At 42.6% G+C, this 135,060-nt stretch overlaps 1 protein-coding gene across 2 annotated transcripts; it reads right to left on the bottom strand.

Annotated features, from left to right (window-relative positions):
- Nucleotides 1-15,243: 15,243 nt before the first annotated feature.
- LOC126335147 (juvenile hormone acid O-methyltransferase-like) lies at nucleotides 15,244-88,673 on the bottom strand. 2 transcript variants are annotated; one of them, XM_049998113.1, is made up of 6 exons: nucleotides 88,571-88,673; nucleotides 66,016-66,192; nucleotides 47,221-47,441; nucleotides 30,356-30,488; nucleotides 17,999-18,146; nucleotides 15,244-15,683 (listed from the first exon to the last, which is right to left on the bottom strand). In XM_049998113.1, exons 2-6 carry the CDS (start codon nucleotides 66,166-66,168, stop codon nucleotides 15,490-15,492), a joined length of 849 nt encoding a protein of 282 aa, XP_049854070.1. In that variant the 5' UTR covers nucleotides 66,169-66,192; nucleotides 88,571-88,673; the 3' UTR covers nucleotides 15,244-15,489. The 2 variants fall into 2 exon arrangements, with proteins under 2 accessions (XP_049854070.1, XP_049854069.1); XM_049998112.1 differs by lacking the exon at nucleotides 88,571-88,673 and adding an exon at nucleotides 71,863-72,218.
- Nucleotides 88,674-135,060: the final 46,387 nt, after the last annotated feature.

Genomic DNA, 135,060 nt, shown 5'->3' with positions numbered 1-135,060 from the left:
CCTTCGTTCTGTAAAGGAACATTTCAAAACAGAGTTAAGCATTTCAGCTTTTGATTTGCTACTCTCAGTTTCCGTTTCTTTCTCATTCGCTAGGGACTGGACACTAACTTTGGTGCCGCTAACAGGCTTCACATACGACCAGAATGTCTATGGGTTCTGTGAAAGGTCACTGACAATTTTGTGCTATGGTAGCCATTGAAGGCATCATGCGTTTTGCCGGCCGGAGTAGCCGAGCGGTTCTAGGCCTACAGTCTGGAACCGTGTGACCGCTACGGTCGCAGGTTCGAATCCTGCCTCGGGCACGGTTGTGTGTGATGTCCTTAGGTTAGTTAGGTTTAAGTAGTTCTAAGTTGTAGGGGACTTATGACCTCAGAAGTTTAGTCTCATAGTGCTCAGAGCCATTTGGACCATTTGCACCATCGCGCGTTTCATTCAGCATCTCTCTATCTGTTGTCCTACGCTTTGTTTTACACCTATTATGCAGTAATCTCTGTTTCTTTAGAAGTTTCTTTACTGTGACTGTATACCATGGATGTTCCCTCCCATTATGAACATTTCTATTGGGTAAATATCAATCCTGTGCATAGTCAAATGGCTCTGAGCACTATGGGACTTAACATCTGAGGTCGTCACTCCCCTCGACTGAGAACTACTTAAACCTAGCTAACCTAAGGACATCACACACATCCATGCCCGAGGCAGGATTCGAACCTGCGAGCGTAGCTGTAGTGCGGTTTCAGATTGATGCGCCTAGAGCCACTCGGGTACCATGGCCGGTCTGTGCATTGTCAACTACGCTTTTAAACTTAAACCAGGGTTACTCAACGTGCTCCTGTTCTGCACTGAAACTTTCAAGTTCCTCATTGAGAAATCACACTACTGAATTTTTTATCTAGTTTATAGAACATATATATCTTTCTGCTTGTTTTAGTTGTTCTTTGTACTTTAGTAATCATTGTTGCCACAACCGCGTCATGGTGACTAATACCAGTTTCAATGTGGACATCCTCAACGGAGTAAGGTTTATTTGTTGCCATTAGATCCAATACACGTTGAAGAACCAAAGAAATTGGTATAGGCATGCTTGTTCAAATACAGAGACTCGTAAACGGGCAGAATTCGGCGCTGCCGTCGTCAACGCCTGAATAAGGCAACAAGTGTCTGGCGCATTTAGTAGCTCGGTTATTGCTGCTACAATGGCAGGTTATCAAGATTTAAGTGAGTTTGAACGCGGTGTTATAGTCGACGCCGAGCGGTGGGACACAGCATATCCGACGTAGCGATGAAGTTGGGATTTCCCCTACGACCATTTCACGAGTGCACTGTGAATATCAGGAATCCGGTAAAACATCAAATCTCCGATATCGATGCGGCTGGAAAAAGATTCTGCAAAAACGGGACCAACGACGAGTGAAGAGAATCGTTCAGTGTGACAGAAGTGCAAACCTTACGCAAATTTATGCAGATTTCAGTGCTGGACCATCAACAAGTGTCAGCGTGCGTACCTTTCAATGAAACTATATCGATTATGTACCCTTGATGACGACACGACACAAAGCGTTACACCTCACCTGGGCCCGTCAACACTGATATTGTAGTGTTGATGATTGGAAACATGTTGCCTGGTCGAAACGAGTCTGGTTTCAGATTGTATGGAGCGGATGGACGTGTACGTGTATGGAGACAATCTCATGAATCCATGGACCCTACATGTCGGTAGGCGACAGCTCAAGCTGGCGGAGGCTCTGTATGTGGCGTGGGCAGTTGGAGTAATATAGGATCGCTGATACGACGAGATATGACTGACAGGTGACACGCACATAAGCATCCTATCTGATCACCTGCATCCATTCATGTCCATTGTGCATTCCGACGGACTTGGGCAATTTCAGCAGGACAATACGACACCCCACACGTCCAGAATTGCTACAGAGTGGCTCTAGAAACACTCCTCTGAGTTTAAACACTTCGGCTGGCGGCCAAACTCCCCAGACATGAACATTACTGAGTATATCTGGGATACCTTGCAACGTGATATTCAGAAGAGATCACCACCGCCTCGGACTCTTACGTATGTATGGAATGCTCTGCAGGATTCATGGTGTCAGTTCCCTCCAGCACTACGTCAGATATTAGTCGAAACCATGCCACGATGTGTTGTGGCACTTCTGCATACTCGCGTGGACCCTACACAATATTAGGCAGGTGTACCAGCTTCTTTGACTCTTCAGTGTATTTCCAACATGAATGGGGTTCCTAACAATCTATTCTACGTAGTTTTCAGAGAAGGCATTTAGTAAAGTTTCACGGGATATCTTATCATGCCAACAACTAACAAAATTGTAATTTCCCAATTAATTGTTGGATGATTAAATTCTCCACTGATGATTACAGTATCACTGGGAAACTTACGTACAAATGAACAGGGATTTCCTCTATAGTTTTCAGTTACATCAGGAGATGAGGCTCGTAGGCGATAGAAGAATCCAATTATCGATTTACTCCCAATCCGTATATTGAACCTGCCCAAACAACTCACATAGAGCTTCAATTTCTTCTTCGGTGGATTTGAGTTTATGTCTACTGCGACAAATACACCACATCCATTTCCTATTTGCTTATCCTTTCGATATACACTTAAATTTTCCCTCAAAATCTCACTGCCGCTAATTTCAGCTTTCAACCAGTTTTCTGTATCTAGTATTATGTGAGCATGATTGCTTTTCAAGAGTACTGCAAACACTGGCACTTTGTTGTGAATGCTTCGGCAGTTCACCATTAGGATTTTAATACTGTCAAATGTGGGAGGCATTTCTTTTGAAATTACACTAATTTCTACACCTATCTTTATATAGACTGGATGGAGAACGACCTAATCTAAAAAAAAAAAAAATACGCTTTTGTGCACCCCACCCAACGTCAGCTACCTGAGTAGTGCACACCTGACCCATTTAAGGGGACCTTGCAGTTCTCAACCGTATGGTGGAAGTCCAGGAAGTCGCAGACAAGGTTGTCACAGAACCTTCGAAGTCTCTGGTTCAGCTCTTCCAGTTAACTCAGCACCACAGGGACACCATTACTTTTGTCGGCAATGATGCAAAGTGTGAGCTTCGTTGAAATTCCACGCGCAAGGCTGGTATTCTCAACCTTCTCAGCCAGTCGCTGGAATGATCCAAGAGTGACCTCGGAGACCAGACAACAGGTATCATTTGTTCCAACGTGCGCCACAATCACAGTCGGTTGCACCCTGTTTCCGCAATGGCTGCCGGAACAGCCTCTTCAACATGCTGAATGAGGCCCCCAGGTACACACACTGAGTGTCCTTTCCTGTCCCTTGCTACAATTTCCCTAAGGGCTACCATCATTCGCCGTACGTTTCAACAGCCGACGATTAAAACACCCCTACAGAATTTTTCTGTTTACTTCCTCCTCACACCGGATCGTTCAAATGGTTCAAATGGTTCTGAGCACTATGGAACTCAACATCTGAGGTCATCAGTCCCTCACACCGGATGGAACAGGTTTCCTCAAAACAGGTGAAGTGAGTCCCACTGCCTCAGTTTTAGTTTCAGTGAAAGATAGCACCTCAGACTTGTTGGTTAAGGGGATCGGTACAACACCCTCAGTCCTCCATCGTCGTCATAAATCCCTACTGTCTATTAAAACTGTATCCTGTTAGAAAAATGCTTCAAAGCTCGTTTAGGCCCTACAATTGTTTCTTACCTTGCAACGGATAGTTCTGCTCGCTGCGTACCGCAGGAATACGAAGTACCTAACAGTAAGACCCTGAAAAGAATCACTGATCAGCTATTGCGTTATCTTGCTTTAGACTGCTTCGCCAAGTGAAAATTTTGTTACCTTTCCAAAAATGCAGCTACACGTTCACGCAGTACTGCAAGGCGAGGCAATGCAGTAAAATTATAATGTTCGCTCAAATGCTGAGGATAAGCTGCACTGAAATATTTGAAAATAAATAAAACTGTATCTCGAAATTCCTCTAAAGTACTTTCAATAACACGAAAGTGACTTGTACTAACATTAAGTATTGTATTTTTCTAGTATTGCACACACCAAAAATACTTATTCATACAAATAATATTTAAATTACGTAAAATTTACTATCACCTTTTTTAATGGCGTACTTTTAACTGAATGTGGAGGATGAAGAATAGTAAGATTCTGAACACATTTGTGATGATTCGCCGTGGACACCAAAACGTAGATATTATTGAACACAATGTAATGTTTGCTCTACATTAATTATTCAGCTAGCGCTTGCAGCAAACAAAACTCAGCGTGTATTACTTTTCCCAAAAGTTTCGTGTCTCTGTAAAATCATATCAAATATCCATCGTCTATATTCAGTCACACCAGGGAGTACCTCAAAATTCATTCTCTGTACGCCAGGTCCGCCATCAAAACTCTTCACTCTGCGTCGACTCAACAATCACTGTGTCAAGACTACTGCTCATTTCACAAGTCCCGCAAAAGTGACGTCATTTTGACGTCACACGCAGTATCGGCATCCCCATGACCGGCTAACGACATTGTGATAAGGAAAATACGAATTTTATTGTTCCTCGATTCATTCGCAGCAATTTAGGACGTCCTCTTAGCTTCCTGCCTAACCGCACACTCGGAAGATGCCACATATTCGGAAATAAACAGCCAAATATTTCTGAAAAGGCAGTATATGAATCTTATTGCATCTCCTTTTAGTCGCCGCCTTTAAAGCTGTGCTCTTAGGTTCCCGCCGGACCACATACTCGGAAATCGCCATATATTAGTAAATAAACCGAGAAATATTTGTGACAAGGAAGACTATGAATGTTACTACTGTTCGTTTCATTTGCACTAATTTGAGTCGTCCTATTGAGTTCTTGCCTAACCACATACCCGTAAATAAACAGCGAAATATTTCTGACAAGGAAGAACATGAATTTTATTGTTGTTTGTCTCAGTCGCAGCAGTTTAATCTGTCTTCTGCAGTTCCTACCCAATCACAACAACTTTAAAATCGCTAAATATTTATTTCTTCGTTCTTTCTCTAATCCGAAGGAATGTAAGAAGTAGTGGATATTGCAGAACATACTTTTTTACAATCATTAGCGGGTGCTAACTACGCTAACATGAAAAAATATTTGTGTGTAGTGGAATGTGATGTTTGTCGCCTGTCTTGTCATGTTATTCTGTCTTGAAAGCGTATATCGTTGATGCGTTATTAAATGACATTCAATGACCATGGTGACGTGTTTGTGAAATTTCCAGTGCTCCATTCCCGTGAAATGGCATATTGCAAATTAAACAAGTGTGCGTCATGCTTAATTAGTAAATTATTAAAGATAATAACTCACTGTTAACAGAGCACTCTTATATGAAAGCACAAACCGTCGGTAAATCACTGTGTAACGTTTTATTACAGCAATAATTATGCTAAATCATTCCAAGAATAACTTATTTTTTACAAAACTCCGGTACCCGTGCATTAACCCTTGTGAGAGATACGTATTTAATGGTAACAGAAGTCGATCATGCGGTCATGATGTCTTTACGTTAGTTAAGTTTAAGTAGTCCTAAGTTCTAGGGGACTGATGGCCTTAGAAGTTAAGTCCCATAGAGCTCAGAGCCATTGCGTCTGATGTCAAAATGATGTCACGTTTGCGGAAATTGTTGTGAAAAGGGCATTACCCCTCTCCCTCCCTCCCACCCTCTCCCCCCCTCTCCCCCCCCCTCTCTCTCTCTCTCTCTCTCTCTCTCTCTCTCTCTCTCTCTCTCTCAATCGCTTGTGCTCTACTAATAACACAACTTTTGGTAGCCAAAGTATACGTATCACTCACGTGGTCGGGCTTCCAAAAACGCTCATAGTGTCAAACATTTCAAACAAACTGCCGTTTCTCATTATATATACAGCTTTTAAGAAATTTCTTTTTTGGAAAAGAAAAGCCTTCGACTCAAACAATGCAGATCTTCTCCGCGGCAAAAATTACAAACGAAAAATTGCAGGATTGAACAAACGACTGTTCATGAATCATCAATTGAAGGCTTGTGATGGCTTTGTGGAGTAAGTCCGCAGTGAAACAAATGGCATTTTTGCTGACTCTCAGGAGAGGGGCGGAGGAGGGGGAGGGGACGATGACTGAAAAACAATTGTTTATGATAATAGCCAAAATTCGTTTCAAAACTAGTCTAACACTTACGATGGCTTGATCTGGCATTGCGACTATTCATGGATGGTGGAACAGCGCTTTCGGTTCGTAAGTAGCCTTTAAAAATATAAATGGAAGGAAAACTAGTGTTTGCAACATTAACAGAACAAGCCGTAAGGCAAAAACGCTACGAACATGTGATATAATTATTATTTGGCACGAATGCACAATAGCTCCAAAAAAGACTCTAGCAGCTCTTGAATGGACTGTACGAGAGGTGTTTAACTTAAGTGTGTAGTGGTGTGCCGCGGTATACATAGATTGAATCATGGCAAATCGACACTGAAATTTAGTTTTGTTACCGAATATGCTCGACCGAAGGCTTACGAGATCGAACGTTATTTACGGGACGAGGTGAAAATCTAACCTGGCGTTCTAGTTGGAATACACTTATCTATAGTCAGCAGCGTGGTCTATGTCAAGCTCATCAATGAAGCGGCATGTGACGAACTACTGCTTCGACACCGACAAGGACTTCGTTTCTGTCATTCGGACGGGAATGTTGGAGCGGTAACAGTTGAACACGCCGGCATGGGCCTCCGAACGATCCGCGTTTTTGAGCTTCCATTCGAAGTGCCAGAAGAATTGGTGACAGACGCCCTGCGTCCTTACGGAACGGTCCTATACCGCGTGGCTGAAAAGTGGGCGAGTTTCAAGACATTTCCTAGCCTCAATGGCGTCCTACAAATACGGATCGAACTGCGAAAACACGTTGCGTCATACTTGTACATCGCCGGTTGGAGGGCTATTGTCATTTACGACGGACAACCAAGGACGTGCTCTGGATGTGGGAAAGAGGGACACATACGTTCTGAGTGTGCTCAACGAAGGTTATTACAGCTGCCACGGGATGTTCCACTCCTCACGCCGCATCCAACTGTGTTCCCCATGACTTATGTCGCCGCATTACGCGATGACGTGGGCCGCGAGACAGACGCGTACCAGAACACACAGACAGCGGCGGATCGTGGCGAGCCACGGAAGGACGACGTTGCGCTGGGCCGCCTGCACCAGTCACAGGACGCCCTCTCTTCGGTGCCGCTTGCGGTCCCTTCAGATAAGGCACTCGCACAAGTCGATAATCGACAGCGCACGATTCCGAAGTCCCCCACAAACAACTGGAGAACATGTTGACCTCTGATTCCCAGGCCCGGCAACGAAAACAGCGATCCTCAAAACGCCGGAAGAAGCGCCACCTCACGGTGGAGAACGACCATTCTCATCCAGCAGACAATTCTGAGACGTTTACGGGCACAGAGCAGACGACCATGGATACAGAAGAACTGCCTAGCGTGGATGCAACGGTGTTCAGCGGGACGGCGGTACGACCTACCGCTGACGATGCTCCAGACACAGTTAAGGAGCTCGATAGCCGGCAACAGGCTACTGAGGAGGCTACGGCGCCTGCACCGCACGACGACGATGGGACACTAGTAGACTGGTCAGAAGCGCCACCCCCGTGGGGAACAGATGATGCCGGAGGAACTGCTCCCACGCACTCTCCCGGTGTAAGACCGGCAGAGTGCACGGAATAATGGCAGACCATATGAGGGCCGGCGGGGGGCGTTAGTCCGACAGCAGCCTATGTACGGCAAAATTAGCGACCGTACGGTACCCTATCTACGTTGACCGCCATGCAACAAGCTTATCGGATAGGGTCTGTTAACATCAATAGCATTGGGACGCCGGTAAAAATCAAGATGCTCAGTGACATGATAAAGGCTGCGGATTTAGACATAGCACTATTACAAGAAGTTCGGGTACTTCCCCCCTCGGACTTTTACGGTTACGACATTTACTGTTCCCCGTGTGACGAGAGAGGCGTTGGCACAGCTATACTATTAAAGGAAGGGATACGTGCAGACGAAGTAGAGTATTTGCCTTCTGCCCGTGGTACGGCCGTGACCATAGGTGGATTACGTTTGATCAACATACACGCACCGTCAGGCTCGGATAAGAGGAGGGACAGAGCAGATTTTTACGCCCATGCGGTTACACCATTTTTCCAGGGACGATACGATGGTTGCATACTCGGCGGAGATTTTAATTGTGTGCTCGACAGAAAGGAACAACAACCTAACTATACTACTAGCCAAGAACTTAGGGAGCTGGTCAACGGGTTGGAATTAGTCGATACATGGGACCTGAAGTATCTCAACCAACCAGGATATACATTTTTTACTAGCTACTCCGCGAGCCGTTTGGATCGGATCTACGTTTCAAGGGCGTTAGCAATGTCGACGGTGGACGCAGAAATATGGCCGACAGCGTTTACAGACCACGAGGCATATATTTGTACGGTTAACCTTTATAGACGGCAGATATGTAGACGGAGGAAATTGGAAGATGAACGTCTCCCACTGCGAGATGCAGAATGCCGACGCCTGGTGGAGGACGCGTGGAATGGCTGCCTCCGTCGACGACATTCTTTCGGTTCTGTCCTGCAGTGGTGGATCGAGTGCGCGAAGCCAGCTTTACGGAGGACGTTAATAGGTTACGGGAAGGAGGTTTCTCAATGGCAGCGCACGACCATTGAGTTTTACTTTACGGCTCTCCGGGAACTGTTAGCTCAACCACCTACACCAGAACGCCAGGCGGCCGTCCACCGAGTTAAGGAGAAGCTGGTACAACTTGCAACGCAGAAGATGGCAAGTACAATGATACGCGCGAGGTCGCAGGATTTCCTGCCCAACGAGGTTCCCTCGATGCATTATGTGATAAAGGAAAGCCGTAGAAGACGAAGGAATTTAATACATGAGATCGATCTCGACGATGGCTGTCGTTTTACAACGCAAAGGGGCATAGCACAGGCGTTCACGGATCATTTTATCAGATTCTATGCGAGAAACGGGGAGGGTCAGAGGGAGCTGGGGAGCGTCCTGGAAGAGATCCCAGACGCGACGAGTGTGAACGGGGAAGCGGACGGTTTATCTGAAATTACATGTGAAGAGCTGGAGAAAGCGATTACACGAGGTGTCTGCAACAAGTCCCCAGGTCCAGGTGGATTCCCGTTGGAATTTTACCGTGCCTTTGTGACCATTATGACACCGATGTGGCTATGTATGTTTAATGAGCTTCTGCTTTGATCGCGTGGATCACGTGTACCTCGCGGTGGTGATGAACAGGATGGGTGTCTCGCCTTTATTGAGCACTGCTGTGATGCGTCTGTTGCATGGCGCCAGATCAGCGATGGTGGGAAACGGAGGGAGAACTGAGTATTTTAAGATCTTAAGAGCAGTGAGATAGGGTTGCGCCTCGTCGATCGTCCTTCATGCGATCGCCTTAGAACCGTGCCTCGCAGGCCTTCGCCGCCGTCTTACCGGGATTCAGGCGGCTTTTGGGTATTATGTGTGCCTGGGACAACTCTTTAAGGTACAGTACGACACGCTTACCCTCCCAGTGCGAGAGGGGGGCGTTTGTTTAGTGAACGCGCACGAGAAGGCGCGTGCCATGTATATTAATACTATGCTCAAACGGTGGCGCAACAGGAATACTCGCTTACGGGGACGATCATCGAAGAACTAGTACCAACAACGCATCTTCCTCCAGTCAGTGTCGGCTATATATCGCCCCCGTTAACGTATGTCCGTACGTTCATCGTGGAACACAGTTACGTTCGAGAGCGTTTACCGACGACCCGACAGTTGATATCGAAGGACGTGTACCATCTGCTTCTTCGACAGATCGCCCGGAACAGGGTGGAACGGAAACATCCAGCTGTTAATTGGAACGTGGTGTGGCGCACGGTCCACCACCCCCACCTACCTACAACAGTCAAATCAACATGGTACATTGTCGTGATCCGAAAATACCCTACGAATGATAAAAATTACGCAATACATTTGGCGGATTCGCCCTTGAGTCAGCAATGCGGCGTGCTGGATACGGACGACCATCGGCTCGTCTGCGGCGAGGCACTGGCTGTCTGGACTCTCGCAAGACAGATAACAGCGTTCATGCGGCGCACTATCTATACAGCAGTCTCTCCTGACACAGTATTTTTTCCAGAGGAAACGTATTTTCTGCGTCATAAGACGAACGCAGTGGCGTGGATCACAACTACGACGGTCCATTACACCTATAGAGACACACGTACGAACTTACTGCACGTCCTGGATTACTGGCAATACTTGCAAGATGGACACACAAAACTATTACGGCTACACAAGTACAAGGATTGGTATGCCAATTTCCTAGTAACGGTTTTTGCGGACCCGCCATATACTTGGGGTGTGCCGGGTGCGCAAAGATGAGCGGCGGTGCTGTCGTGTGAAACCGACTAAGTAAAGTGATCAGCTAAGGACACTATGCGAGTATGCGACCTACGAAAAACTAACGCTTGCACAGTTAGCAAATGGATGTACTTCAATTTTTGTTTTCATATCTATAAATACTTTTCTTTAGGGTACCGGAGGTGGCCCCACTTTAATTTTGTTGTTATTTCATGCTGTATAGTAGGGCGGCAGCGAGGTTCCTTCCAGGACAGTTAACATGTGTCAGGACGTACTATGTTTATTTTGTGAATAACAAAGGTTTCTGTTTCTCCTACCTTCATTAATAAATAATAATAATAATAAAACCTAATTCCTGGCAAAAATAATGGCAGAGCACTAAAAAAAAAAAGTTGGTAGAGCACTTGTCCGCGATTGGCGAAGGTCCCGAGTTCGAGTCTCGGCACGGCACACAGTTTCAATCTGCCAGGAAGTTCCATACCAGCGCACGCTCCGCTGCAGAGTAAAAATTTCATTCTGGAGAAATCTCTCTGGATTTTATGTTATATTCCGGCACAGTTTCAACGTGGAATGTGTTAAAAGAATCTCGCATTTAAGTACACACTAAATTTCGACCTTCTGTAAAACATGGCCAATCGTGGAGATTGTGGGTTCCTTTAAATTTAGCACAACGTTTTCGTAGCTTCAGCAGCTGTTCTCTGACCTGTTTTGTGTGCCGTGAGGATGAGATCCATCTCTTATTAATTTATTGGCATAAATCTCTCAATAGCCTTCAATACTGTTTCTTTGAATTTAAGCCACATCTGATCTATATTAAAGTAGTTCGGAAGGAATTAGGTCACTCATAGGAAAGCACGAAGCAAATTTTTATTTGCTTTTTTTAATTACATTCATTTTGCGTTTATGTTTGGTATGTCTGGGTGTTACGGTATTCAGTATGACTGTAACGACCTTGTGGTCACTAATCCCTGAATCCGTAGTAATGATTACTATTTGCTCGGGATTCTTGTTGTCAATAGATCAAAAACATATATTCGCAACCATTTACAGTTCGAGTTGGCTCCTCAATCAATTATTCAAAACAGCTGTCGGGGTAAGCATTTAGAACGATTTTGGACGATATATTATTCTTACCATTGACTTTAAACATGTATTTTCGGCAACATATCGAGAGTAAATTGAAGTCATCACCATGTACGAGGGCTATCTACAAAGTACATTACGTTTTGGAATTAAAAATAAATAAAGTCTTGGAATTTTTTTATTATATACAGATGAAAGCCACACTTAAATACTACTTTTCTACATAGTTGCCATTTAAACTAAGGCACTTATCGTACGAAGGACGAGCTTGGAAATTCCTTCGTCGTAAAATTCGGCCGCCCGCGCCTTCAACCACGTGGTGTTCATCTACAGAGTGGAAAGAGTTGCCTATCAGAAAGTCTTTCAAACTCTGTTTATACTGTGCCTTATCTGAAACCAAATTTTTAATGTTGCTGGCAATTTATTGGAAGCGTTTGTTCCTGAACATTGGACCCCTTTCTGGAGCAACATAAATGATTTTAGGTCTTTATGTAAATTGTTCTTATTCCTAGTATTGATACTACGTATTGACCCACTGGCTGGAAATAGGTACATATTACTAGCGACAAATTTCACAACGGAATAAATATACTGAGAGGCAATGGTTAGAATAACCAGTTCCTTGAACAGGTTTCTATAAGATGATATTGAAATTACACTGAAAATGAGTCTTGCTCTTTAAAAATTTTTGCTCGGTTTGACTAGTTACAGCAGAATATGATCCCATACGACGAAATAGAATGAAATTAAGCAAAGTATGCCAGCTTTTTTTATATGTATATCTGACACATCTGACATCATTCACACTGCGAATACAGACTTGTTCTGGAGCTTCAGTACTTCTGCCATACGCTCTTCTCAATCGAATCAACTGTCAATCTATAATCCCAGAAATTTAACATTGTCAGCCTCTTTGATCTGCATGTCTTCATATGTTGTACAAATGCTGGAAGGGAATCTCTTACGGGTTCTGAACTGCATGTAGTGGTTTTTTCAAAGTTTAATGACATTTATTAATGAAATGGAGGAGAAAAATTAGTCATTCAACGAATATCAGTACCAAATTCCAGTTTTCCCTTCGCATTCACAAGGTTTCTGTTCTGGTTAGACTAATTGTTGCCAAAACAAATAACCAAGCTCATGGACAGCCAAACTGCGTGACGTGAATGTAGTATACAATACAATCGATTACTACACATCGTGATCCACTGTAATGTTTTTTTTTACTTTACCGAGTTGAGCCTCTATGGACTGCGTGGTAACAACCAATTTCATTTTAGTATCTAGGTCTTGTTCCAGCTTTGATTTCCTGTCAGTATCTTCTGAGCCCATCAAGAAGTGCCTGTTTATGCCCTTCGGACAAAGGTCCTCCCTCTCTTTTGGACGTTGTAATTTTATTACATTTTTTATGTATTTATCATCATGTCTTGATTTTTAATTTAAGCTAATTATTGTTTAAGAAAATTTTAGACAACACACAAAATATTAAAATGATCGTTGAGAATACTTGCGTATCAGTATGAGTATCAGAATGAGTGAGTGAGTAGGTATGCTGTTGAAGTCAAGTTGCTTTGTGTGAATACAATGGGTTGTTTCAAGCCTTTAATTGAGGAGGCTCCTCGCAAACACATCTGAGCTTCTGCAACGAACGTTTAAACATGACTAACAAGCTTTGACACCTCCGATTCAACCAGCTGAGGAACTAAATATTTTCGAAACTTTTCCTGCTCAAAAAATTCCATACCTCATCTTGGACAAATCATGATATTATGATAAGAATACTGCAAATAATATTGCTGAATTTAAATTTTGAGTTCATACACATCTGTATTGTTACAGAAGTGTAGTGGCTGGTGGAAAGTATCAAGTACGTAAGTACTGTCTTCATTACAAATCCTGCATAAAGAAGAAGCTCGAGATATGTGTCGTTTCACTGGAAAAAGTGCCTACCATCACTCATTGCAAATACAGAACTTTTTCTCTTTTACAGGCCAGGGACTACGCCAGAATACGGGAATTTCCTCAACAAATCAAGGATATACCCATTGATCAGCGAGAACAGTAAGACCACCTGCCTGATAACCGGTATGTCTACTTCTGGTACGGATAACAGCGGCGAATGGTCGTGGTGTGGAAACAATGAGGCCTTTGTGAGTAGCTGGAGGCAGTTAGTACCACATTTGCTCACACAAGTCACTTAATTCCCTTAAATTCCAGGGAAGAAGGCGATAAGCACTGACGCTCATCCAATTACAACCCAGATGTATTTGATAGGGTTCAGATATGGAGAGTTGGGAGGGCAGCGCATCAACTTCAGCTCGTCACTTTGTTCCTCGAACCACTATCACACTCCTGGCCTTGTGACAAAGCGCATTACCTTGTTGAAAAATTCTACTGCCGTCAGGAAAGGTGATTGTCAATAAGGGGTGAAAGCGATATGCAACCAGTGTACGATACCCCTCGGTCGTCATGGTGCCTTCCTCCAGCTCCATTGGACCCACGGATGCCCACATGGATGTTTCGCAGAGCATAACGGAGCCGCCGCCAGCTTGTATCCATCCAAGAGTACAGCTGTCAAGGAGCTGTTCACCTGGAAAATGACAGATTTGTGCTCTCCCATTGGCATGATTAAGAAGGTAACAGGGTTCAGGGTCTATGAGACCATGCTAGGTTCTGCTACTGCGCTAACGTCCAGAGCTGGTATTCACATGCTCGTTTTAGTCGTATTTGCCGATGTCGTGATGTTGACATTGGCACATTCATGGGATCGTTCGCTAGCTGAGGAGGCCCATCGTTAGGAGTGTTCGGTGTAGTATGTGTTCAGACACACTTGTACTCTACCCAGCATAAAAGTCTATTAGTTCCGCCACAGATCGCCGCCTATCGTGTTTACTAGCCTGCCCAGCCTGCTACGTCCGTGATCTGCAGTGGGGATGCAAATCCAACGCCACGACGTCGTCTGCAATTGGTTTCACCTCCGTTTCGCCACCTGTTGGCACTCACCACAGCACTCCACGGACACCCGACAACAAGTGCGGTTTCCTAAATTCTCATGCCGAGCCTTCGGACCATTACAACCTGCCCATGGTCACACTCACATACATCATGCACCTTGCCCATTCCGCACAAGGACAGAGCCAGCACCCCTGTAGGGGGGGGGGGGGGGGGGGTTGACAGAGCACGCTCACTGAAGCTACACACACCATGCGTGTCTGACTAGCAGTCCAGCAGTCCTTCCTTGCCAAGTGACGCTGCTATTGCCTGTGCGGGTGTATATTGATTGTATGTCGGTGGTCATAACGTTCTGGCTGATCAGCGTAATTCAAGCTTTCAAACAACAGCAGTTGGATCGTAATTTGTTTTGGATCAACGTTGGTTTGCAAAAACTTTCAAGGTTCAGGAACAAAATATCACACGGTTGGTTCACTGTTCCCCCTAGCAAATGAAACTTCCAAGCTGCTATAGTTGCGAGATGAATGACTGGAGGTTAATCGAAGACGTTGCTTTTTAGTAGGAGTAAGGCGCAGTGTATTGAACTTTCAACTAATGTTTCGCGAAAACAATGAGCACATTTTTTTCGGCACACTGTTTCAGTTTCAATAAATGTTGCTTTCAAACCACCTCGACCTTGCATTTAATTTCGAACTCCTACGACAAACAAAAGTTAATAAAACGAAGGAATATGAGTGAATGGTGGGAAATGAGATGAAATAATGACACTATTACAAATGTAAAATTGCTTTATTTTTAATTTTAACATATAAAGAGGACGAACCATTGTCCACAACTTTTAATACTTTTTCACAGGCAGAATTGTACTGTAGATAATGGTAATAAAATATTGAAATTAGTGTAAGTACAGTAAACCCCTCCTCTACAAAAATGGTGTCTTCTTTACTGTATTACAACTACAGATCGCTGTGAAAGAAATTACACAGATAATCAACGTATCAAATTTATAATAATATTTAATGTTGTGGTTTTCTCGCCACAGCAACCATAGAAATGTAATGGTAGAAGACCGTTATCTGTCCTGTTTTTTCGTCCTTTTCTTTTGTCAGCATCTTCACTTTGTAGCAGCCCTCTAAAAAATCATCAATGTACGATTCCTTTTCGTCGTCTGGAATGCGACTGATGAACGCGTTCACAGATTTCACTGCACCTGAAACAAGAGAATTACAGCTCTTAATGTTCTGATATCCGGCCTGTTTTTCCAGGACTTACATTTATATTTAAAACCAGATTCCTTGCAGAGCTGATTTGAAATCTCAGAGAAGTTATGTTATAGAACTCAGATGTCAGGTAATATCAGGAAAGACCCATAAACAGCTGTTTGAATTACAGAAAGAAATAATGAACAGAGTACTCAACTGTTACCGCAGCCCTCATATAAAATGAGAAATGTGGAAGAGAAAGTAAATCACTTATTACAATGGGAAGCCTCTACAGAATACGGCAAACTAAAGATTCAGACGTTTTCTGAGAGTACAAGGTAAGATACTGGAATATAGAAAAAGTTGAAAGATTTACAACTTACACCAATCAAATTTTGACATGTGTTTTACAGGTGACAGAAAATCTAATATTCTTCCCACTTGCCATTAATACAGTACTGTTTCTTCATTTCTCATTGCATCACAGTTTTCCGCGAATATTAATTTATATGACCAAAATTTTTAACTCAGTTTTCGAACATTTTTCAGTTTTGTCGACTTTAAATGATCTTGCAGAAATAAACTGTAGAGTTGAATTTACGCTATATTGTCATCTGGTTTCTTGAATTCCGGTAGTTTTCGTTTTGTATGCTCGTTTTGAACTCTGACAGAACAACGCCCAGCAGCAATTTCCCATTATCGTCGGGGAATTTACCTCTGGCCTCTTGTATGGAAGTCTCGTGTTTCTCACTTCGAAAGTAACTTTGATTGGCATTTCCAAATGAATAAATATGAAAAAATGACTGGCCGTATTGTTTCAGCCACGTGTTCTTTATTTTCATATATTTTACTATTGATTCCTAATTTTTTGAACCCTATTTGCGTTATTTCCTTCTCTTAACTTCTTTAGCTTACGGAAATTTCTCTCTGAGTAAATTTTAGTGTTCTTCATGTTAGAAATAAATTTGGTTTTCTCTGCAGTGGGTCTCAAACCTTGCTTTAATATTTCAGATATGTTTAGTTCGTTAGCAGGTAATTGTTTTTACAATTGTGTGTTTCTCAAACTTTGCTTTAGTATTTCAGGTACTTTTATTTGGTTAGCAGTTAACTGCTTTTACATCTGTAGTATGTACATATTATTCTTAATTAAGTTTCACCTGTTACAATCAATACCTCACATTCAGCACTACTTCGCATTCCGGGCAGAAGACACTTGGTTGTCAGATGTTTACCACCGTTGTTCCTCATTACTTTCCAGTTCTAGTTCTTAAATGTCTTTGATTTATGATGACAAAGACCTGTAGGCGAACATTGAAGGTATAATCAAATTTCTCATCTGCTGTAACTGTCTGGTGAACGTCATCCTAATCTACTGTCTTTAAACTCTGCCAATTTTCTGAGCTGAGCTTATGATTATTGGATGTAGCAGCGTTCCTGTATTAACTGTTACTAACCAGACATGATACAAACCATTTATAATTACTGTTGTAAGTAAAGTGGCAAGCACATGAATATAAATAAAAGACGTATCACGTTTTGCTTCAAGAAGATTAAATCATATTCTGAAACCACTTTCTACAACGTACAACTGCGTTTGCACTAACAAGGATTTCTGTTAAAATTTGAAAAGTCATTTACTCAAACCACACACAGTAGCGGTCGTTTTCACTTTCTGCTGAATACTAATGTGTGTTGATTTATTTGATATCTCTTCATGTGTCACAATGTGAGGATATTGTGCAACCAGCACGAGGCCCATGAACCAACAACAGAAGGAAAATTCTTATGAGAAGTCTTTTCCTATCAGAAGACTTGTGGATATCTCAATGCAGATCTTTATCGCAGACTATGAACAAGATAGGTATGAGAGCAATGCAAGAATGAAACATTACTATGTGAAATCTTACGGTTTTTAGGTTCTCTACTAGAGCATTCTATTCATGACGATGACTTTTCATACTGAAGCCTCCGTGTATGTCTTTTGCAGTTGTTGTCGCAAGCCAAACCAGAACTACCAATACCATCCCGGCAGTTTACGAAATGCTTCAGACAGAAAATTTACAACAGAGCCGTTACAAAAATTAACTCTACAGCTGTGTAACCTCAACATCATTGCAATTTCTAGATCCCATCTTCCCAGTTGCATCAAGGTGGAGCAATTTTTTATAATGTGATTTGTTGATTCATTCAGTTGTCAGATTTACGAACCATTTACTAAGTGTCATGAATTCACTGCCTAACATTCTATAACAGTGCTTTTGAGAAAAGTACCCATATTAAAACACGTTCACAAGGAAGGACATGTTCATTAGATGCTACTCACCTCTGGTTTCAGAATCAGAATGAAATACGTAAGTTCGAGGCTCTGCCTTGACTGTCACCGGTTCAAATCCCTCTTCAATCAGCAGGTTACGAAGATCACAGGCAGGATCCTTCGAATTCTGATATGGAGTAATGTATTTGTGGAAATCCTAAAATTACAAATCATAATACATTTCACCGATAATTTTTTTAGAACAAATTAATGCATTAGAGCAGGAAAAACACTAGAAACCAGGCCCCAGAAACTTCCAGCAGCTCATGACACTATACTAATTATTTCAAATAAATAGATTCAAGGGACTGGACACCATACATTAATAAACCTATGCCGTTAAAACATTTCATGCACACTGCTCTATAAAAATTTCAGGTATTGTAACAGTAGACACTAGCTGACACTAGCATTTACATTAAAACCTGCTGAATGACTCATATAGAAAATAAGGATTAATCCTGTGATCATTCACACTAAAAAATTAAATAGTAAACGTGAATGCTTGAGGCACCGTGTACTTTAAATGTTATGTAATTTTGTTATATATGAAAAAATGTGTATATTGCCTAATTGCATAGAAATTATCGTTTAAAAACAACAGCATTTAATTTTTTGTCATGAACTAACATTATGAACTTTTTATGAGAAAATCGTTTCATTTAAATTCCTTGTGCAATATGATACTCATACACAGGTATGACACTCATATACAGATTTTCATTTCATCTGGTAAGATTTGGAACATCAGTTCCTGTCTTTAATGTAACTAGACTTCCTAAGTTAGCAGAAATAATAATAATAATTTATAGTACTGAATACATGGAATTTAAGAAATATCGTGTACGGGTGAAATGAAGGAAAAGATGGAAAAAGATTTAGTGTTGAATAAAGATATACCCAAGGTGCTGGACGTACCTCGTCTGGTAGCGCAGTTGTGGAATAATGATTGGAATCTGGTATGCGAGGTTAGATACTGAGGAGACCAGTGACTGAGGAACCCATGAAGTAAATGGGTTATGTCAAAATCACGTCTCCTATTCAGGCGAATCTAAGTTAGCTGAATGCAGAAGGGAGGGATTTGATCAAACAAGCGGATTTTGCACATATATCTTAGACAAGCATTCATCCCTAGCTTGAATCATCGGTAGTTTTAGTTATTTGTGCCATTTTTAACTACATTACAGTAGTTTAGATTTGGTAGGACAAAACAGTTGATTAATTTTAATTTAATTTAAGGTGAAACAGTTTTTCAAAATCTGGATTACATTTAGGCACGAGAGGGACTTCCTGCAGAACACTGTAAAATGTGTTCATATCCGTCCTCATTTAGCGTTTTCTCAACACTTTGCCGTCCGCACGTGACGTACAAATTTATTCGCTTGGCGCCGGCAGCACTAAGTCGAATTACTTGGCTTGTCGCCGGCCGCTTGTCACCTTTCCGTTGATGACAAGCTTCATACACATTGATTTTTGCGTGCTTTAATTTTCCGGAAATCCTCTATTTTGGTGTATCCTTCCACAAACTCGACTTTTCTTTCAAGTAACTTGTCTGCAAGTCCTACACTGTTATAATAATTATCCATGCAGACGTGATGCCACTTTCCAGCAGAAGGTGTCAGTAGTTCCATCACTGTTTTTGCTAAAGGCTGTCCAGCGCCGGAATATATCTTGAATGAGAAAATGTATCCCGTACTCGAATCACACAGCATCCGAATGAGTATGCCGTATTTCGTAATTTTCACGGATTTTAAACTTTAAAATTTAACCGTCCACGCCACGATATCATTCCTTCACCAACTGAGATGTTTTGACTTGGATTAAATGTTTCTTTAGAGCGCTACCGTGGTCTAGGGGTAACATCTTTGATTCATAATCGATCCCCGCCACTGCCTAAATTTTGATAAATAATCAGCATTGGTGGCCGAAGACTTCCGGCATAAGAAGTCAGCCTCATTCTGCCAACGGCCTTGTCAAAGAGGGCGGAGGAGCGGATAGAGGTTCAGGGCACTCTCTTGTCCTAGGGGTGGGAAATTGCCCCTAAAGGCGGAAGAATCAGCAATGATCAACAACATGAGGATGCAGAAGGCAATGGAAACTACTGCATTAAAGACACGTAACGTGTATCCGCAGGACATGTGGCCTCCATTGGCAAAAGATTCCGGAATAGTCCCCCATTCGGATCTCCGGGAGGGAACTGCCAAGGGGGAGGTTACCATGAGAAAAAGATTGAATAATCAACGAAAGGATAATGTTCTACGAGTCGGGGAGTGGAATGTCAGAAGCTTGAACGTGGTAGGGAAACTAGAATATCTGAAAAGGGAAATGCAAAGGCTCAATCTAGATATAGTAGGGGTCAGTGAAGTGAAGTGGAAGGAAGACAAGGATTTCTGGTCAGATGAGTATCGGGTAATATCAACAGCAGCAGAAAATGGTATAATAGGTGTAGGATTCGTTATGAATAGGAAGGTAGGGCAGAGGGTGTGTTACTGTGAACAGTTCAGTGACCGGGTTGTTCTAATCAGAATCGACAGCAGACCAACAGCGACAACGGTAGTTCAGGTATACATGCCGACGTCGCAAGCTGAAGATGAACAGATAGAGAAAGTGTATAAGGAATTTGAATGGATAATGCAGTATGTAAAGGGGGACGAAAATCTAATAGTCATGGGGACTGGAATGCAGTTGTAGGGGAAGGAGTAGAAGAAAACGTTACAGGAGAGTATGGGCTTGGGACAAGGAATGAAAGAGGAGAAAGACTAATTGAGTTCTGTAACAAGTTTCAGCTTGTAATAGCGAATACCCTGTTCAAGAATCACAAGACGAGAAGGTATACTTGGAAAAGGCCAGGAGATACGGAAAGATTTCAATTAGATTACATCATGGTCAGACAGAGATTCCGAAATCAGATACTGGATTGTAAGGCGTACCCAGGAGCAGATATAGACTCAGATCACAATATAGTAGTGATGAAGAGTAGGCTGAAGTTCAAGACATTAGTCAGGAAGAATCAATATGCAAAGAAGTGGGATACGAAAGTTCTAAGGAATGACGAGATGCGTTTGAAGTTTTCAAACACTATAGATACAGCAATAAGGAATAGCGCAGTAGGCAGCACAGTTGAAGAGGAATGGACATCTCTAAAAAGGGCCACCACAGAAGTTGGGAAGGAAAATATAGGTACAAAGAAGGTAGTTGCGAAGAAACCATGGGTAACAGAAGAAATACTTCAGTTGATTGATGAAAGGAGGAAGTACAAACATGTTCCGGGAAAATCAGGAATACAGAAATACAAGTCGCTGAGGAATGAAATAAATAGGAAGTGCAGGGAAACTAAGACGAAATGGCTACAGGAAAAATGTGAAGACATCGAAAAAGATATGATTGTCGGAAGAACAGACTCAGCATACAGGAAAGTCAAAACAACCTTTGGTGACATTAAAAGCAACGGTGGTAACATTAAGAGTGCAACGGGAATTCCACTGTTAAATGCAGAGGAGAGAGCTAATAGGTGGAAAGAATACATTGAAAGCCTCTATGAGGGTGAAGATTTGTCTGATGTGATAGAAGAAGAAACAGGAGTCGATTTAGAAGAGATAGGGGATCCAGTATTAGAATCGGAATTTAAAAGAGCTTTGGAGGACTTACGGTCAAATAAGGCAGAAGGGATAGATAACATTCCATCAGAAGTTCTAAAATCATTAGGGGAAGTGGCAACAAAACGACTATTCACGTTGGTGTGTAGAATCTATGAGTCTGGTGACATACCATCTGACTTTCGGAAAAGCATCATCCACACAATTCCGAAGACGGCAAGAGCTGACAAGTGCGAGAATTATCGAACAATCAGCTTAACAGCTCATGCATCGAAGCTGCTTACAAGAATAATATACAGAAGAATGGAAAAGAAAATTGAGTATGCGCTAGGTGACGATCAGTTTGGCTTTAGGAAAAGTAAAGGCACGAGAGAGGCAATTCTGACGTTACGGCTAATAATGGAAGCAAGGCTAAAGAAAAATCAAGAAACGTTCATAGGATTTGTCGACCTGGAAAAAGCGTTCGACAATATAAAATGGTGCAAGCTGTTCGAGATTCTGAAAAAAGTAGGGGTAAACTATAGGGAGAGACGGGCTATATACAATATGTACAACAACCAAGAGGGAATAATAAGAGTGGACGATCAAGAGCGAAGTGCTCGTATTAAGAAGGGTGTAAGACAAGGCTGTAGCCTTTCGCCCCTACTCTTCAATCTGTAGATCGAGGAAGCAATGATGGAAATAAATGAAAGGTTCAGGAGGGGAATTAAAATACAAGGTGAAAGGATATCAATGATACGATTCGCTGATGACATTGCCATCCTGAGTGAAAGTGAAGAAGAATTAAATGATCTGCTGAGCGGAATGAACAGTCTAATGAGTACACAGTATGGTTTGAGAGTAAATCGCAGAAAGACGAAGGTAATGAGAAGTAGTAGAAATGAGAACAGCGAGAAACTTAACATCAGGATTGATGGTCACGAAGTCAATGAAGTTAAGGAATTCTGCTACCTTGGCAGTGAAATAACCAATGACGGACGGAGCAAGGAGGACATCAAAAGCAGACTCGCTATGGCAAAAAAGGCATTTCTGGTCAAGAGAAGTCTACTAATATCAAATACCGGCCTTAATTTGAGGAAGAAATTTCTGAGGATGTACGTCTCGAGTACAGCATTGTATGGTAGTGAAACATGGACTGTGGGAAAACCGGATCAGAAGAGAATCGAAGCATTTGAGATGTGGTGCTATAGACGAATGTTGAAAATTAGGTGGATTGATAAGGTAAGGAATGAGGAGGTTCTACGCAGAATCGGAGAGGAATGGAATATGTGGAAAACACTGATAAGGAGAAGGGACAGGATGATAGGACATCTGCTAAGACATGAGGGAATGACTTCCATTGCATTAGAGGGAGCTGTAGAGGGCAAAAACTGTGGAGGAAGACAGAGATTGGAATACGTCAAGCAAATAATTGAGGACGTAGGTTGCAAGTGCTACTCTGAGATGAAGAGGTTAGCACAGGGGAGGAATTCGTGGCGGGCCGCATCAAACCAGTCAGTAGACTGATGACCCAAAAAAATAGACTTTTTGGGAAAATAATCAATTACGAATTGCACTTAGACAAGTCGGTCGGCATTATCCAGTTTATTGATGCCGTCGGAAAATGTAAAAATGATAATATTTGTCTAATCGGTTGCGTGACATCGTTTTGCGAAATATCGGTGTGTCTATCAACGAATTTGTTGACCAGTAATGATCGATCCTTGCTTTTATTACAGTTCCCGTAAATATAGCAACCCCAAACCATTTTCTAAGGTCGGGACCCGTAACGTCGACAAATTTGGCATTTTTTAAATCCAGAGTCCTATTGCAATTTTGACTGCAGTACTCGTTGGTTTCGTTGCTAATATATTCAAATAGATCGTTCCAAATATACAGGGTGAGTCACCTAACATTACCGCTGGATATATTTCGTAAACCACATCAAATACTGACGAAGCGATTCCATAGACCGAACGTGAGGAGAGGGGCTAGTGTAATTGGTTAATACAAACCATAAAAAAATGCACGGAAGTATGTTTTTTTAACCCAAACCTACGGTTTTTTTTTAATGGAAGCCCGTTAGTTTTGTTAGCACATCTGAACATATAAACAAAAACGTAATCAGTGCCGTTTGTTGCATTGTAAAATGTTAATTACGTCCGGAGATATTGTAGCCTAAATTTGACGCTTGAGTACCACTCCTCCGCTGTTCGATCGTGTGTATCGGAGAGCACCGAATTACGTAGGGATTCAAATGGAACGGTGATGTACCTTAGGTACAGAAGAAACTGGAACAGCACATTACGTCCACATGCTAACACCCTTTTATTGGTCTTTTTCACTGACGCACATGAACATTACCATGAAGGGGGAGGTACACGTTCGACGGGCGTTTCATAGGACGTGGAGGACGCATAAGTTGGCCAACCCGTTCTCCTGATCTTACACCTCTGGACTTCTTTCTGTGAGGTACGTTAAAGGAGAATGTGTACCGTGATGTGCCTACAACCCCAGAGGATATGAAACAACGTATTGTGGCAGCCTGCGGCGACATTACACCAGATGTACTGCGGCGTGTACGACATTCATTACGCCAGAGATAGCAATTGTGTGCAGCAAATGATGGCCATCACATTGAACATCTATTGGCCTGACATGACGGGACACACTCTATTCCACTCCGTAATTGAAAACGGAAACCACGTGTGTACGTGTACCTCACCCCTCATGGTAATGCACATGTGCGTCAGTGAAAACGACCAATAAAAAGGTGTTAGCATGTGGACGTAATGTGCTGTTCTAGTCTCTTCTGTACCTAAGGTCCATCCCCGTTCCCTTTGGATCCCTACGTAATTCGGTGCTCTCCGATACACACTATCGAACAGCGGAGGAGTGGTACTCAAGCGTCAACTTTACGTTACAATATCTCCGGATGTAATTAATAATTTGCAATGCAACAAACGGCACTAATTACGTATTTGTTTATATGTTCAGGTAGGTTAACAAAACTAAAGGGGTTCCATTTTAAAAAACGTAGGTTTGTGTTAAAAAAATACCTCTGTGCATTTTTTTATGGTTTGTATTAACCAATTACACTAGCCCATCTCCTCACGTTCGGTCTGTGGAATCGATTCGTCAGTATTTGATGTGGTTTACGAAATATATCCAGCGGTAACGTTAGGTGACTCACCCTGTATAATTCTACGATATCCTTTACACTCCGTGTATCTTTGAGAAATATGTTTGCAGGCGGGAATCCTTCAAATTTGTTATTGGTCCTCGGTAAATCAAAGTCTGACCACTGTAGACTGCCTTCTTCGTCTGGTTCAACAGAATCAGTTGGAAACCGTAGCGTTCGCCTAATTCTTGTTGGACGTATTTCAGTATCTTCCGACGATGCTGCTTCACTTTCATTTTTTTGATATCCAATGTCTTCTTCCCAATCGGCCAAGTCGCCCGGAACGTCAGACAAGACGTCCGCACACTCATCGTAAATAATGTTATTGTCTCTTTCGTCCGCCATAATGAAAGGGCACAACTCCTTACAAAAACAAAACACTTGTTGACGTGTGTAACTTATTGTTACCTAAACAAAACACCAACACAATACAAAAGATACCAACGTGCTGTCGCCGGCCACTGCGCGATACTATGCTCGCGACGCCACTCTGGTGCCACCGACCCCTGAGCGATACTCTGAAAACGACACCACTGTGGTGTCGCCGGCCGTTGGCCGCTATTTCGCGCACGACACCACTGTGGTGTCGCCGGATGGCATAGTGTTAAATGCACTAAGACAACCACGCTCTAACCATTATGGAACACCAAATGCGTAACCGTAACCTCATTCGTACGTCACTGTTGGTACCACACTCGATGACAGATCAATTCGACAAACCCAAACCCTTTCATTGGATTGGTGTGCGTACAGAGTTTTACATTACTTCAAATCACTCGTTTCCAGTCATCTAGTACACAGTGGCGTTGCTCTTCACACCACCTGAGGCAATGTCGTCAGAGGTGTGTGGCTTATGTGGAGCTGCTCGACCATTGCGTCAAGTTCTCATTAACTCCATTCGTAAGTCACTGTGTTAGCTGGACTGATCGTAGCACTTTAGAGCTCCTGTCTTTCAGGATATAACGTCTGCCAGGTTTAGCTGTGGTTGTTCGTTCATGTTTCCACTTCGCAATCACTTCAGCAACGGTAGACTTAAGCAGCTTCAGAATTGCTGAAACGTCCCGGATTTATTACTCAGGTGACACCTCATGACTAGTCCACGTTAGAAGTCGCTGAGCTCTCCTGGTCGATGCTCTGTGGTACTGCTGCTTCTCTGTTGACAAAACAGTAACCCCCCCCCCCCCCCCCCAGTTCCCCCTTTCACTGTGGCGGGTTCGCCTCTCGTGACCTCTACCGATAAATTCCGCATTAGATAGGGCTGTTCGGATACTTTTGACCAGATATTTTTTCACAAACGGTTCGTTTGCACAGCGGCGTGGAGACTGACCTGCGCCGCAGTTACCCGCCTGCCGGAAGGCACACAGAGTTCTTTAGTCTCTGAGGTAGATACTCTTCAGGGGCGACCAGAGTTAGGGTTGGCATAACCGCCTGTAGACTGCGGCGATCGCCCGACCGACTGACCGACCGACAAATTTCGAAGGTGGAGTGGATATGGAGTAGTTTCAACAATGCGGGATAATCGAGGCCGCTCTGAGTGTGTCTTAAGAAACAACTGCGATATTGTAGAGTAAAACGATTAGCTACAATTAATTTTAAGACTCAGAAACAAGTGATTACTATAATTCTACGATGCTGCCATAAGATGAAAGTATAAATGAAGTTGTGATAAACTAAGCCACTTACACCTGTTGAGCACTGAAACAATTTAATTAGACAATAGTAGTGATAAAAATCAAATATGTGGGTTTAAAAAGCTAGACTGAGGTAATTATTTCGAGCGTAGAATGTCTATAGCAACCAGACTCAAATATAAAGAAACAAAAAACCAAGAAAATTAGTAACAACGAATTAAAATAGTCGAGGAAACAAAAAATACAGTGAACAATAGACGGAGGTGTTAGTGTGTATCGTGAGATTTCACTTAATGTCTGTCAGTTGAGATATGTTTGTTATTAACCCTTTACCTTCTACTTTCTTTACTGTGATACTGCAGTCTTGATGTCACACACTTTTTATACTAAACTCCGATATGGCGACATTCAACAACTTGTCTTTCGCGTGTGAGATCTTTCCTGACAGTGGTTTCAGTCTTCGCTGGTTTTCTCTCCTGGCTGAATACTTCCGTTCTTTCCCAGTAGGAAGCAAATATAATTATACCTCTGTGTTTCGTGGCACCAGGCCGCCTGCGTCCTACACGCTGGCTTCTGTCGATGTCAGCCATGTTAACCTGTCTGTCGCGAGCGATAGTGACGGAAAGATCATCAGTGTTCTACCTATAGGTTTCAGCCACTATGAACATGCCCGAGTTGCTTCTCTAGTAGTTCGTCGGCGATCAAACAAAGCGTATTTTCTACATTGACATTTTTTTGTTTGTTTCGTATTCAGATAAGGACTTTTTCATAGATCGTATTTTGACACGTAATTACTTCCGTCATACCCGGTGACGGATTCTACAATGAGATCTACAGCGTCGTCTGTGTACAACGCCGCACTTACCTGGGACCGAACCAGCTACCAGATGTCGGGAATAAAGGACTTAACACCCTTGCTGCTGCCGCCTGTTGGTTTTTCCCATTACAATTTTGTTGCCACTCGTGATACCCAACTGAAGAAATCACAGCGAGGCAAACAGCGTGTATGTCGTACGTTACCATTTTAGTTCTCCGCCGTACTACTCTAGAACACTATCATTATTGTTAAAAACTCCCGAGACAAAGGCACACATGTAGCTGCCGCCATGACACAGGCTGTAGGAAGGAGAAGTAAAATTTTTTATTTAGACGAAGAAACGATTTCCTACAGTTATTCCTACTTCTCTCTGTGATTCAAGAATGACAGTAAATATCTATTACCCTAGGCCATCGTTTCCCAGCCTGTGGTTCACGAATCCCCAGGGGGTTCGTAAATTATTTTAAGGTGTTCGTCAAAACACTTTTTCATATTATTCTATTATTTTAATTTTAAATTAAATTAACTCTATAATTCTCCTTGTCACATACATTTAACGTCGGGTATTTGTCACACTATTTCCACAATAAATTAACATTTAGCGCGAATGCTTGACTTTCAGTTATGTAACGACCTTAGGAATGTATTTGATTTCGCTACAATGGAAATTTAGTCTGCCAGCTTCTTTATGTTCTAACAGTACTAACGACAGTACCGCAACCCCGCTGAGGAACGCTGACAGGGCGGTCAGGCCTTTAGCCCTCCACTTCTTTCCTTGTCTCAAGTGCAGCAAGTTGTCAGTTTTATATTAGAATCGTTCCCATTCACATTCAAATGAAAGACTAAGTTAGAAAGTGAAACATGGTTTAACAAAATCGCAAGTTAGTGCTGTGAGATCTTGTGATTCAGCTTCTAGAGACGCGTGTCCATCCGAAAAAATTGCACCGTATGTAAAGAAAAAGTACAGTGATAATTGGATTAGATTTGGATTTTCATGTAGAAGTGACAAGGGCTTTCTGTGACCCTAGAATACTGTTTGTGGCAATATTCCTGCTAACAGTAGCCTCAGCCCTTCTCTACTTAAACGCCATTTAGAAACTGATCACTCCACCCACTTAAACTAAGCTTTTTTTTAATTTTTAATTTTGCGTACAAGAAAAGCTAACGAATGGAAAATGATTCAACTACATTTGTATCCGCTGTAAACAGTGATGATGAAAATGCTCTTGAAGCGTCTTATTGCGTTAGCTACAAAATTGTTAAAACTGCAAAACCTCATTCAATATCTAAGGTTTAGTGCGGCCATGTGTCAATGATGTAGTATACTGCATGATTGGTGAACCTTTCACAAAAGAAGTCAATATAGTACTACATCCGACAATACGGTGTACCGCCACATTAAAGGCATGTTAAATTATGTCGAAAATAAAATTCTGGAAAAAGTTCGTGCCAGTCCTTTTGCGATTCAAGTTGATGAATCGATGGATGTCGCCATTTTGTTACGTTTCGGTCGTTATATTGATGGGGAGTGTAGAAGAGGAGGTACTATGTTGCAAACTCTTAAAAATATCTCATCTCATCGCTCTCTCTTTTAAGACTAGCTGTGTATGTATTGGTTCACATGTTGTGAAATCTATGACAGTGTGTTATGCTGGGTTTGTTGCCAATGTGAAATAGGTGGCGCCGAACGCTTCTTGGACACATTGTTGCATTCATAGTCTCTTGTTTCCAAACGCGTGCGCGATGGACTCAAACCTGTGCTGGACGATGTAGTGAAAATAATTATATTAAGGCTTGTTCTACAAATTCCGGCATTCTTGCAGTGATTTTTGAGGAAACAGAAAGCATTTAAAAGTGTTTATTGCCTCACACTGAGGTCAGGTGGCTATCTCGAGGCAGAACTATTTTTAGACTGTATGAGCTTAAAGACGGAAGCTCACTTTTTTCTCGCCAGCCATGCCTTTCACAAAGCAAAGTGCATAGAAGCTGAAATCTTGTTTCACACTTTAGCTTACTTGGCAAACATTTTCTCAAAAATTAACAGTTTAAACTTATTTCTCCGGGGGTCAAAAGTAAATGTTTATACTGTGCAGGACCCTGCCGAATCACTATTTAAGAAACTTAATTTTTGGGAAACGCGCTTCAACAGGAATCAAACCGAGTGCTTTAATATCCTCCACGACTTCCTGCTGGAAACCCATCTTTCTTTTGACGAAAATGTTAACGAACATTTCAAGGGACTTTGAGAAACTTTCGGAGATTATTTCCCTGCTATGTCCAATAATAACACCTGAATTAGCAATTCCTTCGAAGAGTCAACTGTTCGCAGCCCATGGTCTAGTGGCTAGTGTTGCTGCCTCTGAATCACGGGGTCCCCGGTTTGATCCCCGGTCGGATTTGGGATTTTCTCTGCCTAGGGACTGGGTGTTTCTGTTATCATCATCATTCGCGACAGTGGGTAGATTGGATACTGTAAACATTGGAATTTTGTACGGGCGCTGATACCCGCGCAGTTGAGCGCTCCAGAAACCAAACATCGTCTTTGAAGAATCAACAATTTTAGCGTAAATGAAAATCAGCGTTTTATTGAAACTTTTACAGGTTTTCAGTCACAGAAAAGTTATAAATTTGTTAAAAAATTAATACAGAAACAGACTTCGTGCTGAAAGTGGATTGAGGCTTTGTTTAACATCTGTGGTTCCTGACTTCAAGGCTCTTTGCCATGCAAATCAGGCGCAACATTCTCACTGAATTCCAAGGAAGCGGTGAATAATTTCAATGGAATCTTGTATTTAAACATTGCAACTAGGCCCGCATGTTGTGCAACTTTTAAGCCGTATGTAGAGTAACTTTAGGTTTTAATCATTAAGGATTAAGTTAATTTAAGGTTTTAAAACGTTTTGCTTGGAATTAAATTTGATGCATGTCTGCTGTATGTAATATTTAAAAGCCAGTGGTTCACCCAAATCAGATCGTTGTATAAGGGATCGTGACTCTAAAAGGGTTAGGAACCGCTGCCCTAGGCTGTTCTGTGCTGTGCTGTGCTGGTCAGCCAATACAATTAACCACACGAAAATCAGAGGATTTGCATTTTAACGCAGGAAATTGGTTTGATATCAGTAGCTTAAATTTTACTGACAAAGAATGCGTCGTCAACCTTACCTTCATATACTTACTCCACCGGGAGTTCTTTGCCATGTATTGGTAGACGTCGAACATTGTACAATAAGCCTTCAGAGTAAACACCGCTTCACCACCCGGTGCCAGAAGTTTGTATATATTATGGAGGGCCCGCCTGCAAAAATTTGCACGTCAAAATGTAAGGTGTTTTTGTAAAACAATTAACAAAATCCACAGTAAATATTTAGCTGAGTGATTTCTCTGGTTTTCTCGGTGCGACTGTAGCTCTGTACGAGGGAGTTCAGCATCGTTGTTTCTATTTATCTGCACGATATTTTGACGACTGACTTAACCTTTTTCACCTGTTTCGAAATGTTCTAGGGGTAGAAAATGGAAATGACTCCTGTGAGCACCCGAAGGTACACCCTCAATTAACACAAGTGTTAAGGCAAAATAATATGAGAGTACCTCAAATCTTAAAACTTGAAACTTCTAGCAATTTCATCAAGGACAATATTATATTAGACATATATCCCCGTTGACGTATGTCAACGCCTGTAAGCAGCTAAGGGTGTTCATTTGACTGTAATTTCACTCTAACGAGCTGCATGGTCACCGATGGTCTCTGTTCTGTCGGACGTGTCCGAAAGAACAGATATCATCTTAGTATCTATATGTATATGTTTGTTTATTAACAGCTATATGTGTGTTTTCTCTATAAGGCCTCTTGCATACTAATGTAACCACTTAGATGCTGGCCGGCCAGTGTGGACGAGCAGTTCTAGGCACTTGAGTCTGGAACCGCGTGACCGCTATGGTCGCAGGTTCGAATCCTGCCTCGGGCATGGATGTGTGTGATGCCCTTAGGTTAGGTAGGTTTAAGTAGTTCTAAGTTCAGATGTTAACTCCCATAGTGCTCAGAGCCATTTCAATCTAGTTGCTGGTTATGACCAAGTGGACGAAATACACTCACCACAAATGTCTAATTGTAACCAACCTTGTCCTCTGTTGTGGTATTATGCAAACTCTTATCATATCTTTCGAGTTTGACAGGCGTTGGTGGGACTTCTTTTTTTATATTCTCAATACACCTCATGGAATAAGTAAGGCGAATATTCAATTGATTATTATATGTTATGTAACTTTGTATTTCGCAAACTTGCCATCAGCCAGGCAATTTAACCAAAGGGCCACAAGTGTCTAATTTAGGGCGTGTAATGCGACAAGTGCGGTTCAACCCCTAGACGAGTTTGAGTCAAGACACTACGACGAAGACGAACCGCATCTTTGGAATGTTAGCTCGCATGCACCACATCTAGCAATTTACTTACTACAAATAGAAACTGCCTCTTTGCTTTCCACACCACCATTGAAATCTTCGAAGTTCTTGTCACATTTCTGTTCCTTTACCTTAGTGGCACAACCTTGCCAATGTTTTGTCAATCATAATCCAACACATTGCCTATATCTACGGAAGCAATTGTGAGAATAATATGCAGTGATACATTGCCTCTCTTCTCTCAGGAACCGTCCAATGCAGCAAGAATATCAGTAGACTGTCTAATATCTACATAGTTTCTTTCGCTGCCCTCTGCTTAGATGCTTCTCTGACAAAAACAAAAGCAATTCTGAAAGCGTGCTCTTACTAATCAAAATGTAACCGTTATTTTTATATTTTCAACACCAACATGTTGTTAATTTTTGGTAATATGTTGGAACTTGCGTTCTGAAGCACTGCCTGGCGAATTTTTTGAAGAAACTGACTTTGTTGTAGCGTAACAATTTCTTCATTTTTACGATTTCCAATAATACACTTACGCAGACAACCCCAAAATTTACGACTGCAGTTAAACTTCTTCGTTTTTCGTGTTTTACGATGTAAAATAGTTGAAATACACATTCACAACAATAAGTTTGCAATACAAAAGCACTTGAAAAACTTAAGTAAACTCAAGTAATCTACTTGTATCAACAGAAAGCTCAAGTGCAATAAACCCCTGCTCATAGCACAGTCGGCATGTTCAAGAATATTACACAAACAAGTTGTTATGGAAAGATTTGCACCAAAATTAAATAACAAGACGTTGTAGGTAATGTTTTGTGTGCGACAGTAGTGTGAAAGGCATTCATGCTCCGCATCCGCTTTAGAAAGGCATTTAAACACGACAATGGTGAGGTACTGTACATAAGGTATATATTTTCAATATCAGGAAGAATCACAGAGTTTTATTAAACAAAACAAAACATTTTTTGGGTCCTCCTTGACATATGCATGGATTTGGAGAGTCACTTTCAGTATGGCTTCCCGGTTATAGATAAAATGAAGAAACTGAATGATGGTCGGTATAGACGGAGCTTCCACAAGTTCCTGTTTAAGAGATAGAGCAAAAATACCTATCAGTACACTGTGGGCTATGGATAGGCTCATGCAAATACAGTGCACTCATTTAGGGGTGCTAAGCACAGGTCGTACATGCAGAGAACACGAAATTAATGGAACATGATTATCTTATCGAAACAGTAGCCAGATTACAACAACAAATTGAAGAAATCAATGCAAGGCTATTGGATATACTCAGCTTTGTTCAGACATTAGTTATGGAACATGCATCCCATCACCACCAGTAGTCTCAGAGTATATGGAAGTTGCATGCTAACTCAAAACCAGTTTAGCATACAATACTACGTAAGCGACAAAGTGTAAGGTTATTGAAGCGCATAACGACATTCAGTGGAAATTACGATTGCTAAAATTAGGGCAGTCACAAACAAGTCAGTCTCTTAGAAAAGTTTAAATCAGTAACAAAATCTGCAAAGATTATCACACACTATGAATGGAGGTAGAAAAGAGGAGGAGGAAGAAGAAAAAGAAGAAGAATGTACTACTACAGATTTCATTAACCGTCCCAGTGATGATGAGTTAAACAACTTTCGGAGTCAGTACTAAGAAGCCCTATATGTTGGGTAATGCAATACCAGTTGGGAATAATGAATTTGAAAGAACACCTTGTTTATTGATTCTAATATTCTTAAAAACGTCGAACGCCGAAGTGTATTTCCAGAGAATAAAGCACATGGTAAAATATTACATATGACTAAGGCACTTAGAAAAGCCAAGACACCTAAAAGACGAATATAAAATGCAAGAATATAACTAAACTAACATTAGAAGCTACACTCAATGCAGGCAAAGGCACTGAAGTTCAGCTTAAAAGATTAAAAATTCTACGTCTGGAATACATATTACATACATATTACTATGACCTAAACGAAATCGTGGAACAAACAATTACTCACAGCATCTGCAGTTCTGGAGAATACAGGTCACACAAATTAAAACATATCAATAATATCAGAGCTTAGGAAAGACATTAACGAGTAATTATGGAGACCGTTGTTTGTGAACAGACCAGGCTACAAAACATTCATGCACAGCCATGTCATAATACAAGGACTGGATGATCTATGGTAGGCTGACCTATTAGACATGCAGGAATATTCACAACTGAATAACGATTTCAAGCACGTTTAAATGGACGTAGATGCATATTCCAAATTTATATGGACCCTCCACGTGAAGTTGAAGGCAGAGAACAAAACTGCACAGGTGTTTGTACAATTGCTGCAAACTGAAATGAATCAGTGTCCTGACAATCATCACACCGATAATGGAGGCGAATCTGCAACACACATTTCGAGGTAGTAATTGCACAAAACCTCCTATTTGAAAACTAATTCTGTTGGACACATTAACAGAAAAATCAAAACTCTGATATGGAAGCAATTTAATCCCTTAGGACCATGCAAATAACTAGACATTCTACCAGAATTCATTGATAAATATAATGAAAATACTCATCGTACAATTAGGGCAAGTTCTATTGATGTCCATATTGGTGCAAGACCACACTGGAGTTGTATGTTGTGAAAGGCTACCGGCGATTATGAGTTCACTCCGGGATCGCAGTCACTTTAACTAGTAATCCTCCCACTTCACTACCTGGCTCATGCATCTGATAAACTAATATTTCCCTGTGACTGTGTTTGTAGTTGACAGCCAGCATTTGACGTAACAAGATTGCAGTTTTTACGTGTTGGAAATTCTGCTCTTTTAAGGAGTAAGTTAATGTTTGACGTAACGTCGACAATGAGGTCACTGAGATGGAGCACATGCTCGGATTACGGACGGATGGAGAGGGAAACTGGCCGTGCTCTTTCAAAGAAACCATCCTGACATTTGCCTTAAGCGACTTACTGGAATCAGGGGAAATCTAAATCAAGTTTGCCGGACGTGAGTTGAACCGTCCTTCTCTCGAATGTGAGTCCAGTGTGCTAACTGCCACGCTACCCCACTCGGTGGTTATCTCATTCATTAGAATCTAAATGAGCTTGAGTGCAGAAATAATATTAATGAAATGGTGGTCTATTCATTATTTTAGTCAATCGTTGATGGGTGATTAATACATCAATGCAGTACTGATCTTTTATGAAAGTTATGTCACAAACTTATTGAATAAAGTAATAGGAAAAATAAAGTATGTTAGCGTGATGACAAAACATGATCTGTTGGCAACACAAGTAGATATAACGAATAGTTAACACTCCATTGGTTGGCGACTGGTTGACAAGGACTAAAGTTAGTCTGATTCAACAATTGACTCTGGCTCAAAACTTGGATAACGCAATCTGAAATTATCTAACAATGAATCAAGTTTGATGGATCTATTCTACACAGAAGTTTTACTACGTTGGTGCAGCCGAGAAGAAGTGGCAAAATTGTGATCCTGTTTGCCGTAACAAGCCGGAGCAGCGATACTGCAAGCCTTCTCGATGTATAATGCTGTCTCAGGTGACCGTCGCGGTTCACGTATCTGCAGAGCAGCAATGTGCGGCGCCTGTAATTCCCAACCGCAGACACGAAATACACTATGTGATCTAAAGTATCCGGACACCACCAAAAACATACGTTTTTCATATCAGGTGCATTGTGCTGCCATCTACTGCGAAGTACTCCATATCAGGGACCTCAGTAGCAATTAGACATCGTGAGAGCAGAATGGGGCGCTCCGCGGAACACACGGACTTCGAACGTGTTTAGGTGATTGGGTGTCACTTGTGTCATACGTCTATACGCGAGTTTTCCACTCTCCTAAACATCCCTAGGTCCACTGTTTCCGATGTGATAGTGAATTGGAAACGTGAAGGGACACGTACAGAACAAAATCGTACTGGCCGACGTCGTCTGTTGACAGAGAGACCGCAAAGAGTTGAAGAGGGTCGTAATGTGTAACAGGCAGACATCTATCCAGACTATCACACAGGAATTCCAAACTGCATCAAGATCCACTGCAAGGACTATGACAGTTAGGCGGGAAGTGATAAAACTTTGATTTAATGGTCGAGCGGCTGCTCATAAGCTACACATTACGCCGATATATGCCAAACGACGCCTCGCTTGGTGTAAGGAGCGTAGACATTGGACGACTGAACAGTGAAAAAGCGTTGTGTGGAGTGACGAATCACTGTACGCAATGTGGCGATCCGATGGCAGGATGTGGGCATGCCGAATGCCCGGTGAACGTCATGTGCCAGCGTGTGTAGAGCCAACAGTAAAATTCGGAGGCGGTGGTGCTATGGTACGATCGTGTTTTTCATTGAGGGGGCTTGCACTCCTTGTTGTTTTGTGTGGCACTATCACAGCACAGGCCTACATGGATGTTTTAAACACCTTCTTGCTTCCCACTGTTAAAGAGCAATTCGGGGATGGCGATTGAATCTTTCAACACGATCGATCACCTGTTCACAATGCACGCTCTGTGGTGGAGTGGCTACACGACAATAACATCCCTGTAATTGACTTGCCTGCACAGACTCCTGACCTGAAACCTATGCAGTACCTTTGGGTGGTTTTCGAACGCCAACTTCGTGCCATGCCTCACCGACCGACATGATACCTCTCCTCTGTGCAGCACTCCGCGACGAATGGGTTGCCATTCCGCAAGAAACCTTCCAACACCTGATTGAACGTATGCCTGCGAGAGTGGAAACTATCATCAAGGCTAAGGGTGAGCCAACACCATATTGAATTACAGAATTATGGAGTTGCCACGAACTTGTGAGCCATTGTCAGCTAGGTGTCCAGATACTTTTGATCACATAGTGTATGCAGAATTGTAGGTGGCAGTTTGCTAGACGGATCGCAATTATTCTATTATGGGGCCCTGAAATCTCAGCAGATTCCAGCGTGTGATGCTCCAGGTCGCTGGTCATACCGTGGACGAATTTGACTCACTTAAATGGAAATGCGCGCAAGAAAATCAAACGTCAAGGCAGCTGGACGGGCAGGATAACGTGTATGGGCTACTGTATGACAGGTATGCATTGTTTTACCCACTACTACGAATACGATGGGTTCATATGCACACTCAGGCCACAGAAGTTTAAGGATTTATCATCCCAAGTGGTGAGGCCTTTTCAAAGCAGTAGGAGGGCTGGTGTAAATCAACTGTTTACGTACATAGTTGATTCGAATCATCAGAAAATTTCCCTTCAGTTACTGCTGCAAACATGATGTTAATTCATGATCGGCTTGTGAGTTATTCACCAGTCACAGAAATAGTGCAGTGTGTGGCATTAACTTTGTGGTTGGACACAAAATATGACGTATTTTACAATGGCGTCCAGGATGCAAACATCATTACAGATGCAAATGGTTTTATGATGAGTTTGGGCAATTCATGTTTAAAAATGTCACATTGATCGCGTTCTCCAATGCTGGGTAAGTATTAACGAGGAATTCTACAACCGTCAGTTCACAATCATTATGTAAGTGTGCTATAACCTGACAAACTGTTACATGGTTAGCCGAAAGTACCCTCCTCCACACACCATTAGGTGGCTTGCGGAGTATGACGTAAATTTCACCATGCAAAACAGTGGGATGATGAGTGACTGAAACGTAAAGAGGTGGTGTCAGCACAGCGGACTTACTATCATAAAGGCAACGTAGTATATTTTAAAGGTAGTGAGAAGATGTCCTAGTTTCAAGAAATCTTCGAAAATGCGTCTGTTCAAAACCTCGAAACACAGGTATGTCCTGCCCTCGAACACCTGAAGGTATGAGCAGAACATGAATTTATGCACGGCTCAGAAAATGTAGAATTACTACTGAATTGGTTTATTAATAAATAAATTGCCTTTTATTTTGAAAAGAACTTTTTATTCGTTTCACAGCAAGCTTAAGATGAGTATTTAACATATCTTGTCTAGCCTTCTTATGGAGAACAGGTTAGATAATTTCCGATAACTTCTCTATAGGACTCTCCATATCTGCGACTACCTGTAACCAGAGGCCAATACAAGCATCTCTCTCTCTCTCTCTCTCTCTCTCTACACACACGGTACGTAGTCAGCATCTAATACGTATACTGTGAGATAAGGGTGCGCTGTCTTGGTGCACGCCTTGCTCCGCATGCAAGAACAACACGAAGCGAAGTCGTTATGTACACTTGCTGTATACGAGGTAGTAGATCCTATTTCTAGCCTTAAACTCTCAGTGCAAATGAAATATAAAATCGTAGTAAGGGATAGAAGTAACCCCGCATGAAACGTTTCTCCCTCATTTTCAGTCAGATTGTCATTGACACTGACTGCTTTTCCATTAAGATGGGACAGTTTGACTGATGAGTGTACTCGCTTAAGTAACTAAATAAAGCTTATCTTATAAAGAGAATGTAATTTTTCACCTTTTTTTAAAAAAAGTAAGGAAGCCTGGTCTTTTTCTTCTGCAATTCACTACTGCTTGCGTTTTCTTACTGAACAGGAGCTGTGTGTAACCGCTCTGTCCAATTTGAAATTTTTATTGAATAATAATTTCTAATTTCATACTTAAAAGGTGTTTGCAAATCATTTGTAGCATCCTTTAGTTCGTCACATTAATTACTTATGTTAGTTTCTTTATGTTTCAGACCATATGTATTTGTGTTCATTGCTTGAGAGGGGAACAACCGAAGGCTACATCGCAATGTGTCGTTTAAAAGTTGGTTACATACCTAGTCAAAGCTGCACACATTTTCTGTAAGTCCAAACATATGCTTGTCATCACGTTTTTTACACGTAAATTAACACACTACACTCATGGCCAAAAAATGTTTTTAAACAATGGGGAACTACATAACCGCCATGGTCTGATACATGACAAATGGCAATATTATGGTAAAGTGTAATTCAGCGACGTTAAATACAGTAATTCAATTTTATGTAATGTATGCGACATTGGTAACTGCATCATATCAAAGCACTTATGACGTACTTTTCCCGAGGCAAATAACTCTTAAATGGACTGCATCCTTTTTTACTCATGTCCAGATATTTTTCTTAAATCTTTTTCTGCCGATAAGGGAAAGTTTCATTGAAATTGGCAACGCATGACTTGAGGAATTCTATGTACATATTTTACAAATATTTTTCTGTTACATTTATTGTTCTGCATACAAAGACTGATGAGAAGGCTTAAAGAGGAATGCGAGGACAAAAAGAAAAACTAAGAAGGGAAACCATAATAAACCGCAATCTGGACATACTTGGTCTCAAAGAGAAAAAGATCAAGTATCAAAATAGCATATTGCTGCCATCCAAACGACCTGTAAAAATACCGGGTGAGGGCATCTTTTATCTGTAGCTTGCCTTTCAATTTTACGAATCTTGAGATTTTACTATAGACGTATGATAATCCGTAAGGAATTTTTCATTTCAATTTTCAATTTAAAGAAAAATTTTATACTAACTGTTGTATACTCAAGGTCGTGGCAATAAGGTGCCCGCTTTTCCTGTGCACGTTGTTAAAATGTCGGCGCAACTTTGCTCTAGTTTTTGCTGGAATTTTCTGTGAGTAATTTCATTAATGATAATAGCATTGCTCTTACGCACCCCAATTTTTGCAAAGCAATTGACATTAAGTTCGTAAATATCAGTTTTTGTTACAACGAACATTGTTAAAATGGATGAAATTGGGCACGCAGAAGAAATAACTCCCCAGGAAAATGTCTAAACTGGCAATATGGTGGAACCCAACTTCGAAATTACAGACGCTGCTGCCATTGCGACAAACACGGATACATCTGCCCCCACCTGAATCAGTTCAACAACCACCTCCAGAAAATTAAAATAATTAGAAAATAGAATAAATGATTAGAAAATAAAAAAATAATAATTAGAAAATATGACGAATAGATATCAACATATTTTGCGAGATCTTGATCGAAGCTAAATGATCGAGATAAGAGACAAGGCGACAGAAAGAAAAACAATCCCGAACATTTAGCAAAAACTCTGGATATATGCATGAAAGAATTTTGATAAAGTAGCCAAGAACTCGAAGATCAGACTAAAGTAAGTCTTACAGGAATAAGTTCCGATATAAATAATTTTAAAAAGCAGACGGAGGTACACTCGGAACAATAAAGCAATTGTCTTTTGAGGTTGGTGAGTTAAAGGCAACACAGACCGCAATGGAAACATCTGTGCAACAATTCTCAGACCAGATTTTAACATCACAAGACAGTGGACTATCGATTTTTTATTTTAATGTATGGTTAGGATTGTGTGTATTTTTCTGTAATGTTTATGCGGTGAATATGTTTATAAATATTATTTAATTCAGTGAGCTACGTGTCAATACATTAATAATAAATGTTTAAACGTATTGTACGTAGATAGACTGGAATAGTCAAGAGGGTAACATCTGTAAGAGTGTCGATCTGTAGGCTTCATTAATGTCTTTGGATGCGACTGCTCGCGAAATACTTGTTGGAGAGGCAGCCATTGCATGGCGTTACTAGACTGCTTCTCGTTCAGACGTAGAATGTGGCGTATCGCAAACGCCGTCAACCGCCGACGCAACACGGCAACACATCGCTGTCGGGTTGGTTGCCAGCTGAGCCTCTGTGACTACAAGACATTCCGACTCCGTCATTTGCAGCGAGACGTACAGAGGGCCTTCGCGTCCACCAGACTACAGTACAGAGGGCGTATAAATCAGCGAAAGGGGTCGCTCGTACCATGAACCTATTTCTGCATCCGCCAGTCTCACTGGCAGCCAATCAGGAAGAAGTGTACCTCCCGGTGAGGGTAATTAGGATCCCGTCCGCGACAATCACGGCAATTAGGACACAGCCAGCCGAGAGAGAAGGTCTGCTTCGGATCCAACACCGCAGACCGCACGCCGCCGTCGCCGTCACCAGGGGAACTCTGAACCGGTTCGCCAGCCTGTGGGCATCCTGCCAGACTCACTTGGCAAGACTGCAGAAACTGTGAAGCCGTACAGACCGTAACTTAAGTGCTAATCCGTTCCAATGCGCTCCACTTCTGACGAATGAGGACTTAATATTTGATATTTAACTAATAGAGAAAGAACTCTATGAAAATCTTGTTTTTGTTGTTCCAAGTACCTGCGTTTAGTTGTGAACGTATTTCCCTGTTAGGAAAGAGACACGATGTTACTTGTTTCTTTCGAAGGTCAACGATGACCATCTGTGTTGAACGAACTAAATGCTCGTGTATTTCCTGTAGAAGAATTCAAATTCAGGAGAGTTCAAAACGTATTACAGTCTAAGTTTGCTGAGATTTGTGTGCGTTTACAATGGTGCTGAAATGCTCGTCTCTGCGCTACAGTAAGAAGACTTTGTAAGGAGAGGCAGTATTTGGAATTATGTGAGCACAGAACAAGATTTCAAGAGCGTTACTGGCAACGAAACGTGCTGTGGGCCCAATGCTGTATATTGTAAATCGACGCCATGAAGAGCCAGTACCATTTATTTCTACATAATGTTATCCGTCGAAGCACCTCAGAAGATTCAGCACAAAGTAAGATCTAACCAGCTTATCGTACGAGTTTGTACAGGCATACCAGCGTTTAGAACTGATATAGTTGACATAGTTTTTCATTGTGACGATAATTGTTAAATTTTTGCCATGATAGGCTCCTTCCTTCCCTTAGCTGAAATTCCGAGTTGTATTAAAAGACAGAACTTTATTTACATGAGTGAATAGTACTCTGACAACATTTTTTGTGATAAGTTTGAAACAGTCGAAACTTTTACAATGCTTTATGTTAACCGCTCACAATTGAACATATTAAATAGTAATGACTGTGTCATCTACGTTTTCTGAAAGTAAAAGATAATAACGTTAATTTCTCGAAAAGAGTATTAAAGTATTGCACAAAAATAACTGGTCATGCCCAGATTAAATGATTTTAACAATCATCAGTACTATTACGTTTCCAGGGACAGCTTTCAGACTTTTTTTCATTAAACATAGTATCGTAAATGCCAACGGCCTTAGCGCAGTGGTAACACCGGTTCCCGTCAGACACCGAAGTTAAGCGTTGTCGGGCTGGGCTAGCATTTGGATGGGTCTGTCCAGCGCTGTTGGCAAGCGGAGTGCACACAGCCCTTGTGAGGAAAACTGAGGAGCTACTTGATTCAGAAGTTGCGGCTCCGGTCTCGGAAACTGGCATACGGCCGGGAAAGCGGTGTGCTGACCATATCCGCATCCAGTGACGCCTGTGGGCTGAAGATGACACGGCGGCTGATCGGTATCGTTGGGCCTACATGGCCTATTAGGGAGGAGCTTTTTTCTTTTTTAGTTTCTTAAATAAAGAACATTACGTTTGAATCTTCAAAACATGAAGGTCAGTTTTTCTATTTTACGTTGTTATTATTATTAACGTCTTAAGCATTACAGTGAGCATTAAGCTACAGTTATTGTTAAAATCACTACACCAATTTTCAAAGTTAATACTTAACAGAAAATGCAAACATGTTTCCGTACAGGTACACTCAATGCGCCAACATTAAGCTCTAACGTGAGTAACGTAATATTCTGCTAAACACAACCCTTTTGCTAATGAGAATTGATGGGCAGTGCTTCTGCTTTAGGCAGTTATTCTGTTTAACAGCCAGAAAAAAAACATTTCGCTGTAGCATTACCAATTCATAGCTGTGTGAGTGTACTGTTAGAAGTTGAGTAGTGTCGCACGTGAATAACAAAATGAGCTAAGTTACGCTGCCATTGTCGTTGTTTCAATATTTCGGTATACTAGAGTTTGCTCGTACAGTGCCTTGGTTACTGTAAGTTTCTTTCAATTAACTTTGCATATCAATGAAAAGGAAGTCAAAACAACTAAGTACTGAAATTTCAAATCGACCATTGAATAATATTTCGGTTGACCGAGACTGTTTATAGTCATTAGTAGAAAAGTGGGTTAACCACGAATCGGTAATAACACCTGGTAAATTACTACAGGATAATTTTACTTCGAATCAGGTGCCATGTTCCACATTGTGGGGATCCTTAACAACACTTGTCATTACAAATTGTAGTACAGAAGAAAGGGTGTTACAAGTCCCGAAATTTAGCTGTGGAATCAAGAAAAGAAAATTAATGAAAAGCATCAAGAACTTGAAAATGACTTTTCACCTTAGCTGCGAACCCAGAAAGCACGCATAAATGAATCAGTCAGGAGTGAATTACGTGCAACTGCACAGACTGTAGGTCACGAAGTTGTGCGTAAATGTATTCCACCGAACGATGCCGTAAACAATGAATGGAAACAATTCAAGGAAGGACTGAACCACGAAATACCACAATGGCGCGAAGATCTAAGCGATCAGGTTAGTAACCTGCGGCAAGAATTAGCTGCGATCAGAAGCCGACGCCCTTAAATGAGTGTGTCAGTGATACATACAGTTACGCAGATCCGCACGACAGACAGTACAGAGAACCAACGGGACCGGTCAGTCCATGCACAAATTGTTCATTCGAAGAAGCAGGTGCTGGATCGACACTGTCAGCCATCGTGCTAGAAGAAAGGCTTCTGTAACACCGACGATTTCATGTATATGTGCCGGAGAACAAGATTCCCGACATCCGGATGTTGCTATAAAGGGATTTAGAGGCATACTACCTTAATCCTGGAGTGACGAATAAAAGATCAAATTAATAACTCTGAATATACAAGGAGATCCTGCCCTCTGGGCTTTTTTGAACCGGTTCTGGTGGGCATCGATTCAGCAACGTCTTCGAAAGGAAGTATATGATCAAGAACAGTGTAATGCGAAGTATGGCAGTTTAAGAAAATATTTTGAACGATATTTGAACAATAAGAGATATTGGGATAAGCACATATCGCGCAAACACAGTATCTGGCTGTTGAAATCTCAATGACCTACACATATAAAGGAGAAATTTATACACGTGCAGGAGGCAGATTTGGAATAGTTTACGGCAGTTCCCCATCCGTTAGACCTTATACATGAAGATTTAAAGAGCAATTCCAGCAATGTCGCTAGCCTCCCAGCGATAGCCACTACCGCTCTCAATAATCAAACTACACAGCGTCCAAAATTAAAGCAGCGAAAGGAAATTTTGGAATGTTGCGTTGCCACAAAACAGTATAAACAGATGATAGCAAAGTAGAAACAATTTAAAAAATACATAACGTAATGAACTACAACATGCATAACTGTAGCCAAAAATGTTCCTTTTTTTTTTCAACTTAACGCACACGCATTGTGCTCAGTATGGGGTGTGGCCACCTAAGGCACCAATACGCGCCTGACAGCGACATTACCGCCGATACTTCGGCGGGAGCACACTCCGCCATTTTTAAGGCAAACTGCAACGGACAGGCAAAGTACAGGCAAATTTAAGACCTCGGTTCTCGGGCTAATGCAGGAAAGATAACACTCTCTCTCTCTCTCTCTCTCTCTCTCTCTGAACACCACTGCCACCAAAGTCAGAGATATCGGTAGTGAGACTACGAACTAGTATCTAAAATTAGAGTGCTTTTGGGTTCCGCTAAGGATGATCTTGGTTTGCGCAAGGCGGGTGTATATCGCATTCTTTGTAGCTTTGGCATGACGTATATTGGTCAAACTATCAGGACCGTGAAGGACCGATGTACTAAGTATAAACGGCACAAGTAGATCTGCTATTGCCGAACATTCCTTGGATACTGGTCACTGTAGGTTATACAACACCGAGATATTGGCATGCGCGTCCAGCTATTGGGACGGTGTTATTAGGCGGCAGTCGAGATTAAATTAGCGAGCAACCTTTGAGCAACCTTGTAAACAGGGATAGAGGTTTTTGTTTAAACTCTGTTTTGAATCCTGCTCTCTCCAAAAAAAAAATATGTTCAAATGTGTGTGAAATCTTATGGGACTTTACTGCTAAGGTCATCAGACCCTAAGCTTACACACTACTTAACCTAAATTACCCTAAGAAGAAACACACACACCCATGCCCGAGGGAGGACTCGAACCTCCGCCGGGACCAGCCACACAGTCCATGACTGCAGCTCCTCAGACCGCTCGGCTAATACCGCGCGGCGGTGCTCTCTCTCCCTTGTCAAAAAAGTCTCTGACTTTGGTCATTTTTGTGGCACTGGTGTTCAGTGCGCGCGCGCGTGCGCGGTCGTGTGTGTGTGTGTGTGTGTGTGTGTGTGTGTGTGTGTGTGTGTGTGTGTGTGTTATCTTTCCCGCATTAGTCCGAGAACCGAGATTTTAAATTTGTTCCACGTGCCCTCTAGACGCGAATCCGTCCAGAATCACTCTCCAGATCAAATCGGGACTCCTACGTTAAACGAATATTAGCTCAATGTTCAACCGTCTAGGTGGCGTGTTGACGACTCGACAATAGACATCCCTTCTGTGAAGACTCGTCAGGCCGCGCAGGATTTGCCGAGCGGTCTGAGGAGCTGCAGTCATGGACTGTGCGTCTGATCCCGGCGGAGGTTCGAGTCCTCCCTCGGGCATGGGTGTGTTTGTTTGTCCTTAGGATAACTTAGGTCAAGTAGTGTGTAAGCTTAGGGACTGATGACCTTAGCAGTAAAGTCCCATAAGATTTCACACACATTTGAACATTTCTGAAGACTCATCAGGGCAGTATAGGGCACGCTACCAAAGACTTCTGTACCCTGTTTGGCTTGACACAACACGATCAGCGGATGCTACGATGTCAGATGCCATTTGCAGTGCAGTAGTAATACGATACCATCGCGCCCTTACTGACGTCATTCGTGGTCGACCCTGCCCTCGCCTCTGGGATATAGTTTCAGTTTCTGTACAGTGTCGCCTCATATGAGAAACAACAGAACAAGCCACCTTAAGTCGTCGGGCCACATCAGTTTGCAACTCTTCTGCACAGCTGAAAGTTTGTAGGCATCTTCTCTGTGCCACACCGCACCATCTCTGACTGTGTACACAGTTATTGTGGATGTGGGACTACCGTGCAAACACAACCCCACTTGAGAAGTGCTCTGACGTCATTGTGGGCATGGTTTTCCGTTGATTGTAATGCTGTCTTCCATGCAGAACACGATTGTAACGACATCTGTTGACAGTTTGTGTGATTATATCGTGAATTAATTAGAAGCATGATAGATAAATAGCAATCTGCTGCTTTAATTTTGGACACCATTCTAAGTGTAAACAGAAAGAAGGCCAGTAGTCTGCGAACCGACTCTCCGCACTGTCCAGTGCAGCTATGCGCGTCTATGGGTGCACAAAGACTGTCCTGGTTAGTCTCCAAATCAAGGTGTAGCAGCAGCAGTATGAATAAAACGCCATGAATGCTCCACTAGCTCTGCTGTCTTTCTCATACGATTTTACAGAAACTATTCATCAAAATTATTTTTACCTACATATAGCTTTACATGTCAGCTTCATGCTTAACTGGCCATGATCTCACTAGTGGTCATTAATTACTGTGATATTCTCGTTTCAATAAGACGCTGCGCGAAATTCGAAAAAGTTTGCAATGAAAAATATGGGCTGCTATGATTTTGCATTTGGTGCGTATGTTGCTGCAAATGAAATTTAGCTAAGATGTTGAATTTTTCTTTAGACTTGGGAGATATGTCTTCAAACTCTCGAAAATGGAAATTGTGTAGCACATTCACTTCACATGAGTCGCATCTGAGTATGAAATGTTTACAACATATTTCATAGCGCAAACTGTTTGGGGCATCAGAACGAGATTTTGGCAAATGATAGCACACAATGAGCAAGCATTTGTCACATGGTTAACATATAGAACTTTTTTATCTGTCAGTATAGCCAAAGCCATAGTTTTTATTTATTACTTTTTTCAGTCCGTTACTGTAATTTTTTAAGATCCTTCGACAGCTATTGAAAAGAGAATTTACTAGTATGAACACAAACGTGAAATTTTTTATATTGCAGCAAACCGATACAATGAGCTTTGTCATAAGGTATTGACCACACTAGTAGCCTTTTGCTCGTTTAATAAAACACTTCAAAATCGTGCTTCGATAGCTATTTCGAGACGAGTCTGAGCAATTTGTACTGTGTTTCAGCAAAAAATTCAAACTTGTCAACAATAGAAGTGCAGCCATTCCTTATAACTGATGAAGATTCCTCAAATGAAAAATGGTTAACAACTGCAACAAAAATAAATCGCCAATTCTGTTGTAATATTTGCAGAATCCTGTAACCTACGGTATTCTTACTACGGAATAACAGAAATGGAAAATTACCTAAGGATTTTCCCCCTGTTTTCATCTGGGAAGTATGAAAATAATTCGCAGCAATCAGTGTACCATATTTCTGTTCCCATCCCCATTTGAATGGAAGAGGTACTCTTGTCTCTCCTATTTATTTCTGAATGTATTAAAGGTAGATCATATATCTTTATGATCTATTTTAACTGTAACAGTTTCATGTGGTTTGTTAAGTAATGAAACAATGTAATTTTTAAGGGCCATCGTGAGTAGGTGAAACGAGATTGTCTGTGGGTTTTCGCAACCATATTGCCTTATCATCGCTGACATCAGCATTCTTTGGGCTCGATCTGTCACTGCTACCCTACTGAAGGAGCCTCACCTGTTGTCTGGGACCCAGTGCAGCACCATCACGCCGAACACCTTGCCGTAGGGCCCGTGCTGCCACACGGCCGTCTTAGTCACGTCGTCGTCCATCACGTCTAGCACTTCGTACGCCTTGACAGCTGGCAAGGCGTTCTGCTCCTTTGCGTGCTTCACCATGACTGGATTCACGTCACTCGCGACGATGACGGTTGATGGAGGCAACCGTGGAAGCAGTACCTACACACGCAAACGTTTTATATTACATACGACACGATCATAAAAAGCTTTCATATACAACCCACTTCAGTAAATTAGGAGGCTGGACGATGCAAATGAAGTACGTTTGGTGCGCTTATCCTGTCATCAATGTGCTTCACCTGACGGTAAAACACTAAGAGCAATTATATGGAGGGGCAGTGGTATTTCCAACGTGATTATGGCCGTATGGCGGTGATTCCTAGACTCTGAATGCGGAATAGTAGTTGGAGCTAGATGCATGGGACATTCCATTTCGGAAACTGTTAGGGAATTCAGTACTCCGACATCCACAGTGTCAAGTGTGTGCCAAGGATATCAAATTTCAGGCTTTACCTTTCACCACGCACAACGCAGTGCTCGATGGCCTTCACTTAACTACCGAGAGCAGCGGCGTTTGCGTATAGCTAATGCTAACAGACAAGTGACGAACGTATCCGTTAGGACAGTGCTTCTAAATTCGGGGTTAATGAACCATGACATCAGACGACTGGCACGAGTGCCTTTGCTACAGCCTACGGCACCTCTCCTAGGCTTGTGACCATATCGGTTGGACCCTAGATTACTGGAGAACCATGGTCTGGTCAGATGAGTTCCAGTTTCAGTTGGTAAGAGACAATGAGAGGGTTGCAGTGTGGTGCAGGTCTCACGAAGCCACGGGCATAAGTCATCACAAGGCATGGTACAAGTCGGCGATGGCTCTGTAATGGTGTCGGCTGTGTTTCTATGGCATATACTGGGTCCTCTGGAATAACGTAACCCATCAATGACTGTAAATGGTTGCATTTGGCCATTTGCAGCCATCCATGGACTTCATGTTACCAAACAACAGTAGGATTTTCATGGATGACAATGCGCCATGTCAGTGGGCCACAATTTTTCACGAATGGTTTGAAGAGCGCTCTGGATAGTTCGAGAGAATGATCTGACCACCCAGATAGTCCGACGTGAATTCCATTGAATATTTATGGGAAATAATCGAGAGGTCAGCTCGTGCAGGAACTCCTGACCCGCCAACTCTTATGGACGGCTATAGAGGCACAATGGCTCACTATTTCTCCAGAGGACTTCCAGTGACGTAAGTCCGTGCCACATAGAGTTGCTGCTGTATGATGGGCAAATGGAGGTCCGACACAATATTAGGGAGTATCCCATCACTTGTCACCTCAGTGTAAACAGCCTACATATGAAGACAGTTCACTCAGGAAACTGAGAACGATGGTGCATTACCATTTTTGGACATGGAAACTTCACAAGTATCTCCTTTGAGTTTCCCTATCGCGACTGGAAAACCCATCTTGTTCCACAAAGCCCTTGAGAAGGCTTGGATGTGCCACTGAAAAATACGAAGGGTGACAAATCATTAAGCAGTAGAGATCCAGAATGAGTACCGGGCGTGAGTCGTGCTTCGGTAGCTCAGTTGGTAGAGCACTTGCCCGCGAAAGGCAAAGGTCCCGAGTTCGAGTCTCGGTCGGGCACACAGTTTTAATCTGCCAGGAAGTTTCAAAGCAGTAGAGATGATTGCTACAAACTTTCAGAGTCCTGCTGAACATCCCTGCCCGACTGGCTGGGAGCGATTGCAGGGCAGAAGCCTCATCGGTCATGGATATGACAATCTAAGAAGCCACAGGAGAACTGTCAGTGCATTTATGTGCACTCCAGGAAGAGAACATGGCTAGCAGAAAACTAGCATGATGTTGATTTGCAGAGTGTCACCAATCATAGGCAAGCTGAACAGTTCAGAATAGATTCTTTCCTATACTCTCCCTTTACCCATGACTAGCCTGTTGTGTTCTAGGGCGAAAAGGTTTCACAAAGATGACATATTGATACCGATCGTCTGCAATACAGGCACCTTTCGTCCGCCAAAACCAGTCTTGCCCCAAGGAAAGCCATTGTAATACGGACTGTACATAAATTTTACAGATTTCAATTTAAGTGTTTCATATCGTGACGCAGCAAGGTGTCCAGAAGAATTACTCATTACACCGGCCTATGTAGTTATGTCAATTTGATTACACCGATGAAACACTGGAACACTAAGAAGAAGTTGTGCAACATAATGAAAGTTTGTAGATGTATTTCTACATCTGAAAGATGTCCTTTCAGATTTCTTGCCAGTTGCATGAGAGAGGCGCTAGGAGTGTCACTATGAGGATGCAAATCAGGTATGCATTGTATACCACTGTAATGGCCGTGAGTACCTCTGAGATTGTACGTGGTGAGTTGGTCAGCAATGAGTTAGACAAGAATGCCTTTAAGGTGATGATGATGTTTGGTTTGTGGGGAGCTCAGTTGCGTGGTCATCAGCACTCGTTCAAAGTCTCAGTTTTCACACAGTCCAATTTTTACTTTACACAGTCCAATTTTTACTTTACACAGTCCAATTTTTACACAGTCCAATTTTTACACAGTCCAATTTTTACACAGTCCAATTTTTACACAGCCAAATCGAGCCACTGTCACGAATGAACATGATAACACACACACCCAGTCACCAGGCAGAGAAAATCTGCGATCTGGCCGGGAATCGAGCCCGGGATCCCTTGATCCAAAAGCAGCAACGCCATTATCAACACCTCGCTGCTTTTGAACGAGGTCGTGTAATAGAGCTACATGAAGCTGGATGTCCCTTCCGCGATTCTGCAGGAGTATAGCCACTGTGCATGACTGCTGACAGCGGCGGCCACGATAATGTACGGTCGCAGGAAGACTGGGCGTCAGACGGCCGCGTGGCAACAACGAGAGGGAATACCATAGTGTTCGGTGAATGGCAACTTGAACAGTGGTTGGCTCCATAGTGACACAACGAACTGTTAAAAATTGTTACTTCAAGGACAGCTCCTAGCCTGACGCCCTGTAGCGTGCATTCCACTGACCTCAAAACCACCGCCATTTGCGACTTCAGTCATGTCAAGCGAGAGCTCATTGGAGAGCAGGGTGGAGGCGTACTGTGTTTTCTGCTGAAAGTTAGTTCTGCCTCATTGATAGTGATGACCGCGTGTTGGTTAGGAGGTGGTCAGTTTACGTCCTCCAACCAACTTGTCTGTGTGCTCGATCCAATGGACCTACCTGGAATTGCCGGCCGCGGTGGTCTCGCGGTTCTAGGCGCGCAGTCCGGAACCACGCGACTGCTGCGTTCGCAGGACCGAATCCTGCCTCGGGCATGGATGTGTGTGATGCCCTTAGGTTAGTTAGGTTTAAGTCGTTCTAAGTTCTAGGGGACTAATGACCACAGCAGTTGAGTCCCATAGTGCTCAGAGCCATTTGAACCATTTGAACCTACCTGGAATTATGGTCTGGGTGCAGGAGTGCGATGTCATACAACAGTAGGAGCACTCTGTTGTTATCCCAGACACGCTGGCTGCAAAATTGCACAGCAGTCTGGTGATTCGAACTGTTGTGCTGTCATTCATGAACAGCATTCCAGAGGGTGTTTTCCAACAGGATAACGATCGCCTACATACCGCTGTTGTAACCCAACAAGCTCTACAGTGTGTCGACATGTTACCTTGGCTTCCTCGATCACCAGATCCATCTGCAATCGAGTACATATAGGACATCATCGGACGACAACTCCAGTGTCACTCAATCGGCATAAACCGTCCCCATACTGACCAAGTGCAATAGGCATGGAACTGTATCCCATAAACTGACATCCAGCATCTGCACAACTCAATGCATGCACCCAACATTTTGGACGTTACACTGGTTATTAACGTAACAGCATTTCATATTTCTAATGACTTAAATCGCACTTACGTTAAGTTGTGATCTTGCACTGTTAAACATTTAAATATGTTACCTAGACAAACGTATTCCCGTTATCTCATTACTATACATTAAGATAATAGGTATGCTGTCTAATGCTAAATTTGTGAATGTTTAATGGGGAGCACTTGCTACTGGATGGCTGAATGTTTTGGCAACCTTTGGACAGTTAAACCGTAATTTATTTCGAAAATGTTCTAACAAAATGATATCCTACCTAACGCTAAGAGTCACATATAATATGATATATTAAATGTAAGGCGTTTTGAGATATCTTAAATTTTTAAAAATATCTTGAGGCTAAGTTCTTGCTGTTGTGTAGTGGTGATAGTGAGCGGGATGAAGGACGCTGGTTAAGAGATATTAATAGTAACAGTTGGACAGCGACTTAAGCATAATAAAGCCATATATAACCATACATCAGCTCCGGGCAATTTAGGATATTTTATAGCAAAACAGCATTTGCATACGCCATTGTCTTTGTAAAGTGGGATCACGGCCCCAGCCTTGAAACACTGTCGCAATTAGCATAACGACATGTTGAGCGTACAGCACTTACAATGTGCTTATGATAGGTGAGCTGTCACTTCGGACTCACTCTCTGGGATCCCGCACACATTGTGCTGCGTTCTAAGTGCAAGTCAAACAAGCCACTGTAACGTCAATACTCGCACGTAGGAAGCAATTGTCTTATGTACCTGAAATGTATCTTTTTAATCAAAATCAAAACTATGTTTCGTAGGCAGCAATGCTGATGGTAGAAGCTCTAAGTAGAAACACTTGTCCATTCTTCTGTTCAACTTTTTTCCTGACGTTTTTTGTTTGGGTTTTGAGTTGCTTACGCCGACCATGTATTTGCAGCTATGGCGTTCGTTGATGGATGAATGTAGGTATGCTGTGCCTTCAACACGTCTGACAAGAAAAAATGCACAGTCCAAGTAACTATGTCTCACCTACTGCAGCAGTACTATGCTCGCCGGAGAAAATATTTCTCACTGGCGGCCTTTTAGCACTATGGATGGACAAGAAATGCGACAAAGCAGTCCCGTGGCCTTTCACCGCTGACTTAAGCCATTACTTTGAGTACTGCCAGTTGATTGTGCGAAATCTGCGCAGTAAAACTGGTCCACTTGATAGAATGGCACACAGTGAAGTGAATGAAGTTTTCTGATTTGTTGCTGTACCAATGCAAACAGCCCAACGTAACCTCAAGAAATGAGGTACAATCTACGTCTACACAAACTCCGCAATCCACCTTGCGGCGTGGGGAGGATGGTACTTGTACCACTACTAGCCATTTCCTTTCCTGATCCACTAGCAAAAAGAAAAAGGGAGAAAAAACGACTGCTATTTGGCTCCGTATGAGCCCTAATTTCTCGTATCTTCGGGATCTTTACGACGCTGTGTATGTGGTAAGCAACAGAAACTTTCTGCAGTCAGCCTCAAATGCAGATTCTCTAAATTTTCTCAAAAGTGTTCCTCGAAAAGATTGTCGCCCTCCATCCGGGGATTCCCATTTGGGTTCCCAAAGCATGCTTGTAACACTTGCGTGTTGTTCGAATCTACCAGTAACAAATCTAGCTTCTTCCTATAATCTAACCTTGTACAGATCCCAAACACTCTAGCAGTACTCAAGAACAGGTCATACTAGTGCCCTACATGCGGTCTCATTTGCAGGGGAACCAGACTTTCTTTGACTTCTCCTAATAAATCGAAGTCGATCATCTGCCTTTACTACCACAATCCTCACAAGCTCGTTCCACCTCATGTCGCTTTGCAATGTTACGAATAGATATAAACAACATGACTGTATCAAGTAGGACATCAGTAATGCTGTATCGGAACATTACAGGTTTGTTTTTCATACTCACCCGTACTAACTTACATTTTTTCACATTGAGAACTAGCTGCCATTCATCACAAACTAGAAATTTTGTCTAAGTCATCTGGTATCCTCCTACAGTCACTTAACTTCGACACCTTAGCGTATTCGACATCATCAGAAAATTACCGCAGATTGTTGCTTTCCCTGTCTGCCAACTCATTCTTGTATACAGCAAATAACAGCCGTCCTATCACACTCCCCTGGGGCACTCCTGACGATACCGTCGTCTCTGATGAACACTCGCCATCGAGGACAAGGTATTGGGTTCTACAACTTAAGTCTTAGAGCCAATCACATGTCTGTGAACCTATTTCCTATGTTCGTACCTTCTTTAACAGCCTGCAATGGGTCAAAGTGTATAACACTTTTCGGAAATCTAGAAATATGAGATTTACCTGTTGCCCTCCTCCCATAATTCGTAGTATATCATGTAAGAAAAGGGCAAACTGAATTTTACACGGGGGATGCTTTCTAAAACCGTGCTGATTCATGGACATAGGCTTCTCGATATCAAGAAAATTTATTACATTCGAAATGATATGTTCATGGATTCTGCAGCAAACCTATGTAAGGAATATTGGTCCGTAATTTTTCGGGTCCGTTCATTTGCTCTTCTTACACACAGGAGACACCTGCGATTGGGACTTTCGCTGGGAGAGAGATTGGCGATAAACGCCATCTACGTAAGGTCCAATGCCATAGAGTACTCTTTGAAAAGCCGAATTGGGATTCTATGCGGACCTCTTTCAGTTGTTCTCTACGCCAGGGGTGCTTATTATTATGTCGTTCATATGGAAATCTGTTGTATGCTCAAACGACTGTACGTCTGTACGATTCTCCTGCGTGAACGATTTCTTGAAAGTTAAATTTGAAACTTCTGCTTCCGTTTGCTATCTTCAAACGCCACACCAGACTGATCAACAAGTGACTGGATGGAAGACTTAGACCCACTTAGCGATTTTATATAGGATTAGATTTCTTTTCCGGTTCTCTGTCAGATCTTTTACTAAGGTTTGACAACGATAGCAGTCGTATCTATATCATACACACATATAAAAAAAAAAGGTTTTGCATCACACCGGTTCCCAGGACTCCTGAAGACAGGCCTTGATTGTGGATGTTTTATCACAGTCACAGTCCCTTTGACTCTTCAGAGATGTCACTAAACCCACCCAAAGATGTAAAAAACGATGCATGAAAACGCCTATTAGACGGAGGGGGACCGACAGCCGATTAGTTCCAGTCATTCCACCAGGAAGGAGGAACACGGCTCGTGTTGTCTGTAGTTCAACCATGCCTAGACGGTCAATGCCACGGTACGATCGCCTCGGCATTGTTAATTTGTGCCAGGAAGAGCTCTCAGCTAGGGAAGTGTCCAGGCGTCTCGGCGTGAACCAAAGCGATGCTGTTCGGTCATGGAGGAGATAGATACACAGGAACTGTCAATGACATGCCTCGCTCACGCCGCCCAAGGGTTACTACTGCAATGGAAGACCGCTACCTACAGATAATGCTTTTCGTGCAGCCATAGGACGTCGTTTCACGGCTCAAAAGGTGCGCAATAGGCTGAACGATGCGCAACATCACTCCCGGCGTCCATGGCGAGGCCCATATTCGCAACCCTGACACCATTCAGCGCGGTAAAGATGGGTCCAACAAAATACCGAATGGACCGCTCAGGATTGGCATCACGTTCTCTTCATCGACGAGTGTCGCATATGCCTTCAACCAGAAAATCGTCGGAGACTGGTTTGGAGGCAACCCGGTCAGGCTGAGCGCTTTAGACACACAGTCCAGCGAGTGCAGCAAGTTGGAGGTACCATGCTATTTTGGGGTGACATTATGTGGGGCCAATGTATGCCGCTGGTGGTCATGGAAGGCGCCGTAACGGCTGTACGATACGTGAATGCCACCCTCCGACCGATAATGCAACCATATCGGCAGCATATTGACGAGGCATTCATCTTCATGGAGGACAATTCGCGCCCCAATCGTACACATCTTATGAATGCCTTCCTTCAGGATAACGACATCGCTCTATTAGAGTGGTCAGTATGTTCTCCATCTCCCTATCGAACATGCCTGGGAGAGATTGAAAATGGTTGTTTACGGACGAAGTATCCCATCAACCATGCTGAGGGATCTACGCCGAATCGCTGTTGAGGAGTGGGACACACTGAACCAACGGTGCCTTGATGAACTTCTGGATAGTATGACACGAGGAAGACAGACATGCATCAATGCAAGAGGACGTCCTACTGGGTATTAGAGCTACCGGTGTGTACAACAATCTGGACCACCACTACTGAAATTCTCCCTGTATGGTGGTACAACATGCAATGTGTGGTTTTGATGAGCAATAATAAGGGCGGAAATGATGTTTATGTTGATCTCTGTACTTATTTTCTGCACAGGTTCCGGAACTCTCGGAACCGAGATGATGCAAAACTTTTCTTGCAGATATTATCACAGATGCACGAATCTCTACTAACCTTTGCTTGTCATTTGCGCGTTCTCTGCTTCCTCAGCAGGTTCTGAATCTCGTTATTATTATTAAAGGCGTTGTAACAGTGGTCATAAAGATATTCCAAGTGACAGAAAAGGTGACTATAATGAGGCCTTGTCAATGAAAACCGGTTTCTAATTCGAGACTACTACTGCTGTCATTTAATGCAGGTCCATCTTTCCCATTTTCCAAGTGAACATTGCAATGCGAAACGCATGCATTGGGCACATGGAGTCGGGTATCTGACGGAAGGCCACTGCTCGCAGTGGCACAAAGCTGCACGTATACAACGGGCCAAACACAGATGCTGGGCTCAAGTTGAAGGTGTACGTAGTAACCGCAAGAGTAGCTACTTTGACTCTTTTCAAATGACGCTGCATCAGGGCACTGAGCCATGTAAGATGTAATATATAGATGGTGTACTTTAGGGTGGAGGCGGCTCGGCTGTGTTTCGGTTTTCTTTCCGTAGCATGGCTTGAGCCGTGTCTTTCAGGTTAATGTCGACATGAACGAGGATGCTCATTTCGGCATTCTGTGTGTGACCATGTGTTGCCCTTCCTTCTACGAGGGAGGTTTCAAGAAGTTACCCATTATTATGGTGCAAGAAGAAACATTTTTTGAATGCTGAGCTACACTTGAAAACGACGTACGTGGTACTGTCTCTCAACACTGTCACCAAGTCTCTGCGAACCACTGTCGGAATGTTCTAACGATCCTTGAATTAACCGATGACAGAAATCCACTCCTTGGTCAAGGAACCATTCTAGGACGCTGTGTGAACGTCTTTATACACTCCTGGAAATTGAAATAAGAACACCGTGAATTCATTGTCCCAGGAAGGGGAAACTTTGACACATTCCTGGGGTCAGATACATCACATGATCACACTGACAAAACCACAGGCACATAGACACAGGCAACAGAGCATGCACAATGTCGGCACTATTACAGTGTATATCCACCTTTCGCAGCAATGCAGGCTGCTATTCTCCCATGGAGACGATCGTAGAGATGCTGGATGTAGTCCTGTGGAACGGCTTGCCATGCCATTTCCACCTGGAGCCTCAGTTGGACCAGCGGTCGTGCTGGACGTACTGACCGCGTGAGACGACGCTTCATCCAGTCCCAAATATGCTCAATGGGGGACAGACCCGGAGATCTTGCTGGCCAGGGTAGTTGACTTACACCTTCTAGAGCACGTTGGGTGGCACGGGATACATGCGGACGTGCATTGTCCTGTTGGAACAGCAAGTTCCCTTGCCGGTCTAGGAATGGTAGAACGATGGGTTCGATGACGGTTTGGATGTACCGTGCACTATTCAGTGTCCCCTCGACGATCACCAGAGGTGTACGGCCAGTGTAGGAGATCGCTCCCCACACCATCATGCCGGGTGTTGGCCCTGTGTGCCTCGGTCGTATGCAGTCCTGATTGTGGCGCTCACCTGCACGGCGCCAAACACGCATACGACCATCATTGGCACCAAGGCAGAAGCGACTCTCATCGCTGAAGACGACACGTCTCCATTCGTCCCTCCATTCACGCCTGTCGCGACACCACTGGAGGCGGGCTGCACGATGTTGGGGTGTGAGTGGAAGACGGCCTAACGGTGTGCGGGACCGTAGCCAAGCTTCATGGAGACTGTTGCGAATGGTCCTCGCCGATACCCCAGGAGCAACAGTGTCCCTAATTTGCTGGGAAGTGGCGGTGCGGTCCCCTACGGCACTGCGTAGGATCCTACGGTCTTGGCGTGCATCCGTGAGTCGCTGCTGTCCGGTCCCAGGTCGACGGGCACGTGCTCCTTCCGCCGACCACTGGCGACAACATCGATGTACTGTGGACACCTCACGCCCCACGTGTTGAGCAATTCGGCGGTACGTCCACCCGGCCTCCCGCATGCCCACTATACGCCCTCGCTCAAAGTCCGTCAACTGCACATAAGGTTCACGTCCACGCTGTCGCGGCATGCTACCAGTGTTAAAGACTGTGATGGAGCTCCGTATGCCACGGCAAACTGGCTGACACTGACGGCGGCGGTGCACAAATGCTGCGCAGCTAGCGCCATTCGACGGCCAACACCGCGGTTCCTGGTGTGTCCGCTGTGCAGTGCGTGTGATCATTGCTTGTACAGCCCTCTCGCAGTGTCCGGAGCAAGTGTGGTGGGTCTGACACACCGGTGTCAATGTGTTCTTTTTTCCATTTCCAGGAGTGTAGCTGGAATATCTGCTCCTGTTCAGATGTTCTTTCACCTTATCGAAAACATAAAAATTGCATGGAGCAACGTCTTGACTGTGGCCTTATTTCCCGATCAGCATCACCCAGATCAATGTGGCGTTGACTGATTGACTGAGGGAGCTATGGGACTAATCAGTGAGGTCATCAGTCCCGCAATTCAAAAATTACATGTGGAAAATTGCGGCATCAACTACAAGTAGGCGAATCCAGTCAGAAGTCAAACTACAAAGACAGGAAGCCAAAACCACACACAGTAGAAGGCCTAAAAGAGTAGGCCAAATCTAAAAACTGGAAAAACAGACTCACGAAAGAGAGGTCTTTGCACGGGAGAGGGGGGGGGGGGGGGGGGGGGTTGTTCACGGGTTCCACATCCAGAAAACACGAAGAGATTGTAACTACCCTGCCCCTGCTCCAGGAGTACAGCAGAACCCTATAACTAGAAATAAAAACCAGTTTCACGAAGGAAACTGAGGATCAGTTCAACCATCTTTGAATCCTCTGATAACGTTAAAGACAACAATCTAGACAGCTATACTTAGCATGAAGGGCTAAAAGAAGGGGGATTTTTACCAAAGTATAGGATACCGACAGTCCGGTTCCACAACCACATTGTGGGGGTGGCTAGTTACACAAGTGAAAACTGGGTGAGCGTAATATGACTGATGTGTAGACAGCGGAAGACAGCGGGCATTTTCCGAGAGGAGCGGAAGAAAGAGCGCCAAACTGCAGTAGTCTCCTTGATTGTCTGTTCATTACGGAGAGCAGTAGAGCATCAGATGTCACTCCAATTTTGAGCAAAGAGATATTTAATGTGTACCCGCATATCTGAACTTGTAGTCATAAAAGTCTACCCCTCTAGCCAAATGGCCAGCCAGTTCATTCCCTGGGATTCCCACATGACTTAGGACCCAGGGGGCAGCTGAGCAGGCGGCATGGCAAAGGACAGAGATGAGCAAGGACCAAAGGCTGCCAAGAGTAGCATCGGTCTGTGGCCTTTAAGCTGCTCTCTGGATTGGTACATATTAAAACACTGTCAAAGGAGGCCTGAGTAACAAAATGGAGGACCTACTTAATGGTTAGCAACTCTGTCGTGAACACACTACATAATCCCAACAGTAAATAATGCTCAATTCCAGTAAGAGACGTAAAAGCACATCCCGCCTTATCTACCGTTTTAGCATCATCAGTTTAGAGGATGGTATCACACTGGAACTCTTCAAGGGTGGATTGTGGAAGATTTCGGAATATCATAGGGGTGACAGAGACCTTAGAACCCTGGAATAGGTCGGTCCTCATCCGTTGAAGAGGCACCATCGGAGGTAGGGTTCAGGAGGAAATACACGGGTCACTTTCCAGTAAGTGGAGATCCAACAGAGAGAAGTGAGATGCATTCCAACCGCCAATTCCACCCAGCAGATATAAGGAGGGAGACATCCCTTATTTGCAAAGAGGATGGGGAACACTGCATGGTCAGGGAATCGTCGAATGACTATTGTATAAGAAACGAAGAGCTGGCTCCGTTGTATTTTAGAGTGGGAATCCCCTCTTCCGCGAGAAGACTTTCGACAGGACTAGTGCGGAAGGCGCCAATAGTCAGAAGCACCCCAAAAGGATGAACAGGGCCAGGTAGTTTCAGAGTAGAAGGCGCTGCTGAGCCATAAACCTGACAACAGTAATTTAGTCTGGACAAAACCAGAGCATTGTAAAGATGGGGAAGAGTAGCATAGTGAGCACCCCACGATGTGAGGGCCAGGTATTGGAGGGCATTAAGCTTCAGCATGCATGTGGTTTTCAGTTGGCGAGTTTGGGGCATACAGTTTTCAAGTAGAGAATATGCGGCAGACACGTCAGCTTCTTATCGAAAAAAAGACTGGATCAGAGACATCCCGGAAGTGCCAAATATGGCGGACTTTGTGAAACCATAATGGCAGATATTTCACCGATCATATAGAAATTAATAGTAGCCAGGGGAATCATGATACCTCAAAAAAAACAGGTACATTACCATTATTTGCATGACGATTCTGATGGTGTAATCAGATTTTCAATCTCTTTATTAGTTTAAAGTTAAGTATCTGAATGTAAATTATACAAGAAACACCCAGCAAGGAATTTCCAAAATCTAAAGGGTTCATCCGATTTTGTCGATCGAAGTGTCTCTAGAAAGCTATTAGTGTAAACCTAAATTGGTATGAATTTCAGTAATGTAACTTTAATAGTACATGAGTTACTGGAGGTCAAAGTGGACGATTACTATTGATTGTATCAGGCCAAAAGTACTCCACAGTTACTCGAAAAAACGGTAGCAGCATGCTTATAAATATATTTATTCATCTATGACTTTGTTTATATCCGATATATACTATTCATGAAAAAATTGGTCTATTATTTACTGTGTTTTAGAAAGCACAGAGGCATTACGCTGCTGGCTTACTTCTGTTATATTCCTTTGATATATGTTTATTTAATTTGTTTATGTATTTAATAATGTGAGTTAGAGCGTGTTTATGGTCCAGCCATAGAAATATTTATTTAATTTCTAGTTATTTAAATGTAAATCCAGTATTTCGAATATGTTTCATTTTATTTGTGAGTATGCGTTGGCTTGGAGACAGGGCGGGAGCGCTCTAGCCAGTCACAGCGATCTTTCCAACATGGACACATGAAGAGAGTGTATGGAAGTGGGGGAGGAGCATATTTTCGAGTGAGGACAGGGGACTTCTGAACAGGGTGACACGACGGACGCAAAGTCGGGGGAAAGACTTGGAGAGCGGAGCAGTTTGCGCGTGGTCGTGGCAGATAGAAATATTTCGTAATGCCGACTTGTGCACTGGTGAGATTTTCGTACCTTCTGCAGTGAAGACGTAGTATGCGTTTAGAAGTGAATATCTCGCGAGATATTTTGTTGTTCATAACGAATTACGTGAAGTAGGTTTCTATTTTTTCCCTGTTATTCAACTGGACCATCAAACCAATAAGTGTTTTACAGTAATAAAGGGCATTCTTAAAGTTACTTCTGTTATAGTACCCATCATTTAAAGTAGTTAAAATAGTACCTGCAGAATTTATTTAATTACAATCTTTCATTTATAATTTTCTATATAACATTCAAAATTCGCAATTGCCAAGTGATAGAAATCTTCGACCATTCGATTCATGCGTACATTCATGGGGCAACTACGTATCCCAGCCCCTAGACAACGAAACCAGAAAAAACTTTTAATATTTCAACTCTGAGTCAGAGGGTACATAGTTGAGAGCCATCACATTTCATTTTGTTTTTGAAAGTCAGCAGGCTAATCAATTGGTAGCTGTTGAGTGACATTGGCTTCTTCCCAGGCTTAAGGATGGGGATAACTACACTGTCACACCATTGCGAGAGGAAGGCACCTGTGACCCAAATGTATTGAAGACACTGAGAAGATATTCCCTCTGAGTAATGTTCAAGTGTTGGATCATCTGGTTGTGGATGGAATGTTGACCTGCGGCCATATCATGTGAGGAAGTAAGAGCCTGCAAGAACTCCCATTCAGTGAAGGGTTCATTATAGGATTCAGCTCGGTGGGGGTTGAAACAGGGGAGATTTTCTTTAACTCATCGATTCTGCTGTAAAAATGTAGCAGGATAGGAAGAGGACACTGATGCTGTCAAAGTGTGTCGTGAAGTGTTCTGCAAGTACAGATGGATCAGTACACTGAGAACCCTGTAGGATGAGAACCTGGACAGTTGATCGTCGCAGGCGATCCAAAAGTATACAGAGCTTGGAACAAACCTGCGACAGGAAGACATACATCTCCAAGGAGCAGACAAAGCAACCCCAGTATTCCTTTTTACTCTTCTTAATAAGGTAGCGAATCTTCGCATGGAAATGCTTAAAAGCTATAAGGTTGGTCTGTGAAGGGTGTCGTTTCGAATGTTGCATTCATGGCAATCATTGGGCTCCTGCACCCAAAATTTTTCTTAATCCAACATCGAGGTCGCAAACTGCTTTGTCGATATGAGCGCTCAATAACAATTACGCCCATTGGCGGTCCTGGATAGAGACTGCTACGTACTGGATTCACCACGGTACCGGTAGACGTCGAGGGAGACGTGTGGATAGGAGAATAGCAGTGCCAGCGGCATAAAGAACAGTGGCGGAGAATTCTAGCACGACTGCAGCAATGCAGTCAGAGATAGAGGCGTCGAAGTGTATAGTTGGAACTGTAGAATTCCCAATGTGGGTTTGTCTGCCTGGTGGCGACGGGGAAACGATAACATCACCGGAAAGTGGTCACTGTCACAAAGATCATCAGACCATGAGAGGCACTGAAGTGGGTAGGGGAACTTTCATTGAGAGGACACAAGTCAAGTCTCTAGTAAGTTGGCCAATTAGAAGGTCCTAGCTGTCGAAGTGGCACTCCCCACAAGAGGTCGAGTGCATTTAAGTCCCTGAGAAGGAGCTATGGAAGCAGGAGTTGCTGCAGATCAACATAAGGAAGTGGTCTGCCTGGAGGGAGGTAAACATTGCAAATGGTGATTTCTAGAGTCGTTCACACTCTTTCTGCTATTGTTTCCAGGCTGGTATGAAGGGGGATCCAGTTACTAATGGCATAGGTGCGAACGAAAGTGCAGACTTCTCCAGATGCTATCCCAGGGCTGGCACAATTCCGACATAATGGCCGATAACCACTAACCGTTGGAGAGTGGTCATCATGGAATTGCGTTTCTTAAAGAGAAAGATAGAATACAGAATACGAGAAAACATGTTTTATTTCCCATAGGCGACAGTAATATCTATTGCCATTCCAATGGATTATCGTGTGTGAAACTGGGGGGATGTCATGTCATCAGGGTCAGTGGTCGTCACTGAGAGGGATGGGATGATGTCCATTAATAAGACGTCAGACTCGGGTTGTGAGGGGAGAGATGGCACCTCTGGAGACACCAGAGAGGTCGTATCCTAAGGCTCAGATTTCTTCTTCTTCTCATTCAGAGGTTGATGAGGGCAGGACACAGAGGGAGAACAGGCTTCTGCAAGATCCGTAACCGAACGAGAACAGCCGACCGTAGGGCGCTCAGATGGTGTGTCCCATGGTCAAGTGTGTCCCGTGGTCAAGCTGTAGTAGATGGATTACAGCCTGAGTGACACTGCGGGAGTGGTGCTGGGGGAACCCCCATCACCAGTGGGCGCCGAAGAGGGGCAATTCTTTGGCCAGGGAGTTGGAGCAGCACCCATAGGGGAGGGCACAGGAACTGCATGGGAAGGGGATGGGAGAGGGGGAAGGGACTGGGGTAAGTAAGAGGTGGGGAGGAGAGAGGATGTAACTGAGGCAAATGTAGAAGAAATTGACACAAGGTCGAGTAGCTCATTTTTTGGCGAGCCTCAGCATAAGATAGGGTCTTGGATCTTCTTTTCTCTCATGTAATCTGGGCAATCTGGGGAGGACAGAGAGTGGCGGTCATGACGATTAACACACAGGTGATGGAACACTGGTGCTCCCTCATAGAGTGAGTGTCCAGTCACCACACAGAGGGTCTGCTGTACAGCAGGAAGACATGCCCAGAATGCAAGCACTGAAAGCACCTCATGGGTGGCGGAACGTGCGACTTCATGTCACAGTCACATCGGTAACACACAACCTTGACCTTATCTGGGAGGATATCTCCCTCGAAAGCCAGAATAAATGTGCCGTTTTAGGTGTAGCAGTTTTTACGAGCCCTCTGCAAAAGTTGAATAAAATGAACACCACGTCCCTCCAGACTAGTCCAGCGTTTCTTATCAGTTTGTAGGATGAGGTCCCTATGATAATCATTTCTTGGGCTATATTCTCAGACTGGTGAAGTGTAATAGACACCGGGACATCGCCAAGACGATCACAAGCACAAGGAGCTGCGGAATGTGCGGCAGAAGAAGCTTTGATCAACAGGGAGCCCGAATGCGTCTTACTGAGAGACTCCACTTCGCCAAACTTGACCTTGATATTCTCTACAAAAAACAATGGTTTTTGTGGAGGTCAATGTGTCCCTGTCCATCTTAGTACAGACCAGGTGGTGGGGAAAGTGTCCCATCGCAAGACGTGCTGTGCCCCGCCGATGTTGCGATAGTGGCGTCGTTTATGTGTCACGGCGATTTGTCTGGAACAGAGGCAATGGCCAGTGAAGAAATTAGATCAATGTTTTATTTCGTCTGTTTCAGTTGCATTGATATTTTTTTGCTGCAGTGGTTACCGGTTTTGCGCTGCCGTGCGCATGCTAGAACTACACACCTTGTTAATTACCGTAATTGGTCTTACAGTATGATACCAAAAGCATGAACAGCTGCTGTAAAAAAGTGTTAGGTGCAACATACACACAGGTTAATATCAATGAGAGTGCTTGTTGCCCATAGTGTACCTTCCTGTACAGAAGTATTCGTGTTTTGGCACCATACTGTACGACTAGTTAATGTTAATAAAATAGTGTGTGGTTTGAGAATGGGTGTGGCAGCCCAAAATCAGCAATCACTGCAACAAAAGCTCAACATCAGTGCAACTGAATCGAACGAAATTAAGTATCCAGTTTCCTCAGTAACGAACAATTGCGGACCTACCGTCCCGTGGCAGCATGCCTCAAATAAGCAAATGACGGCAGTCGGTTGGGCTGTAGTACTTCCTGGTGATTGACCTGTTTCCCTCACCTGGTAACCTGTGCCTCTCATTAAGTGGGTCACTGACCAGTGGCCTCATTACTGCCCTGGCTCTCCACCTCTGACTCAAAGTTCTGCAGCAGCTTTTTCTCTTTGCAGTAACAAAATGGTTGAAATGGCTCTGAACACTATGAGACTTAACTTCTGAGGTCATCAGTCCCCTATAACTTAGAACTACTTAAACCGAACTAACCTAAGGACACCACACACATCCATGCCTGAGGCAGGATTCGAACCTGCGACCGTAGCGGTCACGCAGTTCCATACGGTAGCGCCTAGAACCGCTCGGCCACACCGGCCGGCCTTGCACTAACAAATCCAGAACATGTACTTTCTTCTGACAATGCTCCACTCTTGTTGTGTAATGGTCTTAGCGCGTATGGCGTATGTAAATTACTTTCTGAATGCTCTAAGTACGCTAATCAGTATACTAGCACACTTGTCTACCAAGATGGCTGTTATGTTCACAGGGCTGCACGCTTATGTTCCTGGTTTGGCTAACACTCGGGCTCATTACAGCAACTCTACTGATCCGATCTTAATGCCATAAAAATGTGTTGGACTATTCGGGCAACAGGTGGTATGTAGCAATCCACATCCCCACAGTTTGGTAGATCTAATAGATCTGATCATCAGCTTGTGGCTTCAGTTGCATGCAGTACACAGCATGTTCTATTTTCGTTAGAACAGTGGCTATGAAAAATAAAAGTGAAGGGTTATGTTCGCAAAGTCACTGTATTTATTCAAAAAACCCTCCCTCTGAATCAAAACACAGTTTTGCAACAACCACTGTAGTTCTTTTTTGGAGTTGCATTTAGTACTGCCCGAAGATTTTCTTGGATGTCCTTAACTGCGTTATAACTGTGTCCTTTCATTGCCAACTTCAATTTGGGGACCAACCAGTAGTTGGCTGTGCTAAATCCGGCGAATATGGCGGGTGATCCAGGACTGTGATCCGTTTACTGGTCAAAAACTCGTGCATGACCTTCGACGTCGTCACGGAGGAGCAACCAGGAACCTGCCTCTTCACACTCGGGTCGAATTCGACGAATTCTCACCCACAAATGCTGGAGGATTCAAAACACTTGCTTCACTGCTCCACTGCCTCTTGCCGACGAGTGTCAGACACGTATCTGTTACATTCAGGTCCAGGAAGCCTGCCGCTGCAACGCTGTCCCTTTGACTCTCTATACAGCGGTTTTTGGAGCTTCAAAGGTCATAACGCGACAACTCCCCACGAGATATCAAAGCAGTTTGGAATTTCGCACAAGGAGTCCCAATGGAACTCTGACACACTGTGTATGCCTGAAGAAACTTTTAGAGCGTTTGTCTCGAATCGAGGCCATTGTCAAGGCTGGCAGTGGTGCTACCATTAGAGTAATGTCTCTTGCAGGTGACTAACTGTTGTATTCGGATCATTAACTAGATTCAGCAGGGCGCGGGCCTCTACGTGGGTCGTATGGCACGACAGTTTGCCCCGGCTGCATAGCGTACCTCTCTGGTGAGGATCCCCGGCCCGCAGCCGACCTCGAGCACCGGCTGCGGCGCGTCGGGCCAGCTGAGGCTGGGCCACACCTCATCCAGCAGCTGCGCCGCCAGACGCCTGTAGGCGCCGCCGTAGTCGCTGAACAGCTGAGGGTCCTCCATGGCGTCTTCAGTTCACCTTCAGCCCTGAACAAAGAGAACATTAGTCAGGTACATCTTGAAGGCCAAACAAAGTGACAACTGCAAGGCCGTACATTCCTTTCGTTCCTGAAACAGTTCTATCTTTCCTTTCTATAGTACAAGGTGTCCTAACGCTGCAACCAACACAGCTTCTTTACGTACGCTGGTGGCCATTAAAATTGCAGCTCCAGAGAGGACAGCAAAAGACGAAACTTCTCTTATTGTACGTACACATTAAAGTGGACAGAATGGTCTTAAGAACATGAAAAAAAAGAAAAAAAAAAGAGATTCTTCTCCGGTGAAGTTTCTCAGAGCAAAATACAATTGAAACTTTCTGGGAGATCAAAATTGTGTGCTGGACCGAGACTCGAACTCGGGACTTTTGCCTGTGAGGACGGGGCGTGAGTCGTGCTTGGGTAGCTCAGTCGCTAGAGCACTTGCCCGCGAAAGGCAAAGGTCCCGAGATCGAGTCTCGGTCCGGCACACAGTTTTAATCTGACAGGAAGTTTCGTATCAACGCACACTCACCTGTAGAGTGAAAATTTCATTCTACAAAATAACATTGTCTGAGAAAGTTCTCAATGTCGTACGAATAACAAATTCAAAGTTCCTTCTCACCATCTCCTCTCCTCCTCGAGAAGGTTCAGAGTGTGCTCGTCTGCCGTGTCCGGCACAGAACACACACGTAATCTTACATTTCGTTCAACTCGCTCAGACAAGCAAACTGTTCAGTGTACAAACATCAATTTGTTCTGGAAGGGTTGCACAATGTTTCGATTTTACCTTTATGTCCGCCAACAAATTAAGTTGATTACGGACAGTTCACGAAAAAGCATTCTCTTACGATGTTGTCTAATTTTCGACATACGGGAAACTTTTATGAAGTCAGGTGAACACATTATGCGAACGAAATCTTAAGCGTAGATGACACGAGTAATTTTAGCTTAAATGTGACGCATGGTCCGCTCGCGCGTCGAGTAGGTAACCGGTCGCCCGTGCGTTTCGTTACTAGGAACAGACCGCTAGGTTTGTAATAAACCAATTACTAAATTTTTGATCCGTCTAGTTATTTCTAACATAGTAAAATATTAGATGTATGCTGCGAGATACATGATAATGAACATTTAAAAATGTCAGTGAGAGTTGTCTGGTGAATACCTCAGTCTTCTCGTTCATCAGTCTGAAAACTTGGGGTCTACTAAATAGCAACAAAATGTTTTGATTTTCACTTCGTTTACAATGTTGCCGTGATTTTCAGGAGGGAAATAACGCTTTTTAAACCCTTATAAACTGAAGTTAATCTTTTCAGTACTTCTTTGGGCTACGTATCCTTTTTGCCTTCCAAGCAACAAAAATTCTCCCATTCTTACTAAAATGAACTCAGTGAAACACAACTTCAACAGGAGTTCCTAAGCTCAAAGTAAGCTACTCAGTTTACTTTAAAAAATGGATAATGCTCTCTGCTTGTGAGAAGCTCCTCTAGTTTTATTCATACTAAATCAAAGAAAGTCTTATTTTGACCAACTTCCCCCACCTCTTTACTCACGCTGAAAACATTCTCGGGTGAAGTATATTCACCGACTCCCTTTATTCATGTGAACCTGAGAATGTTCTCGAAATTCCGAGTACAAAATACGTTCTCCGTTTCATTCATACGACCCAATATTTTATCCAATAAAAAAAGAAAAAACGACGCACTACGAAGGAATTATCCGAATGGGTAAGAAATCTGTAGATGTGCCGTACACCTTCAAGACAAATGATTACAATTTCATAAAAGCTGGATGATTTGTTGAAGAGAAATACCTTGACATGTTGAGTAGGTTAACAACGCGCTGGTCCACTTCTGGCCTTTATGCTTTATTCAGCTTGGCATTGACACAGGTGTTGGATCTCCTCCTGCGGGTATTATGCCAAATTATGTCCAACTGGCTGGTTGAAGGGCCCTGCCACATACTGCTCCGAACGTTCTCGACCGGGGAGAGATTCGGGGACCCCGCTCGCCACTATTGGGTTTGTGAAACACGAAGACAAGCAGCAGTAACATCAGTAAACTTCATCTACTCTGTACGCCAGTTTTCTCGCGCGTGCCTCGCAGTCTCGTTGTCATCGGTGCACCACTCCGGTTTACTGTCATTATTGGTCTGCTGGTGGCTGGTCTCCGCACTTTCGTCCCTTAGCCACGAAGCTAGTTCTGAGGGCCTTACTATTATGTGGGATGAATGTTCATTACGCGCACACATTTAGAGGAGTACTTTCCTAAATGCTGTCCTTAGATCTTGTTTCCTTCGTATTATTTAGGAGGGGAGAAATTTCTCCTGACATACTTTCATTTAAGGAACACATCATTTCTGATAAAACACTCATTTTGTCACAATGGGAGACGTAGTCATAAACCCACAAGCGATTTCGGCAAGCTCCTGCAAATCAGCAACATTGACTGGATATGCCAGCTGCTGTTAAAGCCTACCAACAGACTACAGCAGGAAAGCCGACAAGCTCGCACACTAATGCACAAACAAACCGCCAGCACTACCCAACATTACATGACCTATCCGACACGAAACAATGATGAACCTAAGTATTACAGGTATGCTGACGCCGATCTACAAGCCAACACCGCCACCCAGCTCCACAACGTCAAAGGTATCCGCCTGCATCATACACACTACCAACCCAAAGCCCACCCTTGCATGACCTGTCGCAGGCACCAAGGAAACCGCTACTGTTCTTACAGTCCGACCCAACTATCGCAGAGGTTTCTTTCCCTTGACTCTTCCTTTGGAACTTTTTTCCCTCTGCCCTTCAAACCGCTACCGTTAGTTAAAATTTCGACCTAATCTGTCTCCAGATGCGTGCTTATTAATGGTTAAACATAACGAGACCTAGAGGAAAGGTGCCTAATATGGGACACACTTTTGTAAACCCATTTGAAGGACCTAAAAGTAAGTGCAATTGTATTTTTATGATGGTAATAACATCTTGCATTATTTAATTTTATCATACAATTATCGTACTTGCAATAATAAATATTCTTTCAGAGTAGCTATTAAATCTTTACAAACAAGACATTTCGTAGAAATGACATCAAGGTTTCCTAATATGAGACAGTAGTAATATTTTGCTTTAATTATTTTATTACATAACAATGACATATGAATATACAATTTTTATATGTTCATTCATTCATTCATTCATTTCATACTTCTTAGCTTTATTTACGACATCTGGGGCAAACAATATTGTCTTCTGTGACACCGCACTTTTCGTGAGCCCAGCGACAACATTTCGTGCACTGTGCGCATTTCTCCCCGTATTTGTCTTCAGAAAAGCGCTCAGTACAGAACAGACACTCTGCGTCATCGTCGTCACTGCTGTCTGAAACCCCACCGTCGTCAAGGTGGACATCGTATGCCGAGTCACTAGACGATTCTTCTGCTTTAGGTCTACAACACTCCTGGAAATGGAAAAAAGAACACATTGACACCGGTGTGTCAGACCCACCATACTTGCTCCGGACACTGCGAGAGGGCTCTACAAGCAATGATCACACGCACGGCACAGCGGACACACCAGAAACCGCGGTGTTGGCCGTCGAATGGCGCTAGCTGCGCAGCATTTGTGCACCGCCGCCGTCAGTGTCAGCCAGTTTGCCGTGGCATACGGAGCTCCATCGCAGTCTTTAACACTGGTAGCATGCCGCGACAGCGTGGACGTGAACCGTATGTGCAGTTGACGGACTTTGAAGGAGGGCTTATAGTGGGCTTGTGGGAGGCCGGGTTGACGTACCGCCGAATTGCTCAACACGTGGGGCGTGAGATCTCCACAGTACATCGATGTTGTCGGCAGTGGTCGGCGGAAGGTGCACGTGCCCGTCGACCTGGGACCGGACCGCAGCGACGCACGGATGCACGCCAAGACCGTAGGATCCTACGCCACTTCCCAGCAAATTAGGGACACTGTTGCTCCTGGGGTATCGGCAAGGACCATTTGCAACCGTCTCCATGAAGCTGGGCTACGGTCCCGCACACCGTTAGGCCGTCATCCGCTCTAGCCTCAACATCGTGCAGCCCGCATCCAGTGGTGTCGCGACAGGCGTGAATGGAGGGACGAATGGAGACGTAACGTCTTCAGCGATGAGAGTCGCTTCTGCCTTGGTGCCAATGATGGTCGTATGCGTGTTTGGCGCCGTGCAGGTGAGCGCCACAATCAGGACTGCATACGACCGAGGCACACAGGGCCAACACCCGGCATCATGGTGTAGGGAGCCATCTCCTACACTGGCCGTACACCTCTGGTGATCGTCGAGGGGACACTGAATAGTGCACGGTACATCCAAACCGTCATCGAACCCATCGTTCTACCATTCCTAAACCGGCAAGGGAACTTGCTGTTCCAACAGGACAATGTACGTCCGCATGTATCCCGTGCCACCCAACGTGCTCTAGAAGGTTTAAGTCAACTACCCTGGCCAGCAAGATCTCCGGATCTGTCCCCCATTGAGCATGTTTGGGACTGGATGAAGCGTCGTCTCACGCGGTCTGCACGTCCAGCACGAACGCTGGTCCAACTGAGGCGCCAGGTGGAAATGGCATGGCAAGCCGTTCCACAGGACTACATCCAGCATCTCTACGATCGTCTCCATGGGAGAATAGCAGCCTGCATTGCTGCGAAAGGTGGATATACACTGTACTAGTGCCGACATTGTGCATGCTCTGTTGCCTGTGTCTATGTGCCTCTGGTTCTGTCAGTGTGATCATGTGATGTATCTGACCCCAGGAATGTGTCAATAAAGTTTCCCCTTCCTGGGACAATGAATTCACGGTGTTCTTATTTCAATTTCCAGGAGTGTATTTGAAGGTTTTCCACTCTTCTCCCCAAATAACTTTCTGGCTGCTTTCTTACCTTCAGCTTCTGATCTCTTCTGTTTAGATTCTTGTAATTGCTTCACATAAGGAGTTCGAGTTAGTAACGCAGCAGAGCACGAACGCGACATTTGACTTATTTGACTGTCTCCAGGTGGTTTTGCGAAGTGTGGGAGAGGTCTGACGTCTGCCGGGCTGACAGCTTGACCATCACCATCAGTAGTTTCATTTTCGTTTTTGGCGTCTCTTTCATGAAGAGCATCAGCATAGCGATAAATTGAAATTTCATGCTCCCTAAAGATGTTTCTGTCGCATGTGATAAGACCTGTGTTTCTTAAGGCATTCACAGATGCTTTCATTGCTGCTGCTCGGTTGTAAGCTGCCCCAAATAACCTGGCTATTAATAACGGGTTGATAACACGACCTGGGTTACTTGCCAACCACGTCTCTATCTCTTGGGCAGACTAGGTTTTCAAAGGCCCCATAAATCCGACGACAAGTGGGTGCATTTCATGCGTTGAGTGAGGTGGCAAACATACGATATGAACATTGTTTTCACGTGCTTTATCTAACACATCGAGATTCCTTGCGTGGGAATAACGTTCCCTCAATATGCGATAGGTATCGTAATATGAGACACTGTCGCATATCTGGATCCCCATACTATCGCATATTAGGAATTTCGCCTTCTTACACAAAGAATCACGCACTTGTTAACAACGTTTGTTGAAAAATGGACCTAATTGTCAATAATTATAAGTAATACCGTCACAAATAACAACAATAAAAGAGTGCAGTAATATCCACTCACCTTTAAGCTGAAATATTGTCTTAACACCGATGTCGCAAATACTCCAAACACAAGAAATTTTGTATCAGCCTCTACGTACTGTGTCCGACTCAACTATGGCGTCCTATACGCTGCGTCGTCGTCTGGCACGCAATAGACGTGTTTAAGAAACTCTCCACCAGAGTGCAACCTCTAACATGAGCACAGTTGTGGTGTCTCATATTAGGGAACAATCGCATAATAGGCATCTTTGCTCTACGCAAACATCGCGGAACCCACATTCTGCGAGACCTCAACTTGTGAAAAGTAACCAATATGCAGCGGTGGCAGTAGAACTCTTGTGTTGGCCATCATGTCGGTGTAAGCGCGGAGGGGCTCCACCCTATAATTATATAAAAAAACGCATTAAGCCGTTTAGATAACATGGGACATTAGATCTTTTAAGCAATTTTATGATAGCGACTCAAACCCTTTTTTATTAATTCGCTAGCTAAGATTTTAATTTTTAGTATTAAGATCCCTGAACAAGTCAGCAGTACAATTCTTGAAAGTTATGTATAAAAATGTTTTACACAGAAATACACCTGAGGATGTACCTGAATCTGTTGTACCAGTCTCTGAGCGACTACAGTGAAACCAGGACTATTTTGTCTAGGAATCTTGCATACTCCGTTCGCCAGACAAACAAACAACTCGTATTAATTAGTTTTATTTCAAAAGACAATTAAAATTACTTAACTTTTATATGTATTGCAAACAAAGGGCGACTTGCGAAAGAATCAGTCATCTTCAGAATAGACGAAAGAAATGAGTGTGTTATCTTATGGGACTTAACTGCTAAGGTCATCAGTCTCTAAGCTTACACACTCATTAAACTAAATTATGCTGACAAACACACACACCCATTCCCGAGGCAGGACTCGAACCTCCGCCGGGAGCAGACACACAGTCCACGACTGCAGCGCCGCAGACCGCTCGGCTAATCCCGCGCGGCTCAGAATACACAAACACAAGTCTGTTTTACATAGAGATAGCTAACGAATTGGCTAACGTTGAAGCTGCTATCGAAGTGGGCAGCCACCATTTGGATGGGGCGCTTATGTGCTCTGCACCTGGGGGCCGCTGCTGTCACGTTGGGAGGGAGGTCGGTTAGCGTACGGTTGGCTGTCCTTCTTACAGCCGTCTCTTCTCTGTTGTTCCCTATGGGAATGCTGGCGCTGACTTAAAGCCGTAACAGCGGCAAATTGAACTCTCCTTGAATTTTGTCAGCATTTCAGCACCTCAGTAATTTAAATTTGTTTCAATATTCCTTTCGGTACGCATAATTATCTTAGCTGTGGATGCCCAGCTTATAAGATTGTTCACAATAATAAAAATAAGACGTCGGGATGGAAAAAATTTCTGAGAACAACAATTGCTCTTGAAAACAGCCAAGGTCAGTTTAGCAACAACGCTATACATTTCCCGATGGAGTCAGACAATCAAGAGCACCTACGTGTTTATCACAAAAGAGCATCCACATGGCTACTAGTCCTATAGTCCGATTAAAGTTACTTGATAGTTGTAGTAGTCACTTGCCGCTACAGTGTTGCCACATCCGCCGACAACTACCGTTCGGTTATAACGGAAACGCAAACGCGTTTTGTGTCCCTGAATTTCAACTCATGTCCTGACCTAACCACAACCTCGTCACATGCAATGTGTTCCAGAAAATGGCTATCAACAATCTTCAGCAGAATTAAAATCACGGTTACTTTGTTCTCAGTGTTTAGGGCTAACGCCTACGAGCAAATAAGAAAGGTTTCATAATATGCTTGTCTGCATAGCCATCCTCCGCAGCAAAAATTCAGCGGTAAAAGAAAACCAATTTTTCGCTGACATGGTTACCTGAAACCATCGTCACACAGACTACACGGGATGCCGCGTTACCACCGATGAGCACTCCTGGATGGCACTTGGTCTCATATTACAGACGAGTAGATTCCAAACGAGAAAAGAATGATAGGCAGAAAAATAACAACACATAAAAAATCAATACGATGACGAAAATGACGCGGAATTGGACTAAAGTACACCAACACCAAAGGAACTGACAGCATTAACGTTCCAGTTACCGTACTTACAATTTAGCAGCATGGTTCACTAGTGTTGATTTAAACTGGCCTCAATCGGTGACACTTCCAAGAATATGATAAAACTCTTATGCATGCACAGTTATGGCTTTCTATACCGCAAAACGCGCTCCTCATGATAGAGGTTGGTTATGAATGGTATTTCACCTCCGAACAACCAGGATTTTTAGTACTTGTTTGGTCTCTATTACAAGAGGTGTTTTTATTTTTGCAAATAACCGAATTCAAACGGTTCAAATGGCTGTGAGCACTACCGGACATAACATCTGAGGTCATCAGTCCCCTAGAGCTACTGAAACCTAACTAACCTAAGGACATCATACACATCCATGCCCGAGGCAGGATTCGAACCTGCGATCGTAGCGGGAGCATGGTTCCTGACTGAAGCGCCTAGAACCGCTCGGCCACACCGGCCGGCTAATACCCGAGTAAAAAGTTGGAATATCAACAGTGCTATTTTTTTTAAACGTACCTTTCTTAAAAAGAGTTTTTAAAAGTAAAATTTGCGTTAATTTGAAGTATTGTGCTGTTACAGAGAAGAGGGAAAGGGATCAGTGATATTTTATTAACATGCCGACAGAAACGGTCAACAGACACGTGAAATAAGAATGGTTACACTACTGATGAGACAACGTCCCCATTACTGTGTGTCGTGACGTAAGGTACGAGTCTACGTGTAGTGTGCTAGACTTGGCCCACCTGGCGTGAACGTTAGTTCCTTGCTGTGGTCGCCGGACGTAGAATTATTGCAATATGGCACCAACCCTGCTCTAGAAATATTTTTACGAAGTGACGTAACAATGAATTACAATGCTTCATTTCCCATTTCTGTAAAATAAAAGGACGGAAATTTTAGCAACAGCAATAAATTAAAAACTTAATTATTCATTCGTAACACGCAATAAAAAATTCCAGACACACACCGTCATACTGCCTGATGACGTCAATGCCCAACTGGGAAGAAAGAAAAAGTGCAGAAATGTAGAGGGCAACTATCCAGCACACATGAGAACAAACCGCAATGGGGAACGATTGGTGGATCTGTGTAGGGCTTTTGGGTTGGTCATGAAGTCTACAGCCTTCAAACACCTGCCAAGGAAACAGAAGACCTAGTTTTCACTTAACACCAACTTGGGTGAATTCCAGATAGATCATGCGGCCATTTCAAGAAAATCTCAAAAGGAAATACAAAAAGTGGAGGTATTGAGAAGATTGAGAAGTCCAATCTGGACTCAGACCACTACCTCTCAAAGATCAAAATGAGACTCCAGCCTAGAAACACTAGAGTACACAAAACCCCCAAGATTGTGAGATCTGACACAGAGCGACTTAAAAAAGGTCAAAAATTAAGCCAGACACTGAACAGAACAGATTTCAACAGCTGGGACCAACTGAAGGAGACTCTTGTGAAGACGGCCAATGAACTCGCCTCCTTCACAAGAAGAAGCAAGCAATCGTGGTGGAATAAAGACTGTGATAATGCAATAGCCCAAAGACAGACACTCTGGGAGAAGTCGAATTGTAAGAAAACGAAAATAAATTGGGAGAATTATTTTTTTTTTTTTGAAGAAAGAAGGCTAACAGCTAAGATACTTCGAGGAACCAAACGGACCTTCACACAAAACCAACTAACCCAAATCGAATAGAACTTTGCAAAGAATAATTCAAGAGATTTCCGTAGAACCTTCAAGCAGGCTCTCAAAAAATACAATCCACCAAGCCTCCACTTCAGAGACTCACAGGGCAAACTAGTTTTTAACGACAAGGACAACTGCCACCTCTTAGCTCAGTACTTTAAAAACCTACTCAACTGTGCTCCACCCAGTAAAGACTTCAACTACAAACAAACCACACCAAACTCAGTCTCACTGCCTCCTTCATTGGAAGAAGTTGGACAGATCATTCAACTTCTCAAGAATAATAAGGCAGCTGGAGAGGACTTTATCATTGCTGAACTCTGGAAATTTGCTGCAAGTAATGCCATGGGCAAGCTCACCGAGATCATCCATATCATCTGGGAAACAAAGAAATTACCATCTGATTCGAATACGGCTCTGATGCATCCCCTTCACAAAAAGGTAGATGTTACTGATCTGAACAACTACCCTAGAATTTCTCTTGTCCCGGCAACATACAAGATTCTCTAGAAGGCACTATTAACGAGGGCAGAAGATCAACTGGAAAGTCAACTGGGAGAATATCAAGGACGCTTTCCTGTGCTGAACAGATCCACAACCTTAAAACTGTACTGGCATACTCCAAGTTGAGATATCGCAAATTGGTTGTCACCTCTCTAGATTTCAAGAAGGCGTACGACTCTGATGATAGAGAAACGCTTAACAAAACACTTCAGGAATCAGGACAAGACAACAAAACCCGCAGACTCATTGTAGAAACCTTGACAAACACCCATTCGAAGGTCAAATTTAGAAGTGACATCTCAGAAAGCTTCGAGATAAAAACTGGAGTGAGACAAGGGGATGGACTCTCCCCTCTTCTCTTCAACTGTGTTCTCGAAAAAGTTGTGAGAGAATGGCGCAAAGAACTGATCAATTTGGGTGTCCAGAGTGGTGCCTACCTGGGCCGTAAGAACGAAGGACTGATTATAGATTGCCTGGCTTTAGCAAACGACATGGCACTGATTACTGATTCTCTTGAAATGGCAATAATGTAGGTAAACTACCTCAGAAAACAGGGAGCCAGAGTGGATCTTCAAGTGTCGCTGAAGAAAATATCAAGAAGCTAACAAAGTCATGTTACTAGACCAGGTAAAGATCAAAAGGACTAAGAAATTTAAGTACCACGGCGAATGGATTGAACCCAACTTATCAGAAAAAACGTCATTATTCATGAGAGTCCACAAGTTAGAACTAGCCTATCCCCTCACTATGAACACCTACAACAAGAAATGCCTGTCACGCAACCTGAAACTTAAGCACTATACATCAGTCATACGACCAGAAGCCCTCTATGCCATGGGATGTCTTTCTATGAACCGGAGAGGTCTGATGGAGAAATTGGAAGTCAGAGACAGAGGAAAATCCTAAGGAAGACCATAGGCCTGTTAGACGAAGCTGGGGAATTCAGAAGGCGGCATAACTCGGGGCTCTACGAACATATCGAGAGGCTGTCTGACTGTGCAAGAAAAAGAAGGGTAGCTTTCTATGACCATGTTGCAAGATTTCCTCCAAACAGATTGACCAACCGTCTGCTCACCTTCTGGAAAAACAAGAAGGTTCGCACTGATTGGCTGACAGAAACCGAGAAGGCCATTAAAGAACTGAGAATAACTGATTTCCAGAACAGACAGTCTGTGAGACACACACCCTGAAGGACGTCCGAGGATTTCAGGAAAAGCCCGGAAAAAAAAGCGACCTCCTGGACAGAAGAAAGGAAGGAGTTACACCGATAGAGGATGCCACAGTACTGGGCAAAGATCAAAACCAAACAGTTGAACAAGCGTGGTTCGAAGTAGGCACATTCGAAACAAGAAGAAGAAGAGGAACACGCAATAAAAATAGAAAGAAGCTGATCTGCTACCGGTGTCGACATAATATGCCTTTATCTGCCTGTAGCCCTTGAAAACGGACAAATTAACATGAAAAATAGAGTTCTTCAACCTCGGATTTCACACTTAAGCACTGACTATTCGTGAGGCCCAGATACTGATATGATCCCTTGTGACAACATGATTTTGGAGCAAAGTTTCAAACAATTAAAATCAATATTGGTGACTTTTTTATAGCTTTCAACCACTTACCAATTGTCTTTGTTCAGTTTCTACGTATACCATAGGTATAGGAAATTGTAATGTCTCTTGCAGCGGTCTCTCCACGATATTTCCAGAAATTTTTCATAAATTATATAACTCAGTACATATCTCGAAATCTCTCTTCTTATCTTACCGATTCCTTAACTTTAATATACAATGATTATCAATGCAAAGTATTTTCAAGCCCTATTATTTCTTGGAGCGTGCATTTACTCCATGGAATAGCTTCTCTGCTATCTATGTTAGCTCTTATAAAAAGGATATCAGGATGGAACAGTATTGAACTGTGTGAATATGATAAGCCTGCTTTGTGAATGGAAATTCGCTTAATATACGCATGTTCTTTACTATGCTGATCAGTGAAGTTAAATCAGGCCGGTGTGAGAGAGGTTTTTAACTTTTAGATCCCACAAAAAAATATTAAATTTGGCTTCACTGTGATAGGACACATGTTTGAGCATTACTTAAACATTGTGTGCATGTGCACGAGAGAAAAGAAGTCGAGGCCTGTTCAAGAAGTCACAATTTCGCCACAACCTACGAGAACGTCGTTCAGGTAGATAGAAATTAAGATAACTATTTAAATGGCTATCGGTGCACTTTGAATATTTGTTGAATCAGATTGATTGCGTGACTGTTGGGTTGAACTATAGATAGGAAGTGTTTATTATAAGTGAATATTATGCAAAGTTTAAGCCAGTGACATTATTAACTCAGATGCAAGTGACTTTATATATTTATTGTTCTGTGTATTAATGGTTCTCACTAGGGGACTTATAAAATGGCAATGCAACAGCAGAGCGAGTCACAAGAGCCCTCAGCTGTTTCTGAGGTTAGTGAAACATTAGACGCTAGCTTAACTGAAGAAGTGCCTAGCGGAAGCATTAATCAGGCCCCACAACAAAGCTTAAGTGTTTCGATGTCATTCGAGCAGGACGAAATAAACCCATTGACTAATCATGCAGCAGTTAACACTGTTAGCCAAAAATGTAACAGACTTAACTAAAGCGCAAATAGAGACTAAAAAGGAATTAACTAAAGCGCAAATAGAGACTAAAAGGGAATTAACTAAAGCGTAAATAGAGACTAAAAGGGAAATGAATGAACACTTAGCAGCCAATCAAGTGAAAGTCCAGGAGCAATTACTAGCTAATCAAACAAAGTTGAATGAACAATTAGAAGCTAATCAAGCGGAATTAAATAATAAATTGGCAGAGAGTTTTCAGAAACTTGATGATAAATTAAATAAAGTTGCGGAAGAATTGAAAATTCAGAATGAAAAGACAGAATTAAAATTAGCTGCTCAAATTGAGCAAGTCAGTCAACAGTGTAATGAAAATGCGAAGAAGTTACGCCTAGAGCTAACTGATTATGTTACTACTAAGCTTGATACTATTGAAGTCAATCCCACAGATAGTTCAAGCACAAAAACAGATGTAATGTTCTATGGCGGCAATTCCGGTATCAGTTGATGTTCAAGATGAATTAAAGCAACAAGTAAATGAGATGTCAGCAGATATGCAGGATTTGAGACAATCACAAGACAAGATTCCGAAGGACATCCACAATTTGGATAAATCCTTAAATAACACAAGGTTTACGAGAAGCCAGAGAACAACTAGGCGAAGAACTAAAACAATGGAAAGAAAACATTGAGAGATCCTTAAATCTATCTCGAGAAGATTTGCGTTCCACGCAAGGAAATGAACCCATAACAAGATCTATCAATGAAGCTACATTATTTAACCGATGGACTACAAAAAGGGACATTAATCCACACGTTCGTTTTTGCAATCAACATCACTATGAGGGTAGTCAATGACTGTAATTGTAAAAGCATTACTGAGGAGAAAATGCTGAAACAACGTCAATTCCAGATCTACAAACCAGACAAGAAAAATGTTCATCCCGTAGTGTTTATAAAAAGTTTTAGGGGAGTATTGCCAAAAAATTGGAGTGAGTGACAAAAGGTTAGTTTCGTGACCGGTTATATTCAGGGGTCAGGAGCTATATGGGCATCTGATATGATAACTTGGGACACACATGAAGATTTTGAACGACCATTTTTATCCAAATACTGGACCGAAGGAGTACAAGAACGTTTAAGGCAGGAGGTATTACACCCGGAACCTTTTTCCTTTTCACGTGTGTCTTTAAAAAAATACTTTGAGAAATATATAAACAAATCGCGGTTTTGGGATAAGCCCATACCTCTGAAGAAATGATTGGCATATTAAATCTCGACTTCCGGCCAGCATCAGAAATAGAATGCTATATCTTAATGAGCATGATCTTGACTCTTTCATGACTACGCTTGACACTATAGATATGATGGAGGAAGATGAACATAGGCCAAGACAACCGGTTATGCAGAGGAGAGCGATTGAGGCGCCAAACGCAAACTGGAACGGAAACGGATTTAATAATTATTATACTAGAAATAGTCAGAGATTCAACGGAAAATATTGCAACAGAAATGGAGATTTCAATAACAGTGCTGCGAGGGGCAGGTTCAGAGACAATCGAACAGGCCGCAGATACAACCCAATGTTTGGAAATGCAAGAGATTATCAGAACCAGCACTTTTCAAACAATAATACTGCGTACAGAAATTCTGACTCTCGATTTGAAGCAAATAACACGACCAGTCATCAACAACAACCAATCAGAACAGAAGCAGTAGATGATTCAAGAGGAAATAATAATCGACATTTAAACTGAAGGGGGCCGCTTTATGCTCCGTAAAGTCGGCCGGGAAATACAAAAATGGCAAACCTGTTTTAAACGAAATTAATTCCGTGACAATGTTGAGATATAATGAAGGCGAATTAATGACAGATGAATTCACGAGAAACTTAGAGGCCTGTGTAGTCGAAGATAAAAGGGTTCCTGTGTCTGAGATCATCACAGAAGTGGGAGGAATTTTAACCAATATTGTATTGGACACAGCTTCATCTACAGGCGGAATATCCGGAACTCTGTTTCGCAGAATTAGTAAAATTAAGAAAATCCGTGTCCTACCAGTACAAAATTGCCGAGTTATAGGTGCAGTGGGAGCAAAATCCCGGAACGTCAAGATACAAATGGTTATAGAGATAAAATTGGGAAATGTAGCTAAACACTGCACATTCCTTGCATTGGAAAAGTTGTTAGTAGATTGTATTCTTGGCATTGGAACTTTGCATGCCTGCAATTGCAAGTTGGACTTGGTAGAAGGAAAGGTGCACTTTAAAATCTAAGATCAATTTGTTACACTGATCTTGCTCAGAAAGGAGGCAGTGTATGAGCGTTATTTCCGTGGTGCTGCTGCGCAGTTGATTTGTGCTGAAAATAGTAATATGCACCGACTACCGATCAAGTCAATTCAAGTAGAGGATTTCAGACAAACAGTCTAACAGAAGATTGCTGAGTCAGATTGCCCAACAGATAGTCAGAGGGAACAATTATTCAATATATTAACAGAATATGAGTCCGTTTTCGATGAAAAGCCCGGAATTATTAGAGGATATATTTGTACATTACAGATTAAGCCCCATAAGACATTTTGTCGCACACACTATCCCATTCCCTGGCAATTAAAACAACCAGTTCAGGAAGAGATACAAAAAAAATGTTAAACTGGAATCTTATTGAACCGTCGAACAGCCAATATTGTTCTCCGTTGCTTGTTGTACCAAAGCCAGGAGGAAAAGTTCGATTGGTATTAGATGCAAGGGAAATTAACAAAATTATTATTAATCTGCATACCCGAAGAATATGAAGTACGATTAATTTGGTTTACACATTTGACCTGGGGTGATGTTGGTGTTGTAAAGTGGGCCAATAAGATTAGATATTATTGTTACTTCCCAAATATAAGGTGAAAAGTGCACAAAGTCATACAGAAATGTGTTCTCTGTCAAAAGGCTAAGCCGGACAACAAGGGAAATAAAATTGCGCTTCACTCAATAATACCTGAAGCACCAAGATCACTTATAGCATGTGATATTTGTGGACCACTTCCTAGAACCAGGGGTGGTGTTAAGTACATTATTGGATTCTGTGATGTGTTTACAAAATATGTTAAACCATATCCTATAAAATCAGCAACTGCAAGAGCTGCCACAGTAAAGTTTGTAAATGACTATATTCCTCATGCAGGGATTCCAAAATCTATAATCTCTGACAATGCGAAGATATTTACTGGATATTTATGGAGAAAATTAGTATCGCAACTAGGAATAAAACAGATATTTACATCTTGCTACCATCCACAAGGGAATTTAATTGAACGGGTTTTCCGAGAACTAAACAGATTCATAAGAACGTACTGTCATGATAAACAAACTACCTGGATACACTATTTGACCGAGTTTGAGCAGATTTATAATAATTTACCACATAGTTCTACAAACGTTACCCCGAATGAACTGATGTTCAGAGATAACGAAAGAAACTTTTGTGTTGATAACTTGCCTAAACTCGAGGACACCAAAATGTCACGGGAAGAAAACATTCGCAATGCTCTCATTAATATTACGGAGAAAGCAAGACAGCGAAAGGAAATCCATGATAGAAACATCACACGGATTCAGACTTGCAATATCGGACAGAAAATTCTTTTAAGAAGACATCAAGTCATCAAGGTTGAAGAAGACCATCAGAAAATGGAATCTAATTTATACAGGTCCATAACAGGTCCATATAACAGTTGATATACCGAATCCTGGTGCGTATTTATTAGAATATCCGGATTCTGGAAGAATAAAAGGATTATTTCCCCATGTAGACCTAAAGAGGTACTTTTAAGAAAAGTGTTTCAAATTAAATGAAAAGTCTGGATGAAGTATTTGGGTGTTAAAAAAAATTGAAGTGCGAAGCACAGTATGCCTCAGCTACTGTGATAGGTTAAATGAGAGCATGCCAAGCATCTGTGATAGTTTAATGAACAGTAAGCGTTTGCTTCTGTGATAGTATAGGAATATTTAGAAAAGTAAGTGGAACTGTAGCTATTGCTGCTGTGAAGACTTACGGGTTATCTGTCTACGCAATGATCACCAAAGAAGTTTGTGCGTGTGAAATAATATACAGTCAGGGAGCGTTAATCTCCAGTGATAATAAGTTTACTGAAACTATATGATCGAATACGGCGCTTACGTTGTGAAGTTAGTGTTTAACAAATGAACCGCGTTAGGAAGTTAGACTCGATTGCAACTGTCCACAGACAGTTTTGGCGCGAGCTAAATTCTATTCAAGAGATTTTAATTAACTAGCTTAGTGTGTGTTTATAAAATTGGAGTTAATAAGTAAGTTCTTCATTCAGTTTATAATAATGTGTCATTTTCCAGTTGGATTTGTTTGTTATGTTGCATTCATATATGTTCATGAGAAAATGCGGCAATCGGAGTATAAAAGAGAAAAATTTGATCGTCAATCACTACTAACAAAGATTAATTTCAGCTGGAGAGGTCATGCAGCAAGACTTAATTAAACGTTCTCTTTCAGCAAAATTTCATTGTAATCATGTATGAATAAGATATAATTTTTTTGAAATTGTCTCAAATAATAAAGTTTTTAATATTCTGACATGCTATCCACATTCGTACTTGAAACCAAATTATGAAAGATTCAGATCTACTTCCACCTGGAAAAGCCAACGAAACAAACAAAAAAAATAATTAAAACCAGGATTAGAACCTTTCGGCTTACTCAAGAAGATGGATGAAATTATCCATGTTTTCAAAAATTGTTTTCCGATCTGGAGTTGCGATATTGTGCAACTACAGTATCGATTAAGACACCTAGGTGTGAAAAGTATAAGGCGAATGGATTTTCCCATTACTCAGATGGAAGATTGGATGGATCAGGTCCATATTTGAGTTCAAAATGAATCTGGAGAAATTCGAGTAACCCTTCTCTTCCAGGAATCTTTAGTAGTTGACCATTCCTTAGACGAATTTCGATTGTTTCATGCCACAATCCTGAGTACCTGTTCCTGAGGTTCCTTCTGGTCTCTCAAATCCGTTACGTCTCCTGTCCTGTACGCCAATGCGACGCCTGTCCTCCGTGCCGCGTCCCATGTTCGTGTTCGATCTGTTTCACCGCAGTTCAGCAAGACATAGATGAAGAAAATTTTTCAGAACATTGTAAAAATTTGCATGTGTAAAGCTTTCTTTTTCTTTCCTATGAAGCTGATTTTATCTTTCGATTTTATCTTTCCTATGAATTCTAGAATATCTCTGAAATTTCTAAACTATTCTGTCTTTCCTATCATCTGTGATACCTAGTTGGGATCTAAGCCTCCAGGTTTTCCGGGGTTTCCCTGTGAAGGCCAGTTCCTGAATAGGTAGATCTGATTAACAACTATATAAGTCCATCTTCCCTGGTTGGGTACGTAGGATGCGGGTACGCCCCAGTAGACGTGAAAGCAACAACTAGGTATCTAGGTAAAGAAGATCGGTGTTACCTATACCAAATCTCTTTCAGTTCTTGTAATCAAAAATCTTACTAACTTCTTAAAATTTATAGGAACGTATGTTCCACAAATTCTAACGAGTTAGCTAAGCCAATAGTTAGCTCGCAAAGTCGACACATACCAACTTTGCTCGCTGCAAGGGGCGATGTAATGTCTCTTGCAGCGGTCTCTCTGCGATATTTTCAGAAATTTTTCATAAATTGTATAACTCAGTACATATATCGAAATATCTTTTCTTATCTTACCGATTGCGTAACTTTAATATACGATGATTATCAATACAAAGTAGTTTCAAGCCCTATTATTCCTTGGAGCGTGCATTTACTCCATGGCATAGCTTCTCTGCTATCTATGTTTTCTCTTATAAAAATAATGAATGAGATCTTGCCGATTAGCCGTGAGAGAACGAAGATGTGTATGGATGTATTGTTGAGCTAGTCGCCATCTTGATGAGATTCTGTACGAGAAGGAATTTAATACATGAGCTAAACTAAAGTAAGTGTGTTCGCGTATTATTTAACTGATTATTATTGACAGTGTCTGCTTACTACGCTGTGTTGCACGAGGCAGTGGGGAACGTCTGAGTTACACTGGACGAATCTGCCGTTTTGTATGCCCAAGATATCCAGCTTATTACTTTAAATAAATAGGCTAACACGGTCTTACCAGCAGATCTCCGGTCTTCCCCATGTGATCACCGAAAGTTAATAATTATTACAAATGTTTTCAGGAGATCGACTGACAATTTTCGTCGCACCGAGACTTCGAAATTGCTTCACTGCCTTATGGAATTTAAGTTAAGCTCAATTTAATCAGGATAGAACAGCATTGAACTGTGTGAATGTGATAAGCCTGCTTTGTGAATGAAAATTGCCTTAATATACGCATGTTTTTTACTATCCTGATCAGTGAAGCTAAATCAGACCGGTGTGAGGGAGGTTTTTAAATTTTAGATCCCACAAAAAATATTAAAAAATGAAAACTGAAAATTGGGTAGTTCAGATGCCGATTATTTTGAGTGGCTTTTACAATCGGGTTAAACTGGCGTGGAAAAACCGGTATAACCTAAACCCGGTTGTTTCAGCGGTAACCACCATCCCTAGCGAAAGTACTACACAGAGGGGTCAACAAACACCGGACACAATTTCAGCAACGACACGAGCCGTTATGAGCATAAGCATTGTCTTCAAACTGCAGTAATTTTTATCTCAGTTTTCATTCTTTGAAAAATAAATCCAAACTATCAGAACTTGCAGTCATATGCCTACATTGTATTACATGAATTGATTTTCCTTTTTGTAGTTAATCATCTGTATTACTTGCGACTGATTCCTAGCTCTGTACTATTAACGTAACCAACGGAATCGCTTGGTAGGAGATCATGTACGAGGGCCAGTCACGTAGTAATACCTTATCTTTTTTCTCCTTCGTTAAATGGTAGTACTCAGTTTAGCGTGCTTCTGCAGTTAACCTAGTAACATTTCCTACGCCAGATGACAGGACAGTCTAAGTACAGAAAATGGTCAACATTAACGTACGTATAAGACAGCGCTCTCTAATTGAATCTCCTTACACCAGAAGATGAAACACCAAATCGCATTCATGAAATGTTCAAGACGCTGTATGGATTTGCTACGGCCGACTTCAGCACCGTTAGATGATGGCTTCCATCACCAAAGCGAACCTTGAAGGGTAAACACAGTCGGATGACGCAACGCAGAGCGGCCAGCGACTGCAGGGACTTCACCCGACATTCAGCGTGTCGGCCAAATTAAGCTCAGGACAGACTTTTCAGTTAGAGTTTTCGAAATTCCTGCACAACAGAGAAAAAATGCCCCAAAATATTATTTCGGCATCTGTTCCCCAAATACCTCAAACTTATCTATTCCTTTAAACAACTATTTGTTATCAGTGTTGGCTGCTTGAAGACGTGGAATTGTGAGTTCAGAGCAGTAAAATTATCGTACATATCAAAAAATTATCGTACATAAACTAAAATTTTCGATTTGTAAATAAAATCAGTATCCAGAGCAGAGTAAATCTGCACTAGGGCGCCACATATATTTACCTCGTGCTTTTTTTCATTGTTCTCTTTATTTAGCATTAGCCACCTATATCTCACTTCACAACTGGACACCTATCTACTACGCTAGTGTGAACTCAAGATCGATCTGTGCCAGATGGCTCTTAACCGCACGTTATTACCTCATATTTAATTATAATAAATCACTCCAAAACATATTCATAGGACATACCTTATAATACCAAACCCATAAATTCCAAGCTTCAACAAAAACAACTACATAAAATACGTCGTCTCCTCAGGATTCGATAAGACCACGCAAGTCGGCAGACGTCCCAAAACTCGGCATATACACGTCATAGTGACCTCACGGAGAGGTGTCACCGCTGTGACCCCAGAGTTCAACACAGATGCAACAGTTGTCCGAAAAAATATTTTTACGCAAAATTACGAAAAAACCTAAAGAGTCGTTGCCTTAGGATACCAGATGATTTGTGCCGCCATATCCCATCGATAAAGGCAGTGTGGTGACAGTTATTGGAAAGACTGGGCTACGTAAAGATTTGTGCACGCTAGGTAACGAAAACCTTGGCCGATCAGAACAAAAGGCAAGGCACACAACTGTATCCAAACTGTTGCAGTGCTTTAGTTTGAGAGGGAGCACTTTTGGTGGAAATTATGGCTGGAGACAATTTTTTTAACCTAGCTGAAGAAGCAAGACCACGATGTTTAGAGCACGTGTTTCAAAGGGTGACAACAAGAGAAAAAAGGTGGTGACTGTTTTTAAAGTGACAAACTAATCGTGAACGTTTTACATATTATCTCATTTATGGCATTTACTTTTCTTGTAAAATAAAAATAAATAATAGTAGTCATTACTTTGACTGACCCTCATATCTCAGTTTGGATTCAAGGCCATTAAGGGGCAATGTATGTATTTATAATACTCGGTATTAGTTTCAGAACTTTATGCAAGGAACATTAATGGCAGCGTTTGTATAGGCCATAACCGTTATGACACGATCTGAGCAGAGCATACCGTGACTTCCTAGATTCCTCAATTGTGCGATAAAAATCATTTACTTCTTGACGCTGATTCACAGTGCAGTCACCTATTTTGTTATTTTGTGAATAAAACTATCTGCATCACTTAATATTGTCTTCACTTACAAAGTCATTTTGGCTACTGCCATCATCAGATCAAAACTTAGAACGTGTGAAACAGGGTTCACTGTCAGTATCACTAAAACCTACACATAATCGGTGTGTCAACTTACACAAGGCTGTTCATGATACTGACACTCAACCTTGTTTTACATGCTCTACGATTTGATCTGATGAAGGCAGTAGCCAAAACAACGTTATAAATGAAGATAAATATTGATCAATGTAGACAGTCATATTCAGAAAATATACGCAACGGTCGCATTTATGAAATTTATTTTCATAACTACCTTTTCGCAGCCACGTGTTGCTGTGGCTTAGCCTGGCTGAATGGAAAAAGAAAAAAAGAGATCACCCGGTCTCTGTCCATCTCCTCAACCACCCCCCCCCCCCCTCTCTCGTCGTCATCGTCGCCGTCGCCGTAGTCGTCATCTCCTCTTCCTCCTCTTTCCCCCTTCCTACGACAATCTTCTCTTCTCTTTCATTGCCCATCTTCTCCTCGTTTTCTCCGTCCAAGACCCCCTTCCGCCTTCTAAGTCCCTTTGCTCCTACCCCTCCGTCCATCTCTTTCCCCTTCTTTCTGACCCTGAGTCTTGTTTATCGTTATTGCGAAGTCAGACCCTCTAGCAGTATTCTAAACTTAAGGCGATAAGCCAAACTACAATTTTCCTCTTTAGCAACAGCATTTCTATATCATGTACATTAAAATATATAGCCTTCGTCCGTAAGAATGTTCATTAGCGTTTTATGGAAAAATCTAAAGTAATTGGTTAAGAATTTTTCGATAGTTTAGTAATAACGTTTCCCCTTTATATATTACACGTCATTAATATATTTTACGTATTTGGAAAAAGGTATATAATATCACAGGTTTATTGGAGTGCAACCTTGTGTCAAAATTTCAAACCATTCTGTGAAAAACTTCTGGAGATGATTAAGAACCAACGAACATCTATATTTTTATTCATATACAATACCAAGTTTCCTTGCCTGCTAATTATACGTAAACAGCGTTTGTCACAAAGTTATATTGCAGTGGCATTGTTTCGAACAGCCACGCACACCCAAGACTCTGGGATGTACGTGGCGGCAGAGAACTCTAACCTACGGCATTACGCCTGATTTCCGTATCCATTATAACTTCTTTCCTATAGTTTCGCTGAGACCCCTGTCCACCGGCTTACCTCGAAACAAGCTGACAACACACCTCGTGACCTGTCGTCGCGGCGACAGCAGACGGAATGCTCAGCTGCAGCAGACCGCTGTGTCAGTTTTGTAACAGCAACTCCCGACTAGGCGCTCGGAAGGAAAGTGAGTCTCATTGGCTGACGCAGATAACGGAGTGGGAGGGGTTGGTGGTGGTGGCGGTGCTGGAGGTGGGCGGAGGGGAGGGAGGGGGCGCAGAACGGTTGAAAACAGGGCCGCTGTCCTACGTGACACAACATAGAATTACGTGGGTACATCTGTTGAGTGTCCGACCCGCGACTGTGCCACCGTTTGTGCCCGCAGGAAAACATCTTTGCTTTCGGAAGACACAGCTTTTCTGACTTTCATACTGACGGAGAGTCCATAGCACCTGCGCTGTTGAGAAACGAAGTAACAGCAACAGCACTAGTAAAAGCAGAGCACGCTCCTCTTTGGAACTTCTTTCTTTTTTCTTAACAACACTTTTTGTCTGGAATAATACAACGATACCGGATTCATGAAACGATACGGTGTTTCATATTTCGAATACAAGAATTTCGTATTCAGTATCCTGGACGACATCATCGAAGTGTCCGGACCGTTCGCCGGACAGTTACGTTATTTAAGGAAACAGGAAGTGTTCAGCCACATGTGAAACGTCAACCACAACCTGCAACAAATGATGATGCCCAAGTAGGTGTTTTATCTGCTGTCGCGGCTAATCCGCACATCAGTAGCAAACAAATTGCGCTAGAATCGGGAATCTCAAAAATGTCGGTGTTGAGAATGCTACATCAACATCGATTGCACCCGTACCATATTTCTATGTACCAGGAATTGCATGGAGACGACTTTGAAGGTCGTGTACAGTACTGCCACTGGGCACAAGAGAAATTAAGGGACGATGACAGATTTTTTGCACGCATTTTATTTAGCGACGAAGCGTCATTCACCAACTGCGTTAACGTAAACCGGCATGATGTGCACTATTGGGCAACAGAAAATCCCCGCTGGCTGCGATAAGTGGAACATCAGCGACCTTGGCGGGTTAATGTATGGTGCGGCATTATGGGAGAAAGGATAATTCGCTCCATTTTATCGATGGCAATCTAAATGGTGCAATGTATGCTGATTTCCTATGTAAAGTCCCACCGATGTTACTACAAGATGTTTCACCGCCTGAGAGAATGGCGATGTACTTCCAACATGGTGGATGTCTGGCATATAGCATGCGTGCGGCTGAAGCGGTATTGAGTAGCATATTTCATGACAGGTGAACTGGTCGTCGAAGCACCATACCATGGCCCGCACATTCAGCGGATCGGACGACCCCGGACTCCTTTCTGTGGAGAAAGTTGAAGGATATTTGCTATCGTGATCCACCGACAACGCCTGACAACAAGCGTCAGCGCATTGCCAATGCATGTGCGAACATTACGGAAGGCGGACTGCTCACAGTTTAGAGGAATGTCATTACACGTATTGCCAAATGCATTGAGGTTGACGGACATAATTTTGAGCATTTATTGCATTAATGTGGTATTTACAGCTAATCACGCTGTAACAGCATGCGTTCTCAGAAACGATAAGTTCAAAAAGGTACGTGTATCACATTGGAACAACCGAAATAAAATGTTCTAATGGCTCTAATGGCTCTGACCACTATGGGACTTAACATCTGTGGACATCGGTCCCCTAGAACTTAGAACTACTTAAACCCAACTAACCTAAGGACATCACACACATCCATGCCCGAGACAGGATTCGAACCTGTGACCGTAGCGGTCACGGGGTTCCAGACTGAAGCGCACGGTCACACCGGCCGGCAATAAAATTTTCAAACGTACATACGGTCTGTATTTTAATTTAAAAAAACCTGCCTGTTACCAGCTGTTCGTCTAAAATTGTGAGCCATATGTTTGTGACTATTACAGCGCCATCTATTACAAAGCGATAAAAGTGCTCCAACAAAAAAATTCATATTTCTTCACGTACTACACGATTATGTAATAAAAAATGGGGGTTCCTATTTTAAAAACGCAGTTGATATCCGTTTGACCTATGGCAGCGCCTTCTAGCGGGCCAGTCACAGCGCCATCTGTCTTCCCCCTTCAAGCTAGACACGTTTCGTTTTTCGCAGTTTTTTCGTTTGACGCTTATTTCGTGAGATATTTGGCCTGGTCACGATCAATGAACCACCCTGTATAATTCTGTATTACAGATGACCAGATTACGATCACGCCATGTTTGTTTAACATTAATTACTGTTTATTTTATTCTGTCTTGTGGGATGAAAACTGGAGGGGGTGAAGGGAAGTGACGGTATTAATATAAAAAGTGAAGTACAGTCTCACCTTATCACGTCCTCCTCCCGCGTTCCCATCTCCCAGTCCCTCACTTCCCCAATCGTTTCGTCTGCAACCACTCCTCCCTCCTCCCAAAGCACAGACACACATACATACATAAAGAGAGAGAGAGAGAGAGATGTTTACAAAAATATTCTGGGTAACTTCTCACTTAAAACTATTCATTTCACAAAAGAAAGTAATTAGCATGATGTGTGGATTACGCAGACGTACTTCTTGCATGCATCTCTTCACTATGGTAAACTAGAATGAGAAATGTTCCCATAATTGCACAAAAGAACGCCGGCTTGCCGTGCCGAGGGACTCGGGTTCGGTTCCCCGCTGGGTAGAAGATTTTCTCCACTCATGGACTGGATGTTTGTGTCGTCTTCGTCGTCACTATTTCATCCTCATCGACGCGCAAGGTGCCGAAGTTGCGTCACCTCAAAAAGACTTGCACCAAGCGATTAGGTCCACACGCCGAGAGGCCTTCGCCACTCGGTATTTTATTTATAGCACAAAAACCACGAATAAGTCCCGGGCATCTTTAAAGACATTGCAATCAAAACATTGACATATTCGCACCTTTTTACTTGTTGGTATTACCACCCTTGTCATGTAATATTATGCACTGAGTCAAATAAAGTAACATGATATCGTAAGTAAATGAGGACCCTAAGCTATAGACAGGCGTTGATATACATCAACAAGGACAGCTGACAATGTGTGCCCCGACTGGGACCCGAACGCGGGATCACCTGCTTACATGGGAAACGCTCTATCCATCTTTCTTTTCGGTATTGTTCTTTGCGTTTGGTCTGGGCGGACGTCACAAGACACCCTTTCAAGTTGATCGTTGATTCCTTTACTCAGTTTTTTTTTGTTACAGAGGGCGAGCAGAAGGTATCGAGAGAAAGAAAATACGTTAGTTTCAAACGTGGTGCCGCCCCGTCACGCCACATGACGTCACTCCGGGAGGGAGCTGCTATGAGCAGAGGCGAGGATGAGCTAAAATGGGAAGCTACAACCGGCATTCGGTGTTCGGCTGGCGTTTGCATCACCTGTTGCCTCCCGCTCGCTACTTTGAGGACTCCATACTGGATTTCATCGTATTTTATTTTTTCTATGTTATAACTCTCATGCTATGATAGTATGCCGTTTCAGAGCAATAAACATTGAAGATTCATCATAAAAAAGGCACACTTGGTATGATACATTACAATAACTGTCAGTTAAAGATAATAATTTTGGCAGTTGTATATATTCTGGTAGTCTTATGGTTACAGACGTGCAGTTACAGAGTTGAAGGAAGTAGGTTCGTGCCCTGGTACACGCTAATTTTTCTTTTTTTCATCTTCGAGTTTGTAACAGAATCTGGTTCTTTATTATTCACCTAAAAGAAATATCTTCTACAATATTTGATGTTATTTACGTATAAGAGCGTTCTCTCTGAGGAATAAGTTACTTTGATTTTGTTACTTCAGTCTGATTAAGAAACGAAAGATGGAATTCATGTGAGTGAAATGACCAGCAATGACATTTTTATTCTAGTGTGTCAGAAATATTTGTTCATTTTATTCCAATATTTCGCATTTTCCGAGGTTGTAGTTGGGCAGGAACCGAAGAGTAGAGCTTACATTTCCGATAGTAGTGTGAGCAATAATGACGTAAAAATCTTGAATGCTCGGTGCTTCGCTGCTTCCAGATATTTAATAAAGGACATCTTCTATACTCCATGAGCCGCACTAGAAATGTTTTATTTGCCAAACCCGGGTTACGGTTTCATATCCCATCATCAGTGACATCTGATACGCTGGAACAAATAGTTGTCGCACATTGATTTCTACAAAAAGACAACTACATACAGTAGCAGTAATATAAGTCTACTTACATTATGCATCTGTATAACAATGACTTTCACGTCAGTTAATACGACAGGATCTGAAATCTGTCCTATCACATAGTATACAGGTCGTCATGTTATTGCAGTCAAATTCTAGGCAGTGGCAGTTCTTGAAAATGTTTGACATAACTGTCATACAGAATAAACATGGAATGGCAGGTCAAAGAGTCTGCATTACCTTTCTTCTGTTATTTCTAAGATCATATTTATCTGTATCTGTGACATGTATTCCTACTGTATATGTAACTTGCAGTTCTTGATAGTTGAAATACACAAAAAGTATAAAATATTACGTCAAACTAGATAATTTTACATGCAGGACATAGATTCCAAACCAAAATTATTCCGTTAAAACATCGTTGCAATTTTGTGTATGTTATTCTTAAACTCTGTTTGTTCATTAACATCGTAATTTCCCTGTAAGATCAAAGAGTATCAGCACTGTTCATTTAGAGACACTGTTACGGGATACTAATATCATCATGAACACAAGAAAGCAGTGCAATGTTGCACACAAAATCGGGGCTTGATAATGTTTTCTGCAGTCCCTTGCATTCTTCCCTTACATTTGATTTAGTAGACATGTCTACTACAATGAGCACTCAAAGCCTGGTAGGACTTCCATATTGCTTGCACTGCTCTAAAGCCACCCATCACACACAGTGTTTTTTAAAGTCTGCACGAAGTTTTCTGCAACAGATGAGAGGTCATGTTGATTCTTTAGAGGTTGATGGTACAATGCATACGGCTTGTTAAAAAATGGTAATATGAGTCACACCAGCAACCTCTCCAAATTGCATCAGCAACCTCTCACTCAACTCGGTGGCACGAACAGTGCTATGGGAACAGTTCGCTGCACATTTTTATTTGACCCTGAAACACCTGAAATCCTACCTAGTATTACACCAGCACCATCACTGCATGCTCCAACCAAATTTACATTCAAATAACTTGGAGAAAAGCTATGCTTCCTCAGACATTTTTAAACTTCAGATATATTGTTTCTGCATCCGTTTTCTGAAGTCCAATCACACCCACAAATAAGGTTTTTGCATTACACTACAAATTTCTAACCTTAAATACACTGTTAAAACTGACTGTGAAGCCACAGATGTAGATTCGAATATATACAGAGATCTTAGAATCCTTTGTTATTATGGATGAACAAAGCTTCTGCCTCATAGTGTCCGCAATGAAATCTATGACGTTGGCAAACTAAGTTTACTATGCAGTGGAGACCATTTTGTATTTGTGCATTCAAACCTAGTGAAGGTCGAAAAATGGGTTGTTCTTTTTCGCTACAAAATATGCTGTGTGGAACACTTTTCTTGTACTTTCAAAAATAGCTTTTTGTTGTTCAACTACACGATTTTCTAGTATATTGTTTAGCCTTTTTTCTATATCTGCATGCAGTTAAATTGGTTTCGTAATTCCTGTAATTATGAATCTTTTTTTCGGTGATGTTAACTAAGCTTGTTTACTTTCTCAGACTGGACTCAACGAAATACTACATCATTCTTTAGAAATGTACACTACTTGTAACTTACTCATTGCAATATTGTGCACACCTTTATACGCTAAACACCACAGCCTGCCTTCCCTAAATATTATCAACTCGTATTTTGTCTTAAATTCTCTCCATGCACTGCCATTCCAAGAAACAGGATAATTATATATGTTTTAGGACTCCAAATAACAAGGAATTACCTTACATGATTGGTTTTTATCCTCAACAATAATTATTCCGATGCTACTATTCGTATATGACGTAGGTAGGCCGTTATCAGTTACACAGTCTTTTGAACAACGTGGACTGTCTGTAGCTGAAACCTCAGAACTAAATCTACTGTACAGAGTTTCGCACTGAAAAATGCCATCTTTCAATTACCAGCGCAATTTATACACTTAAAAATTAATAATGGAACCGCAATACCTATACAGGCTTTGCCTCATCCAACAATTAAAGCTATTAACAATCGGACAAACGAAAGTCACGATGACTGTTCGCTTCGCAAAAATAATACCATTCATAGAATGTAGAGACGAAATTCGATTTTGTTGTTTTCTTTTCAGATTTATTTGACTTCAGTACAGTAGTCAAGCCATAGTCGCAGTAAATTACAGAAAGTTTACATTATCAGTTTCGGTGAAGCTAAGTCACCATTATCAAATATGAAAAGTATGAAACAAGTCTGGTATTAATTATAAGAACATGAAACGTAAGTACCATCTAACCACAACACCTTTGTCATAGGAAATAATACTGTGAAATTATCATATTAAATTAAACATCATTATGCAGTAATGGCAAGAAAAAACATCACTGCAATTGATCGCTGTGAAACCTCTATCTATACAGAACATTAGAAATTTAACGTTGTATATGGTGGATTAGGATCAGCATTGACCAAGTAGTTGTTGGCTATGCGTGTAGTTGGTCAACACTGATCCTAATCCAGTATATACGACATTAACCTTTGAATGTTCCGTATAGATAAAGGCTTCACAGTGATCAATTGCAACGATCTTTGCCATTACTGTGTACCGAGGTTTAATTTGATATGATAATTTCTCAGTATTCTTTCCTATACAAAGGTGTTGTGGTTAGATGTTACTTATGTTTCACGTTCGCATAATTAATACCATACTTGTTTCACATTTGTTACATTTAATAATCATGACTGAGCTTCACGTAAACTAGTCATGTAAACTTTCTGTAATTTGGTGCGACTATGTCTTGACTACTGTACTGAAGTCAAATTTTTTAAAAAATGACATTTAGTCGTGTTCCTTAAGACAGTCACGTCTAATTACAAAATTTGTTGTCGCATGATTGAAAAATTCAATATCAGCATAAGGAAGAGGGAAATGTTTTTATTTTACCAATGTCTTAGCTTACGTTTCAGACAGGAGTCGAGTTTGCTTGCATCGTTAAAGAAGGCATCAGCTGGAGGAAGAAGGGAGTTACGTGTTGTCAGACGTTATTTTCCTAGAGCATGTTACACCGTGTGAGTATCTGAATGACAATGTCCAGTAGCTCAGGAGATGCCCAATCCAACGGTCCTAATGTTCATTGTTCTCTTGCGTTGTTTGCTGGGCCAATTACTAACACTCAGCTGGCTTCACAGCGAATATGTTCTACGAATTATAGCTCAGCATTGAGAATAATGTAATTAATAGAGACGATGGAAGCGAATTTCTGTAGCAAAAAATGTTCTCCATGTAAAGTATTAAGTGGACGGTGTACTCTGTAAGAGGTCCAGGATTAAAGAGTTTGTTGCTAGCGCACTCGAGCTGATGTGATTTCGATGTATTGCTCACGCGCTGCCTGCGATATGTAAGCTAGAAGAGAATCTGAGACCAAAGAGCAGTATTAACTGCAGTAAGAACTGTGTGTTAGTAGAAGTTGTTACTAGCGAGCAGTCGTGTTTGGTGTATTGTGTTGGCTGGGCCGGTCGTGTGCAGCGATGGCAGAGCCTGAGCGTTGTAGGATAAGGTAAAAGCAGCCTCGCGCATATGTAGTATTGTTATTTCAAATCCCATGTAAATGTTTTTTTAAAAAAAATCTGTTAATAATAATCTTTCTCATAAAAAGTAACTTTTGATATTCATCTCAATTTAAAGAATTCACTAATTTCTCCAATCCTTGGCCATCCGATCATTGAAAAGAAAAATCAGTTCTTTCCTTTTATATAAGACAAATCTATCGGCCAGCATTGCACTTAGCTGCGCCAGGAAAATTTCTTATAGGAGCAGATATATACACGTTATCCGGCGATCTAATTAAGGTAAGACTTTTCAGTTTATTCAGAATGATGTATCAGGGCCATGACGCAGCGTTGCTGACGTCCAAAATTTACCAGGTTAAATTGACTGTCAATTATTGAAAGGTTATAGGTTTGTCACATTGTATTATATTTTCACTGTTGGGCAGATACGCTAAATGAGAGTATTATTTATATTATTTTATTTTGTTGGGGAGGTTACACTTGGCGACAACCGGCCAGGATCGTATTTTTGTGAATTTCTGAGAAGTGGTCAGCTATATATCTGCTCTTATTTACTTAATATTAAAAGTAGTTTGCATCTGGCGCAACGCATTTACTAATTTGTCACTTTTTCTTTCACAGATCATCGGCAATTTATTGCTCTTTGCTGTAACTGTATTTGTTCCATTTTTGCTTTGTCTTTGTTTGATTTTGTGCTTAACTTTGTGTTGTGAAAATGCCGCGAAAAACTGCTAACAGTACATCTCGAGTCGTAATGAGTGAAAAAGCCGACTTTAATAATTTGACTGATAATACTAGCGACACTCAGTGTCTTGATGATAATCCTCCAGTTACAGGCAATCAGTGCGTACCGATCACTAGTAATGATGAGCAAAGAAATTCAATTGTGTCCTCTGTTAATTCAACGACAATTGATGAGGCGGCACGTTCCGTTACAATGAACGCTGCCCAGTTTAACACACCTGATTTGCAAAATTTACACAGTGAACAGATAAATTTTTCTCACGAAGATAAACAATGTAGTCAAAATACGTTAGATTTATTTGATTCCGAGGTAGTGACCCACAGTGCACGTCCAATTAGCAAACCTTTTTGTGAATCAGACAATGACCAAATGGTTATACAAAACGTGACACATGCAGATACACCATCACACAGCACAGAGAATACAGCAGCTAATTTTGGCATGGATCGATTTATGGCATTATTGCTACAACTTAATGAAAATCTCAAACAACAAATTAATGAATCGAACAAACAACTTAATGAAAAACTAGACAACAATTCCAAACAGTCGAATGAAACACAAGACAACAATTTCAAACAACTTAATGAAAGTTTCAAACAGTCGAATAAAAAACACGACAGGTCGATCAAACAAATTAATGAGAACTTTAAACAGATTAATGAACAGATTGCAGCCGTTGCCGTGCAATGTCATGATACTAAAGAACAATTACGTGAGGAAATTAAGGCTTGTGCTAGGAATAGTAGTGAAGAAATTAGATCGGTTGCACAAGAATTAAATAATACACATGCAGCTACAACTAAATTACTTAGAGATGAAATTAGTGCAGTCGCTAAACAATGTTCTGAAAACGCAACACAGTTACACGACGAGTTTAAATTAATGTCAGCAAAACTTTCACGCACACTGGATGCGAAAATAGACAAGAAATTCGAACAACAGAACAGCCTAATTGACGAACGTTTTGATCACCACCTACAAAACAGTGAAACGCGTTACCGTAAATTCATACAGGAACAGAACAAAGTAAAGAAACAAGTCATGGAAACAATTACTGCACAGAGACAGGAAGATAAGCGTAAATTATTTACGAAAGCAAAAACATACGTAGACAATAACATTGCTACAGTATCAGACGAAATCAAAACTATTAAACAGTTGAACACCGAATTCCATGATGAAATCTCCGATCTTAAAACAAAAACAGACACACACACAGTAGACTTTCAGACAGTGACCAACAGACTTGAACAATTAGAATTAATATAGGATCCCGATGCCATTAAAGCAGACGTTAAGAAATTGAACAAAACTACCCGTAAAGTCCAAAAACAAATTAATGCTTGTGACACTAAAAATGATGATCAGGTTAAAGCATTGACTGAAAAATTTGATGAATTGGCCAGTCGTATTGACGTTATCGAAAATAACAATGATACCAAATCAGACGATACGTCACCAGTTTCGTTTAATCAAACACCCGAATTCCAAAATTTACAGCAGACGATTAGTGAGATAGGTTCGTCCAATAATATATTACGTAGGAAATTGTCATCTTTACAGCACGGATTGACGGAGATGAAAAATATTCCAGCCTTTAACACATCACAGCATACGCCACTTTCCGAACATTTCTCACACTCACACAGTCAGTACAATTTAGGTAATTTACAGTGAGTACGTGACTTAGATTCCGAACAGTCACAGACAAACAGATTATCATACAGTCCTGAACCTGTTCAGACATTCAGAGACGAAAATTTTGATTACAAGCACTTTCTGTCCGTTAGGAAATTTAAGGTATTTCAAAATGACAGGACACAGATTCACCCTTTGGATTGGATACAACAATTTGCTTTTGAATTTTCACCGGCATTGCTTTTAAGGCAGAAACTAAAATTTATTTGCAGCGCGTAATTGACCTCAGGGGATTCATTACACTTCGATGAATATGTGCCGTAGCGTGCACAGGGCCCCGAGCCGTAGTAGCACTATTTCATCTTTAGTTTTCTGCACTGCTGCCTTCCCTTCTACTATTCTTTATATCTATCAAAACAGCTCTTCAACTATCGATCTATCTAGAATTAGGAATGAGTAAAGAAAACTAGATATGACAAGTTTTACGGAAAGTGACAATTTTCATTAGATACTGCTGAAATGACAAGAACTACCAGCGTAATTTTAATAAGTGGTAAAATTTTAATCATCAGTATATGCAAAATTATCAGCAATCGCAAACACATTTTGGGAACAGTAGAGGGTTTTCACCGCAACAGCATCAAAAGCAGACGGTTAGCATACCACACCAACAATGTAGTCTGCAAGGTCAACCAAGCTTTGATGTTTCGCCGCCTACACGTATAGCGTCGGCTCCACCAAATACACTCCTGGAAATGGAAAAAAGAACACATTGACACTGGTGTGTCAGACCCACCATACTTGCTCCGGACACTGCGAGAGGGCTGTACAAGCAATGATCACACGCACTGCACAGCGGACACACCAGGAACCGCGGTGTTGGCCGTCGAATGGCGCTAGCTGCGCAGCATTTGTGCACCGCCGCCGTCAGTGTCAGCCAGTTTGCCGTGGCATACGGAGCTCCATCGCAGTCTTTAACACTGGTAGCATGCCGCGACAGCGTGGACGTGAACCGTATGTGCAGTTGACGGACTTTGAGCGAGGGCGTATAGTGGGCATGCGGGAGGCCGGGTGGACGTACCGCCGAATTGCTTAACACGTAGGGCGTGAGGTCTCCACAGTACATCGATGTTGTCGCCAGTGGTCGGCAGAAGGTGCACGTGCCCGTCGACCTGGGACCACAGCGACGCACGGATGCACGCCAAGACCGTAGGATCCTACGCAGTGCCGTAGGGGACCGCACCGCCACTTCCCAGCAAATTAGGGACACTGTTGCTCCTGGGGTATCGGCGAGGACCATTCGCAACCGTCTCCATGAAGCTGGGCTACGGTCCCGCACACCGTTAGGCCGTCTTCCGCTCACGCCCCAACATCGTGCAGCCCGCCTCCAGTGGTGTCGCGACAGGCTTGAATGGAGGGACGAATGGAGACGTGTCGTCTTCAGCGATGAGAGTCGCTTCTGCCTTGATGCCAATGATGGTCGTATGCGTGTTTGGCGCCGTGCAGGTGAGCGCCACAATCAGGACTGCATACGACTGAGGCACACAGGGCCAACACCCGGCATCATGGTGTGGGGAGCTATCTCCTACACTGGCCGTACACCTCTGGTGATCGTCGAGGGGACACTGAATAGTGTACGGTACATTCAAACCGTCATCGAACCCATCGTTCTACCATTCCTAGACCGGCAAGGGAACTTGCTGTTCCAACAGGACAATGCACGTCCGCATGTATCGCGTGCCACCCAACGTGCTCTAGAAGGTGTAAGTCAACTACCCTGGCCAGCAAGATCTCCGGATCTGTCCCCCATTGAGCATGTTTGGGGCTGGATGAAGCGTCGTCTCACGCGGTCTGCACGTCCAGCACGACCGCTGGTCCAACTGAGGCGCCAGGTGGAAATGGCATGGCAAGCCGTTCCACAGGACTACATCCAGCATCTCTACGATCGTCTCCATGGTAGAATAGCAGCCTGCATTGCTGCGAAAGGTGGATATACACTGTACTAGTGCCGACATTGTGCATGCTCTGTTGCCTGTGTCTATGTGCCTGTGGTTCTGTCAGTGTGATCATGTGATGTACCTGACCCCAGGAATGTGTCAATAAAGTTTCCCCTTCCTGGGACAATTAATTCTCGGTGTTCTTATTTCAGTTTCCAGGAGTGTAGTAACCTAGCGCAAGGAAGTCAGTACATACAGAAAACACGTCATTTCAACTCCTATCGCAATGCGCCGTATATATCATGACAGACGTAAAAGTAATGACCACAGTTTCCAGCGTAAGAGTCGGTCTTACCAGCAGCACAATCATCGGCAACAACAGATTATCATGAATGAACCAGACAGTAGATATCATCCCCAACGTAATACGTCAGGGAGAAATAACAGAACAGTACAAATAGTGGAAATGCCACTGCATCCTCCCGCAAATAACAGCACGTCAGATAGAATTTGACTAGATACAGCACAGATTGAACCTTCCAGCGATGTAAGCAATACTTTTGATACACAGACTCTTGTTCACGAGAATGTTATTACTTTTGACGTCATCCGAGACACTCTTTTGCATGAAAAACCAGTTATTCAAAAAACCATTTCCCACCCTGTCATTGAAGTAAAGATTGGATCATCCACATTTTCGGCAGTAATCGACTCTGGATCACCTATGTCAGTTATAAATGAGGAAACTTTCAACGCTTGTAACCAAGAGAATACTTATCCTACATTACCATTAGGCAAAACTAAAGTAAAAGGAGCAGTATCTGGTACAGGAGTAGATGTAAAATTACAGACACTTATCATTTTGTATTGCAGGTCATACGTTCCACTCAAATTTTTGGATTGTTCCCTTATTGACAACAGACGTTATTTTGGTACGAATTTTTTGGTACAACACGACGCAATTATTGACTTTCAAAATTCCTATTTAATGTTAAAGGATGAAAATGTACAACTGCCAGAAAGTTAAACAGACACGACTTCACATATTCCTCCGTTACATCCCATTGTACCTGTTAAATTGAGACACATGGCCGCTGTAGACATTTTTGGACCGATTCTTTATCTGCAGAAGAATAAACAATTAATCGGACAGCGGTCATTTCTGCATCACGTAACATAGACTGTCATTCCACATTGTTCACAGATACGTTCGTACATAACTATAATATACCAGACGAAGCCGACTATGACGTTATGCAAATGATTTCTGATAAAGTTAAACAAAGCAGCGCAAATACAGACGACGAACGTACGCAACTACGCAGACTTCTTTTACAGCAAGCTCCAGTTTTTGACAACATCCCTGGTACTATGTCTGGTTTCATGTATGAATTTCAAGTTAAACAGCACGACACATTTAAAGCCAAATATTATCCCATTCCGTTAGAAAGAATTGCAAGCTATGATTGACCAAGGTATTATTGAACCAGCAGTTAGTCCGTACATAAACCCGCTTCATATTGTTAAGAAGAAGGATGGCTCACTTCGCCTCGTACTTGATTCGCGTCACATCAATGACATTATTATTAATGAAACAGATCGCCCACAAACACTAGAAGAACTTCTACAGAAATTTCATGGTACTGCTATTTATTCCACATTAGATTTGAGATCGGGATTTTGGCAAATTCAGCTCCATCCGAACTGCAGAAAGTACACAGCATTTCTCTGTTTTGGCGACTGTTATCAATTTTGCAAATTACCGTTCGGTTTAACCATATCTTCAGCAGCATTTATTCGCAGTTTGAATGCTATACTTCCGACAGAACTTAAAGACAGAATCACAACGTATGTAGACGACATTCTTATTGCAGAAGCTAACTGGTCTGAACACAATTTGATTCTGGAACAACTGTTGCAAACGTTTCGTGCACGAGGACTGACAGTTAATCTTAGCAAAACACACTTTGGCAAAACTTCTATAAAATTTCTTGGACATGTAATTTCAGCAGAAGGCATTGCGCCTGACCCGGAACAACTTCAAGCTTTACGTGACATTCCTGTTCCAACGACGAAGAAACAGCTACGCAGCTTTCTGGGTTTAATTAACTTTTTCCGTAAATTTATTCATTACTCTGCTTTAGACACCCCTAGATTATGCCAACTGACGGGTAAAAACACTATTTGGTCCTGGGATAGCCAAGCGCAGTCAGAATTTGTCAATCTGAAACAAGCTTTGTTGAACGCACCACTTTTATCACACCCAGATCTCACTAGAAATTTTTCCATTGCCACCGACAGTTCTAACACAGCTTTAGGCGTACACATTTTTCAGGAAATTGAAGAAGACGGTAACACAGTAATTAAAAACATCGCTTTTGCAAGTCGCATTCTGTTACCTGCTGAACGCAATTATTCTGTTGCAGAACTTGAAACATTATGTGTTGAATGGGCATTTACCCGATTTAGGCATTTTCTTTATGGAAGATATACTACCGTTTACACAGACCATAGAGCTATCCAGTTTTTACTTTCCGCTACATTTACACATGACAGATTAAGCAGATGGAAACTGTATTTACAGGAATTTAATTTTACAATTGTTCACATTCCCGGTACACAAAATATTGTAGCAGACGCACTATCCCGTTCTCTCTGCAACAATCAACAAGACATCCCAACCAACTTCTGCCAAGCAAATTCTAGCCTCATGTATATTCAACAAGTCGCATTTGAAAACTTCATTTCATCGTCATTACGAGACATAGCACAAGAGCAGAGTAAAGACAACGTATGGAAAGAAATTAAACACCTTTGGCAAGATAAGAATAACGTTACCATTAGAAACCATTACACGGTACGCAATAACATTCTGTTTCGCCGCTCTCACCCTGACGGCAACAACTGGTTATTATGCATTCCTGACGAACTTGTTAACAAATTAATTTGGTATACTCATTTAAGTTACGCACATTATGGAGCCAGAAAATGTTTTCTTATACTGAGACAGAACTGTTATTTTGCCAACATGGAGAAACGTATTCGACGAGTTTTAGCGCCATGTAAAATGTGCCAGAAAGCTAAATCAGACACGACTTCACATATTCCTCCGTTACATGCCATTGTACCTGTTAAATTGAGACACATGGCCGCTGTAGACTTTTTGGACCGATTCCCAGAACTAATAGAGGTTTTTGCTACATCTTTGTCGTTGTTGAACTCACTTCGAAATTTGTTAACTTCACTCCGTTGCGCAAAGCTACTGCTAAATCTATTTCGAATGCATTTGTAAAACATTTTTTATTTCATGAAGGGCATGTATTGAAAGTAATTTCCGACAATGGACCACAATTTCGATCTACGATTTGGACACGTATGTTACGAGCTAGAGACATTTCTCCTATCTATATATCCAAGTATCACGCTTCTTCGAACCCTTGTGAACGACTGATGAAAGAAATTGGTAAACTGTGTAGAATGTACTGCCATAAAAGACATATTGATTGCGATACAAACATACTCTCATTCCAGGATGTAATTAACTCCATACCAAATGAATCTACTATGCTATCTCCGACTGTTATATTGAAAACTGTTGAACCACCTAACAAAAATAAAGAATTAGTATCTTTTCCTACATCTCGTCGACTACGTCACCATGAAATAATTGACATTGCGCTCAACAACATCAAACGTGCCGCAGAGCGCCGGAGACGACAGCACAAACAGGTTTGTACACGCCGTGACTTCCACATTGGACAGAAGATATTAGTACGCACGCATTATTTATTCAACAGAGGAAAGAGTAGATGCAGTAAATTTGAACTTCTATACGCAGGTACATACAGAATTCGCAGCATTCCTCATCCCAATGTGGTACATGTTGAAACTTTGAGAACCAGAAAAAGCAAGGGCAATCACCATATTTCCAATACTAAACCCTTTATTGAATGAACATACTTTATGATTTATCACATTGTAATGCCTTTTCCGGTTATTGATATGAACACTTACTGATGATTATCATATTATTTTCCTGGCAAGTGCCCGGCAAGGTAACGTTAGCAGGTCGTTTTTCTTGTCGTTATATATCAGACCGTGCACATTTTCGATTTTTTTGTGTATGTATGATTGTTTTCCTGTCGAAAGTAGAATTTTTGACTGTATGCACTATGAAATGTTTAAGATGTAACAAACACCAATTGACATTGACATTTTGCATTATGATATCTCAACATCTTGACTATTTTTTGCTACTACATTATGATACTGTGTGTACATTTTTTGCACTTAAAAACTGTCTATGTTTTTGACCTAACATGTTTTCTGTCATGCTATGCTGTATGCTTAATTATGTTACTAGAAACAAGTTTTTATTTAATGGGTATATGATCAAATGCAAGATATTAATCCTTGTTCATCATTTTCCAGAAAGCAATACCGGGTAAAAGAAATGAATTAAACAACCACAGTGGTTTACTATGAAATGGAAATTTTACCATCAGAATGAAGGAAAGAAAATGCAATATATTGTCATGAAGAGTAAATGGATCAGAATTAACAAGCATTAACCAGAATAAGAAATGCTATGTAGTTATTTAAGTATTCGTGGCAGTTCCTTTTGACAGTATGTCTTATGTCACATAGTATAATGACTGAATGTTTTGAAAAAGACAGCTAGAGTACATACATATTAAGTACACGTTTCATTACCTGTTAATTCGAAGTTCACTATTTTTCGGCATAATATGCATTTCTTCTTTCAGCTCAATAATCCATTTTGTATTTTTTCCAGGAGAAGCTTTTCGTGACATAATATGCTATAAGTAGTTACTTATTAAACCTGTTGTAGTACTTTCATTTTTTTACCCAGTTGTGTCTATCATTTATGAATGTGATCACATATACTGTACTTATTTCATAACCTTGCTACAGCTGACTCATGACGAATGACGTTAATAATCCTTATTTCCAGCAATAAGTCAAAAGAAAATATTTTCATGCCCCAGCAATTAATTATCGATCCCAGTGCAATGCATTGCTTTAAAAAACTAAAAATATTACGAGTCCCAACTATTACCAGTATACAACTAAATAATGCTACCAGTTTAAGATATATTTTTAGTCCCAAAGATAATACAAATTTTCTGTGTATTGATTCCATTATGTCTATGTATTATTGGACTACCGACCTTGAGTAATAGTTCCAATGTCTTACATTTTAAATATGTCTTATGTCACTTACATGATATCGTATATAAACACCAGTAACTTGATGCTACACCCAATAGCTCCTATTTTAAATGATGACTTGTGAATAACACTGAATAAGGTTTAGTAACACTATATGAATACTTTGTTCCAATGTCTTACATTTTAAATATGTTTTATGTCACTTACATAATATCGTATATAAACACCAGTGACTTGATGCTACATTCAATAACTCCTGTTTTCAATGATGACTTGTGTATAACACTGAATAATGTTTTGCAACACTATATGAATACTTTGTAACTGGCCAATGAATGCCACTGATTCAATCAGATGAGTTATGAATAGTGTTTTGTAATACTCAATACTTGCTACATGTTTAGTAACTGGCCAATCAATGCCACTGATTCAATCAGATGAGTTATGAATAGTGTTTTGTAATACTCAATACTTCCTACATCTTTAGTAACTAGCCAATGAGTGCCAATAATTGTTCATATCGGTTGATACACTAGTGTAATTCTATGATGACTAGCATAAGACTTAGTGTGTCCTTCACCTTTGACCTAATTACTGCAATATCCGTTTATCCTGTCCATCCTCATGATCATGGAGCACTATATTGGTTTTTGCACTAATTCTACGTTGCTGTGAGAGTATGGATTCTACAAGAATATGATGTTGACATATCAAGCTGTCCACAACCTTGAACGATGGAGATGTTATTATGGTCCCACTGTTTGGTGTACCTAATGTACTACCAAAATGATAACATTGAATATTAATACAACATTTCAGTGTCTTGGCTACACTGATAAATACTTCGGGGAAGAGAACTTCAGATTGTCTCACTTGGTGTTGTGCTTCTGCAGAAAGATATGGACTTTCAGTGCAGCTACGTGCAACCTACTGTGCTACAACCATGATGCAATCCTTCCCATTCCAATCCTAGTTTTTATAAAATGGTGAAGACTTATACAGTGGGTTTAAATTTTTGTAAAACGGTAGAGACTTATGCAGTGCGTGTGAACTTTATTTAATTTCTTAATGTTTTCAGTTCATATAAAAAAAATGGTAAAATCTTATACAGTGCATTTAAATTCTTGTAAAATGATAAGACATATACAGTGCGTGGGCACTTTATTTCGTTTGTTAATGTGATCAGTTCATGTAAAAATGCTAAACACGTATACAGTGCGTGTGCACTTTGTCATTTGTTAATATATTTTGTACTCATTGCGTATATACTTTGTCGTTTCTGAATATGTTTTGTACTCAGTGCGTGTGTACTTTATTTGATTTCTTAATATGTTCTCCACTTATCAATGATGTATATATGATGTATAAACTCTGTGATTGTAGCCTTAGTAAACTAAATAGATTATAGAAAAATTTGTTGCTCATGGCAAGTCCAATTGACTCACCATCGCTGCCAAATTTTTGCCCCCCCAGTGGAGGGCTATGTAAGAGGTCCATGATTAAAGAGTTTGTTGCTAGCGCACTCGAGCTGATGTGATTTCGATGTATTGCTCACGCGCTGCCTGCGATATGTAAGCTATAAGAGAATCTGAGACCAAAGAGCAGTATTGACTGCAGTAAGAACTGTGTGTTAGTAGAAGTTGTTACTAGCGAGCAGTCGTGTTTGGTGTATCGTGTTGGCTGGGCCGGTCGTGTGCAGCGATGGCAGAGCCTGAGCGTTGTAGGATAAGATAAAAGCAGCCTCGCGCATATGTAGTATTGTTACTTCAAATCCCATGTAAATGTTTTTTAAAAAAACTGTTAATAATAATCTTTTTCATAAAAAGTAACTTTTGACATTCATCGCAATTTAAAAAATTCACTAATTTCTCCAATCCTTGCCCATCCGATCATTGAAAAGTTCTTTCCTTTTATATAAGACAAATCTATCGGCCAGCATTGCACTTAGCTGCGCCAGGAAAATTTCTTATAGGAGCAGATATATACGCTGTATCCGGCGATCTAATTAAGGTAAGATTTTTCAGTTTATTCAGAATGATGTATCAGGGCCATGACGCAGCATCGCTGACGTCCAAAATTTACCAGGTTAAATTGACTGTCAATTATTGAAAGGTTATAGGTTTGTCACATTGTATTATACACTCCTGGAAATTGAAATAAGAACACCGTGAATTCATTGTCCCAGGAAGGGGAAACTTTATTGACACATTCCTGGGGTCAGATACATCACATGATCAGACTGACAGAACCACAGGCACATAGACACAGGCAACAGAGCATGCACAATGTCGGCACTAGTACAGTGTATATCCACCTTTCGCAGCAATGCAGGCTGCTATTCTACCATGAAGACGATCGTAGAGATGCTGGATGTAGTCCTGTGGAACGGCTTGCCATGCCATTTCCACCTGGCGCCTCAGTTGGACCAGTGGTCGTGCTGGACGTGCAGACCGCGTGAGACGACGCTTCATCCAGTCCCAAACATGCTCAATGGGGGACAGATCCGGAGATCTTGCTGGCCAGGGTAGTTGACTTACACCTTCTAGAACACGTTGGGTGGCACGGGATACATGCGGACGTGCATTGTCCTGTTGGAACAGCAAGTTCCCTTGCCGGTCTAGGAATGGTAGAACGATGGGTTCGATGACGGTTTGGATGTACCGTGCACTATTCAGTGTCCCCTCGACGATCACCAGAGGTGTACGGCCAGTGTAGGAGATCGCTCCCCACACCATGATGCCGGGTGTTGGCCCTGTGTGCCTCGGTCGTATGCAGTCCTGATTGTGGCACTCACCTGCACGGCGCCAAACACGCATACGACCATCATTGGCATCAAGACAGAAGCGACTCTCATCGCTGAAGACGACACGTCTCCATTCGTCCCTCCATTCAAGCCTGTCGCGACACCACTGGAGGCGGGCTGCACGATGTTGGGGCGTGAGCGGAAGACGGCCTAACGGTGTGCGGGACCGTAGCCCAGCTTCATGGAGACGGTTGCGAATGGTCCTCGCCGATACCCCAGGAGCAACAGCGTCCCTAATTTGCTGGGAAGTGGCGGTGCGGTCCCCTACGGCACTGCGTAGGATCCTACGGTCTTGGCGTGCATCCGTGCGTCGCTGCGGTCCGATCCCAGGTCGACGGGCACGTGCACCTTCCGCCGACCACTGGCGACAACATCGATGTACTGTGGAGACCTCACGCCCCACGTGTTAAGCAATTCGGCGGTACGTCCACCCGGCCTCCCGCATGCCCACTATACGCCCTCGCTCGAAGTCCGTCAACTGCACATACGGTTCACGTCCACGTTGTCGCGGCATGCTACCAGTGTATGCCACGGCAAACTGGCTGACACTGACGGCGGCGGTGCACAAATGCTGCGCAGCTAGCGCCATTCGACGGCCAACACCGCGGTTCCTGGTGTGTCCGCTGTGCCGTGCGTGTGATCATTGCTTGTACAGCCTCTCGCAGTGTCCGGAGCAAGTATGGTGGGTCTGACACACCGGTGTCAATGTGTTCTTTTTTCCATTTCCAAGAGTGTATTTTCACTGTTGGGTAGTTACGCTAAATGAGACTATTATTTATATTATTTTATTTTGTGGGGAGCTTACAACTCTACGAACAAGAGTTCCATCTTCAACATGGCCCTGAGTATAACCGTGTCTCGCCTCGCATGCCAGAGCGGCGATCCTTATATTCGCACAATAGATAATTAATCCGGATCTGCCAAAATCGTTTCCCATGAAGGCTAATTTCAGATGCAACGCGTGTTGACGCACTCTAACGTGCGGTCAAGTTTCTTACATTGCATTCACAACTGAGGGACAATAAATCTAAATTCTTTAATTAGTTCAGAATGTCTATAAAATCGTTTGGCGACTTCGTTCTCATGACGTTCAAGCAGTCCACAATACCATCAGATACTGCATTCCACTAAAAGAAATACTCCTCACTGCTTTAAAGTAAGTATTTATTTAGTTTTGGCAGCTTAGCAATTTAACAATCGGGATACAACTGAAGTTGTGAATTTTCGCTGGAGTCAACTGGAGAAGACGTCCTTGGTGCTAAATACCGTCCTCTTGTTGTGTAACCATAAGTATAAGAATATTGTTGAGCAGGACAACTGTTTTCGCGTGAATAATCTGATGCTGTGTGAGAGCTGACGTCATTGTGCGTACTTTGGTGCTGTGCTATTACATTGTGCAAGTCTGTCTCAACTCTGAGTCAGCTATGATCATGGATTGTCTTTATTTCGTTCTCCAAAGATAATCAAAATAATTTGCCTTCATCTGTCACATCATCATTGTTGTTGTTGTGGTCTTCAGTCCTGAGACTGGTTTGATGCACCTCTCCATGCTACTCTATCCTGTGCAAGCATCTCCCAGTACCTACAGCAGACTACACCCTTCTGAATCTGCTTAGTGTATTCATCTCTTGGTCTCCCTCTACGATTTTTACCCTCCGCGCTGCCCTCCAATACTAAATTGGTGATCCCTCAATGTCTCACAACATGTCCTACCAACCGATCCCTTCTTCTAGTCAAGTTGTGCTACAAATTCTTCTTCTCCCCAATTCCATTCAATACCTTCTCATTAGTTATGTGATCTACCCATATAATCTTCAGCATTCTTCTGTAGCACCATATTTCGAAAGCTTCTGTTCTCTTCTTGTCTAAACTATTTATCGTCCACGTTTCACTTCCATACATGGCTACACTCCATACAAATTCTTTCAGAAACGACTTCCTCGCACTTAAATCTATACCCGATGTTAAAAATTTCTCTTCTTCAGAAACGCTTTCCTTGCCATTGCCAGTCTACATTTTATATCCTCTCTACTTCGACCATCATCAGTTATTTTGCTCCCCAAATAGCAAAACTCCTTTACTACTTTAAGTGTCTCATTTCCTAATTTAATTCCCTCAGCATCACCCGACTTAATTCGACTACATTCCATTATCCTCGTTTTGTTTTTGTTTATGTTCATCTTATACCCTCCTTTCAAGACACTGTCCATTCTGTTCAACTGCTCTTCCAAGTCCTTTGCTGTCTCTGACAGAATTACAATGTCATCGGCTAACCTTAAAGTTTTTATTTCTTCTCCATGGATTTTAATACCTACTCCGAACTTTTCTTTTGTTTCCTTTATTGCTTGCTCAATATACAGATTGAATAGCGTCGGGGATAGGCTACAACCCTGTCTCACTCCCTTCCCAAGCATTACTTCTTCGTTACTTCGGTAAACTTAAGATGTCTCTGTTCTATACTCCTCTCCAAAAATTTAGTGAGTTATCGCTGTCCTTGGATTTGGGTTTGTGGGCGAGGAAGCTGATAGTACCAGTGGACAATTATTAGCATTCACACAATTATTTTCTCCTGTCTCAGCTTCATCTATGTCAGCGCTCAAATTATTATGCCTTTCTTTAGCCGGTACGCAAGACTTTAGCTGCAGGAGTCTACTGATGCGAATGTAAATGTCCTTGCACGCACCAGACTCAGATGGTCCCCTTCGTGAAACTATCATTCAAGTTTTTTCCCATTTTGCTTGTATCAATGCACATGTAGAGAGTAAATACTAATCTAGAGTATTTATATTGTCATGTAGAACAAGGTGCAATTAGATGAATGACGAACACTAACTTCACTTAACGAAGGTTTGTTCAGCACTTGCACATACAAGCGTGCGGAGCGAACTGCCTCCGGCCAGAACACATACAGCATATATACAGCTACAGAACATTCCAGTACAATGATTCTTGACATTTGTGGATACTTCTAGATGTTGTTGTTGTTGTTGTTGTTGTGGTCTTCAGTCCTGAGACTGGTTTGAAGCAGCTCTCCATGCTATCCTATCCTGTGCAAGCTTCTTCATCTCCCAGTACTTATTGCAACCTACATCCTTCTGAATCTGCTTAGTGCAATCATCTCTTGGTCTCCCTCTACGATTTTTACCATCCACGCTGCCCTCCAATGCTAAATTTTTGATCCCTTTATGCCTCAGAACATGTCTTACCAACCGGTCCTTTCTTCTTGTCAAGTTGTGCCACAAACTCCTCTTCTCCACAATTCTATTCAGTACATCATTAGTTATGTGATCTACCCATATTATCTTCAGCATTCTTCTGTAGCACCACATTCCGGAAGCTTCTATTCTCTTCTTGTCCAAACTGTTTACTGTACATATTTCACTTCCATACATGGCTACACTCCATACGAAAACTTTCAGAAACGATTTCCTGACATTTAAATCTATACTCTATGTTAACAAATTTCTCTTCTTCAGAAACGCTTTCCTTGCCATTGCCAGTCTACATTTTATATCCTCTCTACTTCGACCATCATCAGTTATTTTGCTCCCCAAATAACAAAACTCCTTTACTACTTTAAGTGTTTCATTTCCTAATCTAATTCCCTCAGCATCACCCGACTTAATTCGACTACATTCCATTATCCTCGTTTTGCTTTTGTTGATGTTCCTCTTACATCCTCCTTTCAGGACACTGTCCATCCTGTTCAACCGCTCTTCCAAGTCCTTTGCCGTCTCACTCGAACTGAAAATAGAAATTAAAATTGTACTGGCCGGGTGAGTTTTGAACTCCCGTCCCGCCATGCAACATTTTAGTAGTGTAACCGCTACACCAGTGTGCTAATCAGCTTCTTCTGCGAGATTGCTCTCTCCTTACGAGAACAGCATCTCGGAGTTACGTCGTCCTTGTCCGGGAACGAGTAATCGCTCCTGCATACTCCGACTCCTGATGACTGATGTTCGCCCTGGCGGTGATCTTCTTACAACTTGTTTTACTGCTACGCTCTTCGTCATCTTTTTCTTCTTGTTGCCTGTCGCTGGAGCTTAGAATTTACCGTAGGTTTCAGGGCTTCATTCGAAGGACGTGGACCGTATCTCTGATCATCAGCCCATTTGTACCTGGGTCGAAACTTTCAACTTCATAAGCAACATCAGACAACAGTCTTACAACCTTATAAGGTCTAAAGTAGCGCCTGAGGAGCTTCTCAGAGACACCAACCTTCCGAACAGGAGTGAAGATCCAGACGAGGTCACCAGGCTGGTAGACAACAGGGCGGTGGCTCGCGTCATACTTTCTGCGATCGTTTTCTTGAGCCTGCAGCGTGAGGAGTCGAGCTAACTGCCGAGCTTCCTCAGCTCTGGTTAACTGACACGCTATGCCATTACAAAAACCGCGAAAACAGCCGAAGCATCCGAGGTAGATAAATTCATCGTAGAAGACATTGTATTAAAACACGGTGCCCCAAGTTCGTTAATTACGGATCGAGGGAACGTTTTTCAATCGAATCTTGTGACAGAGATAAGCCGTCGGCGCAACATTGCCCATCACATGACTACTGCCGATGTAGTCGCCGTCCACGTCATCATGGTGTAATGGGAACACAGTGTCCATCGTCGTAGTCGCCTCACGCCCATGCACCAGGAAAAATGGCGTAAATCGTCTGGTGTCTTGTTTGGCGGTGTTTTAGGCAAACGTCACGAAAGGTAGCACCTCATCTCAGTTGCTCTGTTCAACATTGACGATCATTGATAGCACGTCGGCCAAGGTCTTACAAAGGCGTTCAGTAAGCCCGTTAGTTTGCGGAAGGTAGGCAGTCGTCATGTGATGGGGAATGTTGCACCGACGGTTTATCTCTGTTACAAGATTCGATTGAAAAACTTTCCCTCGATCTGTAATTAACGACCTTGAGGTACCGTGTTTTAATACCATGTCTTCTACGATGAATTGGCTACCACGGATGCTTTGGCTGTTTTCACGTTCTTTGTAATGGCATAGCATCTATTGCCATCTATTGCCACTACCAGACGTTGGAAATTGTCCGAGGAGGTCAATCCCAACACGCTGGAAAGGCGTTTTGGCTGGTGGAATTGGTATGAATCGGCCAGGTGGTTTCTGGGGAACTACCTCTCTCCTGTGGCACTCTCGACAGTGCGACACTTAATGACGGACACTCCTAAATAAACCTGGCCAGAAAAATCTCTTGCGGATTCTATCGTATGTGTTTAGGGATCACTGTAGCCACCTCTTTCCAAACGGATCAAAGTTTTTCTTGCAAAGTAATCCATTAAGTACCGTAAATTGTCCATTCACATCCTCTGATCGATTTAAGGCAAGCATAATTTGAGATATCTTGGCGTCCTTCTTCCGCTCAGCAGAGAGATCCTGGAGTGCAGCGAGACAGTCACTATCTTTATCAATGTCTTGCACAGGGTTTCTTGAGAGACAGTCGGCATCTTGGTGTTTTCTTCAACTTTCGCATACTATGGTAATGTCATACTCTTGAAGACTTAGTGGCCACCTGGCGAGTCGTCCTGTTGGATCTTTAAGACCTGTCAACCATCAAGGTGAATGATGGTCTCTAACAACTGTGAATGGCCTTCCATAGAGATACTGTCGGAATTTGCACATGACCCAGATCACTGCCAGACATTCTCCTCCTGTAGTTGAGTAGTTTCTCTCGCCTTTTGTAAGTGTCCTAGAAGCATAGGGTATAACCTTCTCTGTTCCATCCCAAATTTGCACCAGAACAGCATCGATCCCATACCCACTGGCATCTGTGTGTAGTGCTGTAGGTGCTCTCTCATCATACAGACCAAGTACAGAGTCAGTCGTAGAGCTTTTCGCAGCACATCGAAAGAATCTTGTTGAGCACCACCCCAGGTAAATTTAGCATCAGCTTTTAACAATTCTTGGAGTGGCACGGCTTTGATACAAAAGTCTTTGATAAAACGACGGTAATAAGAACATAATCCGAGAAAGCTTCTCACATCTCTAATACTTTTAAGAATAGGAAAATGCCGTCAGAGATCTCACCTTTTCTGGGTCTGGCCGCACACGTTCGTTTCACACAAGGTGTCCAAGTACTTTGATTTCTTTTGCTCCAAAGAGACACTTTCTTGGATTATGTTTCAGTCCGCCTTGTTGGAGACACTTACAAACGGCCCTGAGGCTTTTTAAATGTTAATCAAATGTCTCTGAGAACACTGTAATGTCATCTAAATACCAAAGACACATCGTTCACTTCAGGTGACGTTGAAGATTATCCATCGTCCGTTCAAAAGCTGCTGGTGCATTACACAAACCAAACGGCATTACCTTATACTTATACAGGCCCTCAGGGGTGATGAATGCAGTTTTCTCACGATCAGCCTCATCCTCTCGATTTGACATTATCCCGAATACATGTCCACAGTTGAGAGAAACGTTGCCCCCTTCAGACAATCTAGCGTGTTGACAATTCGTGGGAGAGGGTAAATGTCCTTTTTAGTTATCTTATTAAGCTTCCTTCGATCAACACAAAAGCGCCAACTGCCATATTTCTTCCTGACGAGCACCACTGGTGACGACCATGACCTCTGCGAAGGCTGAATGATGTCATTCTTCATCATTTTCTCTACCTCGTCGCCAATTATTCGACGTTCCGTTGCTGAGACACGGTATACTCTATGGCCTATTGGTTGATGGTCTCCATTGCTAATCCGGTGCTTCGCCGTCGATTTGTTTAATTTGCGCTTCACCTTTGGTTTGAAGCATTCAGAGATCTCTTGAAGAATAGCAAGTAGCTTCTTCTGTTGCTCCTTAGTGAGATCTGGTGATAGTCGAGCTAGAAGTTCTTGTCTCGTAGTTGTAGAGCTAATTTCGCCCACAGACTCGGCATGGTAGGTTTCTATGACGCTCAGCTGTTCTGCAATTAACGGCTCAGCGTTTGGTACACACAGGCGTCTTGGATCTGCGGTTCTCGGCGACAGTTAACTATCGACAATTCACCGAATCCGTTCTTAAACGAGACGACAGAGATTGGAATCACCAAGTTATTCTTCAATGGTATGCTTCTCTTACATTCCACTACGAGATCCATGGGTTGATACATGGTATGACACGTGACAGTTACCTTTCTGGCGCTGACTGCAGGAATGATCACTTCATCCAGCACATATAGTCTCAACACACTGGAATGCTCATCTTCCTGTCCACAATGTCTTATCTCTTCTAGCATAATCTTCGAGCGACCACAATCTATAATTGCCTGAGAAGCTTTAAAAATTTCACATCGGAGAATGACGTCATGACTACACTCTTGTAAGACGATGAATTCTAAGGACTGTGTATGGCCACTTATATCCACACGAATGGTACATCTTCCTGTAGGTTTTACATATTTTCCATTAGCCACCTTCAGCAGAGATGTTTTGCTGTGGACGAATACGGTTTTCTGCAACTGGCGACGATATTTCTCCGAAATGACTCAATATGATGCTCCCAAGTCCACTAGAGCTTGGGCTAGTCGGCCAGCCATGAGGATATCGACGAAGTTTCCTATCATTTTTGCAGTGACCGAAGACGGAGGATTTTTCTCTTCGGCGGCCTCACCTCAAAGGAAGGTCGCAATCTTTACTTTTCCAGGTAACGGCGGCTAGGCGATCGGCTGGAGCTCCTAAACGGCGATGGAGACATTGATCGGTGTGTTGGGGAGCGTCCTCTCCAGCGGCTAGCTTTCGACGATAGCGACTTACGTCGTCCTGCACCCACATCTTCTTGTTCATCATAGTCATCACAGACTTGGCGTCGGCTAAGCTCCGTCTGCTGTCTTCTGGCGCGGATGTCATCAAATATCCGCCGCCTTTCTCGACAATAGCGCACCACATGTCCAGGTCGTCCGCAATGGAAACATACTGGTTGGTTATCCTGGGTCCTCCAGACGTCAGTCTTCCTTGGTGCCCAAGGAGGTTCCTCATGCGGCATTGTAGAAACGTAACTCCGCCTGGGTTTCGACTTTTTCACCGTATTGAAGCGAAACAAAGAACGAGAGACTGGGTTCAATGTCTGTTCTACTTCCTCCCTTATGACCTCTTGAAGCGTCTCGGTTTTTTGCTCGCTGCGCAATCCAAGTGCCTTCTGAACTTCCTTTCTCACCATCTGGCGACGAACACTTGTGAAATCAGTTGCTTCCTTCATCACATGCATCGATATGACGTTCGGAAGCAGTTCAAACGTCTTGCATGTAATTCTTTCTTCATGCATTGTCTTGATATACTGGCACCATTTTATGCAGTCGTCTGCTGTCGAAACCTCCTTCAGGAGTAGGACTTGATACATGTCCTCAGCCACACCCTTCATGAGATGTGCAACCTTATCTTCCTCCTTCATTCTAGGATCCACTATTTTACACAGCTTCAAGACGTCTTGAATGTAGGATGCTGTAACTTCTCCTGGACGCTGTGCCCTGCACTTTATCTTCAGCCTTGCACTTCTGTCGTTGTGTGTCGCCGAAATGCTTGCGCAGTTCCACCTGGAATACTTCTCAGCTTGTGAAATTCTCCTCGTTGTTCTCATACCATTGCTTGGCAGTACCCTCCAAGTAGAAAAATAAGTTAGTCAAACACACGGTGTCATCCCATTTGTTAAATTTGGCTATACGCTCATATACCTTCAGCCACTTATTTGGATCTTGGCCATCGTTACTAGAGAATCCGGAAAGATGTCTCATGTGGTGGCACACAGTTTCTGTCATCGTAATGTCTTCTTCTTCTGTGTCCGATACACTGCTACCTGTTGAATACGGCTGGAACTCGGGTTTCTCACCACGTAAACGGCGGCTCTGTCGTGGCCTGATGGGAGCTACTGTGTCATCGAAAATATACAGCTACAGAGCATTCCAGTACAATGATTCTTGACATTTGTGGATACTTCTCAAATGTACTCGAACCGAATATAGATATTAAAACTGTACAGTGTAAGTGAGATTGAACTCACGACCCGTTATCAACATTTTAGTATTATAACCACTACATTACGATGCTATTCAGCGTCTTCTGAGACAATATTAATCATTACAAATATCCGCTGTTCAAAGGCAGAGTTACTATGCATATAAAGTTGGAAAGTAGGCTGTATCTAGGATAACTCATCAGTATGCAAAATTATCTGGATGAAACTAAAAGATATTGTGACATCTAATGTCAGATGAATTAAAAATAGATTGAAATACCTCAACGATTTAAACAGTACGCGAAGGTCCGGCACTGCATCGGAGCTGCATTTCAGAATAAAGAAATCCAGAACATTCAGGTTTCTCGTATTTCAGTTAGAACATTTTTTATCTCTAGTGCCATTGGCGCTATGTCTCTCTGACTATCGCTTTATCAAGGCAGACATTGACGCTGATAGACAAGACAGCAATTCAAGAAATTTCAGAGATTCCATTTTATATCGAACACTCACTGAAGTTTTTTTGGATATACCTATGAACATTACCAGAAAAACACAACATGACACTGTCTTAAGCGGTCGTAGGTGATGAATCATTTTTGCTCATGGAAAATACACTGAGAAAACAGCTGATTTAGTAAAAATAATATTTAACGATCAACTAAATTTAGCAGATAGGTACGTTGAGTGGTTGGTGTAACGTATAATAAGTAGATAATACTACATCGCTCAATAGATGTCAGTGTAGATTGAGCAGAAAACATCGAAAAGCAATTACAGTATTTCACAACTGTGTTCGAATGAGTGAAGATTCAAACAAGAGGACACCTTATAAGAAATCCTACAACTACGAATGCTACCCACAATGGAAGACACTTCATCAGCGAATAGTGTCGGCATACCATCTAGAGCTTAAGAAGAAAAAAATCGACTTTGAATGACGAAATTATCCGAATGGGTCGGAAATCGTTAGATGTGTTGTACATGTACAGACACACAAATGAATACAATTTCGGAAAGACTGGATGATTTATTCAGGACAAAGAGAGTCATAATCTGAACAGGTGAATAAAGCGTTGATCCACCTCTGGGCCTTATGCAAGCAGTCATTCGGCTTTGCATTGATTGACAGAGTTGTTGGATGTCGCCGAGCGGAACTAGCCGAGCGGTCTCAGGCACTCCAGTCAAGGACTGTGCTGCTGGTCCCAGCGGAGGTTCGAGTCCTCCCTCGGGCATGGGCGTGAGTGTTCGTCCTTAGGATAATTTAGGTTAAGTAGTGTTTAAGCTTAGGGACTGATGACCTTAGCAGTTAAGACCCATAAGATTTCACACACATTTGAACATTTTTTTGTTGGATCTCCTCGTGACGGATATCGTGCCAAATTCTGTCCAAATGGCGCATGAGATGGTCAAAATTCCCTGCTGGTTGGAGGATCTTACCCATAATGTTCGATACGATCTCGATCCGGGAGAAAGACGGCGACCTCGCCGGCCAAGGTAGGATTTAGCAGGCACGAAGACAAGTGCCCCAACTGGTAGACGAGTATGTCAGCACTGCCAACAGACGTCCAGTTCGGCAGCGAGTTGATTGATTGTGAACCGTAAATCACCTCGAATGAGAAGGTCTGCATTTTCAGCCATTCCAGGAGTCACAACTATGTGCAGCCCACGGCTCGAGGGAGATCGGTCGGACAGGTTTGCGCCACCTGTTGCGACGACGACAACGCATCGCCTAACGACTCACTGTGCTTTTGTTCACTGCCAGTGCTCTGTTGACATTCTGTAAGCGCCTATGAATATCTGCGATGCTATGGTTCTCGGTCAAAATAAACTCAATGACAACTCTGTGCTTGTGCAGTACCTCAATTAGAGATGGCTTTTTGGAGGCTACATATAGCACCGCTATCTATTGCAACGTTATGAAACTATAGTAGCTCTGTAGGGAATATTACACGATGTCCCAAAACAAATTCAGCATTTCTTCAACTGAAATTGGGAGAGAAAAATGTGTTGCATTACTCACTGAATTTCCTTTGTACGTGTTAGTATAGCGTCAGGCCCCATGGTTGCGAATACAGGGGTCTAGACATCACTGCTTGAAGTTGTACTGGTCTCGGATGTAGTACTCTGATAGTGCACCCCATGCCACTTGCACCTGAGCATGCAGCTGCTACAGATGGAAGTGGGTGGAGGTGGAATCAGGCAATACAGGTGTCCATAGACGAGTATATACACCTGCAAGGCACACTCGGTAGGTGGCAGTGGTATGAGGACGAGGGTCGTCCTGTTAACTAGGGCATGGGTACCGTGCGACAGTCACGGAGCCCGTTACAAACACAAATGGTGAATGGACACCAAAGGATATCGTCCCCACACCGTCAAACTGGGCTGGCGGAATGTCTGGCTGCGCCTTCAGACGTGGACGTGTTTGTCGTGGTCTCAAGGCAGAAGACTCATAACTAAAGATGACCGGCTGCCAGTGTGCAGGGCCGCACACCCCTCCCTGCAGACACCAGGCGAGTGGGGCGTGATCCAGCTGGCCTGTGAGTGGTAGGTGTCGAAACGGTCGGCGTGTGGCGAGCCCTGTGTCGTGCGACTGCGAGCCCGTGGTACTAGCACCTGTGTGATGTTGCGTAGGACGCAGTACAGCCCACTGAATGGCCCTTATCGTTTCCTTTGGATCTGTGTGTGGATGACAGACAATCCATAGGTTGTCTCTTCTCGTGGTGGGTGAAGGACGTCCAAATCACACAGCTCGTACACGTGTGCCTTGGAGTGTGCATTTCCAAGAACAGCGGGCAATGGTGGATTCCGTACGACTAGTGTGGCGCGTTGACTGGAATACTCTCTTTCAGATTCTGAAGGTGGCAGGGGTAAAGTACAGGGAGCGATAGGCTACTTACAATTTGTATAGAAACCAAATGGCAGTTATAAGAGTTGAGGGGCATGAAAGGGAAGCAGTGGTTGGGAAGGGAGTGAGACAGGGTTGTAGCCTCTCCCCGATGTTATTCAATCTGTATATTGAGCAAGCAGTGAAGAAAACATAAGAAAAATTCGGAGTAGGTATTAAAATCCGTGGAGAAGGAATAAAAACTTTGAGGTTCGCCGATGACATTGTAATTCTGTCAGACACAGCAAAGAACTTGGAAGAGCAGTTGAATGGAATGGATAGTGTACTGAAAGGGGGATATAAGATGAACATCAACAAAAGCGAAACGAGGATAATGGAATGTAGCCGAATTAAGTCGGGTGATGCTGAGGGTATTAGATTAGGAAATGAGACACTTAAAGTAGTAAATGAGTTTTGCTATTTGGGGAGCAAAATAACTGATGATGGTCAAAGTAGAGATGATATAAAATGTAGACTGGCAATGGCAAGGAAAGCGTTTCTGAAGAAGAGAAATTTGTTAACATCGAGTATAGATTTAAATGTCAGGAAATCGTTTCTGAAAGTATTCGTATGGAGTGTAGCCATCTATGGAGGTGACACATGTACGATAAATACCAGAATGAGATTTTCACTCTGCAGCGGAGTGTGCGCTGATATGAAACTTCCTGGCAGATTACAACTGTGTGCCCGACCGAGAGTCGAACTCGGGACCTTTGCCTTTCGCGGGCAAGTGCTCTACCAACTGAGCTACCGAAGCACGACTTACGTCCGGTACTCACAGGTAGGAGACGGATACTGGCAGAAGTAAAGCTGTGAGTACCGGACGTAAGTCGTGCTTCGGTAGCTCAGTTGGTAGAGCACTTACCCGCGAAAGGCATAGGTCCCGAGTTCGACTCTCGGTCGGGCACACAGTTTTAATCTGCCAGGAAGTTTCAACGATAAATAGTTTAGACAAGAAGAGAATAGAAGATTTCGAAATGTGGTGCTACAGAAGAATGCTGAAGATTATATGGGTAGATAACATAACTAATGAGGAGGTATTGAATGGAATTGGGGAGAAGAAGAATTTGTGGCACAACTTGACTAGAAGAAGTTATCGGTTGGTAGGACATGTTGTGAGACATCGAGGGATCACCAATTTAGTATTGGAGGGCAGCGTGGAGGGTAAAAATCGTAGAGGGAGACCAAGAGATGAATACACTAAGCAGATTCAGAAGGGTGCAGGCTGCTGTAGGTACTGGGAGATGAAGCAGGTTGTACAGGATAGAGTAGCATGGAGAGCTGCATCAAACCAGTCTCAGGACTGAAGACCACAACAACAACAACAGTGTGGCGCGCAGTACGACTGAGCCATGTGCCGCTCACGTTCTTGCCATTCATAACTTGACGTCGTGTAATAGTGGTAGTGGCATCTCGATTCCTTCATCTGATAATGGTGCCACTGAGATGCTAGTATTGTTTGTCCACGAGTGGCAGCAGCAGCAGTTATCGACAGCCAGTAGTGTGGTACTAACTTTGGTGCCACGGCTAGTACTCTGGGTCCTCATGTGTGTCAGGCAGTTTGGTTTCGGACGGAGCATCAAGGAGGTCCGCAGCGCGACGGCTGGCCAGGACCGCTGGCGGCGTGCAGGCACTGCTGGACTGAGGGGCTGTAGCCGACTACTGAACCCAGGACGTTTGAAGTTGAGTGAACAGCGTGCAGCACTGAAACCTCCACTGTTTGAGATCTCGCTGTTTTTGCGTGTTGCTGCTCCCAGGGTCAGTGAGACCAACTGCAACAAGTGAAGTCCGTCAGGTTGGCGGAAACTATTGCTGCCTTCTACTCCTTGATGTTAGTTTGTGTTTAGTAATATTATTATTATTGTTGTTTTTGTGGTCTTCAGTCCTGAGATTAGTTTGATGCAGCTCTCCATGCTACCCTATTCATTGCCAGCTTCTTCATCTCCCAGTACTTACTGCAACCTATATACTTCTGAATCTGCTTAGAGTATTCATCTCTTGCTCTCCCTCTATGATTTGTACCCTCCACGCTGCCCTCCAATGCTAAATTTGTGATCCCTTTATGCCTCAGAACATGTCCTACCAACCGGTCCCTTCTTCTTGTCAAGTTGTGCCACAAACTCCTCTTCTCCCCAATTCTATTCAGTACCTCATTAGTTATGTGATCTACCCATCTAATCTTCAGCATTCTTCTGTAGCACCACATTTCGAAATCTTCTATTCTCTTCTTGTCCAATCTATTTATCGGCCATGTTTCACTTCCATACATGGCTACACTCCATACAAATACTTTCACAAACGACTTCCTGACACGTATATCTATACACGACGTTAACAAATTTCTCTTCTTGAGAAACGCTTTCCTTGCCATTGCCAGTCTACATTTTCTATCTTCTCTACTTCGACCTTCATCAGTTATTTTGCTCCCCAAATAGCAAAACTCCTTTACTACTTTAAGTGTCTCATTTCCTAATCTAATTCACTCTGCATCACCCGACTTGATTCGACTGCATTCCGTTATATTATTATTAGTGAAGTGCAACCAGTGGTATTTTCTGCCTTGTGGCGGCTAACGCCCCAGTTACCTGCCCTGGAGATTAGTGTACTTTTTCGGCAGTGTACCTTTCCTCGTCGTGTTGATGCTGACCAGCACAGCGGGTAGTTTGACAGCCACTTGGATTGTATTGTGCATATGTTTTTGGGACGTCTACCTTTGTTCTAGTGTTTCCTTCGGCCTTGGGTGTGCTTCTGAAGACAGGGTGCTATCCATCTCTTCCCCCTTGCCTAAAAATTCTCCATCGTTGTACCGGTGATCGGATGTTAGACGGAATGGTTAGTCAGTCGGTAGGCGCTAAAGCTACCCCTAGTGTGAGTTGCCATCCTGTTATGTGAATACAACTCTTGGTTGCCTGTCTCACCGCTTACACAGCTGCAGTCACCTTCCTCAGGTCAACCCAGGGAGCATTGTCTGTGGATCACTTCGTTTTATTTGGACAAGTTGCCATATTTTTTTAAAAAATTTACTCTAATGTTTTAACATGTAATTAACTTGTAATTAACGTCTAATTAACATGTAATTACATTTTAACTTGTAATTCCGGCCTTCAGCCGTCGATAGTTTGTAACACTGCTTGTGGCCTTCAGCGGGCAAATAATTTTCAATCCTGTTTTAGCGAGGCCTTCAGCTGTCACTATAGCTTCACAATTTATTAAGAAAGGGTTTTAGTATTTTTAAGGTGTAATTGTTCACCTTATTTGCAATTGTATATTGTATATTCTGAAATTGCTTGTGGTCTTCAGCCCACGAATAATTTTCAACCTTCTTAATCAGGCCTTCAGCCGATGATTGTGTCTAGCATTCTTTGTTGCCTTCAGCCGACCAATAATTTGCAATTTTTTTAAAATAGGCCTTCAGCCGTTACTATAGCTTGTTATCGTTTTGATTATTAAGAAGAAAATATCTTAGTATTTTTTAATGTGTAACTGCCTTCCTCACCTGTAATTCAGGCCTTCAGCCTTTGTGTAATCTGAAATTGCTGCTGCCCTTCAGACGCCGAATAACTTTGAACCTTCTTAATCAGGTTTTACGTCAACCGGTGAGCACGACGTCACAGCACCACACACACTCCCCGAGTAAAAGTAATCATTGGCGTAGCTAATGACGTGCAACTCGCCAACCCAGACTGCAGTGGATCAGTCGGGTCCTTCTGAGTGCATCTCCTTTTTGATGATCAGTGTAATTACATGCACACATTGAAGTTTCTTGCGCCACAAATGGTGCCACTACTAGCACTTGTAATGTAAGTGAAAATCGAAGAGACGCTCTATTCACTGATGTGTCTAACTTCTATATGGCTATAGTTGCTGCTTTGAAACCCTGGAGGGTTTTAAGTATAACCCTGTGTATAATTGCAGTCCAGTACATCTATAATCTGCAGTCCACGCCATCACAATAAAATTTATTTGCTTGAGTCACAAGCCATTTAGGGTGGTCTGAGTCATATTTCTGATATGAGACTATAATCATTGGAACGTGGAAAACGCCTAGAGCCCATGACTACAGTCTTCTGCTTCTTGCATGAGTCACTTCGGAAAGAGCAGCATGGAGATGCACAGTCTTTGTTGTCAGTATTGCAGGTACGACCTAGAAAGCAGTAACAAAAGTCTTACACATGACACACCAATTTGAAGATCTGTCTCTCGCTCTGAAAGCACAGCCATTCAGTCTCTAGGCAAACGTTCTCCCGCCAGTGCTGCTACACACACACACACACACACACACACACACACACACCACTACCTTCGTGGGAACACAGTGCCCAGTGGTATTCGTTCCACCAGGACACACGACTACACAACTTTCATACGTTCACACTGCATACAACAATGTGGGGGTGGGAACTGATATACGGCTCTCAGGAATTATGTATTCCTAACCCTTCGCTGGTCCTGTGCCTACAATAAAGCCTTTTCCGGATATTTGTCACAAAAAAAAAAAACATACAGAGGCTCCCATTCTTCTGGATTTCAATAAAAGAAGACATCGAATAAGTCAAGCTATAAATGCCACTATTACTGAAATGCTAGAGAGTATCAGTTTACCTTTGGTATAAAATTATAAAATACAGAAACACGTATTCAATCACTTACAAGTAAAAAAGTTCTCAGTAATTAATGGAAGTCATTATAAGTGCATAATGGAAAGCAATTACAACACATAAAAGAAAATGATTCTTGCAATAAGGCTAAATACCTAACTGATGTATTTACTCAACTTTTTCTCGGTTTAACTGTAACACAAGTATAGAAATTAGACATGCTTATTGCTGCTTAGGCAGATCAGCCGAAAAGTGTAGTTCACCGTGCTAAATACCGTTGATTCAGTGGTTTGATGTTCCATTGTCACGAAAAACCACGATCGATTCCACTGTGCACCAGAAGCAAAAAATTAAATATGCACGAGAAAATTCTACGTGGAATCACAATCATAAAATTACAGTCACTGTAGTTTGTAACAAACTGACAAACAATTATTCTGGTTTTTGAAACAACTTTACTGTCTTCTAGTTCTTCACTTACCGCCTCCACGCAACCGATCTGAAAGTGGGTTACGGGCTGTGCTCTGTTCGATACTGAAACTTACTGCTGTTCTGTAAACATCAGAGAAATCTCAGAACATAGAATAAGATTAAATACTCGTCTTAAGTTCGCGTTAGCGGCCACTACAAAGCGGAAGAAACAGAGCAAGAGCTCCCGTTACACTGAGCCTTACAGACAAGGGACAAAGACTACCGAAACCATTAATATTTATGAATCTGTTTGCTCTTTCTCTTCCAGCATCTCTTTTACCGCCATGAATAATGGAATCAAGGGAGCTTTGACAAACGTAGCACAGAAAACTTTAGCAGCTCATGTTTGTGAGAGTCCCTACTTATATGGTTGTCGCGTTCTTTATCTCTCCTGATAAAGTAATGAGATTCGCTAGTCCTGACATATATCATGCAAATTATGTCCAACTGGTGCTTAGGCCGTCAAATCGCGAGCTGGTTAGAGCGGCCCATAACGCTACAAACGTTCTCATTTGGGGGAGATCAGGTGATTTTGATGGCCAAGGCAGGGTTTGGCAAGCGCGAAGACGAACAGTAGAAACTGTAGTTGTGTGCGGGCGGGCGTGCGTTATCTTGCTGAGAGTCCACGATGGCTTGCCACGAAGGGCAACAAAACGGGGCGTAAAATATCGTAGACCACCGAGCCTGGTTCTTTGGCTATATGGTGGGCGACCATCAGGTTCGTATCCCACCACTGACCTATGCGTCTCTAGACGCGTCTACGACTTGGAATCTCGTTGACTGGAGTAGAACTGTTCTCAGTGATGAGCCCCAGTTCGAATTAAGCCCAGATGACCAGCGAAGACGTGTCTGGAGAAGCCTGAGACAGCGGTGGGATATCAACCTGTTTGTCGGTCACCATACGGCCAGACAACCAAGACTGATGGTGTTGGATGCCATTTTGTTTCATAGCAGGATCCCTTTTATTGTCATCCGCGGATCCCTTACAGCACATCGGTACATCGACGATATTCTACGCCCCATTTTGTTGCTCTTCACGGCAAGCCATCTTGGGCTTACAGTTCAGCAAAATAATGGCCCTCTGTACGAGGTGCATTCAAGTTCTAAGGCCTCCGATTTTTTTTTCTAATTGACTGCTCACCCAAAATCGATGAAACTGGCGTTACTTCTCGACGTAATCGCCCTGCAGACGTACACATTTTTCACAACGCTGACGCCATGATTCCATGGTAGCGGCAAAGGCTTCTTTAGGAGTCTGTTTTGACCACTGGAAAATCGCTGAGGCAATAGCAGCACGGCTGGTGAATGTGCGGCCACGGAGAGTGTCTTTCATTGTTGGAAAAAGCCAAAAGTCACTAGGAGCCAGGTCAGGTGAGTAGGGAGCATGAGGAATCACTTCGAAGTTGTTATCACGAAGAAACTGTTGCGTAACGTTAGCTCGATGTGCGAGTGTGTTGTCTCGGTGAAACAGCACACGCGCAGCCCTTCCCGGACGTTTTTGTTGCAGTGCAGTAAGGAATTTGTTCTTCAAAACATTTTCGTAGGACGCACCTGTTACCGTAGTGCCCTTTGTATCGCAATGGGTAAGGATTATCCCCTCGCTGTCCCAGAACATGGACACCATCATTTTTTCAGCACTGGCGGCTACCCCAATTTTTTTTGGTGGCGGTGAATCTGTGTGCTTCCATTGAGCTGACTGGCGCTTTGTTTCTGGATTGAAAAATGGCATCCGCGTCTCGTCCATTGTCACAACCGATGAAAAGAAAGTCCCGTTCATGCTGTCGTTGCGCGTCAACATTGCTTGGCAACATGCCACATGGGCAGCCATGTGGTCGTCCGTCAGCATTCGTGGCACCCACCTGGATGACACTTTTCGCATTTTCAGGTCGTCATGCAGGATTGTGTGCACAGAACACACAGAAATGCCAACTCTGGAGGCGATCTGTTCAACAGTCATTCGGCGATCCCTCAAAACAATTCTATCCACTTTCTCGATCATGTCGTCAGACCGGCTTGTGCGAGCCCAAGGTTGTTTCGGTTTGTTGTCACACGATGTCCTGCCTTCATTAAACTGTCGCACCCACGAACGCACTTTCGTCACATCCTTAACTCCATCACCACACGTCTCCTTCAACTGTCGATGAATTTCAATTGGTTTCACACCACGCAAATTCAGAAAACGAATGATTGCACGCTGATCAAGTAAGGAAAACGTCGCCATTTTAAGTATTTAAAACAGTTCTCATTTTCGCCGCTGGGGGTAAATTTCATCTGCCGTACGGTGCTGCCATCTCTGGGACGTATTGCCAATGAACGCCGCCTCATTTTAAAACTATGCGCATGTGTCTATCTCTTTCCAGTCCGGAGAAAAAAAAATCGGAGGCCTTAGAACTTGAATGCACCTCGTACATGGCGAGAGTTTCTACTGCTTGTTTCGTACTTGCTAAATCTTACCTGGGCCACCAAGATCGTGGATCTCTCCCCAACTGAGAACGTTTGGAACTCCAACCAGTTTGGAATTTGGCAATCTAACAGGCTAATTGGACAGAATTTGGTACAATATCCATCAGAAGGACATCCAATAAATCTATAAATCAATGCCAAGCCGAATAACTAATTTGCTTAAGAGTTGGTCTTTGTCTTTAATAAATCATCCAATTTTTCTGAAGTAGTAATCATTTTTTTGTACATGTATATCATATCTACTGATATCAGTCTCATTTGGATAATTCCTTCGCGATGCGTCGTTTTTATTGTCTTAAAGCGAATATCAGCCAGTAATCTGCTCCTGTCCCCCCCCCCCCCCCTCACCACCCATACGCATACATAGAGACTATTAAGACTATTATCAGTTTAAATGTACAACTAGAGTCACCTACAATTCAAGAGGAGCCATCACCGGTCTCTAGTATGGACACAAATCATAAGGCTGCTTAAGCTGAAAATTCAGTAAATTCAAAAGAGAAAAACTCATAGAGAGAAATGGCCTACCTGAGCAGATGCCAATCCCGGCAGCCAAATGCCAGTTTGCGGAATTCCGGGTGCAAAACGGTAGCCACCTAGCTAACCATTTTCCAGAATTCAGTCCTGAAGATACAGTTTACCCAGATTTTTTAAGAACCTTTCATGACGCTCTATTTGCCACATGTGACTGCAAGAAAAGAACAATATTTGTGATAAGAGTTTTAGAAGGCGAGACCACAGAGTAAGGTGTGTTACATACTAAACTATTTATAAATTAGAGAGACTTCAGTAGACACCTTAAGGACAGATACTCGTCGGACAGCGAGCAGCAGAAATTAACTTTAGAACTTCTCAATTCGAACCCATTCATTATAAGTTGGGGCGAAACACGAAATATTTTGAGTGACATCTAACTGTAATGAAATTTCTAGATGTACTCATTAGTGATGGACTTTAATACCTGAAAAAAATTAATGTCAGCGAATGAAACAAGGTTAATGTAATATTAAATTACTTAGAGCAGTTAGGTGTATTAAATAAAATACCAGTAGACGAGAAATCAAGGTTTAGTAGAGATAAAAATGGAATGGATGACGCCAGGAGAGAAGGAGAGGTAAGGAATAGCCACTACTGTTAAATGGTAGCACAATAATAATGATAGTAATAGAAAAAGTAATGGAGGCTATTGGACAATCAATTTTCAGGTGGCAATGATTCTCCGACAGGAACTGCTATTATAGAACATACGGAAAATTTAGGAAATATCACGATTGGGGCCACGCTGAAGGACCAACAAGTAAAGGTTAATTAATTTGGTAGAAGAGATGCTGGTGGGAGATGAATTATTGGAGGAAGAGACATTTTCCATTGAATCTTGTAGTATTAAAACTATTATTATACGTAGGATACAAAAAGAAATTATTCACTTGGTTCTTGATTCAGGTTGTAATATATGTGTTGTAGATCAGACTAATTTTGAAACAAAGAAACAGAGATACAAAAGTCCGATCTAGTCGGTTACTGGTGTCAAAATAGTAGGAATAGTAGAAGATAAGCTTAAGGAAGGACTCTTATGCTCATTTGCATAAGAAAGTAGCAGAAACCTTGTGTGAGGACCACATACTTAATCAAATGAAAGAAAATACTAGTTATGGCAGAGCTCAACAAACGGAGGCACAAAATTATGGGTCTGTTTCTGTAACGTCGGCCATTTACAGAATTTTGGAACATGTTTTATGGTCTTTCAGTATGATATTTCTTGACACTGAAAATCTCCTCTGTAGGAAGCAGTATCAGAAGACAACGACAGTGTGAAACTCAACTCAGTGTGTTCGCCCAGGAGACCCAGCAAGCAGCATATAGAAGTGCACAGGTTGATGCCGTGTTCCTTGACTTCCAAGAGGTGTTCAATTCAGTTCCACATTGCTTCCTAACGAACAAAATAAGAGCGTGCGGATTCTCAGACTGGTTGTGTAACTGGACTGACGAGTTTGCAGCACATAGATCTCGGTATGTCATTCACAATGGAGAGAAAGCTTCAGGCCATTACGGTTCATAATACACACTTCAGAAAAGTTTTGCATCACCTCGATTCCGAGAGTTCCGGATCCTGTACATAAAATTGGAACAGAAATCAACATAAACATCATTTCTGCCCTTTTTATTGCTCATGAAAACCACACATTGCAAGTTGTACCACCATACAGCGACACCTTCAGAGGTAGTGGTCCAGATTTCTATACACACCAGCGCCTCTAGTACCCAGTAGCACGTCCTCTTGCATTGATGCATGCCTGTGTTCCTCGTGGAATTCTATCCACAAGTTCATCAAGGCACTGTCGGTCCAGATTGTCCCACTCCTCAGGGGCGACTCAGCGTAGATCCCTCACGTCGTCCATAAACAGCCCATTTCTATCTGGCCCAAGCTTTTTCGATAGGGTTCATGTCTGGAGAACATGATGGCCACTCTAGTCGAGCGATGTCGTTATCTTGTAGGAAATAAATCGTTGTCCATGAAGACGAATGACTCGCCAATATGCTACCGACATGGCTGAACTGTCGGTCGGAGGATGGCATTCATGTATCGTACAGACGTTACTGCGCCTTCCATGACCACCAGCGGCGTACATCGGCCCCACATAATGCCCCCCCAAAACGGCAGGAAACCTCCACCTTGCTGCACTCGCTGCACAATGTGTCTACGGCGTTCAGCCTGACCAGGTTGCCTCCAAACACGTCTCCGATGATTGTCTGGTTGAAGGCATATGCGACACTCATCGGTGAAGAGAACGTGATGCCAATCCTGAGCGGTCCATTCGGTATGTTGTTGGGCCCATCTTTACAGCGCTGAATGGTGTCGGGATTGCAAAGATGGGCCTCGCCATGGACGCCGGGAGTGAAGTTGCGCATCATACAGCCTATTGCGCACAGTTTGAGTCGTAACATTACGCCCAGTGGCTGCACGAAAAGCATCATTCAACATCGTGGTGTTGCTGTCAGGTTTCCTCCGAGCCATGATCCTTACGTAGCGGTCATCTACTGCAGTAGTAGTCCTTGGGTGGCCCGAGCGAGGCATGTCATTGACAGTTCTTGTCTCTCTGCATCTCTTCCATGTCCGAACAACATCGTTTTCGTTCATTCCGAGACGCCTGGACACTTTCCTTGTTGAGAGCCCTTCCTGGCACAAAGTAACTATGCGGACGCGATCGTACCGCGGCATTGACCGTCTAGGTATGGTTGATCTACAGACAACACGAGCCGTGTACCTCCTTCCTGGTGGAATGACTGGAACTGATCGGCTGTCGAACCCCCTCCATCTAATTGGCGCTGCTCATGCATGGTTGTTTACATCTTTGGGCGCATTTAGTGACATCTCTCAGCAAACAAAGGGACTGTGTCTGTGATACAATATCCACAGTAAACGTCCATCTTCAGGAGTTCTCGGAACCAAGGTGACGCAAAAATTTTGTTGATATGTGTATATACAAATGATTAAGTGGATGTCGGAAGTTGCATGAGGTATTTTACGGGTGCTGCTGTTGTATACAGAGAATTTGCAACACTAGAAAATTGTAGGGAAATGGAGGAAGACCTGCAGAATATCGACAGTTGGTGCAAGGATTGGCAGCTGACGCTCATCATGAAAAAATGTAGTGTATTGTGCATAAACAGACAGAAAGACTCTTTATTGTATCAGTGCACGATTTCAGGACAATCAATGGGAACTGCTACATTCATGGAATATGTAGGATTACGCGTAGTGTGTACCTTCCTAGAAGAGTGTTGGACCGAGACTCGAACGCGGGACCTTTACCTTTCGCGGGCAAGTGCTCTACCACACAGTTTTGATCTGCCAGGAAGTTTCATATCAGCGCACACTCCGCTGCAGAGTGAAAATCTCATTCTGGGAACATCCTCCAGGCTGTGGCTAAGCCATGTCTCCGCAATATCCTTTCTTTCAGGAGTGCTAGTTCTGCAAGGTTCGCAGATGAGCTGCTGTAAAGTTTAGAAGGTAGGAGACGAGGTACTGGCAGAAGTGAAGCTGTGAGGACGGGGCGTGAGTCGTGCTTGGGTAGCTCAGTTGGTAGAGCACTTGCCCGCGATAGGCAAAGGTCCCGAGTTCGTCTTGGTCCGGCACACAGTTTTGATCTGCCAGGAAGTTTTAACATCAATGTTCCTCTCACTGACAATTCGAGACAGATTTTCGCATTGGATCTGCTTAGTACTTCAATATTTAGTTGGAAAATTCGGAAGTTAGGTCCGATATTTCTTGTCATGCAGCTCCTGCAGGAGCCATTATCTGACAGGCTTGCTCCCATATGCGCAAGGCCAGGAGATCATCTAGAGAAGATAAGTCTGGCGCCAGCTATCGTTCTAGCTCATTTAGCATTACCCAGGGTGCACGTGTGGACTTCTTCCACGGATGCGAGCTAGTTTACACCCCGCAATGACCCCTGATGACCCATCGGTGGTGTACCTTGTGTTGGTTGTCATGTTGTCAGCTTTCTTTTATTATTATTTACACGTCAAATTTCGTAGGACCAAATTGAGGAGAAAATCTCCAACGTCTTGGAACGTGTCAGTAAAGTAAATTACAACAGATAAAAAAAGTTTATGAACCCAAAAAAGGCAGTCCTCAAGTTTAATTAAACGCAATCAACAATACAACAAGAATCATATTAATTTTTCAAGGAACTCCCCGACAGAATAGAAGGAGTGGCCCATGAGGAAGCTCTTCAGTTTCGATTTGAAAGCGCGTGGATTACTGCTAAGATTTTTTACTTCGAGTTTATTGAAAATGGATGCAGCAGTATACTGCACACCCCTCTGCGCAAGAGCTAAGGGGAGCTAAGAAAGTCCGATCCAAATCCAAGTTTGATTTCTGTCGAGTATTGACTGAGTGAAAGCAGCTTTTCTTGGGGAGAAGCTTCTACTGTTAACAAGAAATGACAGTAAGGAATATATATATATATAGGCCAATGTCAAAACACCCAGACTCGTGAAAAGAGGATGACAAGAGGTTCGTGAACTCACACCACTTATTGCTCGAACCGCCCGTTTCTGAGCCACAAATATCCTTTTAGAATCGGAAGAGTTACCCCAAAATATAATGCCATACTACACAAGCGAATGAAAATAAGCAAAGTAGACTAATTTTTGTGTGCAACGATCACTCACTGCAGACACCGTTCGAATAGTAAAAATGGCAGCACTAAGTCTTTGAACAAGATCCTGAACATGAGCTTTCCACGAGAGTTTACTATCTATCTGAACACCTAGAAATTTGAACTGTTCAGTTTCACTAATCATATGCCCATTACGTGAAAGTAAAACGTTAGGTTTTGTTCAGTTCTGTGTTAGAAACTGTAAAAACTTAGTCTTACTGTGATTTAGCATTGGTTTATTTTCTACAAGCCACGAACTTAGCTCATGCACTGCACTATTTCAAATCGAGCCAATGTTGCTTCAGTTTTCGAGTATTAGTAATAGTGTTCCATAGATTTCGTGTTTCTTTTGAATACAGTCCACAGACAGTTAGTGCTTATTTTCATTGTTTCCAACAAGAAGTGTCAAGTAACCACAGTTTAGTCAGCTATCAGTCACCTTTTAGTGATTTAGCAGTCAAGTTAAAAGTTTATTACTTGACTCTCTACAGTAAATTGTTGATTTCTTAGGATGGATAGGATGTGTGACTGCTCTTTATGGACGCAGGAGGAGCTGGCCACTCTTCGAGAACAGCTGAACATGCTGATGGCCGCTGTCAGCCGTCTTCGGGCTGCTGCCTCGAAGTGTAGTGGCAGTGGGGAGTCTGCTGCGTCGCATGGTACACCCCAGGTGTTACATGCTTCACGCACGGTTCCTGCTGTCGAGACATCTTCGCGGGTACCGGGCGCGGTTGGGCGACCCTGACCCCAAGGAGAGTGGAGGGTTCAACAGCGTTCACATTGCACGAGGCGGAGGGTCAATGTGGAGGCTGGCCGTGTGGACTCAAATGGTTACTGTTTTTATGTACATAGTCACTCCCGACCGCACAAGGAACTCCTTGAAAGACAGCCAGTTGATCTGTATTCTGATAAAGGAAGCTTCTGAATTGTCAAATTATTTGAGTGGTGCTCCGACATACCAATAATTTCAGAGTCAACATCTATAAGCAGTCCACTAACTTTATCTCTAATACCTCTTATACTTTGTTGAAATATGCTAATTCCTTCTCTGCTCGGAAATATGACCTCCTCTGAAGGTGAGCCCTTAGTTCGAGGGCCTCCCTTTAAGCAGGTATACCTACCATCTGACTTCAATCTAAAAAAGGTGCAGCTCTATCTCCAACTACTACAGGAATTTTTCCATGAGTAATCCCACCACCACACGCTATACTGTCACCTATAAGCTTAGCCAGTCTCCCCTTCCCATACCTACTGAGGTGCAGGCCATGTCTAGTGCAACACAATCTACTGATGGATTCAGCTGGCACCACTGAAATATGACCGATGCCCTCTGCCATCAGCGCTCTCTCCAGCCCTATGTTAACGCGCCTAACAGCCGCATTATGATGAAGCCGATCATGACGCTGAAACATTTCCACGAAATGCACATTTGTGCCACCAGTTTGAGTACCTACCATTAACAGATCACCACCTACACCATATTCCCCGTCCCTATCAAGACTGTTCCCAGCTCCACCCACTATCACTACCTGATCCTCCTTCGTAAAATTCCTACATAAGTCCCCTATGCTGCCAGTCACCTGAGCCAACCCTAAACTAGGCTTCACAATGCTGGTGACCTGGTACTCACTCCGCAACACTTCCAGTAACTGCTGGCCCATACCTCTACCATGTAAACTACCTGGCAGCAGAAGCATCTTCTTTCTTTTGACTTTGCAACTAACCTAGGCCTCCTAACTGCTGAGGACTGCTGCATGTTCCCTACATCTACATCTACATCTACATGACTACTCTGCAATTCACATTTAAGTGCTTGGCAGAGGGTTCATCGAACCACAATCATACTATCTCTCTACTATTCCATTCCCGAACAGCGAGCGGGAAAAACGAACACCTAA

This window comes from Schistocerca gregaria, chromosome 2 (genome assembly GCF_023897955.1).
Source record: "Schistocerca gregaria isolate iqSchGreg1 chromosome 2, iqSchGreg1.2, whole genome shotgun sequence".
Lineage (NCBI taxonomy): Eukaryota > Metazoa > Arthropoda > Insecta > Orthoptera > Acrididae > Schistocerca > Schistocerca gregaria.
The sequence above is the reverse complement of the archived record's forward strand: the minus strand, read 5'-3'. Positions and strand labels throughout refer to the sequence as shown.

Excerpts from the sequence above, each read along its gene's own strand:
- LOC126335147 (XM_049998113.1), bottom strand. The coding sequence starts at position 66,168 with ATGGAGGACCCTCAGCTGTTCAGCGACTACGGCGGCGCCTACAGGCGT. Across the intron at positions 30,489-47,220 it reads CACTGGGTCCCAGACAACAG|GCGGGCCCTCCATAATATAT; the intron begins GTGAGGCTCCTT and ends AAATTTTTGCAG. Across the intron at positions 15,684-17,998 it reads TTCTGATTCTGAAACCAGAG|GTGCAGTGAAATCTGTGAAC; the intron begins GTGAGTAGCATC and ends CTCTTGTTTCAG.